Below are 121896 nucleotides of genomic sequence, written 5' to 3'. Positions count from 1 at the left end.
GATTTTTTTTTTTTTAAACAGATACAGAACTTTTAAATTGTTCCTATTAGTTTTAATTTTGTTGGTTTGGACCCAGTGTTTTAGCTCATACAGATCATTTTGAAGTTTGATGACATTCTATTATCATATTTGTCATCATTCTTAGATCTACGTCATCTGTAAGTTTGTTAAATAAGTCTTTTATTTATTTATTTATTTATTTAATTTTTGGCTGCGTTGGGTCTTCGTTGCTGCGCGCAGGCTTTTCTCTAGTTGCGGAGAGCAGAGGCTACCCTTCGTTGCGTTGCACGGGCTTCTCATTGTGGTGGCTTCTCTTGTTGCGGAGCAGGGGCTATAGGTGTGTGGGCTTCAGCAGTTGTGGCATGCGGGCTCAGCAGTCGTGGTATGCGGGCTCAGCAGTCGTGGCCCGCGGGCTTCAGAGTGCAGGCTCAGCAGCTGTGGCGCACGGGCCCAGTTGCTCCACGGCATGCAGGATCCTCCCGGACCAGGGCTCGAACCCATGTCCCCTGCATTGGCAGGCGGACTCTCAACCACTGCGCCACCAGGGAAGCCCTTAATGTTATATTTGAATCATCTATAAAATTGGTGACCAGAAAAAGACCAAGGGCAAAATCAATATAACTTTAGGAAAGTCTCTGTAAATCAGCATCAATGGACCAGCAGCATTCTTCATGTGTAATCCATTCAGGGTACAAGTTTCCACCTGGTCTATAATCATTCTATAAAGAAGACAAAAATTACCACTTCTTAATAAATATGTCTGCAGGACTTCCCTGGCGGTCCAGTGGTTAAGACTCCGGGCTTCCACTGCAGGGGCCGCAGCTTCCGCTGGTTGGGGAACTAAGATCCTGCATGCCACTCAGCATGGCCAAAAAATAGGAAAAAAAAAAAAAGAAGTCTGCGAAAATGGGGCTCTAAGGATGTTTGCTGAGGTACTGTTTGTAAAAGCAAAAAATAGAAAAAAAAAACCCTTAATGTCCAATGAGTCATTAATTAACTAATACATTTTTGTACAAACTTTCGATGAATTGTTCTTTGTCATTGCAAAATAAAAAAACAGAATTCTGCAGATTCATGGTTTCCAAGCTTATTTTTAGCCATAGATATTGTAGAAATTTGGTGGGGTTTTCCCTCTAGTTTTTATTCACTCTTCTAATAATATCACTCTGACTTTCTTCGGGGAAAATTTCCCTTTCTCACTGGGTACTTTTAGTGAAACTATCTAATAAGGTATCTTTTGCTTCCCTAGCCAGAGGGTGTATACCTGGCCCAACCTAGGACAGTTGGGCTGGTTCTGTCTTCTAGCACATAAAGGACCAAAGAAAAGTTGGAACTGATGCATCACAGCAGTCATGCCCTGATCCAAATGGCTATTAATTCCTGCTGCCAGGAGCCCAGAGCTCCCCTGGCTCCTGCCCTTTCTGATTCTGATTTTTCACCTATGCTTTTTATTTGGTGAACTACCCATAACTTTCTAATGAATTGCATTTTTCTTAAGTTATCCAGTTTTAGTTTCGGTTGCTTACAATCAGAAATTCTAACTCTAGAACCCTTAAAAAAATTTAAAGACATTTTAAAAATCCCAATACGTAAAACAAAATAAAACAAGAGTGCTCTTGCATATGGGAGGTTTACCCAGTTGGCTACCCCTTGCCTGTACAACAAACTGATAAGGCTCTAAGTGTAAAATGTCATCTTTCATAGACATAAAATCTTCTCTCTTTGTTGATATAAAAAACAACAAAGAGCCCCATTTTCGCAGACTTTTTTTTTTTCCTATTTTTTGGCCATGCTGAGTGGCATGCAGGATCTGTCTCTATATCCTACAAGTTCTTTTCGCTGTTTATTTGTTTTGTGTTTTGTTCTCTTTCATGTTAGATGCTTTTCTTAAAGGTCTGATTGGCTGATAGTTTATATTTAAAAGCAACTCACTAAAATGATTATCAGAAATGTAGATGGTCAGGGTTTGTACCTGTTTTCAACTCTACCCTTTACATCTGAGGTTCTTAGTGCCTTTGATTCCTGAGCCTTTCTGGGCTTCTGCTGCCTAAATTGTCTTTCATTGGCATCTTCTGTGGGCACCTGCTTTCAGCTTATTTTTCTCTGCCAAATCAGTTACCACTCGTCAATTTATTTTTCATCTTCCAAACATTTGTTGTCATTATTAATCCTTTTATCTCCTCTCCTAATTTCTTTATCCTTATGAATTTTTATCTTTCTTGTTCCCTTAGTGTAATTTTAGTGTTTTTCAGTGGAAAGGAAGCAGAGGTAATAGTTGGGGGTTATTAAACTAGAAAACTATCTACCTTTTCTATAATTACCATGTTTTATTTTTACACTAAAAGCAAATAAAGATATTTTTAACTCTAAAGTTAACAGTTTTTATAACAATCTCATGTTGTCCACCAATGGCCTGCAAATCTATCAATTGATTCAAAAAGGAAAAAAAAGATGGGTACTATGATTTGTCCTTAACAAGTTCATGCTGGCTCCAGCTGTTCACTTAATACTTTTTAGGTGTTCACAGCAAGCAACTCTGTTTAATCAGGGGATTCTATTAATTGTCAATATTCACCACCAAGCTGGTAATTAGCAGAACCTACTCTTTCCTTTCATACAAGGTCAACCCAGTTTCAAGTCCTCTCTAGTTTCTCATGAATTTTTAAAGTTTATTGATAGCTGCTTTGCAATCCGTTTTCCAAGTCTTCTTAGCATCTTAGGAAGAAATTTGTCTAGACATGGGGGGTTTTGGTAATTAATTTTAAATAAATTAAAAAATTTTAAACGTATTAAAATAATTAACTTTATTAAATTACTTTGCCTACCTTAGGCTTTAATTCTCTCTTTGCAATGTTTGTTCTAAATCCTTTCCATTTAAGGACTACAGTAGACTTTTCCTGGGGGGAAAGGAGTGGGACCACCTAGCATCTAAACATCCTTCTTATCTGAGGGAATCCAAAAGATGTGGGAGACAGAGCTCCACCTCCCACTGTGGAAACCAAAGGGGACGGCTCTCCTTGTTCTCCACCAAAGGTATTAGCATGTGATCTAGGCTCAGTGAGCCAGATGCTACTGCGCAGGATTTTTAATATTGAATGAGGAATGTGAAGACACAGAAGGTGAGAGGTTTTATTTGTTGTCGTTTCGATGGTAGAAGAGTTTAGAGTACAGATGTGGGGAGGGGGCATCCTTTGTGACACCAAGAGTGACAGCAGCCAGCAGTGGTGGTGCCAGTGATGGTGGCCTTATTCTGGTGGCATGATCTTGATCGTATTTGCATGCCCAATCTCTCTTGGTTCCTGGCTGGGTTTTGATCTTCGCCTTCCCGTTGACTCTGTGATCCTATACCATTCCAAGGGATTTCTTTTCTAAGTTAGCCGGAGTTAGTTTATGTTATCTGGACCAAGATCTTTGAGTAGTACGGAGAAATTGGTGCTGGGAGATGGTTGCAGGCAACAGAACCTTGGGGAAATGGATGAGACGGGGAACCTGCTAGCTGGTTACTTAATACCAAGAGCAGAAAATATTCTGTTAGTCTAGAGGGATGATATGTCCGTGACATAAAATGGTAGGAAAAATTAAAAGATAAATAAAGTCTCTGATTGCTGCTCATTAGAAGCAACTATTTGCTCCTGCCAAACCAGGAGAGTCAAAAAGAATTAAAGGACTACAGGATGGTGTCACTTCTTCTGTTGTATCTAGTTTGCTTAAACAAAAATAAATGGCAAGCTCAAATCCTTAAATTTTCAGATCATAATACAAATTGTAATGTTTTCTAAGACTGTACAAAAAAGAAACTCATTTCTTACAGCTGCATGACCGAGATAACTGAAAGCCAGACTCCATGAGTTGTCAGATTACAAAGTCCACTGAATTTACAGCCTCACCAGGTCTCTTATGTGAAAGTTAGGGCATTGATCAGGAAAGTGCTGTACCTCAAGAACTACAGTGGGGATATATGTGGATATCTGAAGAACTTGGGGAACCCTGTACCCCTAAACCTCACTGAGCCTCCATCATCAGCCATATCTAATGAGGTTATTATTGCTTTCCATGAAGATCCACCGAAGGGAGTCACCTTACTGAAGGAAGCCAATTATCCTGTGTTCTACTCCCTTCACTCCTCATTATCTCCAAACATTTGACTAAAATTAGGTACCAGCACACCCAAGGGGCCAATTACAAGGTATAAACTGGGATTAGGGATCAGCACACACACATACACAGATGCACACACCAAGATTTGCTAATTTACATGAAAATGGGGGAAACACACATGAGGATGGATTTTTCTAAGGAGGAAAAAACAAAACTTAGATTCAGGCTGAATTTATCGACAAGGGTGCATTTGCTAGAAATTTGAATTTAACATCTTGGCTTGAGTAGTTGGAAGTGTTTCTAAGTATTTTCTTCGTGGGTTGCCTAAAACCTAGTCACAATAGAGAATGCTAAACAAAGCTGAGGTACAATGTGGTATAACGTTGAGGAAGAAATTCAAAGACATTGGAAGATAGAAATATTGGAGGGCATTTATCATGTCTTCTTTCTATGTCTCTAAGGAGGCCCAGAAAAAGCTCATGAAAGAAACCTTTGAGAGTGCTTTAGTGGCTACTCTAAGTAGGCCAGGAATGCCTGTGATATGCTACAGATGAAAAGCTCCTCCCCCTCTTATTTCAATCACAGTGGACAGATCCTGGCTCAGCAGAGGCTATATGGGCACTTAATTGCCAGTGATATGGGGACATAATTGCCATCTGGGGCAGCAAGGTCAGCATGAAGTTTCAGACCTTCCCTTTTTTTTTTTTTATCATGAGTCCTCAGTACCAAAATAAATAATTAGCCACTGGGATCCCATTTGATTTAAAATATATTTTTAAAAATAAATAATTTAAAAATTATTATTTTGAATAAATAATTCAAAAATTTCAAAACCAAACTCCAATCAAAAACATTTGATTCAAGTCAATACAATAGAGTGACAGCCCCACATCCAATTACTAGATCCAAGATTCCATGAATAAAGGGAAAGCCTGGGTACTTTTGAGGAACAACACTGCAGCCACCACAAGTAAAACAGTTTATATTTCCTCTACCCTTTCCCAAAGGGAATTGTGGCCATTTACCGAGGTAACTTGAGGGGAAGTAAAAGGATCATTTATGGGTTATTGGACATTGACTTTGAGCTAACACTAATTCTTCAGAACACTTAATACTGCTATTGCCCACTGGTTGGAGTGGGGCTTATGGGAGCCAGCTCGTAAGTGGAATTTTGACCAGAATCTACTTCACAGTGGGCCCTAGAATCCCAGAGAAATCCCACAGTTATTTCCTCAGTTCTTGAGTTTCGAGTTGGACTAAACAGTCTCAGAGATTGGCATAATCATAGAAATGGATTCCTCACCTGTGGAATAAGGCTTATTAGGTAAACAGGGCCATGTCGAAGTACCTGCAATCCCTCCTACTAAACAAACAAACCAAAAAACAGTCAAAAGCAATACTACCTCCCCAAGGAAGTCATTAATACAGTTGCCACCATAATAGTCTTGTTAGATGCACGGTACAGAGTTCTATCATATTTCCATTAACTCTTTAGTTGAGACAGTGAAGAATCTGGCTGGATCCTGAGAATAACATGGGTCCTCAGTACCCCTGGTTTATTATAAACTTAACTAGGTGATGCCTCCGATTGTATCTGCTGTTCCAGTTGGGGTCTCCTACTAGATCAAAACAATGTGGACTTTGGTACCCAGAAGACTGCAGCTTATCCCTAATGTTCTAATGTTTTTTTATCCCAGTAATTAGAAAACACCAGAGAAAAAGGTTGCTTTCACCTGGTGGAGAAACACACCATTTTCCTCAGCACTATGTCATCTCTCTGTTTCTGTACTACAATTTAAATGCATAAGACACTGATTGTCTTTCTATCCCATTGGACATCATGCTACAGTAAAATATGGATGACATCATGATGATCAGATATGGAGACCCAGAAGTATCAGGTACCCTAGGTACCTTGGTAAAAACAAACAAAAACAACAACAACAACAACAACAAAAAAACATGAAAGAAAGAGGGAGGCAGGAAAATTCTAAGAAAGTACAGGGGTCTGTTGCCTAAGGGATTTCTAGAGGTTCAGTGGTCTAAGTCATGTCAGGAGAGTTCATACAAAATGAAAAACACTTTGTAACCCCTGGTACTCTCATCACAAAGAAAGAAGCCCAGTGCTTACTGGGCCTTCTTGGACTTTCCAGGTAATATATTTCACATTTTGGTGTGCTTCTCCAAACTGTTTACCAAGTGACTTAAAAAACTTCCAAGTTTTGAGTAAGGCCCAAAGAAAGAAAATTTTCTCTAGGCTGCAGCATATGTGGCCTTAATGACCCAGTGGATTCAAAGGGTGCTTGAGTTATCAATGGCAGATTGAGTTGCTAAATGGAGCTTGTGGCAAGCCTAATTAAGAGAATCACTGTGGAGACCCCTATGGTTTTCCATCAATCTACGACCTCTTCAGCAAGCAACTGTTGTCTTTGTAAGAGATACTTCTCAGCCTGCTTCTGAAAAAGCAGTGAATGTCAACTGTGGAGCACCTGGTGACAATGCTATCTTGAGCTGTCCATCATGAACTTCGTATCATCTGAGCCACAATGCCATAAGGTTGGGTGTGGTTAGCAGCACACTAGAAAGCAATGTGTATGAGAAAATGTCCAAGCAGGTCCTGAAAGCACAATAAATTATTTGAGAAGTTTGCTCACACTTCCAGTATGCCAATTTCTGCTGCCTTGCTGCCCCTTCCTCAACTCCATGATCTCATATGGAGTTAGTTCCCTACTAGCCAAATCTAGTAGCAACCCCACTCAGATTAGTCCCAAAGGACAGTGGAGATGAAATATACTCCCAGTAGGCAGAACTTCACACAGCATATCTCTATCCAAAAGAAGAGATAACCTGAAGTAAGAATTTACAATGAGTCATGGGCAGTGTCTGGTGTTTGGGCTTTATGGTTAGGAACTTGGAACGAGACTGAAGGAGAATTTTGAGGAAGAAGTATTTGGACTGAAATCTTGGTCAGAAATAGCACTGAAGTCATTTGGGGAAGAAGAATGTGGAAAAACCTAATGGAATGGACCCAATTAATCAGGTGAACAGATTACTCATTCTGAGAATATCATTCAGGTTCCTTCCCAAGCTACCCCAATGCCTGCTCAGTGGGATCAAACAAAGTGGCCAAGGTGGTAGGGATGGAGGCTGTACATTAACCTGACTACAGGGAAATTTCCCCTACCAAGTCCATTTTCACTTGTGCTTCCTTCCCTGGTATACTAAATACTTTAATTTATCTACTTCAGGTAAATTCTCTCTAATTTCCTCTTCCTGTCTTGTCTACTATTTTATATAGCATATGCTGGTATTATTTAAAATAATCATTTAATTTATAGGACGCAAATATTGAGACAAGTCATGATGAAATAGAGGAACAATGGATATCACTCTGAGACGCTACACTTGGAGCTGAATTCAGTAACTGACAGGCTAGGACTTTCTCCTCTTGGGAAGGATATAGTATATTTTTAATTGTAGGAGGAATTGTTGCATTATATTAAGTAGGAATGCTTTTATGCTGGAAATTTGGGAAGGAAGATATATGTGGATGTTTGGCTCCCCAGGATCCAATCCTTTCAAGCGTACATGAAACATTCTCCAGGATAGATCATATATTGGGCCACAAAGAAGTTTTATATATATATATATATATATATATATCACATTTTCTTTATCCATTCATCCTTTGATGAACACTTAGGTTGTTTCCATATCTTGGCTATTGTGAATAATGCTGCAACAAACATGGGAGTGGAGATATCTCTTCAAAATACTGATTTCATTTCCTTCAGCTATACATTCAGAAGTGGAATTGCTGGGTTGTATGGTAATTCTATTTTTTTATTTTTTACACAACTTCCATGCTGCTTTCCATGCTGGCTCTACCAATTTACATTCCCACCAACGGTGTACAATAGTTCTTTTTTTCTCCACACTCTGACCGACTTCTGTTATCGCTTGCCTTTTTGATAATAGCCATCCTAACAGACATGAAGTGATATCTCACTGTGGTTTTGGTTTGCATTTCCCTGATGATTAGTGATGTTGAGTACGTTTTTAGATACCTGTTGACCATTTGTATGTCTTCTTTGGAAAAACGTATATTCAGATCCTTTGCCCATTTTTCTTTTTTTTTTTTTTTTTTTTGGCCGCACCATGTGGTTTGCGGGAGCTTAGTTCTCCGACCAAGGATCTAACCCGAGCCCCCTGCAGTGGCAGTGTGGAGTCCTGACCACTGGACTACCAGGGAATTCCTTTGCCCATTTTAAAATCAGGTTAGTTGTTATTATCATTATTTGCTATTAAGTTGTATGAGTTTCTCATATATTTTAGATATTAACCCCTTATCAGATATATGGTTTGTAAATATTTTCTCCTATTCCATAGGTTTCCTTTTCATTTTGTTGATTGTTTCCTGCTATACAGAAGCTTTTTAGGTTGATGTAGTCCTATTTGTTTATTTTTGCTTTTGCTACCTGTACTTTTGGTGTCATATCCAAAAAATTATCTCCAAGACCAATGTGCAGGAGATTTTTTCACTATATTTTCTTCTAAGTTTTACAGTTTCAAGCCTTATGTTTAAATCTTTAATCCATTTTGAATTAATTTTGTGTATGATGTAAAATAAGTGTCTAACTTCATTCTTTTGCATGAGGATATGTAGTTTTCCCAGCACCATTTGTTGAAGTGACTTTTCTTTCTTCATTGAATGGTCTTGGCATGCTTGTTGAAAATCATTTGATCATACATGCGAGGGTCCATTTCTGGTCCCTCCATTTTATTCCATTTGTCTATATGTCTTTCTTTATGCCAGTACCACACTGTTTTGATTGCTATCACTTTGTAATATAACTTGAAATCAGGAAGTGTGACGTTTTCAATTTGTTCTTCTTTCTCAAAATTGCTTTGACTATTCAGGGTCTTTTCTGGTTCAATATGAATTTTAGGGTTGTTTTTTTCTATTTATGAGAAAAACGCCATTGGAATTTCAGTAGGGATTGCATTAAATCTGAAGATCATTTTGGAAACTATGGGCATCTTAACAATATTAAATCTTCCAATCCATGAACATGGATGTCTTTCTATTTATTTGTATTTTCTTTAATTTTTTCAAGCAGCATTTTGCAGCTTTCAGAGTCTAAGTCCTAGAACTATTTTTATCTCTTTTCTGACATGTCATATTTCTGTCTTGACTTACCTTCTCTCCTAGAGTGTCAGTTTTCTGAATGGCAAGGGCATTCTTAGTTGTCTCTCCTCACTGTGTCTAACAGAGTCTCTTGCATGTAGCAGGCTCTCGATAAATGCATGTTCTGTAAATTAGAACACAAATGAGTCCTAACCTAACAGACATCAGATATTAACAGGTTCAAAATCAAATTGACTTTTTGGGTATGTGCATGTTGGCCTATAGATGTCTGAGCTTCTCCATTATTTTCACCTGAGAATTGCTGAGCATCCTCTCACGAGACTGAAGTGATCTGTCATCCCTGAGCCAGAAAAGAGAAAACTGGGCTAGAGATTTAGAAGCTGATAATTGGGACTGATTATCAAAGAGGAGTCCTGCAGCCGGGCAGAGTCCAGGGAGGGGGAAACGGACCAGGGATTCCTAACTGCAGGGCTGCCAAAAGCTGAGCCGATGAGTGTAAGTCAGCATCATTTGGGGGAGAAGGAGGGGTGATTTCAGGGTCCAACGTCAATCTGAGGCAGTGAATAGACAAGGCCAGGGAGACTGGGTTTGGCTCAGGCAGGCCAGGGTAACTTCCTCGGAGAGCTGGCATCTGGCCCCAGTGAGGTCCTCGGGCTCTTCCTCCTCCACCGGCTCCACTTTCAGCTCTTAGAGCTCAGCATCTCATATGTCTTTCTGTTTTTTTCCCCAGTAGCCAGGTTTGCAACTTTCTGGAGCTGTTTTTCTTCCTCTCCTCCAATTTCATTTAAACTTTTCTTTAACCAGGTTGGCCAGCCTCTGGGCAAGCCTGTTCCTTCAAGGTTCCATCAAACCTTGTTTGGTGCGGGTCTCCTTAGCTATGGCTAGGAAAGCCAGATTTGACCTTCTGAGATCATCTACCTGACCAGCTCTCCACTTCCCGTGTTTTCTAAGTCACGTCTATCAACAAATAAAAATGACACCGTGGGCTTTCAAGTCCTTCAGAGCGTGGGTGGGCTTGGGTCCCGTGGGGGCAATTATCACACTTGGAGATGGGAGGTAATCAGTGGGGAGCAGGTACCTCTTGACAGCCTGGAGCAAGGAGAGAGTGAAAGGACAGAGGAGTCAGGGTTAAGGGCATGATAATGCCTGAGTTTTTTTTACCGGAAACATGGATTTGATCTTCAAGTAAAAGAGAAGCCTCTTTTCCAGGGACCGTAGGGAACAGCAGCAAATGAAGGCAGCCTGACCCTTCTCTGCAGAGTGAACACAGGGTAAACAAAAGGCAGTGAAAATGATGGTGGCTGGAGATCTGCCTTAGTACATTTAAACCTCGACTTGTCAATAATCAGTATCCCAAACTTCCCTCACTCACTGGTGAAATCTGGTTTAGAGGAGGTAAAAATCTGTCTGCAGCAGCCTTCTCCATCCCAGGCACTCAGGCCCTGCTCTCACAGCAGCAGGCAGCTTGGTGCCCCTGAGACTCTCCCTGCAGCCCGAGGCAGCTCTCAGGGCCTGGCCAAGAGCGCGCCCTCCTGACCTGGCTCCTGACCTGTTTTGTGGGTTGTGGAGATGACTTCTTCAGCCCTTGGATACCCACCTGCTCCTATACTTGAGTGTCGTTTTTAGAGGCTGTTCTTTCTCTGCGGCTTCTGAGAAGTAGGTCAAGGTACTGGCTTTAAGGGAGAAGTGCCAGGGGTTCAAGTCACCAGGCCGGGAGTCAGGAATCCCGAGTTCTGTTTCAGGCTTCACAGCTAATCGGCTACCTGACAATCTCAGGGGCCCATTCTCCCCTCGGCTCCCTCAGCCCTTCACTGGGTCTCGAGATATTTTCCCCTGAAGCTGTATTCCCCAGGGCCGTCCCTTTCTTCCCTCTTCCCTCCCTCTGGAAAAGGCCCTTTAAAGCTGTTGGCCGCTCAAGGCTGGTACCCACAGTAAGAGCTGCTGCAGTTGTGTGGCTGTTGGGGAGATTAGAGGCTTTTGAGCAGACAAAGTCAATCCCCTGGGGGCCATGGGAGGCTGGAGCATCAGGAAGCCAGACTCCTGGGCTGAAGGACAGGCCTGGAGGTGTGGAACCTCGGATGCAAGTGAGGGTCCTGGGTTTTATGTGATGACTGTAGATTGCCTTTCTTCTAAGCTGCCTTTCTCTGTAACTCAGGGCAATTCAGCCTCTAGTTCAAAAGGAAACTGTGGGAACTGTGGTGCTTGCTCACGGCAGAGGGGATCCTTTGAGCTGTCTCAACAAAGGACATTGTTCAGAGTGACTGTGGTAACCAGGGCAAGTTTGGTCAAAGAATAATCACCTTTTCTAAGGCATAGTTCCTCCGCCTGACCCAACTAGTCCCAGGAGGCCCTCGGGCTCTGAAGGCAGGTGAGGCCACAGGGGGGCCACCAATGATGGTCTAGGAATGGGGTGGAAATTAGAGCACCTGCTTTGGTCTGTTTAGCCCGAGACTCTCTCCAATCTCTACCCTCCAAACCCAAGTAATGAGGGAGTGAAATACGGGTGAGAAAGGAGTAAATGCAGGTAAATCAAGGGAAGGGGGCACGGTGCTTTAGACCATCTTAGAAGTTGTTGGGGAAAAAAAACTTCATTTAAAGTGCAGTTGCCTTTTTTTTTTTTTTCCTGGCCGTGTGCAGAACTTCCCCGACCAAGGATCAAACCTGTGCCCCCTGCATTGGCAGCACGGAGTCTTAACCACTGGACCACCAGGGAAGTCCAAAGTGCAGTGGTTATGTGACTCTCAGTGTGGACTGTAAGGCATCACAGCGTGGTGGAAAGAAAGTGTGTCTTGGGCAAGAGTTTCTTGGGCTTGAGTTCCTGCTCATTTACTAGAATTCCAATTCCTATGGTGGAGGGCCATAGAAGAAGCAGAGTAGAGCTTCACGAAGGAAAAAACTAAACTGCATCCACAGTACGGCCCAAGCTGTAAAAATTATGATTAAATTAGGACAGAGTCTCAGTTTCCCAGCTGTAAAATGGGAATAATAGTATGGATCTTGCAAGGTCACCCAGAGCATTACATCAGATAACCTGTGTAGAGCGCCTGGCACAGAACCTGTGGCTCACACAATAAATGTTATTTCTTCTCCACTTTCCTTACTGTCACATTCATCCCATGTTTTGGATTTCCACAGCTAGAGTAAGAACCTAGTTAGGGTAGGAATCCCAATTCTGACTTTCCCTCCTTTCCACAGTTCACCCAAAGAGTTGATATCTGTTTGGCATCTTTTCATGGGCACACTCTTCTGGATATTGGGGCCCTTGGGTTCTGCACTTTTGTTTTAAACCGTGAGCTGGAATACTGTGTTCCAGCTTCCTTGTATGTAACACCATTACCCTAGATTTCCACAGCACCATTTCCTGCACATATTTTATCTAAACATCTTGACTACCCCTCAGAGAAGCTGAGTATGGGCTGGATTCCTCCACCACTGAACATATAGACCCAGAGGGGCCTGAGTGCTCGGGCCAAAGCACCCATGGCAAAGGGTGCAGGTTGGCCAGAGTGACCCCATCCCTGTGCCCTTAGGGGCCACATACCAATGGGATCTAACTGGGAATACAGGTTGGGGTGAGGGTGAGGACCACTCCAGGCCTGGTTCAGTCATGAGGATCCAGGAGCACCCTCCCAAAGGATGGTGCTAACTAGAGTTGCCAGATAAAACATAGGTCCAATCTGAATTTCAGGTAAACAAAAATAATTTTTTTAGTATAACATGTCCCCAGTATTTCATGGGACATACACTAAAAATTATTCCTTATTTATTCAAAATTCAAATTTAATTGGTCATTCTGTATTTTCATTTGCTAAATCTGGCAGCACTAGATCTAACAGGAAAGCCTTTGGATCAGTGCTCAAAGTCCTCCCACCATGGCGCCAGACTACCTTCTCAGCCCCCCTTCCTACTTCGCCATGCAGCTTGTGGGATTTTAGCTCCCCAACCAGGGACTGAACCTGCGCCCTCGGCAGTGAGAGAGCGGAGTCCTAACCACGGGACTGCCAGGGAGTTCCCTTCCCTTCTGACTTCTGCTCCCTGTCCTAGACTCTGTTCCAGCCTGATGAGACTCCAGGCTGTGGCTCACATACTCTCTCCCCTCTACCATCCTGACCTTTGCAAATTGTAGTCCCTCTGGCTGGAATTATTTACATTATCTCCACATCTAGAAATCCTGCCCATTCTTCAAAGCCCATCTTGAATGTTTTTTTCCTTCCTGAAGCTCTACTCTGCTTCTTCTATGGGTCTCCACCATAGTAATTGTTACATTTTATTATCATTTTTGCATGTCTCCCTTCTCCTGAGCACCTTCCACAGTGTCTAGCACATAATATAAAGTGATCAGTAAATATTTGATAAAAAGAATGAATTAGGCTCTCAGCCCTCTGAACATCTTAAGTAGAGGTCTGTGCTTCTCATGCACAATTTACCATATTCTTCCTTGTCATGTAATGTTTTTATCAGTATTTATTAGTCTTATACTCCTTGCTAGCGATTTCACTCTGTGAAGACAGACACTGCATTTCCCACTGTGCTGCAGACACCAGCGTTTAACGAATATCTTTTGTGTTGCACAGATTGCGGGGGTAGGGGCATCTCTGGGTATCCAGACCAAACTAGACTCCAGATTCTCCCTTCTGCCCTGGTTCAAGGGCAAAAGTGACTCTCAGCGAATCTCAGAGTCACCTGCCCTGGTCCTAGAACTGGACATAGAAAACGGAGCTGCTTTGTGAACCATCTGAGGGTCTAGGTTAACTGTGAGCTCTAGGAACCTTCCCAGAGTTTCCCATGGGGCCTCAAGACTTGCACGTGCTGCTAAGAGAGGTAAAGAGGTAAAGGAACAGGAACAAAACTTGGAAACATCAAGAGAGTGGGAGGGGGTGGTGAGGCCAGAGAGAAATGGGAAACATGGGTTTGGGGCACAACAGAGAGCACTGTTCCAAGAGTCCAGTGACCTAGAGTCTCTCTCTGGCTCTGTCTCTGCCTTGGGTGAGGAAGGAAAGAAAATGAATACATGAGTGCCCACTGTGTACTTGCATGTAGGTTTTATATAAATTTCCCAACAGTCCTGCAGGAAGCTGAGGTTCAGAGAGGGAGATGACTGGCCTATGGACACACAGCTCAGTGTATCTAGGAAAAAGGACACAATTTAATTTCTCACAGCCTCAGTTTCCTCTTTATTAAAATGAGAGACATGACAGCATCTTTAAGATTCTCTCCTCTCTAACTTCTACTAGTAGACTATTTTGAGGACAAAACCCCTCAACCTTGGGGTACATGTGAAATGTAGAGGGGGGCTGGGTGAGAAGCTTTAGGGAAGACCTGAGCTGGGCTAGAATTTGTCTTCAGGCTGTGGGCGTGAGCCTTCTGCCTCTCTGTGTCTGTTTCTCACTTGGTTCCAGAGGGTGAAGTCGGCCCTGGGGCACAGGTAGAGAGGATCCTGGTCACAAAGCATGTGAATTACACTTGTGAATCTGGGAGAGGAAAAGCAAGCTGACTTCCTGCAGCACTTGAGCGGTGGGACGGTGTGCGTTTCCTGCGTACCTGGCGGAGGAAAGACGCGCTTTGGTAGCGAGCACTTGGCAAGAGAGTGGCCATAGCTGAGGGCTTAATTAGGGAATGGGGTTTATTAAGGGGGCCAAGGGACGGCGGAAGGTTATGCCCCAATTCCTCTTCCTGGCGCCCCCTGGATCAGACAACGCATTCTGGATAAATTTGGGGGAGGGGCTACATATGCAGCTTCCAGCACCCCTGCTGACCCTCGGTGCCCGCGGGTTATGGGAGATCTCAGCTGTAGGCCTAAGCATTCGGACAGCAGGGTGGGTCACTTCCACTGCGGGACGCTGCCTCTGGAAAATGCGCCACCCAGCACCTGGGGGCGACAGCCTGGGAAAGGTGCTTCTAGGGATTTGGGTTTCTCGGAGGGTGGGAATTGCCGGGGGGCGAGGCGGGGCGGGGCGGAGCTTGGGCGGGGCGGCCCGGCAGTGGCCGAGCCCGCTGGAAGGGACCTTCATTAGCATAGCCTCCGCCCCTCTCGGCGCAGCCCTGCCCAGAAACCCGAGCCGAGGCCGGCCGCGCTCAGCCGGGGCTGCTGAATGGGCGTGCGGCTCCCGGCCCCTGCCCTCTGGCGTCCGGCCCCCGCTCTCGCTCCTGCTCCAGCTCCTGCTCCCGCCCCGCCCGGGCCTCCGCCGGCCGCCGCCATCGGCCACCCCGGCTGTGAATGAAAGGCCGGCGCCGCCGGGGGCTGGCTGCAGGCGACGCGGCCTCCCGGGAGGCACTCGCCCCGCCAAGATGTACGGTAAGGAGGGCTCTGCTTCCGGGCTCGCAAACTTGCAGAACGAGGACCATTGTCCCCCTGCGGGGCCCCGGCGAGGCCAGGGGCGCGGACTCGGTGCCCGGCTGGGCTCTTTCTGTCGCTCTGTGTGCGCGTCTGTGCTGGGAGGACAAAGATGCTCAGGACCGGGGGCTGTAGGGTCCTCGAGGTCCTTCGGACCTAGCTGTTTGAGGGCGCTGGGGCGGGTGGGCGGTGGTCCGTCGGGGTGCGGGGGGCTCGGGGGATCCGAAGCGGCTGGGTTCTGGGGAAAGCGAGTCTCCCTTGGAGCCGAGCAGACAGGGGGTGTCGTGACAGCGTTTGCAGAATTAACAAAAGCAGGTTGTGCTGGGGAGTTTTATGCGGGAAGCCGGTCCGGGATTGCGGGGAGACGCTCGCTGCCTGTCTTGTGCAGGCTCCGAGCATGTGGGAGGCGGCGCCCGCGGTGCAGAGGGCTGGCCAGAGAGCCAGTTCTGGGAGCCTGGTCTCGCCGCCCCTGGATGGACCTGCCCTCTGCTTGCCCCTGCCGCCCGTGGGACCGAAGCTCCCGAACTTCCAGATATGCCCTCCGCAGGGATGAACGGGAGAGACGCTGCAGAGGGTGCCGGGCAGCTCTGGGCGGCCACCTCTGGCTGTCCCCTGACCTCTCTAGCCCCCTTCCACGGCCATCCCCTCAACTGATGTGCAACAGTTAGCCAGACCCTCTTGATACCCTGTTCTGCTTTAAAAATTTCCAGGAATTCGTCTGGTTTTGGAGGCAGTGTGGGTGAAGAAAATAGCACTCTGGGTCTCAGATTGCAGCTCTGAGGACTGGAGGACTGGAGACCCAGACCGGTTTAGAAATCAGCGGCATTACAGAGCCTCCAGATACTCTGAACCGGGTGTGTGTGTGTGTGTGTGTGTGTGTGTGTGTGTGTGTGAGAGAGACAGAGAGAGACAGACAGACAGAGACAGAGAGAGGATCCCCATGGACCTAAGTCCATCGGAAATCAGGCTCTTGCAGCTATTTAGGGCCAGCAAAAGAGCTGAAGCTATCCTCAGCTCCCACCCCCCTGGCCAGGTAGGGGCTCAGGTGGCACCTGAGGGGTGAGTGTCGGAAGAAAAGCACGTTCCCGATTTAACCCATCGCCAAGGCCGCTCAGCTGCCTCACTCTGCAAGCAAGCGCTATGAGTCACAAAGTTTGAGGCACAGGAAGCTGAGAGCGTAGTACGAAGGCTCAGCAGTCAGTGGGCCTCATTGTTAGAGAGACAGTCAGCCTTTTAATCAGCCTCCTTACCTGCCCCATTGGTCACACATGTGCATTTCTGACCCAGGTTGGAACATCATCAGGTCCCTTCAAGCAAGTATCATCTCTTGGATGGGCCAAGGCTGGGGAGTGGGGTGGGAGGGGATTGACTTCCGAGAGTGTGCTGCTGGCCAATGGGGAGTCTGCAGGAAGGTAGCAAGGCGGTCGTGTTTTATAAGCTAGGAGGCTGTGAGGTTCCCAGGAGAGAGCTATATTTTCTTACTCTCTGTTTTCCCCCGTTCTTTTCTGCAGAGTGGGCAGGCTAAAGCTGCAGATCACTTGATAAAAGCATGTGACTGCAGGGGCGCCTGCAGTGGGGAAGGAGTTAGGACGAGGCCCCGCAGAATGGGTAAGAATTAGGAACCCTAGTTCTGCTGGGTCACCTCGAGGCATTTAGTCCGAGACAGTTGGATAACTGATCCCAGGATGCCTGAGCGTTGGGAGTCCCAGTCTGCCTCTGTTGTGCGAAGCAAGTCAAGGGAGAGTTGGATGGTACAGAAAGGTGAACCGGGAGGCTGAAATATCTGCGTGCTATTTTTGGGTACACCACAGATTTTTCAGTTCTGTTTTATAATATGTTCTTATTCCTCCAGATGCAAACAGAGACGGTACTTACCCCTGAATCATGCATAGAAAGATTGCAATGAAGGAATCCTCTGCATACTTGCCTGCAGCAAAGTCATGCCAGTGCTGGTTGGGAGATGATTACTGAATCTCGCTTAGTGCAAAGCCTTGTCTTAGGAGGTGTGACAGGTGCCCACTCTCCAAGGGGAGGGCTTGTTGGCCTGGATTTTAGTATTTTCTTGACTCTCATGAAAAGAAAGGGTCCGTGTCATACTTATAATCTTTCTCTCCTCAGCGGCAATCAATGATGAAAAAAGATGTGAATAGGGAGGTGGGGAAGGCCTAGAATCATAGACTTCTTATATTTGGTTCTTATTTTCTGAGTGATTTATCCAAGGTGACACAGTTAGATGGAAAAAGGCAAAATGAAAACAGGGGCTTCCTAGCTCAGTGCCCCTCCCCCTCCCCTGATGCCCTGGGTAAATGCTCACTGGGAAAATGCCACCAGGGATTTTATTAACTGATGGGCAGTGAGGCCCCTGTGTAGAGCCAACAGTCACCTAAGAGCTTTAGGTAAAGGTGTCCCTTGACCATCCACCCTGGTTACTGGATCCATTATCAGTGTGCATAATCTCACTCCCATTGCTGCCTCTCAGCTGCGTGGTGATGCTGGACAGATCTTCACCTCCCCTCTCGTCTCCTCCTCACCTTACCTCTGCCCCCGACAACTCAGTCTCCCTGTGTCCTCAGTTTCCCCCATCTTCTTCTTTCCATCTATGGGAGAATAAGGGCCCCTTGTCTTTGCTAGAGGACATGGTACCATCTGGGACAGAAAGAATCCTAGACATGGGGCCAGCCCATCTCAACCCACAGTCAGTTCATGTTTGTTTCATCTTAGACAAGTGGGTTTGTCTCTCAGAATGATATCTCTGTATAAAACGGCGAGAGGCCCATCTACCTCCCAGGTCTGTGTGAGCCGCAGAGCTGGACCATGGATGTGACAGTGCATTATAAGAGGTTCTACACTCACAAGAAAAATTGCTCAAGAGCCTGTGCCCTTCAGGTCCTCCTGGACCTTTGCCCTTCTCTTTTTTTTTTTTTTTTTTGCCCTTCTCTTTTCCTCTCTGCTGGCTCCTAAAGATGCCTGTTTGCATAACCTCCCACCCCAGCTTAACACACAAGTCACCTCGACCTAGCTAGCCACTCAAGCCACTGAAGTACTTCTCCTTCCCTTCCCCAAACTCACCCCAGCTGCTTCTCACCGCTCACTCATTCCTAAAGCCCAGCCACTTTCTGGAAGCGGCTCTCCGAAAGGACACAGGTGACCCCCCACACTCTTTTTCTAACTATGAACACAGACTGACAAGGGATCTGGGAAACTATAAAAGCCCTTTGTACTCGGGTAGGAAGATTGTGAGCAAATTCTCTGCAAAAAATGGATTCCCATTAGGGTTTTTTTGTGTGTGTTAGAATTACATAATTAAAAGTTTCCCTCTCCTCCCCTGGGATGGAGCCACGGTGGTCCCACCTAGGAGCGTCCCGCTTACGCACCAAGGCGGGGCCGAGCTCTCCAAGAAACACTACCCTCCGGAATCAGGGCAGCAGGCCATGAAGACGATTGGGAAGCGTTTTCCCAGAACCACCGTCTGTGTAGCCCAATCTCCCTTAAACAAAAGCTGCACTAACGAATCCCTCCTCACCTCTAGGTTCTGCCTCATGCCCAACATAGGCCTTTCTTCATGCTTTGTGATTCAGAAAGCCGACTGTAGGGAACAGCACACAACTTTCTGTAAATGTGCGTTACAGAGCGCATGTGTGTGTGACTTGTGGATGGTGGGGAGAAGTGCAGGGTGGAGCCTACTCCACGTGCGGCACAAAGGCTCACCTTGGCAGACAGCTCCACAGGGACACACACACACACACACACACACACACACACACACACACACACACACTCCAACCTCATCCCCCAAATCCTGACGCAGTCCTGTGGTGCAGCATGTGGCTTGTTCAGGTGGGAGCTGTCCCCCCGCCCCCTCCCTTCTCCTCCTGACTCCTTTATTCCCCGTAGCGGGGCGGGGGGTGGAGTGAGTAGAGCCTGTCTTCTCTCTTGCTGCTCACAGCTCAGTGATTTCAAACGGTTGCAGTTTCCTTATCACACATAAATAAAAACAAAAAGTTAATATCACCTTATGGAAAATCTGGAAAAGGGAGGAGGGGAAAAAAAACCATCCACAATTCTACCCACTAGAACCAACCTTTCATATTGTTATATAAATTACCCCTAAGATTTTGTGCTCACCTGCTTTTGCTCTTTCTTTTCTCTTTCTTGCCTTGCTCCTGGCGTGTTACCCTGGTTGTGATGGTGGCTCTGCCCCTTAGGTAACCTTGGACCTGACTTTCTGAGCCTGTTTCCTGGCTCTACAGGATGACAATGCCCACCTCCTGCAGGGATTAATCAGGATAAGAGAGCTGCCCGCACTTTCTCCTTCCCTTTCTTCAACTTTCTCTCTTCTCTCCATTTCTTATTTTAAAAAAGGGGCACAAAAAAAAAAAAAGGAAATTAAGCTTATGTCTCATAAACTTAATAACAGTGCTTGTGATACTGTTCCTCGTATAAATAAAAGAAAAATCTACTTTGAAAAGCATCTTTTGGGAATTCCCTGGTGGTCCAGTGGTTTGGACTCTGCGCTTCTACTGCAGGGGGCCCGGGTTTGATCCCTGGTTGGGGAACTAAGATCCCACACAAGCCAAGGTGTGTGGCCAAAAAAAAAAAGCATCTTTTTTTTTCCCCCTGGTAGTCATCCAGTCCTTCTAGAAAATCTGGAAAACACCGTAAACAATAAACAAGTATAACTGCTTTTACTATTTTGATATCTTTCCTTCCATGCATTTGTTTATGTGGTTAGAATTATTCATTTCCCATAATGTGGTATTCTATTTTTTTCTACTTAACATTAGAATATAAGCATTCCCCCACCCCAAGTTAACACAGAGTCACTGGCTGCCATTTTTAATGCCATTTTAATGCCATGTAACAGTCCACTGAATGGACATATAATTTCCTTATTGTACATTTAAGTTGTTCATAAAGATTCAGTGTTATAACCCTGGGAAGAGTAGCTGGTGCACAGAGCTTTCTCTGCACCTTGGAGTATCTCCCTAGCCCTCCAAATGGGTTGATCAAGGTATATAAACATTTTAAAGATTTGTTACATATTGTCAAACTGTTTTCAATTTGTGTCGATAACACCAGCAGTTATAAGAGTACCTATCTCCTTGTACTCTCAAAAGCATTAAAGGTTGAGATTTTTTCCTAATCTTACTAATTTGATAAGAAACATTATATAATTTTAACTTGTATTCTTTATTACTAGTGAAGTTAAACACTTCCTATATTTTCTAATCTTTTGCATTTTAGTGAATTGTCATATGAGTATGATTAGTTTATTTATTGAGGACTTAACCATTGGTCTGTCATTTGCTTTATGCTTTGTATTTTGAAGGGAAATAGACATAAACTATCAAGTATTTGTGGAGTGTCAACTATATATGATACTACACAGGGCATCGTGAGGGATAAAAAATGTATAAAAGTTCCTTGCATCAAGAAGTTTCCAGTTTCAGTGCGCAAACGAGTTGTAAAACCTGCAAAAAATTAAACGATACAGAGACAGGTTCAGTAAAATTACACAGTTTCGCGAGGTAGAATGGAGCTACTCTTCAGATGGTCAGCCAGCAATATTTGGACGTGGAAGAGCCCACTGGGAGATGGAGCCATTAGGAGGGCTTCGCAGGACAGCAGGCATTTGTGTGACGTTCTGAGGGCTGGGGGGGTATGGGGCCGGGGAGCATGCCGGGAGACACACCAGGGTAAGTGCACAGAGGTGGGGAAAGAAAAGCCATGTCCAGGGATAGTTAGGGAAACTGCCAGGGATTGGGCAGTTTAGATGGTGAATTATGTGATGGAGTAGGAGATTTTGTCAGGATACGGAGTTTTCACTTACCCCTATGAGCAGTAGGAGCCGGTGAAGAGTTGAAAACTGTCAAATGGCTGATTTGCTCAATTAATGTTTTAAAGAAATGAAACTGGGGGGCACTGTGCAGAATGGGTGGGGGGATGAGGGGAAATGAAGGAAAGAAGAGGAGATAGATGCTGAAGATGCAGGCAGTAGCCTAAGGAGTGAGAAGGCTTTGGACCAGTTACAATTGTGCATATGCAGTGGAAGATGTTTGCCCCTTAAAAAAAGAAAAAAAAAAAAAGCAGTAGGACTGGGTGGGGATAAGGTGAACTGAAACTTTAAAAAAAATTCCCATGGTACATAAAATGTGGGTTATATAAGCAGATATAAAAAATAGTTGATTGTGAAATAGGTGCTAAATTACCTAGAGCAGTAAATTGATTATAATCTAACTAATTCTAGAGAGGATTTGGAGCATATATGTTACACACACACACCTGTGCTACAGTAAATAAAGAAATCGGGCTTCCCTGGTGGCGCAGTGGTTGGGAGTCCGCCTGTCGATGCAGGGGACACGGGTTTGTGCCCCGGTCCGGGAAGATCACACATGCCGCGGAGCAGCTGGGCCCGTGAGCCATGGCCGCTGAGCCTGCGCGTCCGGAGCCTGTGCTCCGCAGCGGGAGGGGCCGCGACGGTGAGAGGCCCGCGTACCGCAGAAAAATCAATAAATCAATCAATCAATCAATGCAAAGAAAATCTAAGAGTAAAACAGAAAAAAAAAAAAAGCCAAAGATAAAGTTGTATCAGGGAAAAAACACCTATCAAACAGCCCTGTTGCAAATTCAGTTTTGAGCTTCCTGTAGGCCAAAAAAAGAGGAGAAAAGTCATTTGCAAAACTCATAGCATCTTTAAAACTTTTAAAAAAATGCAATTGCCTGGGACAAATACAGTTTTTTGAGATGCTAAGATCTGAAAGAAATTCCTCCCTGAGTTCCTCCTTAAAAAGGAGATATTTCAAAAATAATGGCCTAAATTAGATTTTTCTTTTGAAAATATAGTTCCCTTAATCAGCTCTATCCCAGTTTGTAGAGTATGAAGACTGGTCCAAATACAAGTCTGTGGATTCTGATTCCTCCCTGAAATGGCCACGGGCTCTGCCGTCGGCTTCCTTCCTGGTTTGGATGAGCCAGGACCTGCCGAGGCTCCTGCCCCGCTTCGCAGCTGTGGATGTTACTTTCTCCTTCTATGGATGAATGGGAGTCTTTTGAGAGTGTGCTCCCTGGAGAAGCTCTTCCTGTCTCCACAATCCAGGGAGGCCTGTCTGTCCCTCTCGTTCACATGCCTTATTTTAATTCACTGCACAGCCATGGACCACAATCTAATACTCCTCTCCTCTGTGTTCCCCACTGCATCTTTAGGGCACAGAGCACTGCCTGGTATGGAGTAGGTGCTCAAAAACCTACTCATTCATCCTTGTTGAATGGGTGAATCCTGAGCTAGATGTCTTTTCTGAAATTTACCTCTTTATAACTTCTGACCCTCTCTGTATTTCAGCCTTAACTGTGTTTTGAATAACAGTACAATTACGCTTACTTTCGTTTCCATTCGTTGGGCACCACTCTGTGCCAAGCAGCGTTCTAAGCACTTTTTAGGTATTTACTGATTTAATCCTCCCCAAATTCTAGGGGTTGGTAATTATTATTCTCACTTTACAAATGAGAAAACTGAGGAGCTAAGGGTTTTAGTGACCCACCCGTGGCTACACGGTTATGTGATTGGGCTGGGATTTGAACCTCGGCATTCCAGCTCCACAGTGCGGACTCACCCCCCTCCTACAATGCTGTCCCTAGAATATTCTGAATATTTCAGAGAATAAGGGTCTTTCCTTTGCAGAGCTCACTGTACCACAGAGACTGGCACATGTCAATTTGGGGAGAGAGGAGAGTGTGGGCGTCAGGGATGAACTGCTGAGGGGGATGTGCCTTCTCGTTGGTCCCAGGCCCGCCAGCAGGGAAGCAGGGAGCTCGCTTCAGGTTGGAGCCTCTGCCTCTTGGCAGCCTCCCCGCCTCCTTTATCATCGTTTTGCTTTGTCAGAGAGAGAAATGGCCCAGGAATAGTCTGGGGGACCTAGATGAGAAAAGGTAAGTAAGAGAGGATTCAGGAGAGTAGGTTGGTGAGGGCGGAAGACAACGTAAACACCAGTGGTGGCATGAAAAACAAGGGAGCTTGGGCGTGCATCTCAGAGAGAGAGACTGGCAGGCAGGCGGATGGGGCCGTCATTCAACGAGCACTGAGTCACACACATGCCTTGGCATGTGTGTTCTTAACAACATGGTCCATGGTCAGTGCTTGGCCTAGAGGATCCAGAAGGACCCCAGAGACTGAGACCTTCATTCACAGGAGGAGCTTCTGTTTTTCTGATAGTTTGTCTGTGAATTAAAACTCCTTCTCTACATCGTCAGGTCCAGCCAGCCTGGAAGCAGTGATTGCTGCCTCTGAGAGGTGGGGTTAGGACTGAGCTGTGTGTGTTAGAGAGGGACGGTGGTCCAAGTCCCTAGTGGCCACCTTCTAGCCATAGGACCCTGGACAGTTATTTCCTCTCTCTGAGCCCATTCCCTCCCCTATAAAATGGGGATAGTTTGCTTTGTAATGAGAAAATGTCCCCATACATGTATTTATGTTATAGGACATCATACCTATGAAAGGGGATATTATCATCATCTGAGCAATTCTTGTGGTTACTTCTCGGGCAAGGCCATGCCCTCTCCAGAAACAGTGACAGTCCCTGCTTACAAGGATGAGTATGTCATATTTAGACTGTATTTGTTAAAATCCTTAGACAGAGGGGTCTGATAATAAGAATGTCAAACCAGAGAGCTGCTACAGGATTGGCAAGCTGGGCCCCTGCCTCTGGGAAGCCTACCTGTCAGATGGGGACCCTGAACGGGGACAGCCATAACGCTGATTCTGTCGAGCACTTTCTTGTCTCCTCGAGGACCATGCACAGATTGGTGGGCCGTGACTGTGTCCCTCTCATCCCTGTACCAGAAAGATGAGAAAATCTCTTAGACCACAAAGAGGACAGGTGTGACATCTTCATCTAAGTCCTTAGACTACGCTAAATTCTTATGCATTACTAAAATGTAGCGATGTTTATTCTGTGTCATGCTGTTCATTACCTCCACTCAGAACAACCCTTTGGTGGTGGACGTCATTACACCTGTGGTTGAGCTGGGGACACAGAGATTCAGAAGACCAATAATTTGCCCAAGGTCATGCAGCTGGTTGAAGTTCATTCTCCATTGTCTCTTAAGCAAGTGTTCACAGAACTGCATGTGAGATTAAAACACTGCTTTTGTACCTGATGGCGATTACATGTGCCTTATGCCAAACGGCAAATTTCACCACAAGAGAATTCCAAACTGAGTCTTTCCGTAGATTGTACATAGTTTAGTTGTGGCTTTACGTCTAGGAATATGGGTGCCTGATGAGGACTTTGAAGCTCAGTGCCCTAACTCACATGCTGTAGTTTGCCTATAAATCTGAGAATTAGGATTCCTGGGCTCAAATGCTAACTTTCTCATTACCCTACAGAAGGACCCAGATAAATTCAAGCATCTGGGAACCAGGAGTCTTAGGTTCTTAGCCTGGCAGGGCTCCAAGCTTCGTCATAACTATTCAGAACAATTTCTCTCCATGTCCCAACTTTCTTTTCAGGTGACTAATACATGAAATAACATTTATAAATCATAAGTCCTAAGTTACAAGAACATTTATAAAGACCTTGGATGAAGATCTCTTAGAAAGGCACTGCTTGTAATAAAGCGATGCATTCCCAGCACCTCCTAGCTTCTTACTACTTGTGCAGGAGGTATGTTCCGAGAGCTGAGTCATACAGGATGGATGCTGAAAAAACCCAGAGCTGTGCAGCCTTCCCCAAGCCTTCTTTGTGTCCCCACTGTATCTTATACTTGGCTGTTATTTTTTTCATGTATTTATCAAACTGAATGTCATTTATTCCTTTACACACTAGATCTGTGAACCTCTTGAGGACACAACCTCTACCTTAATCTTCGTTTTTCCTAGCATCTAGGGAAGATCTTTGCTATGTAGTAAGACCTCAGATATTTGCATCGAACTATAAAATAATTGTATGTGTCATTCATCCAACCATAGGTACATACCTAGCAGCCCAAGTTTCCAAGGTACCAGTGATGGTGGGCTGGGGAATCTCTCTAAGAACAGAGAGAATCCTGTAGTGACAATAATATTTTACCATCTTACGGTGCCTTTCCGCATCGATCGTAACTTTGTAGAGCATAAAGAATATGCCAGAATATGACCATTTGGCTTTTCCTCCAGACTTTAATGGTGTTAATGATGAGAGGTAACCACTTGGCCTACCAATGAGATGGTTAGGGCAGTTAGAGAGTCATTCTTACATATTTCTTTCTTGGTTTGTAGAGCTCGGAATAAATGTTACAATCATTTTCTTCAAAAAGGAAGGTTACTTAGTGGCATAATTATGGGTAAATCTTTATTTTGATTTCCATTCATATTGTCTGTGCAGTATTCTTTCACAAAACAAGAAAGATGAAAAGGCCTTTTGAGGCAAAGGCAACGAAATGTCTGTTTCTCGAAGCACTTGGCCAGAATGTTCCTGGATAAAGCACTCTGCACCCTTGTGCACCTTTGGTCGCAGGGCTAGAGTTCGGGGGCACCTGGAATAGCAGGTGTGCTGACTTTGGCTGAGGTTCCTATACAGGTAGAGTAGAAAAGGGAAAAAATACCAGGGTCGTCCCATTGCTTCCCTCAAACCCCTGATAGGGGCATGGTCCTTGTAGCAGGCCTGGGCCCAGGGGCTGCTAAATAGAGTAAACATGTCTGATTGTCTGACTGTCTTGAGAAATTTCACCCCAAAGATATTCCCTAGCACTGCTGGGAATGTCCTCTTCTCCCCCAGACAACACTGTCGGAGCAGAACAGGGCTGAGTGTTCTGGAGAGGAGTGGGTGGTGCTGGACATCATACAAGGCCTCCCTTCTGTTTTCTCAAGGACATTCATTTCTGCGCTGGGAGGGAGCGTTGGCCGTCAGGGTGATTCAGGCTCTGTTGCTGTGTGAATCTGGGCAAGATTCGCAACCTCCCTCAGATTTAGGTTCACCATCTGTAAGTTGGGAGAGCCGGACTGGATGGTCTTGAAGGGTTTCCCAGTTCTTACGTCTGCACCTGGGTTGGGGTGACTGGTCTGTCCTGTGGGTGAGACAGCAGGGACTGTGGGTGCATCCACAGCAGGAGATCCCAGTGGTGATGTAGGCACCGGGGTCTTGGGTTCTCTATGTAACCTGGCCAAGCACCCATTTCCTCACTGATAAGACCAGGATATGATCCCTTTGTTAATTCAAACAGTGTCTGTCCTGGGGTCCTGTGGAATGAAACGATGCTCCTGACAAGCACGCTGGGGTAGGCGTGGATAAGAGGCGTGTGCCTTCCGAGTGCTGGATGCTATGATTCTTGCCCTATGTACATTCACATTTCACAAAAATCCTGTGTGCTAAGTGTTCTTTTCCCCTCTCCAATTTTCATATAAAGATAATAAAGTTCAGGGCTTCCCTGGTGGCGCAGTGGTTGAGAGTCCGCCTGCCGATGCAGGGGACACAGGTTCGTGCCCCGGTCCGGGAAGATCCCACATGCCGCGGAGCGGCTGGGCCCGTGAGCCATGGCCGCTGAGCCTGTGCGTCCGGAGCCTGTGCTCCGCAACGGGAGAGGCCACAACAGTGAGAGGCCCACGTAATGCAAAAAAAAAAAAAAAAAAGATAATAAAGTTCAGAGAAATTAAATGCCTTGTCCAAGGTCATCCAGCTCACTGAGTGGCACAACTAAGAAAAGAACGAGGTCTGGGTTTTTTTTCCCAACACTGTTTTCTCTTCTAGTCCAAGTGGACTCGTTTAAAATGCCATTATTAATTGGACCACATCAAAATTTAAAACTTTGGTGCACCAAAGGATACTATCAACAGAGTGAAAAGGCAACCCACAGGATGGCAACCTAGAGAATATTTGCAAATCGTATATCTGATAAGGGATTTCTATCCAGAATATATAAAGAATGCCTACAACTCAACAACAGAATAACAACTTGGTTAAAAATGGGAAAAGGACTTGAATAGACATTTCTTCATAGACAATATACAAATGGCCAACAAATACCTGAAAAGATGCTCAATATCGCTAATTATTAGGGAAATGCAAATCAAAACCACAATGAGATACTATTTCACACTGATTAGGATGGCTATTACCAAAAAAACAGGAAATAACAAATGTTGGCAAGGGTGTGGAGAAACTGGGATCCTTGTGCACTGCCGGTGGGAGTGGAAAACGTTGTGGCAGTTTTTCAGAAAATTAAAAACAGAACTACTGTATGATCCAATAATTCTGTCTTTAGATATATACCAAAAGAAGTGAAAACAGGGCCTCAAAAAGATATTTGTACACCCATGCTCATAGCAGCATTATGCAAAATGGCCCAAAGTGGAAGCCACCTAATTATATCTTGACAGATGAATGGATAAACAAAATGTGGTATATACATGCAGTAGAATATTATGCAGCCTTAAAAAGGAAGGAAATCCTGACACATGCCACAAAATGGATAAACCCTGAGGACGTTATGCTAAGTGAAATAAGCTAGTCACAACACAACAGACCCTGTGTGATTTCACTTATATGAGGTACCTAGAGTAGTCAACTTCATAGAATAGAGGTCAACAGGGGCTGAGGGGATGGGTGTGGAGAGTTGTTTAATGGGTACAGAGTTCTGCAAGATAAAAAGAGTTCTGGAGCATAAATAAGGCTAGGCTGATGACCTAGCATTAGTCGCCTTGTTGCTTGGGGTGTATATAAAAGGAGACCCAGAAACTGACACCATCATAATCTTGGGGTCTTTAGAAAACTCCAACTTAAATTAAGAATATTATTAAAGTGCCATCTTTCAAAGGAAGAAAATTTGAATAATATCAAGGGCAGGTCTGTGGCTGCATTTTTGTGAAAGTGGCTGGAGGAATGATTATCAAATTTGGAGGTTCTGTTACAAATGGTCTGATTTAATGGCAAATGCATTATTCACCTTGTGGGGGAAGGTGCGTCTCAAGGAGCTAGACGCTGTCCTTCTGAGCAGTGAAACTGAGGTATCAAGAGAGGTCATGTGACTGCCAGTGGAAAAAAAAGTGCCAGACACATTCCTCTGCAGAAGACAAGCAATGAATTCAGATGTCGGCCCCAAATGAACCACAAGAGTTGACGCTTGAAATTGCAGGTTGATTTTTGGTGAAGCTGCCTCTCACTACAGGCAACTCTAAGTGGCCTGCTCTGAGGGCAGCAGCAAGCTTTATTTATTTATAAAAAAAGCTAATGCCACGCTAGAAAGCCAGCCTGTCCTCAATGCAGGTACACTAGCCCTGAAAGAAACCCTCTACAATACTAACAGTGGTTATTTCTGAGTGATAGGATCCCAGATGATTTTTAAACTTTCTTTCCAAAACTATTTGGGGGCTTCCCTGGTGGCGCAGTGGTTAAGAATCCGCCTGCCAATGCAGGGGGCACGAGTTCGAGCCCTGGTCCAGCAAGATCCCACATGCCTCAGAGCAACTAAGCCCGTGCGCCACAACTACTGAGACTGTGCTCTAGAGCCCGCAAGCCACAACTACTGAAGCCCGTGTGCCTAGAGTCCACGCTCTGCAACAAGAGAAGCCACCATAATGAGAAGCCTGTGCACGGCAACAAAGAGTAGCCCCCGCTCTCTGCAACTAGAGAAAACCCACGCGCAGCAACGAAGACCCAACGCGGCCGAAAATAAATAAAATAAATAAATTTATTAAAAAATAACAAAAAATGAAAACTATTTGGACAGAAGTAGAGTTACAGATGTAGAAAACAAACTTATGGTTACCAGGGGATGGGGGGGGAGGCATAAATTGGGAGATTGGGATTGACATATACATACTACTATATATAAAACAAATAGCTAATAAGAACCTAGGTATAGCATAGGAAACTACTCAATACTCTGTGATGGCCTATATGGGAAAAGAATCTTAAAAAAGAGTGGATATATGTATATGTATAACCAATTCACTTTGCTGTACACCTGAAACTAACACAACATAGTAAGTCAGGGACTTCCCTGGTGGCACAGTGGTTAAGAATCTGCCTGCTAATACAGGGGACATGGTTCGAGCCCTGGTCCAGGAAGAGCCCACATACCGTGGGGCAGCTAAGCCCGTGCACCACAACTACTGAGCCCGCATGCCCCAACTACTGAAGCCCGCGCGCACCTAGGGCCCCTGCTCCGCCACCGCAGTGGGAAGCCTGCACACCACAACGAAGAGTAGGCCCTGCTCGCCACAACTAGAGAAAGCCCGGGCGCGGTAACGAAGACCCAATGCAGCCAAAAATAAATAAATAAATTAATTAATTAAAAGCACATTGTAAGTCAACTATACTCCAATAAAAATTAAAAAAAAATTTTTTTAAACACAAAAAGCAAACAAAAAAACTGTTTGGTATTTTTTTACGTTTTGTGTAGTGAGCATGTGTTTTAATGGCAGAACTAAATATAATCCAAAATGTTTTTCACCATCAAAGGCCTGTGGATGGTTATCTAACATCTTCTCATTATGTTTTAGGTACAATTAGGCAAGAATACATGCAAAAACAAATCAGTGATGATAGAAGTTAGAAATCAGATAGTGGTTGGGTGAGGGGCTTGACTGGGAAGGGTAACTCTGGGGACATCCCAAATGTTCTCTCTCTTGTTTGGGTGGTGGTTACACAAGTGTATAGGCAGTTGTCAAAACTCAAGGCACTGAACTGGTAAGATCTGTGCATCTACTGCATGTTAATTATATTGCAATAAGACAGCAGGAAACCCAGGGAAAGAAAACATGCATGCAAACAATCGCAGGTCTGTTTTGCACTGCTGGCAGCTGGTGTGCCAGAAGACAGCCAGGGACCCGTGCCAGCCAGCACCGGGCTGTCATCCGAAGCCCAGCAAGGTCCCCAGCACCCCAGGAAAAGTGCTCATTGAGAGCTGCTGGGTGGGGCGCATGCTGCTAGAAAACTTGTGCTGAGCAGAGAGCGGAAGAAGCTGACCCAGGAAGTCCAGGCCGGCGTTGGCAGCTGGGAGGTTGATGGTGCTGGCAGGGCAGGGGGCAGAGGGCTCGTAAGGAGGGCCATCTGGTGCAAGGCCTTTGGAGCACTGCCATGGGCACTGCTGACTCTTGTTGGACCTTAAATGGCAGAACAAAGCCTGGCTTGACCAGGCCTGCTGGTGCCCGTCTCAGCACCAGGACCAGCACGGAGGGTGGCTGAGCAGAGCTGGGTGTGTGCGCAGGATTGATTTTTCCATTTCCTCCTTGGGGCTTCTGTGACCTCGCAGTGATGTCGTTCTCCTAAGAATGCATAGCCTTTAATGGCCTTATTATTCACCTGTTTCTTAATAATGTGCTGGTTTGTGATATCTCTGCACAAAGACCTACATCTCCCTAGCTAAAAATGGATTTTTTTCCAATGGCACATGGAAGTGAATAAATCTCAGTGTCTCCTTTGCAGCCCTGGGGTTAAGTGTGAAGATGCTATAGTCAGATAGGCCTAGGTTTGAATCCCACTACCCCAAGTAACAGTTGTGTGACTTTGGATAAGTTTCTCAACTGCGTGTACTAAGCCTCATTTTCCTCATCTGTAAAATGGGGACATAGATTCCACCTCAGTGCTATTGGGAGGATTGAATAAAACAATTCATTCAAACCTCTTAACAGTTCCTGATGCATAATGAGAGCTTAATGTTAGCTGATGTTGATGTTAATAGGAGGGGTTGTAATACGTATTTTACTATCAACAGATCCTTTTTAATGACAACATAGCAGTAACAGAGCCACCCCTCCAGAGGCTGAAGATCTGATTTGAAGCTCGCAATCTCCACTCATCATTCAGAGCTTTTTAAGAAGCTGTCCCTGGCCAGCTGGGTTTCTGCTTTCAGGACCCACTCTGCTTAGCTGCTTTCTCAGACTATCTGCTTTTTGCTTCTTGCAATGTGGGCAGAACCTGCTGGAGGGACTTTCTTCCTTGTGCAGGTATATACTCAGTATGCCCATGCGCACTAGAACTGCCTCATTAAAAATGGGTCTCGGCTGTGCTTGGCCTGATGCTTACTTGGCATTTTTAGTGTGGCTCAACCTAGCACTTGTTTTGCTTTTTTTTTTGGCCGAATTCTGGTGCTTGCTCCTAATTCTGTTTTGCATTTCAAAAGTGTTGCTTCTGAAAGTCCTCTCTGGCACCATGGTCACCCTCGTCCTGACTTTATCTTTTAGCAGCTCTGGGGTGTGCCTGTTTTGTGTTCCATCACCACTGCTCATGCTGTGACAGATTCTCTGATTATATATTTGACCTTTTGAATGATTGATCTTGGACTCTTAGCCTTTAAGAGTCTGTGTCTTAAATCTGTTAGTTCATCTGTATATTTAAAGCACTCACACTTGCTCTCAATCATTTTGGCTCCATAACAATGAAGCTTCCTCTGGTTTCTATATTTGATACTGTGTTCATTTGGAAAGCTAGAGGTGAGTAACCTTGCTTTTTATAGGCTGCCTGGTGACCACAGTAGGAAACTGGACATATTATGGGAATGGGGAAAGCATTCATGGTTAAATCCTGAGTCCTGGTTTCCAGTTCTTAGCTCCAAACTTAAACCAAATCAGCAGTGAGATTTCAAGCACTCTATTGTTTTCATGTGATGGGTTCTACTCCCTATGCTGCAGACTCTTTGAGGGCGGGAGTTATCCACTGGAAACCTTACCCCCACGGTTCATGTGTTCTTTTTTTTTTTTTAATTCTATTCTATTTTTTTATTTATTTAAATTTTATTATTTTTTTTTGGCCACACCATGCAGCTTTTGGGATCTTAGTTCCCCGACCAGGGATTGAACCCGGGCCCTGGCAGTGAAAGCCCCAAGTACTAACCACTGGACCACGAGGAAATTCCCCTGGTTCATGTGTTCTTAAAAAAAAAAAAAAATTGAATGCCTCAATATGCCAGGTGGTAGGTATTCGCTGGATAAATTTCAGATGAAGGAATTCCCACAATGAGCTCAGAACACCTTACAGACAGCCACGCACATAGGCATTAACCTCCCACCGCACCCCACCCCACCCTTGATCTCATTTATTAGGATTCCCTGGGTTTTGAAGGCCCACAAATTACTTCCTTCCATATATGTAAACAATACACTGCTTATACTGATAAACAAAGTTTATAAAGTGAGAACCAATTAAATTATAAAATGCCAACAATGCTCTGTTAGCAGTAATTCTATCATCAAAGTTACAGAATACCTCCAGGGTCCTAAGGCTACACTGGAAGCAGGAGGTCTCAGGGCCGCTTCGGAAGTTAACCCGCGTGGCCTGGGGGCCTGCGCTGCTTCTGATACTAGAAGCAGCCTGGAGTTTGTCCATTATTCACACCTGGTGGAGGCTGAGCTTGTCAAAGTCACGTGTCCCCGTGACCCAGGCAGAGGCAAGCCAAGCACTGCCGGTGGTGGTGTCATCTTTAAATCAGTGTTTCATATAATATTTTCTGACGCTTCTAAACCCGCAATCACGGAAGCTGAGATTACGCCTCTCCTCTTCCCTTAGTAATCATTCCCCACTTGACTCGCTCTATTTGAGATTCCAAGGTCACCTCTACTGAAAACCTGTCCAGAAGGTCACCAGTGGAGGCCTGATTACCGAGCCCTTTGCCTTCGCCTTTTCAGTTCTTGCTGTTTTTTTCCTCTCATGACCATTTTCACTTTTTGAAACTCACCTCCCCGGCTCAAACTGCCGGGACACGGTGCCCTCCGGGTCCTCGCCTCCCTCTGTGATCGCGGGCGCTGTGCAGATGCCGTGAGGCCCGGCCATTCCTGTCTCTATCGTCGCCCCTAGAAAGCCCCTCCACTTGCCCCTCAGCTGTCAACTCTGTTTGGTGGCCCTCACGTGTAAAGGGAGGGAGGGAGGCTGAGCTTAGCCTGCGTTCCACTCACCCCATCTCTGGTCTTGATCCCAAATATCATCCCTTGGCTCTGGGGCCGGTGAGACACCCATCAGAAGCCTCTGCTTCTTCCTGATTTCCCTTTCCATTTATTTCTGCTTCGCCACGGGCTGGAGACTGAATATGCCCCACCCCGCCGACCTGGGTCGCACACTCACCCTGTGTGACTTCCCCACGTTTGTCACACCTCCAGCTGGACATTCCTACTTCAAGGCCTCGTCCTGCTCCTCTGCCAGGGCTGTCACATTCTTTGTGGCCGCCCAGCAACGCCCCATCCATCTATCCACCGGAAGTAGATTCCTTACACATTCTGAGGCACAGTCAAAGATGACGTGGCTGTTAGTATAATGACAGTTCTCCCCTCTTGGCCTGGCATCCAGGGCATCTCACCACCCGGCCCCTCCCTGACACCCCAGCTGCCCTCACACTGCCCTGGACAGACTGGCCCGCTGACTTCTCTCAGAAGGCTCCCTTGGACATCGCTCCTCCGAGCTTTTGCAGATGCTGTTCCCACTGCCTGGAAAGCCCTCCTCTCTCCTCTTTGTCAACACATTATCTGTACCTCATTTCCATTGGGAAGCACCTAAACTGAAATGACACCTCCACCCTCTGACGTCCCAGCACGCTGGCTCTCTGACTCAAGTGACACTTGTCCTTTTGTTATGGCTGCTCGAACCCATGCCCAAGAGGACAGGGACTCACGCATCCTGGTTTTATTATTATTTTTTCTTCATCTACATCTAATGGACTCGATGCATTTGTGTTGCATGCCTGGTGTGTGCATGAATAAATGAGATGACTGCCAGGTCTTGAATCAGCTCCAGCAAGAACCAAATACAGAAAACAGTCCCTCTGTGTGTGTGTGTGTTTTAAACTCTTGGATTCCAAATCTTTGAACAGAAAATTATTCGCATCAGACTTTGTGAGGTGTTTCACCCCGAAGAGAAAATGGGAAAAAAATTTAAATTATATCTATTTTAAATTAAGTGAGGAGTACATAAAACATTTTTGTTGGGGGAGGACATTCAACTAAAAACTAAGGCTCTAAGTCAGATGCAAATGTTCTTTATCTGCGCTGTCCAGTAAGGTAGCCACTAGCCAGTTGTGGCTACTGAACACATACAGTGTGGCTAGTGTGTCCGAGGAACTGAATTTTAAATCTGATTAGTTTAAATAACCACGAGTGACTGGTGGCTACCTCATCTCCTCATCCCACGCTGGAGGTAACCACTGATGACCCCGCACTGTGTGTCCTTACGGGTCTCTCTTTGTGCATTTACAGCGTATATTTCACACACATATTTGCATATGTGCCAAGTTTGTTGGGCCAGTAAGTGTTTCACACCAATGTCATCATGCCATGAGTTCTGCAGCCTCCTTTTCAATTAGCAGTGTGTCTGAAGAGCTATCACAGTGGTGCTCTCAGCTCTGCTTTACTCATTTCAGCTGCTGCACAGTGTCCGTTGCATGGATACTCCCTGGTCTGTTTAGCCAGTCTCCTATTGATCAACATTTAGGTTGTTTCCAAACAAAGCCACCAATCCATTCTTACCTGCTTTCTTGTGCATCTGAGCAGGTGCAGGTACTGAGAATGGGATTTGTGAACCAAGGGGAGGAAAAGTACCAATATTCCGTCTGTGGTCCTCCCAGCCCTGGTTCTCCTGGACTGAACATGCAGGGTCAGGGCCGACATGTCCTACAAGCCCCTGTGTCTGAGACAGTGCAGGGGAGCCGTTAATATTATTACTTTTTTGTAGGAAGCTGGCAGCCGTGTTCTACTCTGATCTTTGTTCTCACTCCGCATGCTGAGAAGCTGAAACCTAGATTTTATCCAACAGGCTGTGATGAGCTCTGAAAATACTGAGACATTAATAACAATTTGAAGGTGACAGACACAGACAGCATTCCTCTGCGAGCTGAGTTCACTGCAGACTTGAGGACAATCTGGAATGTCAAGTGCCTCATATCTAGAGTTCCCAAACTGTGATCATTAGACCCATCTTGGGACACAAATATAAGATAAATGGGATTAAAGGTCCATGTATTTGCTTGCGTTGGATATTAGATGTTGAGCAATGAGTAAAACAAAGATTCATTGTACGATCTGGATCAGAGTCACTTTGGAAATGAGGGAAAGGAGGTCCAGGCCTTGGGAATGGCTGGGAGTCAGTGTAAATTAAAGTGAGAAGAGAAACCGTTGCCTGCTTCTGGTGGTCACAGTGTAGCTCATGCAATACTCCCCCCACCCCCCCAATTTCAAAGCATGCTGAAATAAAATTTTTTTTTTGCGGTACGCGGGCCTCTCACTGCTGTGTCCTCTCCCGTTGCGGAGCACAGGCTCCAGATGCGCAGGCTCAGCGGCCATGGCTCACGGGCCCAGCCGCTCCGCGGCATGTGGGATCTTCCCGGACCGGGGCACAAACCCGTGTCCCCTGCATCGGCAGGCGGACTCTCAACCACTGCGCCACCAGGGAAGCCCTGAAATAAAAATTATTAAAGATTCCACACCAAGTTTTTTTCCCAGTGGTGATTTAAAATTCAACCCTGGAGGAGTTAGTGATGGCTGAGCTGGGATGAAGTACGGAGGAAGAAAGTGGTAAACAGCCCGTAACACCCTTTCAGTTAGAAATGTCCCACCACAGCCAGGAGTGGGAATGGGCCCCTGTCCAACAAAGAGCTGGGGACAGAGAGGAGTGCAGGTGAGCACAGGAGAGTGGAGCAGAGGCTCAGAGGGAACAGGCCCTGCTCACCAGGCTTACAGACAAGATCAGGGCAGGGGGAATTGCAAATATCCATACAGCATTCGTGGAAATGAAAACAAAGGAGAAAATTCACTGTGGTTTGATACACCAACAGGTCAAGCTGTTTTCTTTTCTCCACATCTCTTGTCCTAATTTAATCATAATTTTCATAGCTTGGGCCATACTGCGGATATAGTTTAGCACATATATACCTTTCTTATTAAACACTCCATCCTAGGAAATTTTCCATGCTGTCACCTAGTCTTCAAAAGTATGCCAGTGAGGTTTGCACTTAAATTATTTATTCAAATACATTTCAGCCAGCTGGCTAAGTTTCACTGCGTTCCTTTGTTGACAGACGTCGTGGTGGCAGTGTATGCTGGGCTTATGGTTAGTAGACATCTGAAAAACAGAATGCTGATTCTGGAAGGCTTCTCTCTGTTGTTTGCCCTCCAGATTTGTAATCGACTTTTGGTGTATTGATTTTACTGGGCAGTCTTCAGACTCTGGCCCCAATCTACCTTCTTTCTCATGGCTGGTCCCAAACCTCGCGAGTCACTGTGGTGATGTGGTGTTATTGATACTGTCATTCCACAGTGGCAGGAAGAGTTTCTGATCCCATTTCCAGGACCAGTGTGGGCAGAGAGCCACCATTGAGGGTGAGGCATCCCCATTTCTGTCACTAATTCTAAGCTCTGGACTCCCGTCCCCTCTCTGTGCTGTCATTCACAGCTGTGCGCTGTTCTCATTCAGATTTGGCCCATCTGGCCCTTCCTTTCTCTTTCTTTTCCCACCACCCGTATTTCCCTAAGTCTTGGGGACATATTCCAATGGCCAGATTACTTTTGCTTGGTCTTCCTAGAATACACTAGTTTCAGCCTCTTATACCTCCTTTTCAACAAACCCTTAAATAACTCTCTCACCTACAAGATAAAGTCTGGAGTCCTTACTGGGCAGTCAGAGCTTCTTGTGTCCTAAGGACTTGACAGCCTTCTGTTTGGAACCTCCTCTCCATCTACCCTTGGCCATTTCCTGTCCCTGAAGAGGCAGTTCACATTCTTGAGTCTTAAAAATATTCATACCTCTTGACTCAATTTCTGGAAATCTATCCTAAGGAAATAATCCAGAAAGTGAAAAAAGCTGTAATGTATACACACTCATTTCAACATTATTGTTTTTCCAATATTTATCTATTTATTTACTTAGGCTGTGCTGGGTCTTAGTTGAGGCGTGTGGGATCTTTAGTTGCATGTGGGATCTTTTAGTTGCAGCATGCAGACTTAGTTGTGGCATGTATACGGGATCTAGTTCCCCGACCAGGGGTTGAACCCAGGACCCCCTGCATTGGGAGCACGGAGTCTTACCCACTGGACCACCAGGGAAGTCCCAACATTATTTTTAAAGCATCAAAGTATAAACAAGATAAATGTCAAATAATATGGAAACAGTTCAGTAAATGATTATAGATCTTCTCCCTAGAATTTTAAGCCACATTAACAATGGTAATTATGACGACAATTCAGCAACAGGAAAAATGCTTATGAAATAGGGTGAAGGGACCAGAGAGTTCACATTTATGGAGCACCGACTGTGTACCAGCTCATGCTAGGTGCCTTACTCATCTCCCACAGATGAGGAAACCGACAGAGGGCTTGGATGACCTGAGGTCACACAGCTCATAGTCCCAGTTTTGCTTAATTCCAAAGTATGTTCTTTCTATGCTATAAAACGCAAAACTGTATCTATGTGATACAATTCCTATTTGGAGTAACCATACTGAGGATGAATCTTTTAAAATTGTTTTCTGTGAATATTATTTAAGTTATTCAACAATTTTTTTGAATGCCCATTCTACACTGACAGCTAGATGGCAAGGAGCTAGCTCCCAGGCAAGCTTAGGCTCCAAAGCCATGTCTACACGTAATCTTTTACTTAACAGTTTCTCTTGCCTGGACTGTCCCTCCCCCTCCCCTACACATCCTTTAAGGCTCTACCTAAATCCTACCGCCCCCAAGAAGTCTTCCTTAACCAACCAGCCTAAGCAGCATGCACTATGAACTCTCTTTTTTTTTTTTTTTTTTTTTTTTGCGGTACGCGGGCCTCTCACTGTTGTGGCCTCTCCCGTTGCGGAGCACAGGCTCTGGACGCGCAGGCTCAGCGGCCATGGCTCACGGGCCCAGCCGCTCTGCAGCATGTGGGATCTTCCAGGACCGGGGCACAAACCCGTGTCCCCTGTATCGGCAGGCGGACTCTCAACCGCTGCGCCACCAGGGAAGCCCATGCACTCTCCTTTGAGTCGCTATAACACATGAAACTTTCCTTAAGAAACATCAGTACACCTAGGCCGGCTTATATTTTATTAAGCGATTGTGCCTTTTCTCTGCAGCTAGACTGTAAGAGCCCCGAAAGCCAGACCTATGTCTTGTTAATGCTTCATATCCCCAGGAAGCCCTGGGTACAACTGAGGCCCATAATAGGTATTCAATATGTGTGTTGGCAAACCTTATTTCTCCCACAGTTGAGGCTGTGGGAGAGGCTCTGGCATGACACTGGTTCTTGTGCCCCCCATGAGTAGATCAGAGTTCTCTGTCGAGTTCTTCTGCCAGTTACCACCTCCACTCATTGTTATATGCCACCTTTTAAAAAACTTCTTATTTTGAAGTATAGATTCATAGGTAATTGCAAAGAAACGTGCAGGGTGGGGCCCCTGTATGCTCCACCCAGCCTCCTCTAACGTTAACATCTTTTAAAAAAAATATATTTATTTATTTATTTATTTTTGGCCACATTGGGTCCTTGTTGCTGCGCGCGGGCTTCTCATTGTTGTGGCTTCCCTTGTTGTGGAACACGGGCTCTAGGCACGCGGGCTTCAGTAGTTGTGGCTCACAGGCTCTAGAGCACAGGCTCAGTAGTTGTGGCACATGGGCTTAGTTGTTCCATGGCATGTGAGATCTTCCTGGACCAGGGATCGAACCCGTGTCCCCTGCATTGGCAGGCGGATTCTTAACCACTGCACCATGAGGGAAGCCCCAATGTTACCATCTTGTACAACAATAGATCGGTATCAATACCAGGAAACTGACATTGGTACAATCCACAGAGCTGGTCCAGATTTCATCATCAGTTATACATGACTTTTAAAAAATAATCCATCTTAGAAATTATCTTTTTCTACTTGAGCACATTTTCTTCATATCCCTGCCTACCATAATTACTCTTGCTTCAAATCGTCATACATACTATTGCTCTGAAGTCAGAGGGCCTTCCTTGTTCTGTTCCTGGCCCTGTTCCCTGCACCCTGAGCGCTCTTGGACAACTTAACTAACCTCTCTGAGCTCTGGTTTTCTCCCCTGTAAAGTGATAATACCTCATGGGATTTTTTTAAAAACTGTAGTGCTTAAGTTAGGCACATGATCAAATAGGCACTCAGGAAATGTCAGTGTTTTCTTTCTACCCTCTTGCTACATGGAAAGCCCTCTTTTTCTCACAACTGAATGGAATCCTTTTATAAATAATGTTCAAAATTAGTCTCCTCTGACATGTTCCAATTCCATCTCTCAGCAATCCTGCTCTGTGCATGTGTGACATTTAATTAGAATGCTGCTGATTACATGGTCCACATTCCTGTTGAATACATTTTCGTTTCTATTTTTACCTATCCACAGTATATGGTATTTGAGGACTGAGACCTCAGTGCTTTAATTTACAAGTCAACAAGCTGGATAAGAGCCTTTGTTTGGTGCCATCTGTAAAACAAGAATACTTGTATCAACCTCATAGACTTTTGTAAAGAGTAAATGAATGAATGCAGGTGAATCACTTAGGGTGCTGCCTGGCACAGACCAACTGAAAACACGGTAGCTGCTGCCGCTGGTCAGGATGACCCCTGCTCAGTTGTGTTTCTACTCAGAGGTTTGTCCTTGGGCGTTCGAGAGGGGATGTGTGTCTACCTGGATTTGGATTTCGATTTCTTAACAGCTGTTTATGCTTCACACTCCAAGTATAAAATGAAACCAAAAGGCTTTAAGGGCCATTCTTGCTCTGAAATGCCATTTTATTCTATCTTGCCTTCTCTCTCCTAAGTTAGGGAAGAGATTTTAATAACAGTTACCATAGTAATATCGATGATGATAACAGCTAATATTTTTTGAGTGCTTATTAGATGCCAGGCACAGTTCTAAGAACTCACTTGTGTTAACTTCTCAAGTCTTCACCACAGCCCTATGAAGTAGGTTCTGTTGTTCCCATTTTGCAGATGAGTAGCCCGAGTCGCAGAGACCTTGAAACCTTGCCTAAGTTTGCACAGCTGTGAGAGCTGGAACTGAGGTTGGAAGTCAGGCTGTCTGGTTCCTGAAAATAGTTGGGATACATTTTTCCTGCTGTTAGTGTTTCCAAGAGACAAGAAATGGAAAAACATTCTGTTTATTTTTACCTATTACTCACTGGAAGTGTGATACCCAAGCCCAGGGCAGCTTACAGTTAGGAAAGAATAGAAGCATTGACATTAAATCAGTTGGACACATTTCTCTGTTTTTCAATCCCCACCCTCAATTAAGGTGGCAATCAGATTAGCCAAGATTGGCTGGAAAGCAGTGAGTGTATTGGAAGTGAGGGAGTTCCAAAAGGTCAGGCTACTGACAGCTACTGGTTGTCTGTGAATTCAGACACAGTCTGGTCCAAACTATCTCCCCACGGAGAATTCAGCTACTGTTTAATTCCACTTCCAATAAAATCTGTCTGGAAACTCGGACTCTGCCTCGTTCCCCAAACACATTTGTGTCAGCACCTCCTCTTGGTCTTTCGATCCCGAATCTTCCCTGGACAATGAGAGATGGGTCCTGGCCCTACAGATGTCCCCTCCACCGCACTACTGTCCCCACAGCCACATGGCGCCATTTGGTTTCCTTATCACCAATAAAACCAGACCAGGCTCTGCCTGTACGATTCCTGGCTTTAATTATCAAGGGCAAATCACTGCATCATTCAGAATAATGAAAAATTGGAAACAGCAATGGGAAATGATTAAATAAATCAGGGTCTTGTCAAAAGATGGAATAGTAAGTAGCCATTAAAATGAGGATCTGAAAAATATTTAGTGAGACAGTAGATGCTCACAATATAAGAAGAACATAGGTTTTAATGCTTTACTGTATGATCCCAATTTTATGTGCATATTTTCAAAATATGTATAAACACAGAAACAAAAACCAGAAGAAATACATTATAAGGTTAATAATCACAAATTGTGCGATTATAAGTGATGCTTACATTCATTTTTATTTTTTCCTATTTTACACTCGTATACATATAAGCATGTATTCCTTTTAAAATCAGAAATAAGGAAAAAGAGAAAAGGGAACCTTTATGGTTTTCTTAAAATTTTTCCCTTTGAAGTCCTGTTGACTTTTCCTTTCATGGGTCCATCAGTTCTTACCTGCTCTTTCCACCCATAGAGATCCAGCTCAGGTCTTGCCTCTTCCAGGAAGCCTTCCTGGACTCATCAAACTCCCAGAGATTTCTTCAGTTTTATGGACTTCTTAGTCTCATTGCGACACATCATCAACTTTAAATGTGGGTGGGTCTTATGTCCCCAGCTAGAGAGTAAGTTCTTTGATGGCAGAACCTATATATTTAAACTTTTTCCTCTTCCCCACCCCACCAGCGAGTACCGTACAAAGTGCTGAAGTTCAGTTCACATCAGCTGGACACAAGACCTGGTCCTCACGGGAGGTACTTGAACCTAACGCCCCTTTCTCTCTGAACTTTGTTCTGTTTCCTCCAATTCATTTGAAAGGAGTGTCAGTGCCATTAGCCTTGGGTTAAATTTTATTGTAAATTGTTTAAAAAGAATTCAGTTTGCTTTGGTAGGGACGAGCAAGTCCAGCCCTTGCCTTTACAAGGGGATTGTAAAGCTGAGAAAATAAATATGAACTATTTTAAGCAAAAAGGCATTTTTCTTGGTGAATGGGAATAATGGCATTGATGTTTATAAAAAGGAAACCAAGGTCTAGGAGAGGAGGTGACTTCCCTGGACCTCACGCTGATCAAAGGCATCACATGTCATGACAGTTTTCCTCGAGTCCTGCTGGGCTCCAAATACTGTACTGAGGTTAGAAGAAAATGAGACCCGAGGAATTTACAGTTTATCTGGGGGGGTAGAACATGCCATTCACTGAAATAACAGCCTGAGCAAGCAGTGGTAGAAGATTGGGTAAGATAATTTGGTACAAGGGGTACCTTGTACCAGCTAACAGAAGTTAGCTGGCAGAGGGCAAGTAATGCCTAGAGTTGGATGTCTTCTAATGAGGACTCAGCACGTGCTGGGGTCTGCCAGCGCCCCCCGTCCCCCGCAGTGTGATGACTTCAAGACCCCCAGGACCGTGACTCTGACTTTCCTGCTCCTTTACCGTCTCCAGTTTTTGCCCTGTCCCTGTCACCTGAACATCCTTTCCTCTGCAGCTGTGGGGCTCTCCGTGGCTGAATGGCTCCCCCAGTCTGCTCCTCAGACCACCCAGCCCTTCTCACAGCTGGACTCTGATGTGGCTTCTGGCTGCTGGACAAGAGCTGTGCCAGGAGGAAGGACATGAAGACGGAACGACCCCCACTTTTACAGGGCATCCTTTGTTGAATGCCAAGTGGAAGGGTTGACGTGTAGTGTAATGGCGAGCCAGACAAACGGCTTAGCTGTGAAGCAAACTAAATCAAGCAAAAATTTGCTTCAAAACTACCTAGAGAATGAATTGAAGCAAGGAGACTGGCCGAGTGGCATTTACAAGACTGGATACCAGGTGTAAGAGAGGGATCCTAGTATGGTAGCTGTGGCAAAGGAGAGCACAAGATGAACCTGAGAAATTGTTGAGGCTGTATTTTGGGGAAAGTGATGGGAGAATTAGGGGAGCCTCACTGAAGAAAGGCACATGCTGTGTGACTTTGGGCAGGGCATCTGACCTCTCTGATCCTGCTTCTTTATAAAATAATAGTACAAACCTTAGTGTTTTGTTTTGAGTATTATACATACAAAATATGTATAAAGTGGCTTGGCCTAGTGCTTTGCACAGAGGAGGTGGTAAACCGTGGATTTTTTAGTTATTAAAGATCAGCATGACAGAGGCTGGATCCGTGATAAGGAGAGGAAGGAATCTAAAGGAACTAATATTATATCTCAGGGGGCCTGGCAGGTGATGCTGGGTTAGAAATAGGGAATTTGGGGGAAGTGGCCTAGATGTTGAAAAGCATGATGTGTTTAGTGTTTGAGAGTTTTTGCTTGTTACAGACCTCCAGTCGCCCCAGGTTGTGGGTAGCTCCGATCAAGCGGACAGATCAGTCGAGAAACTAGGATCAGGCAAGCAGAGCAAAGGAGAAACAGGGCTGCAGCGTGCAGGAGGTGTGAAGACAGGGTTGCTGCCGAGTGAGCGGTCCAGAGTCCGCGGAGGCTGCCAGCAGTTGTGAGATCTGCCATCACATGCTGCCAGGCAAAGAGCTGGGCCAGCGCTTCTTATCCTGGCCGCGCACCAGAACCACAGAGGATCACCTCTGGCCCCTCCTCGGAGATGCAGGACTAGCCACAGGCCAAGCCAGGAGACAGCAAACGGGGCTTAGGGGGTTGGGGGCCAGCAGGCAGGGGGTCAGAGGGAGGGAGGGGCAGGGCAGAAGGAGCCCTGATTCCAGGCTACCCACTGCCCAAAGTCCCCCTCCCCCACACACACCTGGAGGGGGATTGGCCCCAGTGAGCCTGGCTGCTAGCCACAGGTGGCAGCAACCCCAGAATCCCGGGCAGGATTCAGGAACTGGAGCCAACGGTTCTCCAATAGAAACGTTCCCCGAGTCCTCCGAGGAGAAAGTCCTGCAAGCACCCAGAGACCTTTTGCTAAATGCCTGTCAGCCTCTTACCGACTTTGAAATTCACGATCTCTTTCCTCCCAATCACACACTCTTTCTTCATTCAACAGATGGCTATGACTATTTCTCCCTCCTCCTCGCCACAGGTTAGACCCTGTTCAGGCTCCGGGATAGGCAGGGACAAACAGGCCGGGCTTCTGCTCTCCAGGAACTTACCTTTGAGTGGGGGAGACAGAGTGTGGACACATACAAAGTATGTCAGTTGGTAAAAAGTGCTACGAAGAGGAATAGATCAGGGATAGAAAATTAAAGGAGAATGATGGTCAGGGAAGTTCTCCACAGTTAGGTGACATTTGGGCAGACGCTTTAGAGAAATGAGCATGGGAGCCTGGAGGATACAGAGAGGAACATTCCAGATGGGGAATATTCAGTGCAAGGGCCCTGAGGCAGGATGGTACAAGGAGGCCCCTGAGGCTGGGGCAGGTGAATTATTGGGAGATGGCAGGATGGGCCACTGGTGCAGGTCTAACCATGCTTAGAGTTTTGAAGTTGGAGGAAGCCACTGAGTGTCATTGGACACTCTGTTAATCCCGCTGATATGACCTTTTACTAACCAGAGCAGCTACATACATACTAGTGAAATTGACCATATCACATTTCCCTCTTTTTCTTAAAATAAGTATAAAAATATTAGGTAAGACAAGTCCTAGTGACAGAAGAGGATCCTTATTAAATTTACTTCTGGCATCTGTTCTTGGATATGCCAGACATGATCCCCAGAGAGTGAGAGAGGGCCCTGGTAGAGAGTGCTTCTCTCTTAGAAATAAAATGACTCATAATTTAATAGGTTCTCTTACAGGCAAATGGCGAGTTGAACTCCATACACTTCTATGTACAAACATTAAGAATAAATACCATTAGAAGCAAGACTAAAGAAATACATGAAAATATATTACTTAATCTCTCGTAACAAGGAACTGTTTTCAATTTATTTTTAAATGTCTTCTATTCTTTGTTTTTTTTTCCCCCCTGGCCTGTTTGTGGCTACTTCGAATTCACCTTTTTCTGGTTGGAAGCTTTCTAGGGGTGCCTGTGGGTTTCTGTCACCTCCTGAACTGCTTTGGCACCCAGAGGCGGTGGGCTCCTGACCAAGCCCCCTGGCTCTTTGCCTTATCAGAGAGGAGACCTTTTTTTTTGTTTTATTTTGTTTTGGTTTTTTTTTTATTTGTTTTTTTTTATACCTTTATTGGAGTATAATTGCTTTACAATGGTGTGTTAGTTTCTGCTTTATAACAAAGTGAATCAGTTATATATATACATATGTCCTCATATCGAGAGGAGACCTTTATTTGCTGCTTTGATTACCTACGCAGGAAGTGTGGAGCTTTTCTGACTTCTGGCTGAGATTCCAAAAAATCTCTTTAGTCATATGATCGGTTCCTTTTTAAAGTAGAGCAGATAAGATGGTAAATAGCTTTAGGTTATTTTCCCCAATGATCCTTTCTTGTGTTTCTTTCCTTTAATCAGGACGTGGTAACCTATATGGCTTCATAGTTGTCTGCCCCATTCTCTTTTGAAAGTTACTGTGATTGCTTAAAAGCAAACAAAAAACTGTTAACTTTTTCTATACTTTCCCCACCCCCCCCAAACAAGCCTATTAATTTTGCTTCCCTACCTTATTTTCCTTAAAACTGGGTGTGAAAGGGTTAAAACACAAGCAAACAAACTCCAGAGCTCAACATATCAGAACAGTTTGTAGACACTTGTATACTGGTTTCCTCATATAAAACACCCTCCTCACCCAAATGTCTCCAAGGTTCAACTATTAGAGATTATTTTTTTCAGCCTTTAAGCCTTAATGCATATACCCTCTGAAAGACTATTGATCAGCTACTAGCCTCTCGTGAATTAGATAATCAGATGGGGGACTTTGAATTTTAGCAGGGGTGGGGGGTGTGCCAATAAGGGCATGTTTTTGGGATGGAAACCGTGCACCTCAGATTGGGATTTGAACCCACGCGGCTTGATCTCAAACCCGGCCAAAACCCACAGTCTTCCAACTGAGATCACACACCTGGTTTCAGGACTTAATGAAGCTCAGGTTCTTGATGTCTCATTGCAGAAAGAATTCAGTGAGAGACAAAGTGATAGGTAAGAAGTGGATTTATTTAGAGAGAAACGCACTCCACAGACAGAGCGTGGGCCATCTCAGAAGGCGAGAAAGGCGCCAGGGTATGGGGTTGTCAGTTTTTATAGGGGTGGGTAATTTCATAGGCTAATGAGTGGGAGGAGTATTCCAGCTATTTTGGGGAGGGGGCGGGGACTTCCAGGAATTGGGCCACCGCCCACTTTTTGATCCTTATTGTCGCCTTAGGACTGTCATGGCGCCTGTGGGTGTGTCATTTAGCTTCTGATGTGTTACAGTGAGCATATACTGAGGCTCAAGGTCTAGTGGAAGTCAACTTGGACTCCTTTGGTTCTAATCCGTTTATGTCATGTCCTCGGGCTATGTCATTCTTTCAGGGGTTGTGCCCTGCCCCCTTCCCTCCTGTTTCAGGATCAGTGTGAACAGCATGAAGTCCCCAAATGCCTTAGCTTGGAGGACCTTAGGGGATGGGCAGAGAAAGGAGGCAAAGAAAGGTGAAAGGCTTTACAGAAAAGTAGTGGGTGGGGAAGACAGAAAGAAAGAGGGAGTGGACAAGGCAGCCATCCTCTGGGGCTCCGCTCCTACTGCCCCTTTCCCCTGAGCAGTCGGGTCCTCTCTCACACACCAGTGGACAATGAGGGCCAGTGACCCTCAGAGCTCCAGCCCTGGTCTCTCCCATGAGTCTGAGCCCTCCTCACAACTACCTGGATGATCCCACCTAGATGTCCCCACTCCCCCCAGCCCCAGCTACCTGTCTCTTCTCCATTTCAGTCAAGGGGGTTGTGGTGTCTGGTCGCGGGACCGAAAAGCCCACAGTCCTCTTTTGTAGTTTCCTCCTGTTCCTCCTTTTAGAGCTCCTCAAGTCTTGCTGATTCTGCCCCTTACTCTCCCATCTTGATAACATCACTCAGTTCAGGTATTTGCCCCTGACCTGGGGCGATTCGCTCACACATCTCTGCCTTAAATCTCTCTGTCCAATCCCATCTTGCATGCCACCTCTGGACTGATCTTCGATGTCACCCACTGCTCACGAGGCTCCCAGAGCTCTCGGTTAATGTAGGCAAAGCCTAAACTCTTCAGCCTGTTGTTTAAGGCTGTACTCAGTCTGGCCCCCGCCTGGTCCTCTGTATCTTTCCTTCAAGGGAGTTAGAAAGGAAAAAGGAGCCAGGGGGATGTTATTATTTAATCCTCACCACAGCCCTCTGAGAAGGAACCATTATCATTTTCATCTTTCATATGAGGAAACTTGGGTTTAGGTTAAGTAACTTATTCAAGATCAAACAATAAGAAATTGGAAGAGCTGGGATGTCAACCTAAGCCTGTCTGACTCCAGAGCCCAAATTCTTAGCCACTGTGCTCTGGTGGCTTGCAGACTCAAAGTGTGGTCCCTGGGCCACGGCCATCAGCATCACCTGGAGTCTGGTGGGAATGCAGAGTCTCAGGCCCCACCCCTGCTCTGCTGAAGCAGAATCTGCATTTTAATAAGATCCCCAAATGATGAGTGTGCACTTTACAGTTTGAAATTATAGAGGAGGAAAAAGTTTTCTTTGACCCTCTGAGGGTCCCTGGCTGGGTCTGAAAATTAAACTGACAAAGACAGATTAACAGGAGAAAAGCATATAAATTTGATTGAATTTTTACATGTGCCTGGGAGCCTTCACAAGAGAGTGAAGACCCAAAGAAGTAACCAGAGCAGGAAGATTTTATACCTTTTAGACAAAGAAATAATACATTTGTGAAGAACTGACCAGACAAAGGGGTTGGGGCTATGGGTAGTGAATGGTGAGGAAAGAACTAGGAAGATAAGGGTTAGCTTAACAAGGTTTGTTTGCAGATTCCTCTGCTGACTTCTTAAAGTCTGTCTCCAGTAAAAGGAGCATTTATTTCCGCTCTTGAGGCAGAAAAGGGGGAGCCTTTCCTGCCTTTTGCTGCCAGTTAATTGCCTTCAGCTCAAGACAATTTTTATGTCAAAGAGGCATATTTGGGGTTGACATATTGTGGTTTCCCTCAAAATGCACTGCCCTAGTGGTCTTTCCCTTTCTGTGTAAGCCTTCCCTAGTTCCCTAGCTAATGCATCCCTTCCCTGGTGTAGTACTTAAGAACATCGTAGCCCCTAGAGGTAGATTTTGGGGTTCAAATCCTGCCACTTATTAGCTGTGTGGCTCTAGGCAGGTAACTTAACCTTTTGGTGCCTCAGCTTCCACATCTGTAAAATGGGGATAAAACAATACCTCCCCCATGGAGTTATTGTAAGGGTTAAGTGAGTTGATACTTGTAAAGTATTTTAGCACTGTGTCTGGCACATAAAGAATAAAGTACCCACTGTCCTTTTCACCTCTGTGAATCCTGCCCCACGTCTTCTTGTCCTTCCTCTCCTGGGAAGCCTTCCCACAACCAGCAGAGCTCAAGGTGATTTCTCCCTTTCCAGAGTCTATTGCAAATGGTCTCGGACTTCAATCATAGAATTGTACCTTAGGGAAAATCTCCCCTTATTTTATATATATATATACATATATATATATATATATATATATATATATATATATATTTTTTTTTTTTTTTTTTTGCAGTACGCGGGCCTCTCACTGTTGTGGCCTCTCCCGTTGCGGAGCACAGGCTCCGGACGCGCAGGCTCAGCGGCCATGGCTCACGGGCCCAGCCGCTCCGCGGCATGTGGGATCCTCCCGGACTGGGGCACGAACCTGCGTCCCCCGCATCGGCAGGCGGACTCTCAACCACTGCGCCACCAGGGAAGCCCTCCTCTTATTATATTGATGAGGAAACTGAGTCTCAAAGATCAAATGGCAGAACCAGGACTTGAACCCAGGACTCTTTAAACTCTAAGATTAGCAGTTTCCAATGTGCTCCATTTATAGTAGCATATACCTTTCTGTTCCCACACAGTAGCCAATACACATGCCTTGAAAAAAGACGATTAAAAGTATTCATCATGCTGCTCTTTGTAACAGTGAAAAATGGGGAGATGTTGATTTGAACAAATTTAAATAGATTTCTTTACCTTATGACTCTTCAGAGGCTGTAATAAGCTTATTTGCCTGCAAATCTGAAATGGGGGATTTGGTGTGCAAGGTTTCATAGATTTATTTGTCCACAGACCCTTTTTCTGATGAACGCTTGTTAGTTACCCACTGTAACTACTCTCCTGGCGACCCTCCAACGTACAGTCCTATGGGTGCTCCCCAGTGAGCCTCTTGCTTTATCTCTCGACAGCATTTGACTCCAGTCTGTTGTGTGCGCTTGTGGAGCTGACGCTGAGGCAGGAAAGTTCAGGGATGCTGGCTTTGAGAAGGTGACCAGGCAGTGACTGGAGGTTGAGGTCAGATTATCATTTCAGACCCACAGGCTAGTGAAGTTTGATCTTCTGGGAACGTTCTGGGATTCTTCCTTCTTAGGCCTTCAGCTGCCCCTTGACCTTGCTCACCATAGCTGAGTAAGTGGTCAGTGGGGAAGCCACGCTAAGATGTACCAGCCAGCACCGACCAGCTAGCAGTTTGGGAAGGGCTCAGCTGCCCTGGGCTGGGGAATGCAGAGGGGAGAGCAGCTGGCGGGGACCTGCACTGGGTGTTAGCAGGCCGGCCCTGTTCTGAGTGCTTTGCTGCGTAAACTCGCTGTGGCCTCACAGCAGCCCCGTGTGCTAAGCCCAGGACACCGCACACACAGAATGTCATTACCTGCCCAACACCACACAGCTAGGAAGCAGCAGTGCCAGGATTTGGTTTGAAACCCATGTTGCTGCCCACTCTGCCTCCCCAGCCCCTGCCCTCCAAGGGTCTGAGGAGGTTGGAAAGAAAGAACAGACTAGAAGGAACCGCCAGGGTGTAGGTCAGGAAGCACCCGAAAGCAGTGCAGCTCTGCTGATAGGGGCACCTGCTCCCATCTCTTGTTCTCTGGCCTTCTCACCTCTCCCCACAGGCAGGAGAACGCCCGGGCCTCGAATGCGATGGGTTCTCACGGAGGCCCTGCGTCGTGACCTCTGTGCTGGGATGGGGAGCCCCTGCACAGAGATTTCTACCCTGAGTACCCAAAATGGGCTTGTGCTTTCTCGACCAGTTGGGGTTTCTAACAACCCTGAGCTTGTCCTCTGTCCAGGGCAGGTCCCAGCTCGCGGGCCCTTCAGAAAGGTTTGAAGAAGGGACTGACAGTGGGGTTTGGGGGCCCTAATTTCTCATTTTCTCTAGTTCTCACTCCCTTAAAATGCAAAGGGCCGGTGTTCCTGTTTCAGGGAGCGTGTAGGGCACGTGCCACTGGGCATCCTGGGAAGGAGCGTACCGACAGCCGCAGTGGGCAGAGAGAGGGCAGGAGGGCAGGTTTAAATCCTGGGCCTTGAGGCCAGGGGCCCCAGGGAGCTGTCCTGTCACAAGAAATAGCCCTGGATGCCAGCCAGCTGGAGCCTGGACACCTTCTCCCAGGCAGAGGCAGGGAGGAGATGGGGAGACGCCAGTAGCAGCCCAACCCAGAGAGACCGAACCCAGAGTCCGGTTTGCAGCCGAGGACTAGGTCCACAATCCTCCCTGTGCCCAGGGTGGGTGGGAGGCTGAGGGCACAGTAGTCCCTGGATATGGCAAATCTGATATCCTGTCCTCAGGGTGCCCCTTGGCTTCTCCAAGGACACGCCCATCCCCTAACAACCGAGTCTCCCCTGGAGCCGGGATCCCGGTTCCTTTCTCCTCCTGGTGGTGCCGCCCTCATGCCCTCCCCATCCTGGTCCCGGAGAGCCGCCGTGCTCGCCGCTGTAAAGCTCTTTGTGGCTCTTTGTGTGATTTAAGTAATTCCCACTAAAGTAATTCATTCTTTTCTGAATGACCCATAGGCTTGATCCTTCCAGGGCACATTTGCATTTCAAGTAAAGCATTTGTACAAACAGATTTAAGCGTTAATTGGTAGAATGAGGAGGTAATTATTTTTTCTTTTGGGGGGGGACTTTCCCAGGCCCTTCCCTGCCATCCTCTCCCTTCCCCAATGCAGGGAGGGTGCGGCTGGGATGTGCCAGGGGAGTCGTCTGCGTCAGGAGGAAGGGAGGAGATCAGTGGTTCCAACTGAAAGTTTTTTACGGTGGGACCTAGACTCATCAACTTTTTATTTTCCCCAGGTTTGTTTTATTATCACTGATTTCCTAATGCTGTCACTTCACAGCACCAAAATACAAAGAAGGAGCGCATGTCAGTCTTCAGCTTTCTGAAAACGTGGTACATTATTCTTAGTTTTTTTTTCATTTTGCCCCAGACGGGTGAGAACCTCCTGGGGTGGGGGAGGGCTAGTGGTGAGAACCACCGACTGGGTGGCCCCCCGAAGCCCTCCAACTCTCAAACACCAAGGCTTTCAAACACCGCAGTCACGCTGCATTAAAGATGCATTTTCAAATGTTAATAATTAATGTAGTGTTAATTTATCATAGTTTCACATAACATTCTATAATGGAAATGGCCCCAGGAGAGAGGGTGGTAAAGGAGATTGAGGACCAGAGTAGAAAAGAAGTGGGGATCAAGCGAGGGGGCCGGGTAGGTGCAGCAGCCGCTCTTCCAAGCTGTGTCCATCTTCCAGGACACTGGGGAAGAGCCTTGGGCTGCAGGAGACCGTTGTATAGTCTTCTCCCAGAGAGAGAGAGAGCAAGAGTGTGTGTGTGTGTGTGTGTGTGTGTGAGAGAGAGAGGGTGAGTGTGAGTGGGTGTGTGTGGGAGTGTCTGTGAGAGTGGGGGGTGTGGGAGTGGGGGTGTGTGGGGGGGAGTGTGTGAGTGTGTGTGGGTGTGTGGGGAGTGAGTGTGTGTGGGAGTTTGGGTGTGTGTGGGGAGTATGTGAGTGTGTGTGTGACAGTGAGTGGGTATGGGTGTGTGACAGTGTGTGTGGGAGTGTGGGTGTGTGTGAGAGTGGGTGTGGGGGTGTGGGAGGGAGTGTGTGAGTGTGTGTGACAGTGAGTGTGTGTGGGTGTGTGGGGAGTGAGTGTGACAGTGTGTGGGAGTGTGGGTGTGGGGGAGTGTGTGGGTGTGTGTGGGGGAGTGTGTGAGTGTGTGTTACAGTGAGTGTGCATGGGAGTGTGAGTGTGTGGGTGTGGGGGAGAGTGTGAGAGTGGGTGTGTGTGGTGTGAGTGGGTGTGTGGGGGGTGTGGATGTGAGTGTGTGCGTGCGTGTGTGTGTGCATGTGTGTACACACGTGTTCACATGTGTGTGTTCTATGGCCTGGCTTCCTGAACAGGTGCTGGTCTGCTGGCACCTATGCCTGATTTCCAAGCAAAGACACCCAGCGGAAAAGGCAGCCGTCTTGGAGTGGGGCTGGGGCTGGGGAAGCAGTGAGAAGGACCGAGGCCCTGGCGCTCTAAGGGAGGGACCCTTCTGTTTCCAGCCTGGGTCTGGTTTCTCACAAACGGCCCAACCTGGTCCCCTCGGCCTAACCAGGAGGCTTAGCTCCCCGGTGTTTCTCGTTGCCGTTGCAGGTGTATGTGGCTGCTGCGGTGCCCTGCGCCCCAGGTACAAAAGGCTGGTGGACAACATCTTCCCTGAGGATCCCGAGGTGGGTCTCGTCTCCTGCCGCCAGCATGTCTCTCACCACCTTACCCCATCCAGAGCCCTGGGGGCTGCTCCGAGGGAGGGCAGGCCCCGGGGCTCACTCAGACACACCAAAACCTCGGCCGCAGCCCCATCGGTGACCAGAGGCAGCTGGGAGCCTGAAGAACGAGGAGCTTTGGGCCGCTCTGCGGGCAGCATCTGCAGAGGGCTCTGAAGTGTGTCTCGGTGCTCGGTGCTTCTGGCCACTGCTGAGCATTGTCTTCACTCATGTCTCTCTGGGTGATGGTTCCTTGAGCCGCTAACTCAGAATGGTACTATTTCGCTGTTGTCAGGTGTGAGCATTTCCCTTCTTGGGTTTTGGCTCTGGAGCTCGTGTCCTCTCCACGCTCCCTCTGGTATCTGCCAGGTGTCAAGTTGGCACAGGGGACACCTGGCTTCTTGGTTTCCAAGCTGCCACTCTACGGTCAGGCTTCATTATGGGTTATGTGGTTTTGGAAAGGGTCTGATGTACTTGACTTCTTCTCTGGAAATCAATGACCTCTTCCTGATAGGCAGTGGAGGGTCACATTTCCAACATCCTCTGGACAATTCCCTGAAAGCTGCAGAGCTGCCTTCTTCCTGTCCACTTCTCGATGTTGGATATCCAATACGTTTTAATTCTGCATTGCTTTCATTGAAGACTTGTCATCCATTCATATACACACACACATATATACCTCCATGTACATACACATATACATATGTAAATACATATAGTGTACACATGCACACACATATGTACATTTATATCACTGACTATTTTTGCTTATAGCTAGCACACTGGGTGAAGTTGTGAGTTCCTGGAGAGCAGGGTCTATGTTTTAATCATCTCTAGATCCCCAGAACCCACATGTGTGTGTCGCATACATTACAGGCACTCTGGTAAGTGTTGATTAAGTTGAATGACCATTTACCTTTAGACTTGAAGTCTTCTAGCCATCGCATGGCCACAGTGAGGATGATCTGTCTTTTACAGGATGGCCTGGTGAAGACCAACATGGAGAAGCTGACCTTCTATGCCCTGTCAGCTCCAGAAAAGCTCGATCGCATTGGCGCCTACCTCTCTGAGAGGCTCATCCGTGATGTGGGTCGTCATCGGTATGGGTAAGTAGTATGGGAGGGTGGAGAGAGATTTGCAGAAATTATATATTTTCAGGGCAAAACGTAGGGTCCTTTTATTTATTTATTTTTGGCTGCACCAGGTCTTCGTTGCTGTGCACGGGCTTTCTCTAGTTGCTGCGAGCAGGGGCTACTCTTCGTCGTGGTGCGTGAGCTTCTCATTGTGATGGCTTCTCTTGTTTCGGAACGCAGGCTCTAGGTGCACGGGCTTCAGTAGTTGTGGCACGGGGGCTCAGGAGCTGTGGCTCGCGGGCTCTAGAGCGCAGGCTCAGTTGTTGTGGCACAAGGGCTTAGTTGCTCTGCGGCACGTGGGATCTTCCCGGACCAGGGACGGAACCTGTGTCTCCTGCATTGGCAGGCGGGTTCTTAACCACTGCACCACCAGGGAAGTCCCAGGGTCCTTTTAAGAAATGGTAATAGACTGGATTGTTGAACAGCCTGAGAAAATGGGGACTGGGAGTGAGGAGTGGGTTCCCTGTGCTTTTCCAAAGGTAAAATGTGATGCCCTTGCCAAGATTTGGGAAGAAGGGGGTGTTGGCTTCCTAGGAGCACCTCTGTTAGCCTCCATTTACCCCCGTGTCTCTATCCAGAAGCCCTCACACACCATTGAACCCAGAATGTGCCGTTACTCTCACCAAACCCACCCTGCCTCATTCAGCTTACTCTCTTAAAAAGCAAGGAGGGACTTCCCTGGTGGTCCAGTGGTTAAGACGCCACCCTACCACTGCAGGCGGCACGGATTCCATCCCTGGTGGGGGAACTAGTAGTTGTGGCATGTGGGCTCAGTAGTTGTGGCTTGCAAGCTCTAGAGCGCAGGCTCGTTGTAGCACATGGGCTTGTGGCGCACGGGCTTAGTTGCTCCACCAGACGTGGGACCTTCCCAGACCAGGGCTCAAACCCGTGTCGCCTGCATTGGCAGGCGGATTCTTAACCACTGTGCCACCAGGGAAGTCCCTGATCAATAGATTAAACAGCCAAATAGGTAGATTGAAATACTAAGCTACCACCTTCACTTATCAAATTGTTTTTTTAAAAAAGTATATATAATTTCCAGTGTTAACCCAGGGATGGCAAAATGAGAGGCATTTTCATACTTTTCTAGAATGAGTACAAATTGGTTGAAGCTTTCTAGAAAGTAATTTTGAAATATATGTCAAGAGCTTCAAAAACACTTATGCCCTTTGATCCAGTAATTCCATTTCTATTCATCTATCCCACCATATCAGTCTTATATATAATCTAACTTTACACACAGAGATGTTCATTATGGTAATTTTTATAATACTGAAAAGATGGAAGTAACTTAAATGCCCAACTGGAGGAGAATAGTAAATTATGGTGTTTATCGCTTCAGGAAATGTTACCTAGTCAATAAAAATGGTGTTTATAAACATACTTTCCATATAATATGGAAAATGCCATAAGTAAATGAAAAATAGAATACATACTTATATACACAGTATTTAAATCAAGTTAAAAACAATAACAAATCTCAATGCCTGGAAAATACAGTAAAAATAAATATGCCAAAATATTGAGTACTCTTAATATTTTGTGAACAAGGTGGCTGGGGTTTTTGGTTTCTATCTACATTTTTGTGTTTCCTAAATATTCTCTATTGAGCATGTATTACTTCCTGAAATGAAAAAAGTCAACGGCAGGACATACCATGTTTGTTACGCTACCGTCATGCCACAATCTGGAGTGGGGCTGGATGTAAAGAGAGCTCTAAGATGTCCCTGGTGGCACGGCTGTTGGAGCAAAGGGAAGGGTAGATCTAGGGCAGTTGTTCCTAAGTCCCATTGGTTCTGTTCTCTATGAAGCCTTTTATGTCCATCCTCTACTTTCCTCTGCTCCTACCTTTCTCCTGATGCAGGCTCCGGATTATGGCAGTGGCCTTGAAAATTGTCTCCCCGCTTCCCATCTTTCCTCTACTGGCCCTTCCAGATCAACACTATGATCTTCAAAACACAGACCAAGCTATACTTTCCTGGCTTCTTTAGCGTACAATCCAAGGTCTCAGCTTGATTTCTGGGCTCCTCCACTACCTGCCCCCAACTTGCCTTTAACCCAGACACACCTGCCACAGCTGCTCTAAACCCATTCCAGATGGACTAGCTGACGATCCCCCCCCCTGACTTTCTGGCCTCTGAGCCTTTGCAGTGATCTCTCCCCTGGACCCTCTTTCCCCCCCTACGACCATCCATCAGCCCCATCACCCTCCAAGGTCCCTTCCTCCTGGTGAGGAAGGTGGAGTGAGAACCAGAGTGTAAAGATCTGCATTGTGCTGACAGTGTATAGAGGTCCACACCTCCATGGGACCCACCAGCCACGCTTACATCAAGCTATCCCCGGTATAAAAGCAAGACCGGAAACGATTTATTTCTATGATCCCTTTCTATGATAAAATTAGGTTACACACTCAGTCAAAAGGGCATGAATAGAATGAACGTGCTGATTATATAAATCGCCTTGACATATTATAAAGCAGGCTCAAGCAAGTAAAAATGACTTTATCCTAGACTGAACCTGAAACTAATATGCAAGCAATACCATTAAACATTTAATACTAATTTTTCCTGCCCTCTCTGCAGTGATGGTTCTCTGAGTAAAAATGTCCTGTAGCCAGCAGAGCCACTCAGAAACATTCCACTGCCCTTAGAACTGCAACTCAAAATTGGTATCGTTCTGTTAAAAATAGCCATTGCAGCCTCTAAGTATTTAAAGCCTTGATGGCCTCTCTGGGGGCTCTAATCATAAACATTTGGAGAAGGAAAATCTGTTAGATCTGTACTCCTGTTCTCTCTCCTCTCCCTCCCTGTCTTTCCTTACCCAATGCCACATTCATCATCATTGTCCTAATCACTGGTGGCAGGTTTGGAAGAGTGAAATATTTACCTGCAGACAGTCTGAGGAGCTGTCTCCCTACCGCCGTGCAGGTGTCTGTGTTTATGGTTTGACCATGTGGACGTGAACCTTGGGTGTTGGACCCAGTGGCAGATCCACCCTCCTCTGCTCGTATGTGTTTAGCAACAAGGGTGATAACCAAACGTGGGCAGAGAGAGGATAAGATACAAATTTCAAGGCATTGCTACTCAGTGTGCGCCATAATGGGCAGTGATGTGCAGAGCAGCAAAAAGTGAGAATTCTTCATATTTTTCTTCTTCCAGTTCAGCCCAACTACTAGAACACCCCTAGAAACTGGAGATCAAGGGAGGTAACGGCAGTGCCGGGTGAGATTCAGGGTCAGCTGACAATGACCGTGGAGCAATGACCACGTTCAGAAGGCCACATTAGAATTTGTCAGGTTCCCCAGTGCCTGGAGGATGGAGACGCCCATGCCAAAGAGGGGTGGGCTACTCCCTGAGGAGCCTGACCCTGGAGCTGAGCTGGTGGGGCTCCCAAGAGATACACTGTCCCCAGAAGGACCCTGAACCTGGTTGGAGGACGGAGCTGACCCTTCAGACAGAGATGTCACAGATTCCTACTAGATGACGAGTTGATCCTTCCCTCCTTTGGCTGAGGTCAACCCCTACTTCTGGCTGCTAAAACCCAGAAGTTTCTGTCCAGCAGTGGGGACATGACTAAATACATTCAGACTGCCCAGAATAAGAGGTTCTTTGTCAAGGTTCTTTGAGTGATTCTTGGGCAATGGCTGGCCCTGCTAAAGCTGCCCCCTCTCTCTGTGTGCTGGTTCCCATCTCTGACCCTAGGTCTGCTTTCCTCTGCAACCAAGTCTGGTTCTCAGACTTTGACTGCCAGTTCCTCCTTTCCCGGAGGCTCCTAAGCCCACTCCTGACTGAGTGAAAGGTGTTCAAGCAGAAGCAGCTGCCTGCTCTGGAATTCAATTCAAGGTATTTCCTGCCTCACTCCTACGCACCAGGCCCCCCCTGTGTATTTTCCTCACTTGTTGTAACTCACCTTCTGCTGTGGTTGGCCCATGACTCTGAGTTCCTGTTGTTATAACCTGCTGAGTAGCCTCTCCTGACCTCACTTGCTGCCTGTGAACCCCAGTCCATCCCAGATTCCCTGAGTTCTGCCTTCTTCACCTACTGGGAAGCCCTACTAGTGGATCCAAGATCCTTGGTCATCACCTGCTGCTGTGGTCCATGCCCTACTCTTGCCTCTCCCTTGGGCCCCTGTGGTGGGCTGGTTCTCACCAGCTCCTTTCTTCCCCATCCTGTTCCAACTACCCAGTCAGGCCAGTTTCTCAGACCTATTACTACACTGGACTCCTTTCAGGATACCAAGCCCAGAGCAGATCTCTGCTGAGACTAACCTATTTGGCCCCAGTCCTGTTGAGTGGACATTACCCTGAGAAGCCCGTGCTCTTTGAAAGTATAGACTTAATGGATAAGATGTACCCAGGAAGGTTATGATAAGATAGGACCAATGCAGTGAGCAGGAGGTTCCAAAGCCCATTGACTTCTAATCTTCTAAGATACTTTGAAAAGTTCAAGTTCGCAATTATAATCCTTCCATCCTTAGTGTTGGGATCAAAGATGGGGATTGAAGGAGTGTGTATTCAGAGAACTAGGCCTTAAACTTTTTTACTTTTCTGTTTCACTTCTACCATCATTTTCACTTTCCATCAAAATTTCCTCTCTTGGTCAGTAGCCAATTTTTTTTTTTTTTTCTGGCTAGCAAAGGATGGTTTTCCTTATCAGGATTTTCTGGGAATTTTTTTACAGGAAAGGGAAAAGCAGCAATCTAAGCTCTGGGGTTTGGGAGGCCTTCTGGTTTCTTCTCTTGCCAAACCCCACCCCGCCCCTTCCTTTCCCTCATTTAAACTCTATAAAATAATGGTGAAACCCTTCATGCAGAAGGATGCTGGGATGATTCATAGAAGAAGAGAATTCCACGCTGCCTGCTCCCATTTCCCATCCGCCATGTTTGGTTGCCAGAGTGTGTCCAGGTTTCTCCGCAGGGAAAACCTGTCCCTTTGGAAGGGCCCCGGCCCAGGCTGCTTCCCCAACCCTGCAGGAATCAGTCTGCTTCACGGCCTATACAGTGGACCCGGAACATGCCAGGCCTGGGTCTGCAAGGCACGACAGGTATCCTGAACTGTGGCTGTGACATCCTGTGAAGGGCAAGGCTATCGAGGACTGGCGGGCCCTCCAGAGCAGGAGAAAACGTGGCTCCAGTTCACCAAACGAGCCCAAACACCCAATGCTGCCTTTGTATTTGAAAGACACTCTGTAGATAAGAGCATGACCGGATCCATTTGTGAATGTGCCCAGAGACAGCTATTTAATGATATTTAATAATATTAAACAATAATAATAGCTGACTCAGTTCATATAAATAAAAGAAATAAACATTTTACAAAAGTGAGAAGGAAAATTTCAGAGTAGAGAGGCTGTTTTACTTATGGTTGTTAGGTAAAGAAGTTAGGGCAAGGGTACTGAAGAAATGGTGACTGATGTCTTTAAAAAAGGACATTTAGAAAACGTCATGACTGCTGTTACTTTTATACACATGGATTTGCAAAGCTGGCTTATGTGTGAGGCAGTTCAGACGCACAATGTCTGAAACTGAGTGGCTGCCACGAGGGCTTTGTGGAGCTTTGTGTTGCGGTTTTGTAGTGTCTTCAGAAATCATCCTATAGTCATGCTTCCTGTGCATTCTTTTTATTTAACCAAACTCTGTTTTAAAACAAAGACTAGCTAATCGAGAGTTTTGTACTATCTGCCTAACCTTCAAAGAGATATGATTTGGATCAAAACATAAAGAAAAAATCTTTTAATTCATCCCCTATTATGTACACGGCATATAAACCTGACACTAGGCAGCTTCTTTTTTTTTTTTTTTTAATTTGTATTTTTTCTTTTTGGCTGCTTCGGGTCTTAGTTGTGGCACATGGGATCTTCGTTGTGGCACACTGGGTCTTTTGTTGTGGCGCGTGGGCTCAGTAGTTGCAGTGTGAGGGCTTAGTTGCCTGCAGTACATGGGACCTTAGTTCCCCGACCAGGGATCAAACCAGTGTGCCCTGCATTGGAAGGCGGATTCTTAACCCCTGGACCACCAGGAAAGTCCCTCTCGGCCGCGTCTTAAAGAGAGGCCAAGTAGCAGAACTTGCTCTGACTTAGAGGCATCAGCCTGACTCCTTAGCGCCCAGGTAGGTTTGGAGTTCTCTTCTCACTCTACCTTGCCTGCATTTTGTTTGTATCAGGAAGTACTTCCTGTGTTCCACATGGCTCTATGAGTAGAGGGGTCACCACCCTGTAATGGGCACATGACCATACTCAGAGTACATGGAGTCTGCCTGATCTCCCCTCTTGCAGGATGGAGTCATGTTCAGCCCTCACTTCTCTTTCCTGTGGGGGCAGTCACTTGAGTTGCTTTGGATCGCTCAGGATTCCCTTTTATTTGTGCCCTCAGGTTTCTAAAGCACTCCTAAACCTGATTATCAGATACTTGTGTTATTTAGGGTATAAAGAGACTTGAAAATACAGTGGCTCCAGCAATATGGAAATATTTTTTCTCTCTCGTGCAATAGTCCAGTCTGGGTTGGTGGGCTCCGCCCATGAGGTCATCCGGGGCTTTCACCTCTGGCCATCTATTTGCTGCCACTCTGCAGCCAGCAGGAAGAGGGAAGAGAGGACCCGGAGGACAATCCTGTCTTTCAAGCAAGCAATGCTGACGTTGCTCGCATCACTCCCTCTCATTTTAATGGCAACATGTAAGTCACGTGGCCTCACCTAGCAGCAGGAGAGGCTGGGAAATGTTCCCAGTGGGCAGCCACAGCTCAGCTAAACTTCTAAATGACTAGTGAAAAGGGCAAAAATAGATTCCAGGGGAGACATTTAGCATTCTGTCCTAGACACCTAACTCCTTAATGAAAACTGTAAAGATTTTAACCAGAATAGTTTTGCAGAGTCTCCCTTATTAGAAGTTAAAAGATAACGTTTTTCTATGAATGTCTGCCTTTCTTTTTTTTTTTTTTTTTTTGCAGTACGCGGGCCTCTCACTGTTGTGGCCTCTCCCGTTGTGGAGCACAGGCTCCGGACGCGCAGGCTCAGCGGCCACGGCTCACGGGCCCAGCCGCTCCGCGGCATGTGGGATCTTCCCGGACCGGGGCATGAACCCGCGTCCCCTGCATCGGCAGGCGGACTCTCAACCACTGCGCCACCAGGGAAGCCCTGCCTTGCTTTCTTTAGAATGCAAATGCTTCGTATGTAGGGGATGTATCTTTCATGATGTGCCTTACCTGACCAAATGCTCATTATGTCACTATCGTGGAACAAATGTTGGCTTTGAGCTTAGATGTGTATTCCTGATTCTCAGTAGGAATTTGATTTGTGACCTTTTTCTTGGGATTTAAGAGAGGCATTGAAGAAGACAGTAATTGGGGTTTGTCCTGCAAAGGCTAGTCTGGAAAGGACTGGGCATTTCAATTTTTTATTTTATTTTATTTTTCTGGCCGTGCTGCAAGGCTTGTGGGAGTCTTAGTTCCCCGACCAGGGATTGATCCCGGGCCATCAGCAGTGAAAGCGCAGAGTCCTAACCACTGGACCACCAGGGAATTCCCAGGATTGGGTATTTTTAGCATGGAGAAGAGAGGAACATAGTAAATGAGATTGTTGTTTCCATGTGGTTGAAGGGCTGGCAGGTAGGAGAAGGTTCAGCTCTCTTTTTTGCTGCTTCTAAAAGTAGAATTGTGAATAAAGGATAGCGGTTATTAGGGTTTGCTTGAAATATAAAGAGGAGCTCATTTGGTTGTCAAAAAATGGGATGGGCAGCTCTTCACCATCGGATGTCGTGCGTTCCTAGTTTGTGAAAGTATTCACTCGGGTTTTAGTCTTTAGAATAATTAAGTGGTTAGAGACTTAGAATTGACACAGAGCACCTGCTGCATAAGGAGAAAAGAATTTTCATTCTGTCTTATTCTCCATGAGGTAAAAATGCTCCCTGGGCAAGCTGAGTGTCATCCAAACATGGTAACACTGTCAACCGTATTGTTTGAGTAGGACTTCATTATAGAACTTCTGAGGTCTTCAACTACAAAAATTGCAATTTTATGTTCCTTAACATTTGCAGTTGGCTGGTCCTCAGGCCCATTTCAGATTCTTCCTAAACTTTCTTCATTAAGTTCTTTGCTTCCTCCCCACTAGAGCCTCTTTCCTTCTTTGGAACCCTCGTGGGATGTCATTTTTTTGGTAACATTTCTTATTTTCCCTTTAGAGGAGATATCTGTGTATTTATCTTATCCCTCCCACTCTAGGCTCTTTAAGTTAAAGGACTTCTTCATCCTTACACCCCTGCGCTGACGAGGACAGTGTCAACAAACACGTCTTGACTTGGATGAGTAATTCTCTGACCTCACTGGGTTTGAGTTCAGAAGCTGCTCTTCTGGGCATCAGTTCTTTCTGCTTGTATTTCCTCATGAAATGGTGTACCTTGTCTGTCCTCAAGTTCTTCATGTGTAAAATAAGGGGCTGGATGAATTCATCTCTAGGCTCCCTTCCAGCTCTGCCTCGTTCTGCTTCTCAGGGCTGGGCTGGAACAACTGTCCAGTCGTCGGCGACCCGGGGGAGAGCCGCATTAGCTGGATGTTGCCCAGGTGGCCACTGCACTGCCGTCTAGATTGCCCTGGCCACGCAGTGGGGGTGGAGCAGGCGCGAGGCTGAGTGATGGCAATGATGCTGCTTTCCCCAGGTACGTGTGCATCGCCATGGAGGCGCTGGACCAGCTGCTCATGGCCTGTCACTGCCAGAGCATCAACCTCTTCGTGGAGAGTTTCCTCAAGATGGTGGCCAAGCTGCTTGAGTCTGAGAAGCCCAACTTGCAGATCCTTGGCACCAACTCGGTAAGGGGGCCCAAGGGGCTTTGCGGGTGGGGATGGTGGGGAGGGGGTGTAGGACCTCTGGGTCAGCATGGTGAGGATCCATTCCTATTTGGTTTCTGACTTTTAAAAATGATTTTTCCCTTAAATAAGTTTAGGTGAGGCCCCAATAGATGTAAAAATAGAAAGGGAGGTATTTCTTTGAGAGCGGGGGGTGCCCAGTGCCCTCAGAGCTTGGCCCCTGACTCCATGGGGCGTCCTTTGAAAGCTGTCCAGGTTGTGCTTCTTTCGAAGACGGAGTAAACGGATGTTCACAGGACAGAGGGATCAGATAAGTGGGAAGATCACAGGGAAGCAGGAAACAGGGCTTCTGGCTTAGTTCTGCCCTTTCCTAGCTGGGTAACCTCGAGCGGGTTATCTTTCATGAGCCTGGCTTCTCACTGATACCCTGAGTGGATTGAACTCAGTCCAAGCTTTGTAACGTAACTGGTCTCAGTACAAGTGGCGGCTATCATGAGGGCTTATAGTTTTGGGAGAGAAGAGCTATCAGATGTGTCAGGAACTCTCAGCTTTGCATGTATCTAACATACTTGAATATCCCGCTTGTTCTCTTCCATTTCTTGCTGTCTCTCTATTCCTTCCCCTTCAGGGAATACTTTCAGCTCCAGGTCTTCAAGCAGCTTGGTATTAAAAGCCCTGACATGCAACTATTTTACAAATATCACCAGGAAAATAAAAATAAGTTTAAGGTTTGCCTTCTTAGCCTTCCCAACCTGACTTTTCTGAGTGTTTATTGCACAGGTCACAGCTGCTTTTCTGTTCTACTTAAGTTGATTTAACCAGAAGATAGTCTTTCAACTCTTCTTTCAAAGACCAAAACTAACAACCTATTCCCCTCTTTCCTCTCTCTGTGAGCCAGCTGCCTTTGACAAATTACATATACAGTAGCTGAGGGTAAATTCTTTTGTCATGTTGCCCTGGCAACAGCTTCAGTTACTGTTTCACTTGCCCTGTTTAAGATAACTATAGTCTAGAAGAGAACATGTACATGGAAACTAAACCAGTCATCAATGCATCCAGAGGGTATCTCCCCAGGGGTCGGCGGGGGAGACATAGAAGCATGTGGCTGTCAGTGCTAGCGTTCCCTACAGCACATCCTGGCCCAGGGTAGGCATTTTGTTAGCTACAGGCTTGAAAATTCAGAATCCTGCCAATTCCTAGATTCCCCATCACAGTGAATCACAGTATTAGCAAGAAAGCAGTTGACTAATGATTACCGTACTGCAGACAATGGAGATTATGTAAGGAGAGGTGATTATAAGAAAGTTGAGTCAGATAATTGCAATAGATTCAGAGTTCAGCTTCAGAGGCAGGCTTTGCTGGCGGTGTCCCTCAACCAGATGCTCTTTCCAGCTCTCTAAGCCCGGGACCTCCTCTCTCTTTCTTTCTTCATCCTTAATGGGTCTTTATCCAGCTTGTACTTGACCACCCCAAGGATTGAAGCTACGGTAAAACCTGTCAGCAAAAAGTCTGGTTTTGCTAATACCATTCCTGCACATCATATGCAGTAAAGTATAATTTTTTAAATTGAAGTGTTGCTTTCAGGTCTTTAATGAGAATATCTGAACTTGGGATGACAGTGAGAGACCAGGAAAGTCAGGGGATGAGGGGGAGCCAGAGCCAGCTAAGCTCAATGATTTGCTTAGGGATTGGCTTCTGCATACCTGCCTTATTGCCTGAGAGGTCCAAATGTATGTCTCAGGGACAGGGCAATGACCATGTGCCCTGACTTTCTGAGGTCACTCTGTGAGGATAAGCTGAAAATATTAAATCTGAGAATACCGAAGTCCTTCACATAAACAATCTCATATATTAGCCTAGTGTAAATAATAAAATTATTAGGAAGGATCACGGATTTAAAGTTTGTACTTTCATCCCTCCCTCACAACATATATAAAAATGAACTCAAAGTAGATTGAAGACCTAAATGTAAGAGCTAAACCTATAGATTAGAAGAAATACAGGGGTGTATCTTTATGATCTTGAATCTGGCAATGAATTCTTAGATACGACAATAAAAACAAAAGGAGCAAAAGAAAATATAGATGATTTGACTTCTTCAAAATTAAAAACTCTTGTGCATCACAGGACACTGTCAGGAAAGTGAAAAGACAACCACCAAATGGGAGAAAATATTTACAAGTTGTATATCTGATAAGGGTCCAGTAACCAGAATATATGAAAAACTCTTACAGCTCAACAGCAAAAAGAAAACCCAATTAAAGTGGGCAAAGGACTTGAATAGACATTCAAGGAGAAGATACACAAATGGCCAACAAGCACATGAAATGATGCTCAGCGTCACTAATCGTTAAGGAAATGCAAGTCAAAAAAAACCCACAGTGAGATACCTCTTCACACCCACCAGGATGGCTATATTTTTAAAAATCCTATAAAATGACATGTTGGTGAGGATGTGTAGAAATTGGAACCCTTGTACGTTGCTAGCGGAGATGTAAAATGGTATAGACACTGCGGAAAACGGTTTAGTGGTTCCTCCGAAAGTTAAACATATAGAATTACCATATGACTCAGCAGTTCTCTCTAGGTATATACCAAAAAGAACGGAAAATGCATACTCAAATAAATACTTGTACACCAACGTTCATAGCAGCACTGCTCACAATAGCCAAAAGGTGGAAACAACCCAGAAGGTCATACGTTATATTTCCGTTTAGCTGAGATATCCAGAATAGGTGAGTCCATGAAGACAGAAAGCAGATTAGTGTTTGCCGGGTCTGGGAGGGAGAGGAACGGAAAGTGACCCATTAATGACCAAGAGGTGGGTTTCCTTTGGGGGTTTGCTTTAGTTGCAAAACATTGTGAATGTATTGAATGCCACTGAATTGTGCACTGTAAAAGGGTTCATTTTATGTTTTGTGAACTTTACCTGAGTTTTTAAAAATTGCTCTTTCGGGCTTCCCTGGTGGCGCAGTGGTTGAGAGTCCGCCTGCTGATGCGGGAGACGCGGGTTTGTGCCCTGGTCTGGGAGGATCCCACGTGCCGCGGAGCGGTTGGGCCCGTGAGCCATGGCCGCTGAGCCTGCGCGTCCGGAGACTGTGCTCCGCAACGGGAGAGGCCACAACAGTGAGAGGCCCGCGTACCACAAAAAAAAAAAAAAAAAAAAAAATTGGTCCAAATAAAAATTTCCCTAATAGTCCTCACACTGTCTTGTATTGCTGTCTTTCCCATCAGGATTCAGTAAAGATCATGTGTTTACTTTGTTTTCTGTGTCCCTTATGTCTCTTAACCAGTCCCAACCCCTCTCCTGCCCCTCTTTGTTTTTCATGATATTGCCCAGGTCACCACTTTGCAGAATGCCCCACAGTCTGGGTTTGTCTGATTATTTCCTTGTGGTGTCCTTCGTTTTGCTCTCCTGTCTCTTATACTTCCTGCAGACTAGAATTAGACTTGAAGGTTTGACTGGCTGCGGTTAAATACTTTGAGGCATAACACTTCACGGGGAGTGCTGGGCCCTGCACTGAGCATCCCAAAAGGACCACAAGTGTCTGGTGCCCCACTTTTATGGATGCTAAGTGCCATCCCAGGTTAGGGTAGTGACAGCTGGCTCTCTCCAATGTAAAAGGACTTTTTTGTCTTTGCAGTTAGAAATCTGTGGAAACCACGCAAATAACCCATTCCTCACTCGTTTTTCAGTGGATGTTTCTATCTCTGGTGGCATTTCTTCCCGTTGATTGCACCTTCTTCATACTCCCTTGACCTCCTGGCCCTGTCATCCCAGCTCTTCCCACCTGGCCCACCCTTCTGCGTTTCTATGGTGGGCTAAATAATGGTCCCCCAAGTATGTCCACATCCTAATGCCTGTAACCTGTGAATGTTACCTTACATGACCAAAGGGACTTCGAAGATATGATTAAGTTAAGGATCTTGAGATAAGGAGATTATCCTGGGTTATCCAGGTGGACCCCATGTACTCACAAAGACCTTTATAAGAGGGAAGCGGGAGGATCAGAGTCAGACAGAAGATGAGAGACAGAGAGGAAGAGATTTGAAGATGCTCCTCTGATGGCCATGAAGATGGAGGAAGGGGGCCAGGAGCCAAAGGATGTAGGTGGCTTCTGGAAGCTAGAAAGGCCAAGGAAACAGATGCTTCTCTGGAAGTGTCCAGAAGGAATGCAACCCTGCAGACCCATTTTAGACTTCTGATCTCCAGAACTGCAAGGTAATACATTTGTGTTGTTTTAGGCCACTAAACTGTGGTGGTTTATTACGGCAGCAATAGGAAACTAATAGAGTTTCCTTCATTGATTCTCTTTCTCCATGTCCCCGTGAAATGTCTGTGGTCTCCAAGGTTGCTGCTCTGTCCTCTTCTCACTCTATATGCTGCCTCTGGACGATTTTATCAACTCTCGTGGTTGCAACTTGTCATCTATAGACTAGAAATTCTCTCATCTTCCACACCACGACAGAAATCAGCACTGCTGGAGACCAGCAGCCTAGAAGTGGGTTCCATGAAGGGAGGTCAGGGCAGAACTGTGATGCCAGTGGAAGAGCTCAGGTCACGGGGGTCAGCGCCAGCAAACGATGGGGATCTTAGAGCAGAGGCAGCCAGTGCTTCCCTGGGTCCGCGCTTCCCAAGTGTAGGCCTTGGAGGCTGGCTAGCACGTGGGACTACTTGGGGCCAGAGGGATCACCTTCTCGGGCAGCAAGACTGAGCTTTCCCAGGAGTTTTTAAAACCACAGTCAGTTTTGCGAAGAATCTTGAAGGAGGAAAGACGTAATATGGGTAGACAGGGGAGGATGTCCTAGGTCTAGGGAATCACTACACCCAGGTTGGCAGGCGATTTGCAGGGCACGATCATGTCACAGTAGGACTGTTCCTCTGGCTTTAGTGAAAACTGCTTCCGGGAGTTGCTATAAACAAGAGCAGTTGGGAGAACAGGGTAGGGGGTGTTAAAGTCAAAACCATGTGTCTTTTCCAGCTAGGGTTCATCTTAGTGCAACAGAACAACCATTCCCATTTTTCCTTATGTAGGTTAACACAGCGAAAAGGCCTGCAGTCCTACCATGAAAGAGTTAGGGTTCTCTCTATGCCCAGTATTTTATTTTTTGGCCGTGCTGAGCGGCACGTGGGATCTTAGCTCCCCAACCAGGTATCGAACCCGTGGCCCCTGCAGTGGCAGCGTGGAGTCTTAACCACTGGACCACCAGGGAATCCCTATGCCCAGTATTTTACAGTGTGGTTCTATTGTTGACAGGGAGTTGGGTTCAGAATGCCCATCTACAGAAGAGAGAAAGGCTGACTTCTGCTTGGAGAGACTTGGCTAGCGCTGAAGTGAGGCCGACCAGCTCAGCTTCTTCTCCAGACCCAGGGAGAGCTGGTTTTGCAATGTCAATATTTGGAGGTTGCTTTCTCTCTATTGACCCAGCCCCTTAGTAACTCTTAGTTTTCACACAACCGTGTCGCCTTCCTGCTTGTGCCAGAGGGTTGGGAATCTCCTCCAGCAAACTTGGCTGAAGAGCTGAAACTTTGGTCTTGGAAGGGTCACCCTAGTGGTGCCCTTGGCCTTTGAAGTGTCACATCTTCACAGTCTCCAGTTTGTTGCTATGGAGACCTTCCTCATCATTGCAATATCTTAAAAAAATAAAACCAAAAAAACCCAACTTTATTGTTTCACAGTCTTGTGCATTAGGCAAGTAGCATTTTAACAAAAGCCATTTGTAAGGTAGGACCTAACAATGGTAGGGGTGAAGTAGCCAGGAAGTTCCTGCTGTATCAAGTGTTTAAAACATTAGTGAGTCACACAGGTAAATGGGCCCAGTGAAAACGTATGGAGTGTTGACAGCAAGCCAGAAATCCACTGGGGGAAAAATGAGGTGATAACTGTTAACTCTGATGGGCTGGTCATACCAAGCCTATGAGGCAGCTGCTCTTGCTGGCCCCATTGTACAGATGGGGTGACCGAAGCATGGTGAGCTTAAGAAACGTGCGTCCTATCAGCCTCCTACTAAGTGGGAGGTGGGATTCAGAAATGCATTCTGGTTCCAAACCCCTTCTCATAATCATAACACTGTTCTGCCTCTAATAGGAGGGATGAAGGCTCTATTTTATTTTATTTTATTTTATTTTATTGCGGTACGCGGGCCTCTCACTGTTGTGGCCTCTCCCATTGTGGAGCACAGGCTCCGGACGCGCAGGCCCAGCGGCCATGGCTCACGGGCCCAGCCGCTCCGCGGCATGTGGGATCTTCCCAGACCAGGGCCCGAACCTGTGTCCCCTGCATCGGCAAGCGGACTCTCAACCACTGCGCCACCAGGGAAGCCCCGAAGGCTCTATTTTAAACCCTAGAGTCTCAACCCCATCTCAGCCAGGTTTGGGCATGTTTCCCAAGAGGACTCCTACAGTGGGTGTGGTCCCATGACCAGGTCCCCCGGATTTGATCCTCTGAACCACAATTAACAAAGTTTCCATTTTGGCCTCCTCCTGTCAGCCCTGGAGGACTCAGGAGCAGCTTGAGGTGGGCTCCCTTGGAGCTGCCCCCATGGGGATACTGCAGGCCAACGTTCCCTGACCAGGTCATCTGGGCAGGTCATCTGTGCTGTCGTAGTTTCAGACTCAGGGAAGGGAAGCTCCTCCTGACAAGCTATCAAACCAAGGGTTCCCAAGGATGCTCAGAGCTCCTGGTACCAAATGTTGCCTCTTTTATTAGCCCTGGTGCCACCCGTAATGTAATAAACGGGGTTCAATCCCTCTGGATGGCATCGAGTGCAGCCTCATCACCAGATCTCGTAACAGAGCAAGAGTCCTGGAGAGCGAGGCAATGGCCTGGCTGGTCGACAGCCTGAGCCTGGAGGCTGCAGCCTCCCGGGCCTCAGAGATGGACCCCTTGGTTCAACCCCAGGCCACCCCAGTTCAAAGGAGGTGGCCATCTCTCCAGCCTTGACTGGCCTCCGTTACCAAGGACAGGAGGAGGCCAAAATATATTGCTTAAGCTTTCTTCCTCCTAGTCTGCCTCGGATCATTTCCACAGCTACTGGTCCAGCTTTCCAGTAAAAGAACAAAGGACGTGGGGTCTGTAGATGCCCTGCCCCAGAATCTCCAGGGTAGGAGTTGGTGGGGCAGGGGGGGGTTGTTCCGAATGCAGATGCCTAGGTCCTACCCACAGAGAGTCTTGTTCAACAGGCCTGGGGTGGCTCAAAAGTCTACATTGTCAGCAAGCTCCCCAGGTCATTCTGATACACAGTAAAATTTAAAAACCACTGGTGGAGGGCAGAGAGCATCAAAGTATCAGAATTCCCAAATTTGAGCCCCAGCTCCACTTGTCACGAGCGGGTTGACCTGAAATAATTCAGTCGCTCCCTTAGAGCTCCAGTTTCCTCATCTTCACAATGGGAGCAATATCGCTCCTATTAAACTCGCTGGTTTGCCAAAAATTACGTCAGGTAATGGATGTTTCAGTAGGCTGGAAAATGGTCCCCCAAAAGATGTCCACGTGCCAATCCCTGGAACCTGCGAATGTCACCTGATACGGAAACAGGGTCTCTGCGGATGTGACCAAGTTAAGGATCTTGGGATGGAGAGATTATCCTGGATTATCCGGGTCGGCCCTAAATGCAATCACAAGGGTCTTAGAAGAGAGAAGCAGGGGGAGGTTGGACACAAAGGAGGAAACAATGTGCAGACGGAAGCAGAGACTGGAGGCATGCAGCCCCGGGAAACTAACATGATGCCTGAGCTGCAGGTGCCTTAGAAACATTTAATGTTGTCATTTCTCGGCATATAGGCGTTAACTCCTTCTTTCCCGGAGTGCTGCCATCCACACGTGGCGTTAGAGATGGGGCACGGGGCCTGGTGTGGGTCCTCCGGACACAAACTCCCGTGTCTATAAATAGCTTCTTCAAGGAGTATTTTGAAGGCTCCCAACGGAACAAAGTATGAGTCAAAACAAAGCAAACATGCTTCACAATAACCATATTCGAAATTGTTTTTCTGGTGGAGCGGAGCGGCAGGCGCGTGGAGAGTGGAGTGCTGTCTGCGAAGCAGTGTCTTGAATGTATTTGTACGTTGCCCCGCAAACGCTCGTTCCACGACTGTGCGGTGCTGAATCCTGCGGGACCGTAAAAAGTTTAAGCCTCTTAGAACTAGGAACCTCACTTACAGTAAGCCTTGAATTCACTCAGTTCCTGTTATCCCAGGAACTCAGGGAGCTTTTCTTAATTATCTCCCCCTCATTCACATTCCTAGGACGTGATCTATGCATTTTAAAGAGATGAAAACAAATGCTGGGCCACATCTTCCCGGTTTTGCTGTGCCGGTTTTGCTGTGCCGGCCGCCCAGAGCTCCCACCGAGCCCCACCTCCTTGTCTCTCGGTGCTGGGCTCTGTCCCATCCTATTGCACTCACTGACCTTCGGTTCCTGAAGGGTGCTTCAGGGGGCTTGGCCCTCATCTTCCAACTTCCCTGCCTTCTGCCACTGTCCTCAACTCCCACCCTCGGGCACCAGTTCATTGGGGTGGCTGTTAACTCATTTCCTTCTTTCCATATTCACACCTGCCCCCGGCATCCTGCATGGTCACCTGCATGGTTCACGCTGCCCATCTGGGCTCCTCCTCTGTGAATGCCTGGCTGGAAAGGACAAGGGTCACACTGCACCAGAGCCGAGGACCGGAGTTGATGAGCAGACCATGAAAGGCCCCTATCACCATGCTCACTGCAGCGCAGAGCCCTGAGCATTCCTCCGGGCAGGCTCTGCATACATCCCTCGTTTAACCCTGGTGACAGCCCTGACAGCCCGTGGCATAGGCCCCATCACCCCCATTTTTCAGATGAGGAAACAGTGGCTCAGAAGCTAAACGATGTCCACAGGCACACAGGTGACAAGAAGCAGAGTGAGGACACGGCTGTCTGACTGTGGGCCCGGCAGATGTAGGCGAGTATAGTCCACTTAAATAGAGCACCATCATGTTAAAATCGAAAATGGAGAAGGAGACTCAAAACTAAGTTTCCAGGGAAGAAGACTCTAGAAGAGTAAAAATCTGGGGATGCAGAGAGTCACGAGAGAAAAGAGTGAGGGAATTTTCCAGTGAGCTTAGCAGCTGTGGCTGGCCCAGCTGGGGGAGATTCAGGAGTGACTGCTGGGCCGGCCTAGAAAAAAGCCTCTGTAGTTCTAGGAACGGAATCCCCATGCGTGTTTTCTACCCTGCGTTACCTCTGTGGCTATCACAGAATGTTCCATTTTTTAAAAATTGGGGCTTCCCTGGTGGTGCAGTGGTTCATGGGTTCAAGCCCTGGTCCGGGAAGATCCCACATGCTGCGGAGCAACTAAGCCCGGGTGCCACAACTACTGAGCCTGCGCTCTAGAGCCTGTGAGCCACAACTACTGAGCCCGTGTGCCGCAACTACTGAAGCCTGCGTGCCACAACTACTGAAGCCCACATGCCACAACTACTGAGCCTGCGCTCGAGAACCCGCGAGCCACAACTACTGAGCCTGTGTGCTGCAACTACTGAAACCCCCGCACCTAGAGCCCGTGCTCCGCAACAAGAAGAGCCACTGCAATGAGAAGCCCACGTACTACAACTAAGAGTAGCCCCCGCTCACCGCAACTAGAGAAAGCCTGCACGCAGCAACGAAGACCCAATGCAGCCAATATAAATAAATAAAATTAATTAATTAAAAGAAATTGATTGTAATCTCCACTTTAACCTTGCAGCCAGGGCGTCGTAGTCGAAATCTTCAGCAGCCTGTACGGTGTGGAAAACAGTCAGAGCAGACTGGGCGTGAACAGGGCTCCGGCCAGGCCACCTGACGCGCCACCAGTCCTTGAGGTTCCACGGCACTGGAGGAAGGGGAAAGTCAAGGTTGAAAGTGAAGAGGCTTGGGAATTCCCTGGCGGGCCAGTGGTTAGGACTCCGTGCTTTCACTGCCGAGGATGGGGGTTGATCGCTGCTCAGGGAAGTAGGATCCTGCAAGCCACGTGGCACAGCCAAAACAAAAAAAAAAGTGAAGAGACTTGATGTCACGTCCACAGAGATCAGGAATCGTTCCGTGAAGTATCAGCGTGGGGAGGGGGGCCAGAGGGAAGGGAGGCCGCCAGGTTGCCTGTCAGGAATCCTGCTGCGTTTCTCAAGCGTGAGCCTCAGACCATCTAACAGATGAATCTCCTCCAGTGCTGACTCAGCACGTCTGGGGCTTGTGGCAGATATCTGCATGGTCACGGAGACCCCTCGACTCTGTTGTACCGCAGTGCTTGGAAACCAGTGGCCTCACTCCTGCAGCCCTCTTAAAAATGCCAGACTAAGATCCCCTCTGGCGGCTTCTTCATCCTCTGTTTGTTCTCCCTGACAATATCCATCACCCTCGCCTCCCCAGAGCAACTCTCCTGGGTCATTTGGCCTGAGGCGCTAGAGGAAGCCAGGAGCAGGAACAGAGCTGGAGGTTTTCTGGGCAGAGCTCTGTTGGAGAGGCTCGTGCTTGAGACCTGGGTTTCTCCTGCAGGACCCTGGGCAATTATGTAACATTTGTGGGTCTCAGTCTCTCTGTAAAATGAGAATAATAATATTTCTCTAACTTAGAGTCATTTTAAGAAACAACAGAGCTGATGTATGTCAAATGCTTAGGGCAGTACCTGATACACATATGTTCTAAACATCGTTGCTATTAGCCCATAAACTCCTACACCAGTGACCATGAAGTCTGATTATTCATGCTCCTGACATACATTTGGGTTTACACAGTCACTATATTGGGGACAAAGTCTTTGACTGTTTCTCCTTTATTACTGGCCTCTTTTCTTTTTCGGTCTTGTTTTGATTATTCTGAAATGCATGCACTCTCGCATACACACAGTCTTATCTTAAGCTGCCTCATCATATTTGAAGTAGATATAGCATCGATAAAAAAATAAAGAAATGTAGTGAACGAAGACTGGCCTGCTTATTTCACACATGGGAACACCAAGACAGAAGTCAAATGTCCCACTCAAAGGTCACCCACCAGTTAGAGGTAGATCTGCGGTTAGAACCGCATAGCTGCATGACCCTCTCAGTGGATGGACCAAGCCAGGCTTTGGCCATGGGGAGTGCAGCCTGGGAACATCCTGTTGGTGGTTAAGAGCAGCAGTGCACCCAAATTTAGTTTCAGCCTCGGTATCAGCCTAAGTCTGTGTTCTAGCCCGTGGGGCTTAGGAAGATCACGTACCCAAAGGCCAGCTCTACCGTTGTTTCTGGAACTCCTGAACTTGGGTCTAATCAATGATCTTGTGATCACATGGATTACCACTATGCCTCTTCTGCATAACCCCATCAATGATGCAAGCAATGTCATTTGGGTTTATTGCTAATATCAGAATACTTCCACATATATGTGTGCATTTTAGATGTAACTTAGAAGGGAAGATTTCCTTATCTGCTTTGCATGTTGAGGTTTTATGATTCAGCAGAAAATAAATGCATATTTATTATTGCAAGAACAGAACACTGTAATAACAAGGATGTTTGTGGAAGTTGCTAATTTTCATCCCCCCAAAATTTATGAACAACTTTTAAGTAGTTAAATGGGGAAACAGGTTGACAGTTGATACTGAATATTATGAGTGTGCTGATGAGATAATTTTAGGAATAACAGTATGTCCTCTTTGAACCAACGAAGGTTTGTAAAAATTATATAATAATACAAGGCAGAATAGTGGAGGATGTAGTCTAAGTTTAGTCCGTTTAGAGTTGTTTGTGGTATTAAATTCATAACGTTAAACAACATAACCTATAAAAATTATATTTAACTTTTAGTCATTTAACTCCACTCAGTCTGTGATTCCTGCTTCTCTGAGAGACTCATTTGAAATCAAGTCCCTATTTAGAGCTGCAAGTGTGCGGCCTGGTGATGACAGAAGGAATCTAGCGGCTGAGAATGCTGAGCAAGGCTTAATGAACCGAAATTGCAAACGTTAAACGTGTACTCAAAATTTTAACAATAAAACGTGATTACAGTTTTAAATCAAATTTCAGCGCTGTCCTGGTTTCCCAGAATGCATTCCTGGGTGGTGCTCTGTGCTGTGGCCTTGGCTTTTGCTCAGTTTCCAGCGTTATTCCTCACAGCCTTTCAGCCTGTATGTTTGGGGCAGCTCTGGATGTACATGGGAGGAGGAACTTAAGTGACTGAGCCCCCTTCTCCTTCTCTTCTCTTCCATCCTCTGCTCACCCAGCAGGGGAGGGCTGAGAAGGGCCAGGGGTTCTGCTCTGTTGTGTAGAAAGGAAAGGAGAACTCAGAAACTCAGATTTCCCGAGTGTGCTCTGGGAGGTGGACTATAGCCAGATCCTGAGATGCATGGTTCCTAAGATGTGTTTTCTTGTGGCTTTACTATGGCAAAGGGCCTGGGGGATGCCAGGTCCCCGAGCCCAAAGGCGAGGAGCATGGCGGGTCACCTCACGATGCATTTCCCCTCTCCCCCCACACAGTTTGTGAAGTTTGCCAACATAGAGGAGGACACCCCATCCTACCATCGGAGCTACGATTTCTTCGTGTCTCGCTTCAGTGAAATGTGCCACTCTGGCCATGAAGACTTGGAGATCAAGACTAAGTGAGTATAAGGGAAGTGGAGGAGGCTGTGCCTCTAATGGCAGAGGCATTGATGGTCCTGCAGAGCTCCCAGCCCGGATTGCGTGTCTGATTTCACTGGCGTTTACCGAGGCTCTGATGTTGCTGGTGGGGAAGGGGCACCTGGCGGGACTTAGGTGGATGCGTGGGCAGAGCTAGGCTCCCAGCACATGCTTTCTAAAGGAACAGCCTCTGGGGACAGAAAACAGGGTGGGACGTAAGGTGACGGTCCTCTGAGCCCAATTTGAGAGCCAGTGACACACACATGTACACACCTGTGCTCTCTTTTGTTCATAAGTACATGCCTTTATACACCCTAGAAACACTCCCACTCACCACTCTCCATCAAAATATACACCCACAAATAAAAAGCCGAGGTCCTCACACTGGCTGATCCCTGCTGTCCTCCTGAGTTTATCTCCTCCGCTCTTCCCCTCCTCATTCCCCTTCGGCCACCCAGGCCTCCGTGCTGCCTTGGAAACACACCAGGGACATTCCTGCCACAGGGCCTTTGCACGGTCTGTTCCTCTGCCTGGGAGGCTTCCTCTGTGGAGCTGTACAGCTCACTCCTTCACCTCCTTCAAGGCTTTGCTCAAGTGTCCCCTTGTCAACAACGCCTTCCCCTGACGCTCGCCTTCTCCCTCACCCTGCTCTGTTTTTATTTCCCCATAGCACTCATCCCCTTCAAACATGTTCCATAATGTACATATGTTTCTCATTCATTGTCTGTCTCTCCCCACTAGAATGTAAGCTCTGTGTGGACGGGAGTCATTGTTTTGTTCTCTGACGCATCCCAAGTGCTAAGACAGTGCCTGGAGAGCAGCAGGCACTCACGACATACTTGTTGAGTAAGTGAATGAAGGAATGCTTTTCAGATCAACATCTTGAATTACAGAACACACTTTTACACACACATACTCACACTCACAAAAATACTTAACTTACAGAAATACATTCCTCGACATAGAAATTAAACCCCTCAATGAAATCACAAAGAAATTCACACAAATATATGCTGATACCGATAGATAAAGGATGAGAAGTAAACCACTGCCTACAAAGAGTGCTTATCAACCTGGGGAGGCGAAATGAAACACAGGAAAAGGAGGAGGAAGGAGGGAAAAGGGCTGAGCTGTCCTTACCAGGCAAAGCTGCAGGAGGCGGAGAAGGAAGGGGCTGGGGGCTGAGGCTGGGTGGCCAACATGCCCACGGGAGACTGGGTCTCCATGGCTTTGTTCCAGAGCTCAGCCCATGGCTTCTTCCTGCATCACGTCAGCACTGCAGCGGGCCCGAGTGCACATGATACACAATGGCACGGTCCAGGAGCCCTGTGTGCCCCGAAACTACAGCTTCCTCACTACGGCTGCTGGTCTGGGTTGGAGAAACAGGACGTGAACCCCTCCATCCCCCAGGCTGCCTGTTCCCAAAGCTCCCAAGCTGTGGAACGGCTCCAGGGCAGGACCCTGTGTGACTGATGGCAGTGTCCCTGCTCCCCAGTCTCGCCTGGACCAGCCAGGGGCTCCCTGGGGCTGTGCTGCTGCAGTGCCTCAGTGGGGCCAGTGGGGGTCACGGGAGGAAGGAACCCCTGTCTCCCCAGTGCTGGTTCCCTCAGCAGCTACCTCGCTCCAGAACGGCTGTGAAGAGGCAGAAGGGGCTGGAGCAGGTGGGGTGTGTCCAGAAGCAGGTGATGGGGAAGGGGGGGACTGTGACCAGGTGTGGCTGGAACAGGTGCTGACCGCAGGTAGAGCCAAGCTCCAGGAGGGGAGGGGACACTCCATGCTGCTCTACACACACTCATACACGTACAACCGCACACACACACTCCACAGCAGGGGAGGAGGCACAGAAGCAGACATGGTCGCACCGTGTCCTGATGGTGTGGGGAGCGACTGGAGGTCAGGAGAAGGGTGCTGAGGTTTGCTTCTGGCCACCGGGCAGTGCCATCAGCACCCACAGCCTGGCACCTGCCGCCCATGGAAGCAAGGCTGCCGGGTGAGGGGAGTTTCTCCCTTTGTGTTGTCTCCCATCCCTAACCTCCCTGCACCCCTTCTCCCTGAGCTCTCCCCCTGGTCCTTCGCAGCCTTTGCAGAGCTCAGAGCTCCTTTCCAAGAACTACCCTTGGGTCTCATGAATAGGGGTGTGTGTGTGTGTGTGTGTGTGTGTGTGTGTGTGTGTGTGTGTGTGTAGTCCCCTTGGGTTCAGAGACTTCTCAGTCCCTTGCACGTGGGCAGGCCTCCACTGAGCCCATTATAAGGAACAGTAAGAGGCTGCTTCTCCCCCAGGCCTGATCAGTCAGCTCTGGGCATCATGGAATGAAATGTGTACCTATGTGGAAGGGATTCTGGGGAGATTGAAAGAGTGAAGAAAAATTAATTGAGTCACACATAAGGAAGCCCTGGGTAGAAAAATTTCCATCCCCTGGGCCTGGTTTCCTGCCAGCCAGGCTCTCTTGGGTGGGACATGAGTCCAGCATGTCTGGGATTTATTTCTGTAGTGCACTAGGGAGCACCTTTAACCTGGAGCCAGGAATAGTTAGCAGAATTGTATTACAGTTACTTCGTCCTCGAGTCCGGACAACCTCAGCTCAGGGTGCTGACCTGGCTCAGGATTAGAGGAGCTAAGTGTTTGCCCGGGAAATCCTTGTCCATTGCCAGCAGCCCTAATGGTCCTGGGCCAGGGGATGACGGTGCATTAGGCATCTCTCACCACCCAGTTATGGTCTCCGCGTAAAGCTCAGGGTGGCGCCGTGGTAACAGCACTTAAAACTGAAGCTGAAATGACAAATGGCAACTAAATATTTAGAAAAACGGCTCAACTCCAATAATCATCAAAAGGATACGAAGTGAAATTGCTACAAGATATGAGGATTTTTCTGAGCCACAAAATTAGAGCAGATGTTTAGAATGAGGTCCCTAGTGCTGAGGCAGGCACAGTGAGGATGGTATTCTCCTGCAGCTTGTGCAGTGGGCGTGGGGGGAATCTGGCAGAACTGGGAGCCTTTCATTCCTTACCTTTCGATTCAGTCATTCTACTCATGGCAATGATTTGGAAGGTAGTAAAGTACTTTGTACAGCGATGTCCATTGTAGCGTTATTACAGAAGAAGATTTAGAAACAACTTAAATGACCAATAGGCGACTAGTTCAGAAAGTTCTGATAACAGTGTAGCACATAACCATTCAGCATGTTTGTGAGTTAATGATGTAGGGAAATGCTTGTGATAGAATGCTATAGGTGAAAAAAGCCAATACGAATTACATATGCAGCAGGTTCTTGATCCTCTTATATATTATACACAGAAGAAAGGAAAGACACCAAAATGCCAAGATAATTATCTTTGAGCGGCAATGGCATGGGAAATCATCTTTACACTTTTCTATAATTAGCATGTATTATGTTATAATCAGGAAAAAAAAAAAAAGGTTTGGTTAAAAAAAGGAACTTCAGGTTGAAATAAATGGCCAGTAAAGAGGGCCGCCTCCTGCAGGGCTGTGCTGATCCCTGAGTCAGCAGAGTGGGAACTGGGGATGTGCAAAAGGGGTCCCCTCTGTGCTGTTACTCATTTCCCCTCTGCTTTCTCAGCCAGCTTAGTCCCAGCCAAGACCTCTTTGTGCCTGAGAGTCTGACAGCTCTGTGCCTCCCCCTCCAGATGCCCTCCCCCTCCAGAAGCCCTCCCCCTCCAGATCCCCTCCCCCTCCAGATCCCCTCCCCCTCCAGATCCCCTCCCCCTCCAGATGCCCTCCCCTCCAGATGCCCTCCCCCTCCAGATCCCCTCCCCCTCCAGATGCCCTCCCCCTCCAGATCCCCTCCCCCTCCAGATCCCCCCCTCCAGATCCCCTCCCCCTCCAGATCCCTCCCCCTCCAGATCCCTCCCCCTCCAGATCCCCTCCCCCTGTAAGTTGCTCACAGCCCTGGTTTCTGCCTCGTCCGTTCTTGGCAGCACTTTGAGCTCTTATATCTTGGGCTCAAACTGGAGAAAACCCAGCTAGGTACTAAAGAGCCTGGAGAAGCTGGGCACCCTAGGGATGAAGCCCGGGTGGTACGGGGCAAGGGCTGTCTGGGAATCTCCAAGACAAGCCAGAAGACGTGGCCTTCGTGCTCACATCCACCAGCACAAGAAGGCGGCCAGCCAGGAGGCCAAGTCACATGAAGAGTAGAAGGTGGGCTCTGTTCTGCCTTTTAAGGGACGAGTGCATCCCTAATCCCCTCGCTGTGCTCCTCTCCTTGTCACAGAAGCTGGACTTGTCAGGGCTTGCAGACTTCATGGCGCCATGTCTCCCTTTTCCTTACAGAATCCGAATGTCAGGTATCAAAGGTCTACAAGGGGTGGTGAGGAAGACCGTGAATGATGAACTGCAGGCCAATATCTGGGACCCACAGCACATGGACAAGATCGTCCCATCCCTGCTTTTCAATCTGCAACACGTGGAGGAGGCGGAGAGGTGAGCAGGAGACGGGGGAGCTTGCACGCGGCCCTGCAGCCCTCCCAGGGCACTTGGCAACCACACGGCTGGGTTGGTTGGTAAAACCCAGCCCCAAAGTCAGGGCTCTTGGCTTTTGTGGCTTGTTCTGCAGTGAGTCCAAAGCTGCTTCCCTAGGAGCCTTGGCTCTGGCCTTCTACCAGCCTGCTGTACCCCTTAAGGTCTGCATTCCTGAAGGAGAAACAGTAATGGTGCTGGGCTCCCTGGGGTAAGTGTGTACTGAACACAAAGAACCAAGAGTCGGGTTCCCTTGGTCTTTCTAGAAGCAGCAGGCCAAGGAGGTTTTTAAATGCCTTTCATGGTTCCAGGTGCTGAGGAGGACCTTTCTTCTCTCTCACTTCCTAGTGGTGTTCCAGTCCCTTAGAAATGCCCACTTGACCAGCCAGCAGCCACTTGACACGAGTTACAGATACTGAGTTTTAATCTGGGAACCCCTGGAAAGGATTCATCCTGTCCCTGCCCCTCACTCTTCCCCTCTGTGAAGTGGGATGGAGGGAGAGTTTCACGGTGCTGTCCACGTCGCCTGAGCATGACGCCGATTGAAGATATCGTGGGTTCCCCACTTTCTGTCAGTTGAGCCTGCGCTGCTAGAGCCGGTTGGGAAATTTAGTGTGCCCTCTGGTGGTTGTTCCTGGAATAGCATCTCACTGACAAGCTCCCTGGTGGTCTCAGGTGGAGGTGGGTGGGTACCACTGAGTCGCACCTAACTAAGCCAACGCCCGTGCCTTTCCTTTTTCCCCTCCTTCCTCTCTCCCCTTCTCTTCTGCTTTCTCCAACTCTGTCGGCCTCCCTCTCTTCTTATCTCATCTGTCGTTCCTTCCAAAGCCTTGGGGGCATGGAGACACTCGTGGTCTGCGCCTCCCCAGGCCCATGGTGCTCAGGGCATCTATCCTTCCCGCAGAGGCACAGCAGGCCTATCCCTAGGATGTCCAGAAAAAGAACTTTATCCCTCCTCCCACAATCTTCCTCCACTGTGGGCTTCCTTACCCCCATTTAACTTCTGACAGCCTCAACACCTCCCCTGTGACCTAGTGCAGCCCACGTCAAATTCCTGCTTGTCCTACTGGGACCATTTGCGTGAGGGAAGCACAGAAGGCCTGCACAAAGCGACGCCCAGCTGTGCATTCCATCCCTCACCCGTGGGCTGTGTGTTCCCACAGCCGGTCCCCCTCCCCCCTCCAAGCACCAGAGAAGGAGAAGGAGAACCCTGCAGAGCTGGCTGAGAGGTGCCTTCGGGAACTGCTGGGCCGGGCTGCCTTTGGCAACATCAAAAACGCCATCAAGCCTGTTCTCGTGTGAGTGTTCCCCTTCCCCACCCACCCGCCTTCAGCTTTGAACAGTTTCAGGTCCGGCATCTCCTTGCTGACTCGGGAGGAGGGAAGGAGGTGTTATAGTTGTGGTGCTTCGGCCAAGTGGGTCCCTTCTCTGTGCCCATGTTCCCCACACTGTGGCATCAAAAGCTACCACATGGTGGGCTTCCCTGGTGGCGCAGTGGTTGAGGGTCCGCCTGCCGATGCAGGGGACACGGGTTCGTGCCCTGGTCCGGGAAGATCCCACATGCCACGGAGCAGCTGGGCCCGTGAGCCATGGCCGCTGAGCCTGCGCGTCCGGAGCCTGTGCTCCGCAACGGGAGAGGCCACAACAGTGACAGGCCCGCGTACCGCAAAAAAAAAAAAAAAAAAAGCTACCACATGGTGACCGAGCACAGTTTTGAGGAGAGGAGTTGGGAGGAGGAAGGTGCCCGGCTTCATTCCTGAGCCCACAGCTATGGAACCCTGTTCGTTGACTTCTCGTACTTCCCTTCTCTCACCTACACCTGAAAGCCCTTCCTACTTACCTGGGAGCTTCGAGAGGGGCTGGGTCTCTGGGGGGGTGACTTTCTCCCACCAAGCTTCTCCCTCCTAACATCACTTGCGTTTCATAGTTACTCTCCATATTTTCTCCCTCACAGCCATCTGGATAACCATTCTCTTTGGGAACCCAAGGTGTTCGCCATCCGTTGCTTTAAAATCATCATGTACTCAATTCAGGTACGGCGGCTCCCCTGGTCCAGCCTGTCCCTCTGGCCAAGGTGGCGCCTCTCGGAGCAGAACAGTGCACACCTGGAGAAAACCAGCTGTCCTCTGTGACTTCTCCTAAGCCCCTAGTTGTCTAAACCCGCGCTGCTTAATCTAGTCGTGGAGAAGGACTAGTTTAATCTCCAATATGTCACAGACCCATACTTTATAAAACACAAAAAGAATTGTTAGAAAAAACAAACGACAACCTCATGCAAAATACAGGCCCACAGACCATAATTGGCTGCCATGGCTTCTGTCAAGTTGCTTACTCAACACTTACTCTCAATTTCCATACTTAGCTCAATGTACATGGGCATCAGACAGATCTTGACCTGGCACCAGACCACAGGCCACACTTTGAGCACCACTGGACTAAACCACCGGGCCTCTTGTGGCCCTAATAAGACCTGGGATCTGGGGAAACCGAAAAGGAAGACAGTATCTTAAAATTGACTTTTGACCCATTTGAAGTGAAAGGGCCCAGGGAAAATGTGGAAATCCAGGTCTTCATTGGGATTTGACTCAGCTCCTTGTTGGACCGAGGAGGGGGAGGGGCTCAGGAAAAGGACTGGGGTATCCGGGTGCCACCTCTAGTGCCTGCTAGCCTTGGGACCTCCCTTTTGTCCACCCAGCTTTGGGTCCTCGTCGAGGGCTGCCCTGGCTCAGAGGCCATATGGGGGCTGCTATCTGGGGACCAGCACCTCTCCCTCCCCCCCAGCCGCAGCACTCCCACCTGGTTATCCAGCAGCTCCTGAGCCACCTGGATGCCAACAGCCGCAGCGCGGCCACGGTGCGGGCGGGCATCGTGGAGGTCCTGTCGGAAGCTGCTGTCATCGCCGCCACGGGCTCTGTGGGTAAGGGGGATCCCGAGTGGAGTGGAGCCTGGGGACCCCCCCAAGGACAAGGAACTGCCCTTAACCGTAGGCTGCCTCCCCTTCCAGAAGAGGGCAAGGCACGATAGGGAGGTGTCAGAGCCGGCTTTCCTCAGGAGGAGAAATCAGCTGGGGAAGGTAGTGGGCAGAGGAAGCCCCTGGCTGGAAGGGGGCCTGGGCTTGCCCGATAATGCAGGGCAGGGGAGAATAAGGGAGGAGTGCCAGCCCCGGATTTCAGGTCTCCCACCCCGCTGCGCTCAGGGCCCACGGTGCTGGAGATGTTCAACACTCTGCTGAGGCAGCTGCGGCTCAGCATCGACTACGCTTTGACCGGGAGCTACGATGGGGCCATAAGCCTTGGCACCAAGATCATCAAGGAGCACGAAGAGCGCATGTTCCAGGAGGCGGTCATCAAGACCATAGGTGGGCCCGGGGAGGGGCGGGGCCCGGGGCCGGAACTGCGGTGGGAGGGGCAGGCAGGTGGGCAGGCTCCAGGCAGGCGGGCGGGAAGGCGAGGCCCCTTCCGCGAGGATGTTAGTCCAGGGGAGTGTAAGATTGTCATCCACTTAAATCGTGTTATTCACGGACACTGGGGGAAATGGGAGTCAGCCCATGGCGCACACAGCTCACAGAGTGGCCTGGGCCAGGCCCGAGTTAGATCACAGCACAATCTCCCTGGGTTTCTCAGCCTGAAGTTCAGATCAGAGGCTGAGACAGGCGAACTCTTCCCGCACCTCAGTCCCCATTAGGGCCGCCTGATGCTTCCACGTTTGAGCGATTGGAGGGGAGGTGGGAGAAAGAAAGAGAAAAGGAAGGAAAGAGGACAGGGAGAAGGCCATGGATATGCACGTGGATGTGGAAGGGGAGAACCATAAAGCCACCATGTGCGTGTAAGGGCTCATCACTTTCAGAGCCCTCTGGTCCTAGCGCCACTGGAGCTTCGCCATCCCGAAGACCTTAACCACAGCCTCCGGAATAACACGTGAAGGAACGGGAGCCTGGAAGAGTCCTCTGCCGTCATCTAGATGTCTCCCTCTGGGTCTTAATCGTCTCCCTAGAGAAGCAGCCCGCACTCTTCACAGTAGTTTGTTCAGCTGAAAGTTTGAGCGGAGACTCCAGCAGCTGCCAGCCTCAAACCCTCTCTTCTGTCTTTTTCCTGAAGGCTCCTTTGCCAGCACGTTGCCTACTTACCAGCGCTCCGAGGTGATCCTCTTCATCATGAGCAAGGTTCCACTGCCTTCCCTGCATCACCCCATGGAGATGGGGAGGACCGGGTGAGTCTGCCATGCCTTCCTCCCCCTTCCTCTCCCGGCCTAAATTCCACCTGACTCCCCGTCCCACGTCTTTGGGCTCTCTCCCTTCTCCACCTCAACTTTCCTGGTTCTGTCCTTACTTGTCTTCTCTCATTCTACTCTCAAATCCCTCAGCAGCCTTTAGTGGGCCTTTGGATCCTACAGTTCCTCAGGCTGTCCCACCAATAACAACCTCCCACCTTGGGGGGAGCCATTAGTTCCCTGGTCTGGAAATCACTGTCCTGGGTAACCCAACAAGATAAGCCTCATGGAGAATCTAATCAGGAGAAAGACCTGGGCAGGCAAGTGTGGGGTCTTTGCCTGTATCACCATCTTGGTGATCATCTGTGTCTCTGGTCTATAGGGAGAACAGGAACCGACTGACCCAGATTATGTTGCTGAAATCCCTCCTTCAGGTGAGCCTCTCCTGTCCCCATTCCTGCTCTGCCTCTGTAGGAGGCAGCTCCTTCCAAGGAAACAAGACAAGGCTACTACATACAGTTGTGCAGGTTGCACACTGCACAAACATGCCCAGCCAAAGGGGTGAGTAGGGGGCTGAAATCCAACCTGTGTTCCACTCACTAGCCAGGCTGGGTACCCACAGGGCTGGGTCTTCCAGAGCAGGCAGGATGCCTGTTTCTAACTTTCACAAAGGTACCTTCTCAGCTACTGATGGCCTTGTCACTCAAACATTATCTCTGTATTGAGGTGGACTCTATTGGTTCCTGCCCTTTTTCCCTCCAAGTATCTCCCCAGGTCCCTTCCACCTGTTTCTCCCTTGGTACTTATGACCACCTCAGTCCCCTAGCCACTGTCTTTCCCTTTATCCATTTAAAAAAAAATAATAGCCATAATTCTTTTATCTAACTTAATTTTTAATTTTTTTAAAAAATATTTTTGGCCAGGCCACGCAGCTTGCAGGATCTTATTTCCCTGACTAGGGATCGAACCCAGGCCCCGGCAGTGAAAGTGCCGAGCCCTAACCACTGGACCGCCAGGGAATTCCCCGCTTTATCAATTTTTTTACATTTGTCTTCTTTCCTTCTTTGCAGCCATCACTGGAGGCTAGATTTATTGTTCTCAAATGCTGTTCCTATGACCAACTTGTTTAACATATAGATTCCCTAGAGATTTTGAGCCATTAGTCTGAGGTCCTGGAATCTGTATTTGTAACAAGCTTCCCAAGGCACAACCCTGGCCTAAACTCTGGACATCTCAGAACTAGATTATTCTATAGTTGCTCCCTCCTCCTCACCTATCATAAATACAACCAGGAAGAATTTTCTAGAAATGTTGTTCTTCACGTGTTGCTCCTTGTTAAAGAGTAAATCTCAGTTTCTAATTGATGTGCATCCAGATTTCAAACTTCTCAGACTGAAATTGGAAGGTCCTCAGTCCCCTTTCCCTCCGTAGACCCCCCATGTGACCCCTCGACCCGTCTCTGTTCTAACCTTGCCGCTCTGCACAGCCACCTCACTCCCGCTCACGCCCTCCCTCCCCTCTCTCCAGCCCACACCTTTCATGTCACACTATTTTTATAAAGGTTTTTTGTGCTGACACTGCCCACATCTGGTACCTCCTTTGTCTGTGTACTCCTGCCATTTCTTTGCTGAGCTTACCGTCATTAATTTGTACCCTGTGTCTTACCAAGGTGACAGTTTGGGGCACACTCAAATACATCCCCCTTCAGTGAACATTGACGTTTACTACCGATGCCACCAGGCTTTACCAGAGCCTCAAGGGCCTGCTGAATCATCAAAGGCATTGTTTTGCAATATGGACTTAACAGTAAATCTGGTTTGCGGCTTTTAACTACTTTGACACCATCATGGGTGAGGTGTCTCTACGCCTGCTGGCTTTAATCAGAAGACCCTCATTATGGCCGTGCTAGAAGAGATGTAAGCAAATGCTGTGTGTGCTCTCGGCTGTTGCCATGTCCGTGGGTTCTAATTCCTCAGCCCAGCTGTAAGTTCTTCCACTGTCTCTCCTTCTTTGTGACTGTTCGTCTTCTAATGAAGCGTGTTCATGGTGAATGTTCGCCATTTGTGCCCTAATGGGCTGAAACATTAGGTTCAGAGGCTCCCTGGCTTTTGCTCTCTTCTAGGGCTCATCCTTTGCTTGCTTTTAGTAACTTAATGTCCCTGCATACTGTCCCCATCCACTTAGCTAAGCTGAGCTGGGCGGGTTGCCTAGGTAGATGTTGGAGGGTTCCCAAAAGCTGCCTAAGGTGGAGGACAGGGAAACTGGGCTGGGAGATGTTTAGAGAGGATGGATGCTTCAGACCCAAATTCTGCCGACTGCCCCTCAGTCTCCTCACTGCTGCCAGGAGGGCCGGCGTTCGTAAGCACGTGATCCTGGGCTCCCTTGCAGGTATCCACCGGCTTCCAGTGCAACAACATGATGTCAGCTCTGCCCAGCAACTTCCTTGACCGCCTTCTCTCCACCGCCCTCATGGAGGACGCAGAGATCCGTCTCTTCGTTCTAGAGATTCTCATCAGTTTCATTGATCGTCATGGCAACCGTCACAAGTTCTCCACCATCAGGTGAACTTGGGGTCTCCCCTCTATTTGGTGTGTGATGGGGGAGGAGACTCCCATTAGGACCTCGCACTCAGGTGGGAAGACGATTCAGATCTTCAGTGGGAACCCCCCAGGGAGCTAATCATGGACATGGACCCTGGGGTCCTACAAGGGAAGGAGAGACTGAAGGGGCATTTGTGCCTGGTGGAGCAAGGGAGGGAGATTTGGGAGGTAAAGAGCAGGTACCCACGGGAGCTCTCAGGTGGGGAGGAAAGAAGGGGATGCAGGGTTATCAGTTGAGACTGGGGGGCTGAAAGGGAGGAAGGAAAGGGAGGAAGAGGGTAATCTGGATCAGTATTTAAGAAAAAAGAGACAGGAGCTTGAGAACTTGGGAGAAAGTGGAGATCAGGCTAAGAACCAGGGCAGGAGGACACAGGGAGGCATTGGTACAACTAACAACACTGGGATAGAGCCCAGTGATACCATGTGAGCTCTGCTGGCCTCGCGCAAGGGCTGACTGAGGTGGCCCCTCACGTCCCCTCCCAGTACCCTCAGCGACATCTCTGTCCTGAAGCTGAAAGTGGACAAGTGCTCCCGGCAGGACACCATCTTCATGAAGAAGGTTAGCAAGCGTGACCTCAAGACACAGTGAACCCCGGGTGGGTCAGGCCCTGCGGACCCCAGTCTTCCAGCCCCCAAGTCGCCACTGGCCATGCCCCTAGAACCCACTTCCTCCTCTTTGACTATGCTTAGTCCGGATGACCAGCCGACCCCTCTAGGGGATCAAGCCCCCAGGTCATACTTATCACCGAGCCAGAGTGAGGAGCATCCCTTGACTATGTTCTAAAACTGGATTTGGGCAGCAGCTTTTGTTGCTGGTTTCACTGGGCCCACCTTCCCTAAGCACATACTCCCGCACTGCCCGATTCCACTGGGGTCTGCTTTAAAGGCATCCTGTCCCTGAGGGCGGAGGTGGGGTACACACAGCTGCATCGCCCCCTTCAGACTGCTCTTCCCATTCTCCTTGCCCCTCCTGTCCCCACCCTGCCCGCCGTGGCCTTGCCTCCACCCTTGTCCCCGTCTCCAGCACTCCCAGCAGCTCTACAGACACATCTACCTGAGCTGTAAGGAGGAAACGAACATACAGAAGCACTACGAGGCGCTCTACGGCCTGCTGGCGCTCATCAGCATTGAGCTGGCCAACGAGGAGGTGGTGGTAGACCTCATCCGCCTGGTGCTGGCTGTCCAGGTGGGGCCCCCTGTGGGCGGGACATAGGGCTTGGGATCGGGGGAAGGCACCTGTTTTGGCCAAGCACTAGTGAGAGAGCCAAGTAGCCGCTGCTTAACACCTGTTCTGGAGCCCAGGAGTATTGCACCCTTGGTTGGCCATTCCTCCATGAAGACCACAAACCGTGGTCCTATTTGGGGACCACCAAACGATGCTGAATTCATGGCTTTGGCCCATCCTCAGAGTAAAGGAGACCCGGGAAACAGGGTCTTTCAAAAATATCCCTTCACCCTAGTATTCTGGGTCTCTTGCAAGGTCTGAATGAGACTCCAAGGATTGCCAAGAGGGTACCCATAAGCCCGGAGTGATCTCCATACAAACTCATTTGTCTAAAGATTACCTAGTTCCCAAACCTGGCTGTGCTTCAGAATTGCCTTAAGCACTTATTAAAAATATATAGGGCTTCCCTGGTGGTGCAGTGGTTGAGAGTCCGCCTGCCGACGCAGGGGACATGGGTTCGTGTCCCGGTCCGGGAAGATCCCACATGCCGCGGAGCGGCTAGGCCCATGAGCCACGGCCGCTGAGCCTGCACGTCCGGAGCCTGTGCTCCGCAACAGGAGAGGCCACAGCAGTGAGGGGCCCGCGTACCGCAAAACATAAAAATAAAAATAAAAAAATAAATAAAAATATATAATCCCAGTTCTGTCCCCAAGCTTGGGGATCTGGAGATTCAACAAGCTCCCCTCGTGACTCTCAGGCAGCCAGCGTGGCACTAGATAGGGCTTTAGACTTTCATGGTCTGCCTGGGTGGAAGTCCACTGCTCAGGATGCTGGGAATTGGGGCAGGTCCTTCAGACCTCAAAGGCCAGGGTCAGCAGGGCCCCGAGGCTAGGTGGGCATCGTATCCTGAATGGTGGCGACCCTGGAATTGTGTGGTGGAGACTCTTCAGCCACCTGCTTGATGGCGCTAAGTCCTGCAAGGCCAACCCAGATGCTCCGATCGTCCTCATCCTAGAATCTGAGATTCCTTTGTGTCCTGATCCCTTAGTGACTCACACAGCTTTGTCGGTTTAACATGTGAACCCAGCTTAGCAAGCCAATCCAGTCCTCCAGGAATCATCCAGGGTCTGTGGTGAAGGTGACGGCCTCCTGGAGGTGGGACTCATGAGGGTTTGGACAGTCCAGCTCCCTACAGCGGGAACTGCAGAGCGGGGCCCTGAGGGCGTCGCCTCTCCACTCAAGGATACGAGCCTCCAGCTCATGGATTGTTCTAAGGACCATTTGCTTCAGCTTTAATGAGGGCGACCCCTGTTCCCCAGGGAGTTACGGGGAAAATGCTTTGCCTTGAGTAGTGGGCCACGTCTAAAGGAGGTTGGTAGAGGGTGGCTGGAGGGTGGGGCACCAGCATAGTTTGTTCCCTCTGTGTTGCCACAGGACGTGGCCCAGGTCAATGAAGAGAACTTGCCTGTTTACAACCGCTGTGCCCTCTACGCGCTGGGTGCCGCCTACCTGAACCTCATCAGCCAACTCACGACAGTGCCTGCCTTCTGCCAGCACATCCGTGAGGTTGGTGTCCTCATGACCCTGAGAGCTCAGGAGGCCCTTGACTTGGGGTTTCCCCAGAACAACTTTTGCTTAATTGCATGAGCCCTGTGCTTAGTCTAGGCATGAGAACTAACGATGAGAGATTCTCAGCGGTAGTGACTCCTCCTGTACGACATGACATAGCAGGGCAGGGTCAGGCACAGGCAGTATCCTGTACCCCTTCCCAACCTGCTACCTGCCCTCCTCTACTTCCGGCCCCTCTATGCTCCCCCCACTCCCGGAAGCGCACATACCCACATCTCTCAGGTCATCTGGGACTAAAGCTACTTTAAGGAAAGTTTTTGTTATGAAAATTTTCAAATATCACAAAAGCAATATAAGTAGGGCAGTGAACATCTGCACAGCTGTCACATGAACTAAACAGTTATGAAGATTCGTCCACATTTGCTTCATCTGTCTCCTTTTCTTTTTCTTTGCTGAAATGTGTTCAGACAAACCTTGACTATCATGTCGTTTCACCTCTGCATATATCAGTGTGTGTCCAAAAAATTATGGACACCTTTCTACCTGATTGCTATGCTATTTACATGCCTAATTAAATTATCGGTTATGCCTTGGTATTACCTTATACCCGGTCTATAATCAAATGTTCTCAGTTGTTGCAAAAAGGCATTTTAAGACATACTGAACTATGTATAGGTAGAATGATATAATACGTAGGATTAACTTTAAAATACACTAGCAAAACAAAATAAAACTAAACAAGAAAGCTCAGGTCTCAGCTGGCCTGGGCTGGCTGTGGGCATGGAGGAAGGTGCTATATTGCTGTGCCAGAGACCACCCTGAATGAGGCAGGATCTTCCCAGCCTTGGGCTGATCCAGGAGGGCAGGAAAGGCAATGCCCCCACATCCTCTTCAGTAAAAATAGTAGCATCATGGCTTCCTCACCTCCTGCACATACTTTCATGCCAAGCATCCTCCCACTTCTCAGCATCTTAATAACTGTCAGCTTTCTTGTCAAAAATTTGCAAAGGATGCTGAGGGAAACTCACCACGTCACTCTCCATCAGGGTGTTTTTGCAGTGCACCTGGGTTTGGGGAACAGTGGGACCTATGCTCCCTTTTTTGCATTTAAACAGAAAACAGGAATAGGACACAGGAGCAAGAAACTGAACTCTCTTGGGAGCTAAGTCCCCTGCCTTTGGAGGACACTTAATGCATGTGTGTCACTGGAGACAGCCTGAGCAGTCCTCCTGGGCTTCACAGGCTGCCCTGAGGTCCCTGTTGGTCTGAGTTTCTCCCTCAGAAGCCCAGCCATGGGTGCTCTTCCAGGGGGTTCGTGGGAGGGAGGAAGTGCTCAGGGGAGTGGGAACTCTTTCACTGGCCTGTTTGGATTTCCCTCTCCCTGCTGAACCCAGCTTTTCTCACGATTCCTCCCAAACCTCAGGTGATAGAGAGCAGGAAGAAAGAGGCTCCGTACATGCTCCCTGAGGACGTGTTTGTGGAGAGGCCCAGGTGAGAACACTGAGGACGTGCTCAAGGACAACCCAAGCAGCTGAGCAAGGAAGTGGATGGTCTGAGGCCAGGGACTTGGGCTTCTATGGGCTCAAGGGCAGAAAGTGGACCTTATGCCTATGACCCAGAAGTCCTGGGTCAAGTGTGATCCCCTCACCTGACCATAATTCATGCCTTGAGCCATCTCAGCGTGTTGTACCGTAGAATACGGGCTGCATGCAGCCTCTGGGAACTTTGACCAAGCCCATGGGAACAAATCCTGGAGGAGTCCTTCCTGACAAGACAGTGCCGCCAATCCAAGTGGCCTTCTCAGCCTGCAGTGTGGGCCAACATCACCTCAGCATCAGAGGGACTCAAGGGAAAGATATTCTAAAAAAACCAAAATATCCCACGATAGAGGACGGCTTTATAAATGGTGGCCCATCCACACCCTAGACAACTGGTAGCCCATCCAAAGTGTTTTTAAAGAATAGTTCATGTGAGATATTCACTGTACAATAGGTGAATAAAATAGATCCTAGAACAGGGCAGTGGGGGCCATGGGGATGTCTGTGTGTGTGCAAAAATGTGTGTGACTGAGGGACTCTGCACAAAATCTGAATGTGGAACGTGGGACTGTAGGTGGCTTGTTTTCCTTTTGCTCCTCTGTCACTTTTGTATAATGAGTGTTACTTTTTTTTTTCCAGCCTTGCCGCGTGGCTTGAGGGATCTCAGTTCCCCGACCAGGGATTGAGCCCAGGCCACGGCAGTAAAAGCCGGGAATCCTAACCACTAGGCCACCGGGGAACTGCCTTGAGGATTACTTTTAAAATTAAGGAAGGTCGGGCTTTCCTGATGGTGCAGTGGTTGAGAGTCCGCCTGCCGATGCAGGGGACACGGGTTCGTGCCCCGGTCCGGGAAGATCCCACATGCCGCGGAGCGGCTGGGCCCGTGAGCCGTGGCCGCTGAGCCTGCGCGTCCGGAGCCTGTGCTCCGCAACGGGAGAGGCCGCAACAGTGAGAGGCCCGCGTACCGCAAAAAAAAAAAAAAAAAAAAAACATAAGGAAGGTCATCAGGAAATCATTCTAGTCCCCCATGGTTCTCATCTGCCTCTTCCCTCCTTTGTCTCCCAGGCTGTCTCAAAACGTCGATGGAGTGGTGATTGAGCTTCTCTTCCGCCAGAGCAACATCAGTGAGGTCCTGGGGGGCAGTGGTTACAATGCAGACAGGCTCTGCCTGCCCTACATCCCTCAGCTGACAGGTAGGAGCCCTGCTTGAGGACTTCCGAGCCTGCCTCTGGCTTTTCTTGGCCAGGGCCTGAAAGGAAGGGACTTGTGGGTCCTTCGGTCACCTTCCATGGCACCTTAGATGTCACACAAGAGCTGAAAGACACAGTGGAAATCCATGGTGAGATCCTTGATTTTCCCACCTCTCCTCTTCAGTGCAGGGTCCTTGGGAGTAACTGGCCCACGGGATAGCCTGGCCTGTGCGTGGGAGAGACCCCACGGTGCCGGAAAGAGCACACATGGGCTGTGGAGTCTGAGACCCAGTTCTCTGTAGCTTACTTCCTGAAGAATCTTAGACGAGTCCCTTGGCATCCCTGAGTCTCAGTTGCCTTGACTGTAAAATAGGGATATTAGCAATACCTGCCTTAGAGGGTAGAGGCAGATGCCCGTAGTAGGAAATGCTACGCAAATGACAGCTGCTGGTGCTGTTAGCAGATGACCCTTGTGAAAGTTGAGATACGCTTTCTGGTCATAAGCGGCTTCTTTGTGCTCATCAGTAATTTCAAAATCTTAGCCCTAAAAAGCAAAACTCACCACCCTAAGATGGGCGGTGAAGGCCGCAGCCCTCCATAAACTCCAGCTGTAGCCCCAGCGTATAAACCCCCTCTGAGCCCTCCGAGGACTGTGGACCAGGCAAAGGCAGGGGGGTTGGGAGATGGTGCTGGAGGCATGATCCTGGCTTGCTCTGCAGGGGCTGGGGACTCCAGCTTCTCTATCCTCCTTTCCCAGATGAGGATCGCTTATCCAAGAGGAAGAGCATTGGAGAAACCATTTCCCTGCAGGTGGAGGTAGAATCGAGGAACAGCCCAGAGAAGGAGGAGGTGAGCGTCTCATTCTTGATCCACTGTCCTGGTGAAGCTCAGCGTCCTCCCGGGAGGGGACTCTTCCTACCTCCTAGGTGGTCAGACACTCCACGATCTAGACTCCCTTAGCCACCCCACACATTTAAAGTTGCACAGAAAGTAAATTTCTCAAGTAAGTCCTGTTTTCTTACTGACTCTCATCATATGTATCCTAGACATTTCCATCTGGAAAAAATTACCGAATCCCCCCCACCCCATACACTCCCATGAGCATGTTATAAAAGTCAGTCTTGAAAGCCTTGCTGGTAGTCATTCCCTGTTCATGATGGAGGCGGACGTGCTCCATGTTGGAAATTGGAAGGCCTCACAGAAAAGAGGAGGGCAAGAATAGCTTTTACAATGTTTCTTCCAGATATGTCAAGAAAAATGCTTTTTTTTTTTGCGCGGTAGTGCTTCTACCTCAGAAAATAAAGAAGGTGTACCCACAAGTAAGGGGGAATAGAGAATTTTAGTGGAAATAGCAAGTTTACTCACTAAAATGAAAAAGAAATGTGGGCGGGGCAGTGAGGAGGGAGAAAGGCATCCGAGGGAACTGAAGCCTCAGGATGCGGTACCCTTGTTTTAAATGGTAACTGCCAATTAAGGGAGTTAATGGAGACAGAGACCCAGGGGAACCTTAGCAAGAAGCAGGGAGGATGCACATCTGGGTGGGACTGGGACAAGGAGACTTGTGAGATCCCTGGGCATGGACAGCCTGGAGTAGCTGTGCAGGACAGCCTGGACACCCAGCCTTTCCCCAGATGGGCCTGGAGCAAGGAGAAGTCAGTGGGGTAAAGGTCAAGCCTCCCCCTAACTGTGTCCTCAGCCATTCCAACAGCTCCTCGGTTACTAGGGCAGACCTCCAGGGCAGGGCTTTCCCAAGCTTGTCTGGAACCTTCCCATGGAAGGAAGGAAGCTCTGACTCAGGCTAATTGGAGAAGCAACATGAGGTTGAGCCAGGGGTCCTCCGAGGCCCTTCCAGCTCTGCAGGGATGGGAACCTCACGTGTTAGGAGCACAGCGTGAGTTGACTGCTATCCCCTCAATAGTTGTAATTCTTCCTTCCCGAGAGTTGAGAGACCCTCAGGAATTGATAAGTAAAGTGAAGCAGAAGAAGGAAGAGAAATGCTCACCTGGGTACACAGCTGCCTGCTCCCTCATGGCCCCTCGGTCAGCATCATGGGTTCCTCCCCCTCAGAGAGTCAGCTTAGCCTGGGGATGGCTTGGTATCGAAAGCAGGGGTGTGGGAGCCTCCACCCTTCTGCCGTGCTGTACTTCTTTCCACTTCCAGCCCACCTTGCCCCCCCCCACCCCTCCAGAATCTCACGGTAACTCCCTGTAGCCTCAAATGCCAGCCTCATAACAGGTGATCAATAAATGCTGGTTTGGTTAAATTCCAAGCCCAGTGCCTGGCATTCAGAGCCATTTGTAGTCAGGGATGCCCTCCCATTTCATTTCATCTCCCCTCCTCTCTGGCTGGTCTGCTCTCAGTCTCCCCCATGCTATCTCATTCACCTCCATGTCTTTGCTAGTGTGAAATCCCATGTCGGAATCACCCTTCCTCTCCACCTCTACGTTCTTGAATCGCCCATTCATCAACATCCAGCCTGTGGTCCATCTCCTCCATCAGCTCCTCTCTGCCTGCCTTTACCCAGTGACCTGTCTTCCTTTTTCTCCCACCACCACATGGTTTCCTGTCACTTTACCCGTGAATATCTGATGTTGGTCAGTGCTGACAGTGGATGGGTGGATGGATGGACGGATGGATGGATGGGTGGATAGACAGACCTACAGAGGATGAACCTTCACAGTGAATGAATCTTCAGAGTGAATGATAGCGCTCTCTTGCGTGTCATTCCTATAGTAATACATTTTGCAATTTCAACTAAGTGACTAGCCAAGAATCCTACACATAATTGGTGCTCACTTAATATTTGTTGGATGACTTTATCCCAGACCTACAACTCTGTCCATTCCTACTCGAACAAGCATTTATGGAATTCCAAGCTCAGTGCATTGTCTGAGTGTATAAAGTGGATATACGGATGCACTCACACCCAGATCAGGGACTAAAATGCTGTCCTCCAGGAGCCCTGCCTCTGCACCCCCTCCCCAGAGGGAGCCACTAGCCCAGCTTATGTCACTTCTTGGGCTTTATATCAATGAAATCATTCTCTCCTGTGTCTGCCTCGTTCATGTAATATTACATTTAACTAATAGAATATGAAGAAATCATGGGTCTTGCCTCAAGGAGCTCACAGTCTAGGGGGGAATTCCTGGAATTTAGTCCAACCTCCTTCACAATTTTCAGCATCTGACCTAAGGCCACACATACATAGAACACCCTGCTTTGGGTTTTATTATTTTCCACCTCCTTTTATGGGTTCCCAGGACACTGAGATCCTGTGACCCAGGTCCTTGGACCAACCTCAGTATGCCTTACCTTTACTGAATACTCACATCACCTTGGTGGATAATTTAATATCAGGAGTCTTCAAAAATGTTAGTCAGGGGCTTCCCTGGTGGCGCAGTGGTTAGGAGTCCGCCTGCCGATGCAGGGGACACGGGTTCGTGCCCCGGTCCGGGAAGATCCCACATGCCGCGGAGCGGCTGGGCCCGTGAGCCATGGCCGCTAAGCCTGCGCGTCCGGAGCCTGTGCTCCGCAACGGGAGAGGCCACAACAGTGAGAGGCCCGCGTGCCGCAAAAAAAAAAAAATGTTCTTGAAATTTTCATATGAGATTATATTTGCTAACTGCCTTCTCTTGTTTCGAATATTTTCTGTTAAGTCCTCTGAAGATTTGTTTGAATTACAGTGTTTTCTTCCCAGGGAGCTTAACAGGACCCGCTGGGGGGCTGGGGGGGAGGGGCCAGTGAGTTCTTTCAGGCCAGACTTGTGACTGATGAGGCAGTAGCCTCCCCTCCTCTCTCTCTCCCTGCTCTCCTTCAGTTGGAGGCTCTGTGCCTGCTCAGGCAGCTTCCAGAGACCCTAGTGAGAATGTGGGTGTCCTCAGGGAGTTTCTCCCTTCAGGACATTCTTCTGAGAAGTGAAGTGGCTGCCAGGTAACTGAGGAAGCCAAGGCTGCCTCCCCACCCCCCGCTCCCCCCTCCCCCTTTCTGAGCACTTCTGTTCCCTCTCCCTCAGCGCGTGCCTGCCGAGGAGATCACCTATGAGACGCTGAAGAAGGCCATTGGTAAGTGGGAGCCCCCCAGGGAGGGGATCACAGGGCTGGGTCCTGGAGAGGTGTGTGGGTGTGTGCAGCTGTCTGCTGCCCTCGCAAGTGTGATTCACACAGGTGTGAGGGGAGAGGCTGGTGGCTTCCTCTAAACTCTTCACAACTACTGAAGCTGCAATTAAAAGTCCCCCTCTCTTAACGGGTTGGGGGGGTGTCCATGTCCTATGCCAGGAACCCTTTTTCTACTGACTGCTGCCATTAAAAGTGGTCAGTTGAGGGTTACAGCCAATCAGACAAGTAAAAAGCAATTTTATTTTTTATTTTTTTAACATCTTTATTGGAGTATAATTGCTTTACAATGGTGTGTTAGTTTCTGGTTATAACAAAGTGAATCAGTTATACATATGTTCCCACGTCTCTTCCCTTTTGCAGCTCCCTCCCTCCCACCTGCAATTTTAATGTGTATAAATACCTTGACAATTTTTTGGTGGAGTGTGATACAAAAGAAAAAGTTGAAAAAGTTCTTAGTGAAAGCCATTAAGAACAAATCCTATTAATATTTATTTAATAATGGCAATAGATTTTAAAATGCAGTATTACCTCGTCTAGATTATTGGGCAATGAAGTATCCCGAATTAGAGAATTTTTCCGATAACTGATAACAAGTCTTTATCTTTGTTGTCATTGATGGTACACTTTCTAAATGTTCCCACTGCTCTGCCTTCTTAAACTGGGCATGATGAACATATTTCATACCCTTCCTTTTTTTTTTTTTTCATTTCGGCTACCAAGAGGAATACGCAGAAGCCTTAAACTTAATGGCCTCCGACTGCTCTGCCGTAGGGGTTCTTCGCTGTCTTTTGTGGCTTTTCCACTGTTGATGTCCCTTTTCATATTCCCCCAGAGTACTTCCTGTTCCAGGAACTTCCGTCTAAGAGTCCCAGTGTCAATGCAGCTACATGGGGCTTTAGCCCCACTTAAGGGTCCACTCAACTAGTTTTCAAACTCTTAGGCAAGGAAGGGGGCTGAGCCCTCAGGCAGAATCAGAAAAGGGTCTAGCCCTCCCAGGGCTGAGTGATGGCATCGCACCCTCCACGCTACCCTGCCCCTCATCAGCAGAGTGGAGATCTGGGGGGAAATCTCAGACTGCATCACTGGGGTAGGACCTGAGGGCTGACCTGGCTCTCTGTGGCGCAGTGGACAGCGTGGCCGTCGAGGAGCAGGAACGTGAACGGCGGCGACAGGTGGTGGAGAAGTTCCAGAAGGCGCCCTTTGAGGAGATTGCAGCGCATTGCGGGGCCCGGGTAAGTGAGACGTAACGGTGCCCCTCCCGGGATCAAACGGACACTGGATGGGGGCCCAGGGCAGGACTGAGTTTCTAGGAGATCCTGGTTCTGTTGTCATCCAGAAATTAGGGTTTAGATCCCAACAGTGCCTTGGCACTACATTGTTTTCCCATGAACCTAAGGCTATTAGTCATACACCCCTCCAGAGGTCACAGTTTTCATATAAGGGAGAAACCTTGACCTCAGGATCTCCTGTACCAAATAGATAGATGATGATAATTATAATCATCAGAGCAGGAACGGAAATAGCACTTGCTGTTCATCAGAGCATCTTATGTTTATCAGCTTATCTCCTTCTCATGACAACTCTGCCAGTTTGTTGCCATTAGGGTCGTCACATTATGGAGTGATGGGGGAAGGGGCCAGGGCACAGGAAAGATGGCCAGCGTTTGCTAGAGGGCCCGCTTCCAACTGGGGGACCCCGGCAGGTGGAATGGAACGGCCTGGCCTTGGAAAAGAAATCTGAATGAGAGGGTGCCAGACGAGTAGATGGCTAAGGGAAGAGCACAAACATTCCTTGAAAATGATATTCCAGGATTTGTTAGCCCCAGTGTCCATCTTCGTAACAATGAAACATAATTGTAAACATCCAAAGTCTACAAATAACTTATATTTTATTGTACTTTTTCCTCTCAATAAAAACACGTGTAATTTTCTATTATATATATTTCAAATATATATACATAAACTTCTCATATATTATAATAATTATATATAGTAATATATAAAAAATACATAAATTATATATAAAAATACATGTAAGTATAATATAGATTTTTCTGGGCCTATATTATGCTGACCTCTAGTTCCATCCTGAGAGGTAGAGGCTGCTCATTTCGTGAGCTCAGAGTTGAGCACAATCTCACTCTCTGTGTACGTGGACTTAGGTGGAGCCGGAAGGGACCAGAGAGAACATCTTCCCTAATGCACCAACTTTGTACAACTGCTCCTTGGGAGTTAAGGAAAGAGCTGGAACCAGCTCTGAGCCTCCTGACTCTGCCCAGCAGGCCCTATTGCCCCACTTGGAGGAGCTAAGGGCTCTTCCAGAACTTTGGCTGAAGTCCTTCCTGGGGTTCCTGGCCTCTGTGCTGTCCCCGACAGGCCTTTGCTGGGCGGCTCTTTCTGATCTGAACCCACCGCCAGGGTCCACAGATAAGTGCTGGAAACAAGCTCACACCGGTTTCTTTCCTAAGGCCGCAACTGCCCAGCACTTTCAGTGCATGGTGGGCAGGGGGGCTTGGGAGTCAGCCCCTGGCTCACTTTCCCTCTGTTTGTGTCTAGGCATCACTGCTGCAGAGCAAACTCAATCAGATCTTTGAAATCACCATCCGGTAAGTGGCAGCCCTGGGCAGGGGATCCCCACTTCTGTGGCCCAGTGTAGGTACCCCTCCCCCCAAGTCCTCCTCTTGCACCTGTCTTCAGCCCTCCCTGCCCCCAGCCTCTGTCTCCAGGGCTGGAGTCGGCCACCAAGTCTCCCCAGATAAGGAAACAGAGACTGAAGGGAGAAAGAGACAGCTCAGTGAACCCTGGAAAAGAGCCGGGGGTCCTAGTGTCACAAGCTGGTACTTTCTAGAGCAACAGAGTCGCTGTAGAGCCTGCAATAAAGCTTGACTTCAAGCTGAAGATTCTAGAACAACTTGAAACCTGGGAACCACGGAGTGACATAATCTCTGGTCCCTATTCAAAGAGAAACCTCAATCAGCTGCTCTGCTGCACGGGGCGGGATCCCAGAACTGTCCTCATGCCTTTCCCCTCCTTGTGTTTCTGTCCCAGGCCCCCACCAAGCCCATCAGGGACCATCACTGCAGCCTATGGCCAGCCTCAGAGCCACTCCATCCCCGTCTATGAGATGAAGTTTCCCGATCTGTGCGTATACTGAATTCCAAGACACAGCTTCTCGGAGGGGTGGGGCCTGAGGGAGGGGCTCGCCTTCACGCCCACCCCGACACCATGGAGATCTAACTGGGATCTCAGAGAAAAAGCACCTTGGACAGCTAAGCAAGGTGGAGCCCTGGGCCCCCCTGCCCCCCTCTCGGCCTCCCTGCTTCCTCTTTGTCTTCCCTGAGGGAGATCTGGCCACGCTGGGGCTAATAAGCATCCTACCTGTGCCCTTTGTCTCCTCTTCTGTGTCATCCTGGGGTCAGGAGTCGTTGGGGGTCTCCAGAGAGAGGCTGAGGTCCCAGGAAACTCCTGCTTAGTGTAGTAAGTGAAGGGCTTTCACGGGGGTGGGTGTGCAGCTGCCATTCCCCCGGGAGGGAACTAGAGAGAGACACAGTTGGTCAAAGGAAGCCATAGACTGCAATCAGGAGGAGGCAAGGCCAGCTCCTCCCGTAAAGCAGTGGCCTGTGAGAGCTGGAAGATGGGGCGCTGATCTCCTCCAGAGTGTCCCCTCCTCCTTCCCCATTTGAGGGTCCAAAGGCCTTCAAGTCTCTGGTGTCTTTTCCACTCCCCTGCTCACCCTGCCAATTGCCTCTTCGTGAATTGTTTCTATTGTTAATTAATACTGAGCTTGTATAATGGAAGCTGGGGTAGAGACACCGTGCGGGGCAGCAGGCCGCTGACAGAGGGAGCCCGTGTCCCCAGGCTGGCCGGCTGGGCCAGGGAGCAGAAGCACGGGCCAGCCTCCTGTCCAGGAGCAGCTGGCAGAACCTCACCTGGGCCTCTTCCTGAGGCAGCTCCCTCTGGCCAAGAAGAGCCCTTTCCTTCTTCTTTTCCAGTCTAACTTACCATAACTTTTCTGAGCTGATATGACTCACAGGAAGGTGAGAATAGTCACATGATTCCTTCCTGGAGAATTTGCTCTTGAAAAGAGGGAGGGTGAGTAGATTTCTTGACCCAAAGGAACCCCTTTTGAGGGTACCATTTTCGGCAGCGTGGGGTGGGGTCAGAAGCGGGCTGATTCTGCTAAGGGGAGGGCAGTCTTCTCAGGACACCCTCGGGTCACACCTCTGTGCGTGGCCCTGCACAGATGCACTGTGAGAGCCTGATTATCAGGGCTGATAGGTGTATTTGTCCAAATTAGGAGAATCTTAACACATGGAACTCTCCTGTTGCGTGTGCAATAATCTTGTTGGGTGTGGGGGCTACCTGACCCTCGTTCCTATAGTTTCCCCCCTTGGTTGCTGCCTCTGTGCTGTGGGCCTGTGGCTTCCAGAGGGTCTACATGACTACAGGGCCGAGGAGGCCCGGCTCCCGCCCCTCCACCACAGCCTTTGGCTCTGCTCTATGGCTTTTGGCTAATACTCAACCCAACTTTACAGGCATGAACCGAGATTTCTCTTTACTTTAATATCTCTTTATTAAGAAACCAAATTTAAAATAACTAGAAACAGGGCTTCCCTGGTGGCGCAGCGGTTGAGAGTCCGCCTGCCGATGCAGGGGACACGGGTTCGTGCCCCGGTCCGGGAAGATCCCACATGCCGCGGAGCGGCTGGGCCCGTGAGCCATGGACGCTGAGCCTGCGCGTCCGGAGCCTGCGCTCCGCAATGGGAGAGGCCACAACAGTGAGAGGCCCGCGTACTGAAAATAAATAAATAAATAAATAAAATAAAATAACTAGAAACAAACTTGAAGACAAATGACCTTTGGAAGAAGCTTCAGAGAAAATGTAAATCTTGAGCCACAAACATGTCTTTTCCTCACTGGATCTTCCCATCTTTCTTCCCTGCTCAGCTTTGACGCGAAGCCCTGTTTCTCTCTAGTGCTTCTCTGACTGTAGGGTCCACCCCCATAGCAACTGCACCCTGAGCACTGCCCTGGGGCCCTGGTTCTGGGACTTGGCAGTCATTCCCTGGAGCCTCTTTCTAGAACCAGCACTAGAACCAGAGACCTACATGTCCATCAGCTGTCTCTCCCTCATCCCCACCCTGGGAACAGATCGAAGAAACAAGGTGCAGGATTCCCATTCTTCATATACTTCACTGCTGTTTCCTCTGTCTGAAGCAGCTTTTTCTTTGTGTCACCGCTACATAGCAAAGATGTGCTTCCTTTGGAGACATGGCCACATTTTGAGTGCCCTCCTTCTCGGTTTCAATTTAAACTTACACTCAGTAGAGTATTAACTTGCCTGCTGACATGGAGTAGAATACGGATTCTGGCCAAAGATGCCTCAGAATCAGAAAGTTCATGATGAGCATTAACTGGAACAATTACCTGGTAAATTAAGCAGCCTCCTTCACCCCACCCCTGCCCTCCCGAGCCCTGGGAGAGAAGGCAAGCAGAGTTTGGTGGGTGCCCCAGCCTTCAGCCTAGCACCACTCTTCCTGCCTTCCAAGCCCGCTGGCGTCACCGTGTCAAGCAACCAGCCCTTTTTGCTTTCCCCCCTCTGTTGTGAATTTCAGTTAGCAAGGCCACCCAAGCCAGTCACTCCCCAAAACTGCTGAAGACTCTTCCTCGTGGGCAAGGGGTAGGGTCGGTTAGCACTCTGCTGACAGAACCCAGTAGCATGGATATACTTGGAATTTCAGTGAACTTGGTTGCGTCACATAAATGCATAAGAAGCAGATGAGAGGAGAGCCCCAGTGTGACCCTGGAGGCTCCTTACGGTTTTCCTTGCAAAGTGGTCCCCCATGGCCTGTGCCTGTTCCCATTTTCCTCTTTTTGAAAAGTAGAAATAAGTGATTTCTTGGCTGCTACACATCTCCTCCCCAGAGAAGTAGCCTGAGTGGGTCAGAAGAAGAAGGAGAGAAGTCCTCAGACATTCCCCTCTGTCCAGCCCTCCGCCTCAAGCATAAGCATAGATGGATGAGCAGTGAAAAGGTGGGGCTGGGACCATGTGAAGTGCTTGAAGTGCAGGGGTCCCAGGTGCACTGTCCTTTGCCCTGGGTGTTCTCAGTCCCAGAGGATATGTTTCAACTGGCCTAAGAATCAGAACAGCCTTGCAGTTGTTTAGACTCCTCAAAGGCCAGACCTCCTGGCTTCACTAGGGGCCCTTGGGTCATGACACCTTCCAGTTGCTATTCCATTGTCCCTGGGGCTTCTCACCTGGGTACAGAGAGTCTCACTGAGAAGTGAGACTTTCTCCCAGTTCCTCTTTATGACCATGAAATGGCAGCTGGCCAGCTGGGGCCTGTGGGAAAAGACTAGACCTGAGCTGTCAGGCTGAATAGTAAGTTTGATGGTAGACAGGGAAGTGGGCACCTCTGAGCAGGCCACGCCCACTTCTCCAGACCCAAAGACCCTGGCAGGCAGTTGTGCTGAAACGAGGCACCTTCCTTATGTCTGGGGAGAAGGCTTAGGGCAGTGTATTGCCTCTTCATCTCGCTAAGCCTAGAAATCTTCTAGTTAAAATACCCCGTATCCCAAATCCAGCCTAGGGCTGAAGCCTGCCGAAGGATGGTCTTGGTGGGGCCTGCCAGCTGGGGAAGTAGGGAGGGGACACAGGCCTGTGGGAGGGGGCTCTGCGGCCTGTTTTCCGTGCTCTCCTTTAGCACCAACCAGGTTGACCAGGTCTTTTCTCCTTCAGGAGCCCTTGGGACCCCAGCCCATCACTTTCCCCTTTTGAGCTCTTCCTCCATGGCTGTTGATTCTGGCCTGTGGAGAGCAGAGCTGTAAATCCACAAATGCTGCAGCATTACACATACATTGTGACATGTCTGTGTCCATTTAGACGTTCATGACCTGGCTGAGTGTGTGTGTGCCCGTGCGCGTGCAAGTGTGTATAGTGTAGTTCATAGTTGACAGTGTATGTATATAATAGCTGACGTATTTATATGTGAGTGCAGAATTAGTGCCTGTGGCGGTTTTCTGTATTTTGAACTCATTGAATCAAATTAGTTTAAGGGATAGGAAGGAGGATGGGGGGGGCGGGGGTGGAATGTAGGAAGAAGGACTCTTAGCAAGATTATTCTTTAGGACTATTAGTCGTGATTTCCCAATGAGCCTTCATGATGCCCTTTTCAAATAAATGTTAATGTTGTCACCACACGGTTGTCTATTTGATTTCTTTAAAGTAAATGGTTTTTTGAGATGCAAACAGGATCTGAAAATGCCACCAGTATTAATCACTGACATTTAGCCACCCCCCCCCCCATCATTATTTACTTGCCTCAAAAGGAAGGAGGGTAAGGGAAAGGATGCTACCAAGATGTAAACACAAGGCCCAGGATTCCCAGCATAGGAGCATCCTCAGATGGGAAGGCCTGGGCCATTTCTTCATTACAGTGACTAGAATCTAGCCCCATTTCATATAACCCTCATTGAGGGAGACTTTATCTTAAAAGTCTGGCTTTCTGATTCCATCAGGACTTCCCAGGTGCATTCCAGTTTTCTTTAATTGTGAACTTCTAAGATCATCAAAATATGGGAGTAGGGCTTCCCTGGTGGCGCAGTGGTTGAGAGTCCGCCTGCCGATGCAGGGGACGTGGGTTCGTGCCCCGGTCTGCGAAGATCCCACACGCCGCGGAGCGGCTGGGCCCGTGGGCCATGGCCGCTGAGCCTGTGCGTCCAGAGCCTGTGCTCTGCAACGGGAGAGGCCACAACAGTGAGAGGCCCACGTACCAAATATATATATATATATGGGAGTAAATATGGAAGTGCCACACAGAAGCGTTCCCCAGCTGGCTTTGATCTGCATCATCCCCTGGTATGTCTGATGCAATTGATGTGGAGATGTGCATCTCTGTGCATCAGTGTCTGTGAGTCTCTTGTGGATTGTAAATGTGTGTGACTGCAAACCAGGGGCCCCAACATCGTGAAAACATCATGGGGACGTACAAGAGAAGCCCAACCCCTGGCCTCTGCCCTTGTGGAGCTTAGAGTTTCCCTGAGAGAAAAGCACAAGACATGTGCAGCAAGAAACTTGCCATCTGAGCTGGTCTGCATGCCCCCCCCCCCCAATGCAGAGGGGCTGACTGCAGAAACCCTGAAAATGAGCAGGTTCAGCTGCAAGAGATCCCAACTTTCCCAGTGGAAGTGGAATTCAGCCTGGGCTCATGTTGAAAAAAGGGTAACATTCAAAATGGAGGGGGAAGGTGGGGAATTCCAGGCAGAGGGTGGAGGAGGATGGTAGAAGAGTGAGAAGACCAGGGGAAGTGGGGTTTGGTAAGGAGAGTGAAACTGATGGACAAGGGCCCTTGTGTGTGCCGTGCCCAGTAGTTTGGAATTGATGGAAGAGTGGGGGTGGGGCGATTGTTTTGTGTCGAGTTAGGGAATATGGAGAAAGCAAGATTTTGTATACATTAATATGAAGAATGTGTACGATGGGTTGGGGAAGAAGGCAACTGGAGACAAGGGCACCAGTTGGTTAGGAAGCTGTTAGGATAGTTAAGGCCTGAGCCACGAGCGCTGAGAATGAAGAGAAGGCTGCAGCTGGACATGAGGAGAGAGCTTGGGCATGACAAGGGGGAAAAGATAGTCACACCTCAAGGCTTGAGCCCTAGGGACTGGAAGAAGCATCTGTGCATTTTGTGTTGTATTTAGACAGATGTGTCTCCATGGGTGTGTGTTTATGTGGGTGAGACCCTGTGTTTGAGAATATCTGCGAGCAGTCTGATAAGGCAGTCAAATCTGAACTGATACCAACCTTCAGCTCTCACATTTAGCCTCTCAGTGATAACATGATCCCATCCATTTTCTCATTAACCCTCACAGTAGCAAGGAAGAAAGGAGTAGATGAGAGAACTAAATCTTGGAGAAGTTCAGAAACTTGCCCAAGGTCCCAGATGGCTAGATTCACGGAAGCATTACCACAGCTTGCCACCTGAGCCCAGAGCGTCCTCCCAGTTTTGGTTGGGCTTCATCGGCTTCCCGCTGGCCCATGGAGTTGGATGGGAAGCAGGGTCACTTGGAGGAATCCTGCCTCTTGACACATCAGCCAGCTGAGCAGTCCTTCCCCATCCAATGGAGAGTGGGAAATGTAGCCATACTGAGCCATCACCCAAACTATTTGACCCCTTGAAGCCCCATTTGTCACGGGTGGGAAATACATTTTCTTTTCATTCCCACTATATCCTATGAAACATACTACCACTTGGTCACATGGAAACCACTATCGCTCTTTCAATATGTGTCCTGTTTATTTGATGGCTATGCATTTTTATTTTACTCGCCCAGTCAATATTCAAAGTCAGAGTCGGATGCGAAACTTGAAAGGTTTTATTTCCTAACTACAGACAGCTTTAAAAGGTGGAATGCCTGGCGCCATCACCGCCTGGGCGAGGCCTCACCCAGGCCGCGAGGCGGCAGGAGGGCAGGAGGTGGGGCTTTGGGGTCGACTTCCCAGGGAGAGAAGCCCTGCCCACTGCGCCCTCACTGGCCCTTCTTGTGGGCGTTCTTGATGATGGTGTTTTTGAACAGCGTGACCAGGGGCGTCTGGCTCTTCTCGGAGATCATGAAACCGCCGTAGCGCTTGTCCTTGGGCGGGCTGCCCCAGCGGAAGTGCTCCATCTTATACGGCCCCTCGTCCTTCTTCTCGGCCGCCTCGGCCTCCGCCACCAGGCCGTACTCCAGCTCGGCCCGGGCGGCTGCGCCCTCGGCCGGGGCCTCGGGGCCGCGCACCGGCTCGGGCCGCTCCCCGGCCAGCTCCCTTTTGAACTCAAGGGGGAAGGCCTCGGCCGACTCGTCCTCGGCGCCATTGGGGTACACCTTCACGGGGCGCCGCTTCTTGCCCACCGGCTTGCCCCAGCGGAAGTGCTCCATGGAGTAGGAGCGCTTGTCCTCGCGCGAGCCCGGCTCGGCGCCATCGCCGCGGGGTCCCGGGCCGTCGCCCCCTGGCACCCCCTCCTCCTCGCGCTTCTGGGCCGCGCCGCCGCTGCTGCTGCTGTTCCGGCGGCCAAAGCGATCCCAGCGGAAGTGGCTCATGACGTACTTCCGGGGGTTCTCGGTCAGCGGCTGCTCGTCGCCGTTGCCGGGGAACACGGGCGTCTCGGCCGAGAGGTCTGGCTTGCAGGCCCGGATGCACGCCTGCTGGAGAGCGGCGAGCGCGTCAGGACCCCGCGCCCCGCGGCCCCCATCCCCCGTCGCGGCGGCCTCACCACCGACAAGCTGCACCTGCGCCTCTGCTCCCTCCGCACGTGCGGGCCGCACAAGCGGCCCCAGTGCCGTGTGGATTCCTTGCCGAGGACGTCTGCCCACCCCCGCCTCTGGGCACCCACGGACATCTGAGACTCAGCTCGGGCAGCGCCTCGTTTGTCCCCTGGTACCCCTGCCTGGCAGCTACAACAAAATCCTGTCCCACTCGGTGGTTTACTTGTCCCCTAGCTTTGTGGGCAGGGTCAACGTCTTAAACCTTATAAGCCAGATATATAGGAATTCATCAGTAAACGGCAGGTGGGTGGTAGTTGTTGGCACTTAGTGAATCCTGAATAAATGAACATGGTTCAGTTTGGTCTGGGAAGGGCATCGGGTTGAAATTTGGGAGAGAATCTCCCAACGTGGGAAAAGAAGTCCAGGCTTCTAGGGCCTGTATTTTCCATAATGCCTCCACCTTACCCCAGTGGTCTGCAAACCTACCTCATACCCTCCCCTAGCCATCTCCCTCCAAACTTTCCCACACCCATCTGGCACGCACTTTCAAGTCTTCTGAGCTGATCCTATACTTTCCTCAATCAGTGAGCTTTGGGAAGAGGTGTCTCACTTCCCTGTCACCTTCTGACTGGAGGGAAGGGTAGAAAGTCAGGATTATTTCCATTGCAGGGGTCATGGAGCCTGTATCTCCTCTCCCTATAACTGGACAACTGTGGCACACATTTGCTTAGGAAAATGACCTTGGGGCTGCAGCCTTGAGTTTTTAGTTACTGGGAACAACAAAGGAGGGAACAGAATGATCGCACCCACTCTGTTGAGTTGGGGATTTCATACTCCAGGGATTTAGAATTATAACACTGCAGAATATTAACAGTGGAAAACAAAAATTATCTCATACTCCTCTCCCCTGGACCCATAATGACACCCAGTTTCTCAGAGAGGAGAAGGGAACTTGGCAAGGTTCCACAGCCCATTGGTGACAGAGCTGGGACTAGAACCCATGGGCCTGACCACGGCCAGAGCTCGTTCCCTGGTGAGCTCTCAACGGAAGAGCCTGTGCAATGGGTGTCAAGAGTCTCTTGGGTCTCTGAACTAGAGCTCACAGGATTCCCTAGGCTCTTTATTTCTATTTTATATTCCACGTGCAACCTGCTCTGTTTTTGAGAAAGTCTCTCTCCTCACCTAAACTCAGCTTCTCTACTGACAAAATACACAGAATGTAGTGATATGCATTGCACCCTCACCAGGCAGCTACAGGCAGAAGGATGGAACTCAGTCACAGACACCAGCAGTGTGTCTTTTGCCTTGACTTGGTATTGTTTCTCATGTATGCCTCCCAATACAAATACACACACACACGCACACACACACACATAAACACACACACACATATAAACACACACACACATAAACACACACACACACACACACAAACACACACTGTGGTGACCTAGAGGGAGTTCCAGCCTGGCAAAAAGGGCCTTTATATGCTTCTGGAAAGGCTGCTGAAGGGTTTTTTCCTTCTCCCTCTAGAGATGGTTTATAGTACTACCTTCCTGGCTTTGTAACTTGTAGTAGATAGAAAGGGAAGAAAAATGGAATGGAAATGTCAAGTGACATGAGGTTATTTAAAAAGGAATAATTTGAGGCTTCCCTGATGGTGCAGTGGTTGAGAGTCCGCCTGCCGATGCAAGGGACGCGGGTTCGTGTCCCGGTCCGGGAAGATCCCACATGCCGCAGAGCGGCTGGGCCCGTGTGCCATGGCCGCTGAGCCTGCGCGTCCGGAGCCTGTGCTCCGCAACGGGAGAGGCCGCAGCAGTGAGAGGCCCGCGTACCGCAAAAAAAATAAAATAAAAAGGAATAATTTGGGGGCTAAAAGATTGAAAGTATAGGATCAGTTGAGGGAGCAATTATTGTTATCATCATTGTTAGTATTGTTTGCTTTAATGGCACTGTCTCTAAATAGCTTAAATGAAGTGGGTCTCTATACAAGAAGACAGGACAGGAAGTAAAGATAATCAAGCAGAACTTGGAGACCAGACCCATCTCCCTGAAGCTGCTTCCTCCCTTCCTTGGCCCAATTCTGACTTCACTCTGGAGGTCTATTCCTGCCCTTGGATGACTTACCCATATCTCTGGGAATGAATTTCCCCTTCCCCATACCCCTTTCTTTGTGCTGTCCCAGCCCCAGTCCCATCTGATACCCAAACCAAGATGGCGACCACAGCCCACATACCAGCAGGTTAGTTTCCGTGGTGAGGTCCTGACACTGGCTGCTCTCCAGGCACCAACCACGCACCTCCATGGAGGCCTGAAGCAGCAAGGTCAGCAGCAGGACGCCCGAACAAGTGCTGCGCAATCTCGGCATCTTCCAGGCAGGCTGAGGCTCTGCAGAGGCAAACAAGATTAATGGGACCCCTGCAAGGGGCAGAACAGTGTTGGCCACTCATCAGAAAGGACCGTGAGCCAACATTAACAATATACTCATCTGTGGAGCTCAAGGCCTTTCGAGGACAAGCTCAAGGAGCAGGCGGTGTGCAGGGTGGTCGTGTGAGTTGGGATAGAGAGGAGGGCGGTGGGACCTGGGGAAACTATGTACAATTTCTCCTTTATCTCCTATTAAAAGTCAGACCCCAAAGGACGTTAGAGCTGGAAGATATTTTAGGGGTCATTTGGTCTGGCCCCTTATTTGAGAGATGAGGAAACTAAGGCCCAGGGAGAGACAGTGACTCAGATGCTCATGACAAGGTAAGGCTAAGTCCTCCTGATCCAGCACAGAGCTTTTCTATTTTACCATCTTCAGGAAACTATAGTTCTAACACTCCAGATCGAAGGAGTAACTTGGGAAAGGCAAAGCACTCTGAAACTCCTGCTTGAGATGGTCTACTCCTCTCCACCAGGATTCTATCATTCCTCAGAAACCCTGTTTCCTATGAATAGTAGGTTTAAATAAAGGCAAATAAAATCTCTGTCCAGTTAAGCCAAAACCTCAGCCGACCCAATCTGATGTCCTGTACACACATCACTCAGGGGATCACTATTTCTCAGGCCCCTGTAACTTTGAAGAGATTTTTTTTTTTTTTTTTTCGATACGCGGGCCTCTCACTGTTGTGGCCTCTCCCGTTGCGGAGCACAGGCTCCGGACGCGCAGGCTCAGCGGCCATGGCTCACGGGCCCAGCCGCTCCGCGGCATGTGGGATCCTCCCGGACCAGGGCACGAACCCGTGTCCCCTGCATCGGCAGGCGGACTCTCAACCACTGCGCCACCAGGGAAGCCCGAGATTTATGTTTAAATCAGACCCATTCTTTTAAAACTGGCTCATCTCCTGAACACATTACACGTCAGACCTCCTCTTGTTCTATGAGTCTCTCAAATGTAGTCTGAAATAGCTGGACTTGAAGATGCTGTAGGTGTGGAAGGGAGGGAGATGGTCACACAGGGCAGAAGGGAATTACCTCCTATTGTGAACACCTACCAAAGACTCTTTCTCAGAGAAGTCAGGAAATACCTCTGGTCAGATGCTGAGTTCAAGGGGTCAGGATGCAGTAAAGGGAAGAATCAAGGCTGCATTTTGCCCCATGTATCTGACTCTTTCCCCAGCTTTCTAGCTTTCACACTGCCCTGTCCCCTGTCATGAAGGTCAGCCCTCTGAAATGACCCTGAGTTCTGTCATCAGCTCACCAACAGCTCCACAACCATTTTAGATTTCAGAAGATCTTTTCAACCACCTGTTAGGAAGAAACCTAATTAGATAAGAAAAGTAATTCACATTAAGGTGTGGATGACTAATTTTCTCTCCTAATTTAAAAATATCTGCCTAAAGAAATCTCCTGTTTGTGGAGGCATAGGCCAAATCTTTTTTATAGGGAAGGCTCTGGAAGTGAAAGTTCCCCCTGGCTCTCATTGTCTACTTCAGGAAGCCACTTCCTTCTCTCTGTCCCACCCCACTCCTTCCCCCAAAAAGCTGAGGCAAAAGGGCTCCCTTCTGAGTGGTTGCCAAGCACAGCCTGAGTGTTTTCAGAGCAGCCATTAGGTGGTGCTGGCAGCCAGTGGCCTAGCCTATCAGCGTCTCAGGGCAACTGGGAGAACATTGGTCAACCTTGGTGTCCAGTTGAGACCTGGGACAGGCTGCTCCTGTTGTAGACTTTTGGTGCTCCAGTTCAAGTACAAAGCCTGAATTTGGTGGACAAGGCAATTTATGTTAAAGCTCTGAGACCACACAACGCATTTTGGTCAGAAAAAAACGCCTAGGTTTACAAGAGAAGCAGAAAAATGACAGTTTTATATCACTATGGGCAACTGTAAAATAACATATTAGTAAAGAAGGAAGTAAAATCATGCAGGTCTGACAGTCCCCTCAACTATATTTCAGTTCTCAAAGTTGGCCATTCTGGAATGATTTCATTTTCTTTTTTTTTTTTTTTTTTTTGCGGTACGCGGGCCTCACTGTTGTGGCCTCTCCCGTTGAGGAGCACAGGCTCCAGACGCGCAGGCTCAGCGGCCATGGCTCACAGGCCCAGCCGCTCTGCGGCATGTGAGATCTTCCCGGACCGGGGCATGAACCCGTGTCCCCTGCATCGGCAGGCGGACTCTGAACCACTGCGCCACCAGGGAAGCCCTGGAATGATTTCATTTTCTAAAAACTTACCTCATGATTTCAGACCTTCCTGAAAAGCCTCAGAGAGCATTTCCTCTCCTGCTCCATTGGCTATGTGTACAACAGGGTGACATTCTCACTCCCCACCCTCTCAGAGCTGCAATCTCCTGCTAAAAAGTTAGATAGCTCCCTGAAAGCAACTTGTCTTCTTTCTGCTTCTGTATATTTTCTATTTTTCAACAAAAAACAAATATTACATTGTGTTATTTTTTAAAGCAATAAAGTAAGAGGGAGCTGTCAAGTGTGCTTTCTGTAAGTAGAGAGTGTCCAATAATTGTGTTATTTTTTAAAGCAGTAAAGTAAGGGGGACATGTCAAGTGTGCTTTCTGTAAGTAGGGAGTGTCCAATAATTGTGTTATTTTTTAAAGCAATAAAGTAAGGGGGAGCTGTCAAGTGCTTTCTGTAAGTAGGGAGTGTCCAATAATTGAAAGCTTGGAAAAATAAGTAGAAATTTGGAATTTGCTAATCTTGACATTAACTTTATAATAGAACTACACTTATTAGAAATTCATTTGTGTAGGTGAATTCTCTATGAGCTAAACAAAACTTTTTTTGTTTTTTTAAATTTTATTTTATTTTTAAAGTATTCTTTTTCATTATGGTTTATCACAGGATACTGAACATCGTTCCCTGTGCTCTACAGTAGGACCTTGTTGTTTAGCCATCCTGTATATACTAGTTTACATCTGCTAACCCCAAACTCCCAGTCCCTCCCTCCCGCACCACCCAAAACATTTTGTTTGTTAGTATAAAATTGCACACTGGCCATGCCCTCTGTAAAGATTAGAGGACCAGAGGCGCAGAGCTTTGTCCTTGCACCATGATACACACGTATCAAGTCCTAAAACAGAATGTCAAAGGAACATTAAGTCATTACATAAGCCATAGTCTGTAGATATCTCAACAATGGACAGAACAAATGCACACTTTTACTTTCCTTGGCTCCTTCCAGCCATTCTGTGGGAACCACCACATCACCATTTATTCAGGAAGAATTTGGGGAATCCAAATGCCCTGCAGACTCTCTCTCCCTCCCTGGGAACCCACCTCGCCTGAGCCTCCATCTTGCCTGGGCTTCCATCGGCTCCTACGGCCGCTTCTGCCCTGCAACCTTGGGTTTGCGAGATAGAAGGTCCACTCTGAGGTCCTATTGAGGGAAGAGACGGGATGGTTCAGGACCGTGGACAGTTCCCGTCCGGGCCACCTCTTTTTAACACCAGCTGCTTTTCGTAGGGGAGGCCATGTCTGTATCAGAGCGCGGCCCCGTCGGGTGCGCTGAGGCGGACAGGGAAACGAGGATTCAGAAATTTGAATCCAAAAAAGTCTGGAATGCAGGGAGTTTATTGTGACTTTTAGCCTCGTCTCTTCTGCCCCCATTTCCAACATCGTATGGTATCTTTTAAGAAGTGACACCTACCCAGAAAAGCAGAAGAAAACCCAAAAGACTGGGTGTCCCGAGATCTCCCCAGAACGCGGTAGGAGCCTCAGGGACCCTAGCAGCCCCCCTCCCCGGGGAGATGTGGCTGCCAGCTCGAGGAAGGCGCCACTTTCAGCCGTCGCAGCCGCTCTCCCACCGTCCAGAGGCTGGGCTTCGCCGCCCCGCTGCCGGCGGATTCCCACGCTGCACCCAGTACAGAAAGTTTTCAAAGAACTCAGGACCGCGGCAAGTCAAAGATACCTCTGAGATCGGAGCTGGGCGAGAGCATCCCGAGGCCCCAGGGGCAAGGGGTCCGGGAATAAGAGCGAGGTTCCGCGGCGTGGCGCCCCTACCTGTCGCGGGGAGGCTGCTCTCGGGCGACTCCCGCTGCTCCGGGGCGAGGATGCTCGGCGGCCTCTCGGTCACTTTTCTTCCCCTCTTTCTCTTCCTTCGCGCCGCCTTGTCCCGCTCGCTCTCCGCGGTCCTTATATACTTGCGGGGCTCGCCTGGGTGGGCGCTGGACGTGAGTGAACTTCCCGGCAGCGGCAGCGTAACAGGCAACTCCCCCGTCCACAGGAAGGGGGGCCGTGGGGCGCAGGAGGGGGTTTCCAGGTAGGGGCTGAGCGCGAGAGCAGACGTGCCCGGAAAGGGGGCTGGATCCCTGCCCCCGGAGGCTGGAATTAACACTGTCCTGCTGAAGGGCACACCTGGCAGCGGGCAGGTAAGAACTTAATTAAGGATGGTTTTGGGTCTGTAGTTAGGACGAGCGGGAGGCTTAGCACCCTGGTGTGGGGCAGGTCTAGCGCGCCCGCTGAGGTCGTTGAGGAGAGGGTGAAGTTACCTGTGTACGTGCTTGGCCTGGCATCTGCCTCCTTCGCATTTGGAGGTAAATACCACCGCCCAGGGAGTACGTCTGTGATGCCTCAGATTTCCCCAGCATTTGGAAACTGTGATGTGAAAATGTCACAAGCAGTCACAATCCCTCTGTTACAGGTTGGAGAGACCAGGGGCAGAGAAGGTCAGGAGTCCCTCACCTGAGACCCAGGACACGTTGCCTTCTTGGGGGTGTGAAGGTGTGTTGCACTGTCCCACTGGGGCCTCCTCTGCGAAGCCTAGTCCCTGGCAGGCTCCCTCCTGTGCCCTAAACCCCAAGGAAAAAGTGCTGTTAACCTTAGCCTATTAATGGAGGGAGGAGGGAGTCCTCTGTGAAGAGCGGCTGAAGTACTTTCCCTGTGCCAATGAGCTAACAGAGTGGTCTGGGGATTCTCAGTCTTCCCCAAACCCGGTCTTGGAGGTCTGGCTTGGTGCTAGTCTCACACGTCAGGCCAGGGAGGAGAGGTCAGCGCTCAAACGTACAAGGGAAGAGTCTCTACCTTAACCTGGAGTAAAGAAGCAGAAGCAAATTGTGAGGAGCGGCAGGGGTGAGCAGGAGTGTTGGGACTAAACAACTTCAAGGTGCTTGTTTCACCTGTCATTTGCAGGAACTTTCTTTATTCCCAATCAGACGCCCTTTTAGACTCCAGGACTCCCTTGAGAATTTCTGGCTGGTGACATTGGCTTTATATTCAGCAATCCTTTTCTTTTGGGCCACAGGAGAGATTCACTCTCCTTAACAGTAAATAAGGTACTTTACTACCTGGGCTTGGCCTCCTTCCAGGGTCATCTCCAACCTCTCCATTTTGTGTCCTGGCACATCAACCATCCACAACATTCCCATTCCCATAACCACTATTTTCTCAAAACCCCATCTCTTTGTCCATGCTATTCCCTCAACTAAAACACCCTTTCTCCTTCCAGCCACCTGGGAAAATTAGACTCTTGCATTAAGATTTAGCTCATCCCTCATCACCTGTTCCCTGAAGCCCTCCTTGGTCACTTGTCCGACCAGGGCATGAAACACGGCAATCTCTGTTTTCCAGAGAAGCCCATTCCCATCTCACCTGTACACGTAGCTTTCACAGCTGGAACAAATTCCACTCGGTCTTCCATCTTCCCTCTTCCACCCGCTACTGCCCCTACCACTGCCAGGCTTACGAGCCCTCTCAGATTGTGATTTTTAATCTCATTTTTCTCTGTATTATTTTTATAACTTTAAGAGGCAGCTGATGGTAGCAGAAAAGCCAGACCAGGAAAAGTTCAGATTGACCCAGCCTCTGTCCTCCTCTGTCAGTCGAGTTCTTAATTACATGCAGCAAAACCGACTTTGGCCCATGTGAATTGAAGCTCCATTGAACCACATTTAGAATCCCTGGGAAGGTTGGACAACCAGGATCCAAAAATGGGCAGAGACAAAAGGTGGCTGGAATCATGGTCACTGATTGGATCCAATGAGAAAGAAAACCAGACCACTCTTGGGACCAAGAGGCCGCAAGCTGTACTGTCAACACCACAGGCATTGGACATAGATGTCACTTCTATAACCAGGTTGGGAGGTTGTCATTCCCACTTTGGCTGATATTACCAGAAAGGACTGACCACTGCCCTTGCTTCATTATATCACGAGCTCCTCTTTGAAAGCCTGGAGCAGGCGCCCCTGATTGAGATGATAATATGATTTTCCCCTTTATTCTGATAATGTGGTGAATTACATTGTTGATTTTCCTACCATGCATTCCTGGATTGAGCTCAGTTTGATTATGATGTGCTACCATTATATAGCATTGGGTTAAATTTGCTAATATTTTATCTAATAGTTTTGCTTCCATGTTTATGAGACCAGCCTGTAATTTCCCTTTCTTGTAGAATTCCTATTAGGTTTTGGTATCAAAATTATGCTGCCTTCATAAAACAAGTTGGAAATCCCTCCACCCACCCCCATTTTTTCTAATTTAGTAGAAGAATTTGTGTACAATGGTGTTTATCTCTTCCTTATATGTTTGGGATGATTTGTTAGCGATGCTATCTAGGTTTTTAAGGTTTTTTGTTTGTTGAATGGTTTTAAATTACAGATTCAATTACTTAAATAGCACTATTCCAATTGTCTCTTTCTTCTTGTGTCAGTTTTAGTAAGATGTGTATTTCTAGGTATTTGTCCATTTCACCTAAATTTTTAAAGTTTATTGGCTTAAATTTTTTATTATATCTTCTTATTATCTTTTTGGCACCTATGGAGTCTGTACTTATGGTCCTCTTTTATCGCTGATATTGGTAATTTATGTCCTCTCTCTTTTTTTTTGACTGATTTTCTTAGGGGTTTACCAACTTAATTAATTAATTTGTTTGTTTATTTATTTTTGGCTGCATTGGGTCTTCGTTGCTGCACGCGGGCTTTCTCTAGTTGCAGCGAGTGGGGGCTACTCTTCATTGCGGTGCGCAGGCTTCTCACTGCGGTGGCTTCTCTTGTTGCAGAGCACGAGCTCTAGGCGCACGGGCTTCAGTAGTTGTGGCACGCAGGCTCAGTAGTCGTGGCTCATGGGCTCTAGAGCGCAGGCTCAGCAGTTGTGGTGCGCGGGCTTAGCTGCTCCGTAGCATGTGGAATCTTCCCGGACCAGGGCTCGAACCCGTGTCCCCTGCATTAGAAGGCAGATTCTTAACCACTGTGCCACCAGGGAAGTCCTATTAGTATTTTTAAAGAATGAATTTTGATGTTGTTGATTTTCTCTATTGCATGTACATTTTTTCTATTTCCAGAATTTCTACTTGTATTATTATTTCTTGCCTTCTAATTTCTAATTAGCTATTCTTTTTCTATTCTCTTGAGTTGGATATTAAATAAATGCTTTTACTTATATAATTGATATTCAACCTTTATTCTTTTTGACATGTGTATTTATGGCTATAAATTTCTTTCTAAGTATGGCTCTAGTTGCATCTCACAAGTTTTGATATGTCATATTTTTATTACCATTGAGTTTAAAACACTTTATTTTTTTTTATTTTATTTATTTATTTTTTTGCGGTACGCGGGCCTCTCACTGCCGTGGCCTCTCCCGCTGCGGAGCACAGGCTCCAGACGCGCAGGCTCAGCGGCCATGGCCCACGGGCCCAGCCGCTCCGCGGCACGTGGGATCCTCCCGGACCGGGGCACAAACCCGTGTCCCCTGCATCGGCAGGCGGACTCTCAACCCCTGCGCCACCAGGGAAGCCCTCTAGTTCTGTTTTGAAAGTAAATTTTAGCATAACTGTTCTGTGGTCAAAGAACATACTTTGATTTTAGTCCTTTGAAATTTTGCGGGACTGCTTAATGGTTGCACATATGGTCCATTTTGATTAATGCTTCCTGTAAACTAAAAAGAATATGTATTCTATGATTGCTCAAATATTCTATATCCTTTCTATACCCTTATCCTTTCTGATTATTTGTCATTTTAATCCATTAGTTACTAATAGATGTATGTTTTTTAAATCTCCCCGTTCATTTCGTAAATTTAGCTACTTCTCCCTTTGGTCCTGGCATAAAAACAACTCCTTCTAGAAATCTAATGGTGAATGTGGGGCAGTGGTGGAGGGTAATATAGAATCAAGGATGAAGACGGCAGAAAGCTACTAGAGCATGGTTGCATGCTGATGGAAATAATCCAGTGGAGAAGGGGAAATTGAAACCAAATGATCCAAGTCTTAAGTAGAGGTGAGGTGGGGTCCAGAGGAAGAACCTGGCCTCCAAACAGTGGAAAGCTTTCCTCTTCCAAGAAAGAAGGGGGTATAGACACAGGATAAGCCATGGGAAGATGAGTGACTTCTGTCTGTACCAAAGCCTTTACCTTTTGATCCAGAATTTCCTGAGGAAATATCTAACAGTTACCCTAAATAATGTTCAAGACTATTCATACAACATAGTTTATAGTTGCTGTAAAATGAAATAAACTAAACATCTTGAGTGTAATTATAAAAACAGTAAAATATACTCATAAAAGTTATGGTAAAGCTATGCAACGGGATATTTTGCAGCCATTCAAAATAAAATAGAGGTTTATTTCTAGACATAAAAAATGACCACTGATAAAATATAGATATACAGTTGACCCTTGAACTACACAGGTCCACTTACACTCAGATGTTTTTCAGTAAATACATACTGCTGTCCTACATGATCATGGTTAGACCACGGACGTGGGACTGTGGCTAGAGAGGGCCAACTGTGGGACGTGAGCGTCTGTGGATTTTAGTATCCGAGGTGGGTCCTGGAACCAATCTCTCGTGAGTATGGAGGGATACTGTAAATACAGAAAGAGATAGAAATAGAGAAAAAGATTAAGAGATACCAAAGTGTTAATAATGGTTGTTCTGGTTATCTAATATTAGATCACAAACTACCCCCAAAACTTGATGGTTTTAAGCATTTACGTTGCTCATGAATCTGCAGTATGGCCAAGGTTTGGCCAACACGTCCAAGTATGGCCAACACGTCCCTCCTCTACTTGGCAGCGGCTCGGGCAGCTCAGAGGCCGACATCTATAAATCATCTGAAGCCACTCACTCACACGACTGGCTCCTGGTTGGGAAGACTCAGCGGGGGGCAAGGAGAGCTGGGGCTCCTCAGACACTTCTGTCTATCTCCATGCAGCCTGGCCACGTGACGTCTTCAGCATGCAGCCTCAGGGGAGCTAGACTTCTTACACATAGGCACAGGTCTATGTATGCATCTGGAGGCGACTTACTCTTCCAGGTCGAGGGGGTGGGTAGTGAGCAAGGGCTTCCCAGAGAAGGGGATGCTGAGTTGGGCTGAGTCTTGATACAATAGGTCACCAGGATGAAGAGAGGAAAGTAATTCCAGGCAGGAGGAACAGCATGTGCAAAGGATTCAAGGCAGGAAAAACCTTATGTTCACGGAATGCTGGTACAGGTGGTAGAGGGAGAGAGAGAAGACTGGAAACAGTCAGAGGTCAGAGGGAAGGAGGTGGGGACCATTCAGGGACTGAGTCAGAGGGGCCGTAGGACCAGCTTTCTGCAGCAGTGAGGAGAATGATCAGAGGGGAGGGAGCCTGGAGCCAGCACGGGGTGACCCAAAGCCCGATGCTCTCCTCCAGGGCCTGGAGGCCAGTCCAGCCAACAGTGGGAGCAATGAGGCAAGAGAGGAGGCAGAGGCAGGTTCATGAACTACTAAAGAGGTGGCATGAATGTGGGGGAAGGTGTCGTGAACACTTCCCCATCTGAGGTTACCGTGGCTGCGTGGATGGTACAGTGTGATGTCATGGTTAAGAGCACAGCTCTGAGCCAGACAGCTGGTCTTCATCCTGCTCAACCACTGCCTAGCTGTGTGGTTCTGAGCAAATTCCCAACTTCTCTGTGTTAGTTGTCCCATCTGTGAAATGAGGGAAATGACTGCGGCTGCCATATGGACGCAATGAGGTAACACATGTAAAGATGGGAGAGCAGGGCCTGGCCTTAGTTATGGTTGCCCTTGTTCTTCTTATCATGGAAGTGCTGGTCCCAGGAGAGCCCACCTGGCGTGGAAGGAAGGAGGGAAGGAGAGGGGCGGGGTGGGGGGAAGGGAAGGAGGGAAAGGAGGAAGGAGACAGGAGCAGACATGACTCTGGCAGGGAGCTGATGTGCTCATCTGAGGGCCTGGGGCCGGGGTGAGGCATCCACACCTGGCTGCGGGCCAGGGCCACGGCTGCTCTCGTCACCCCAGCTTTTCACCTTTGAGGGTTTAATTGGAAAAGCAATGTCACCAGGGTGTGAATGCACTACAAAGACAGGTGTGGAGGCAGACTCCTGGGGGAGAGGAAGTGCTGGGCAGGCCGGGTGGCTGAGAGCTTTCACGGGAGGGGACACGGGCAGGGTAGACTAGCCCTCAGCTTCCAGGCCCTGGGGCCAGGCAACAGGGGACATTTCACTGGGGAAAGAGAAGACTTAGGGATGAGGCTGCCCTTTGCCTGTGTTCCGCAGACTCTGGGACAAGCCAACACTCAAGCCTTGAGGGTTGGAGTGAGGGGTGGAGGTGGGGTGCGAGGGAATCCGAGCCTTCCATCTTGGCCGCTCCAAGTCTCAGGGGACAAGCCAGGGAGGCTGCCAGCCCTGCCTCAGGTCAGAACAACTGTCCCTTCTCAGGGCTCCTCGGGCCCAGCCAGGGCCTCTGCCCGAGGGAGTGCTTCACTCCTGCTATTGTCTGGGTCGCATGGGCCTCAGGCCTGCTCCGCTGGTGCCCCTTGCCGGCAAGGGGACAGCTCCCAAGTCAGTGTATGAGAAGAACGGGTACTCAAGAGGCTCTGCAGAGAGAGGGTTGGAGGGAGTGACTGCGGAAGGGAGACCCTCTGAAGATTGCATTTGCAGAAGCTCATGCATGAGCCTCTAAAACTCTCTCCAAACCTCCTCTGCACGATATATGAACCTAAAACTGACAGGTGATCTCCCTCCACACAATGTGTCTGGATTAGAAATAGCCCAGCACCCGCCCCTTTATGTGTGTGCCTGCTGGGGACGGCGGGGAACGCTCACCGCTCCCCGGCTGCAGCAGCCCAGGGACTACGGGCAGCTTTGGGGTGGCTCTGGCCCCCCCATGACCCCGACCTAAGTCACTGCAGGCTTCTCACCTTCCAGGCATCTCCGCTTTCAGAGACAAGAAGAGAGGACACCAGTGTCCTTCTACAGGGGAGCCTCCTGCCTGGTGCATTATGGGTGCCGGGGAGAGGGGCTTCCCGGTGAGAGAGTAAAGCAGATGTGGGGCCTGGAGTGGGCGAGGAGGGCGGGAAGCAGGACCCGGGGCCGCCCTGCGCTGCAGAGAGGGGGTCCGTGGGAGGCACACAGAAGGGTGGGAAGGTGAGCATGCTTCGGGCAGGGCCTCTCTGCCCCAGCGGTGCAGGAGGGAAGGGAGGGCAAGCTAGGGAGAGAGCCTGGAGAGGAAAGGACAAGCGGAGGGACCCTGGGAGGGAGCGGCAGAAAAGGGCCACGGCCAGGCCTTGGGGTCTGACTTGATGCCGGGGAGAGGGGGTGAGAGAAGGAAGTCAGGCAGGATTTAGGCATTTAGGCGTGGGGCTGGGGGAGCAGAGGGCAGGGCTAGAAAGCCGTGTGGGGTCGGGTGCAGAATCGCTAAGACACAGTGACTTTGAAGCAGCTGCTCTTCAATGCGCCCTTTGCCCAGCGCCAGTCCCCCAGTGGGTGCTCACACAGGGCTTACTGGGAGGTGGGAAAAGTGCCGGCTTGGAGGGCCCAGGTTTTGTTCCGTCACTCATTCACTCGACGGATGTTTATTGACCCCTACATGTACCGGGACAGATCTGGTCTGTGCTCCCAAGAGGACTTCAGCTCTAGGGAAACCTATAACAAGGTAGTCCACGAGTCATTACTCGCTGTGATAAATACAATTAAGGAAACAGAGTGGGAGAGGGGAGGGGAAAGGCTTCTTAGCAGAAGGAAGAGGATGCAAAGGCCCTGGGGCAGAGAAGAGGTTCTCAGCACTGCTGGAGTGGCAGCAGGGGAGGGGAGCAATCCTTGGGAGGAGGGACAGGAGGGGCCAGGCCTTGGAGGCTATGAAGGTCGTCAGATGACGACTTAGATTTTATGCCAAGTGCAGAGGGAAACCATTGCTGGGTTTTAAGCAACAGAATGGCAGGATCCAGTGGAATTTCTTGAAAAGATGGCTCTGGCTAATGTCTGGAGAACGAATCAGACAGCAAGCCACCAACAGCCTCTTTTGGGGGGTCAGAACCAATAGGACTTGGAGCAGACGTGCAAGTGAGGCAAAGGGGAGGGGGTTAAACATGGTTCCAGATTTCTGGCTGCTGGATGAGGGGTGGTACCATTCAGTGATCTGGGGAAGACTGAGGGGTAGCTAGGTTTGGAGGTGGAAACAATGAGCTCTGTGACCTTGAGCAAGTAACTTAACCTCTCTGAGTTTCTCTGGGCACCTCCAAAGCCCCAGCTCACAGTGCTTAAGACTCATGAGCAGGTGCAAGAAATCCTAACTACCATTAGATTCTTGTCAATAGAAAAGCTAACTACAAATTCCCCCGAGGGGAGCCCGATGGGGTTTGGGGGGCAGAGGTAGGCCTAGTCTCCAAAAAAGGACCCTGAAGCCTGGAGCACAGCGGAGGAGAAGGTCTCTGGCGCCCCAGATGGCCCAGGGAATGGGGGAGGGTCCCACTGGCCCCATTTATCCCCTGCAACACACACTCCTATCTGCAACCCCTTCCACTGCACACCCCATTCAGCACTGTGGCCAGGCCACTTCAACGGCTTTCGGTTTGACCCCAAGGGCAAAGAGGAATCAATTTGTGCAGAGAATTGGAATGGAAGAGATTTCAATTGACCTTTGAATGGGGTTTTAATTTGCTTTGTTACAGCCGGAGGGGCCTCATGAAGAGACCCTTGAGACTGCTTTTATCTGCTAATGTGTGCACCAGTGCAAAGCCTGGGCCTCCGTCTGCATGCCCTGGATGTGGGGTGGGGGTGGGGGGCAGCAGGGTGCAAGGCCAGAGGGGCAGGGAACCAGAGTCCATGTCCCTCCCAGGAGCTGGTCCACAGCCCCCTGAGGGCCCAAAACAGTCAAGAGTGCAGGCAGAGGCAGTGGGAGGGCAGACACCTGGGT

General features: G+C 48.4%; 2 protein-coding genes, 1 long non-coding RNA gene and 1 other non-coding gene across 9 annotated transcripts; 2 read left to right on the top strand and 2 right to left on the bottom strand.

The window, feature by feature from the left end:
- The first annotated feature begins 15273 nt into the window (after window positions 1-15273).
- Window positions 15274-103314, top strand: EFR3B (EFR3 homolog B). 6 transcript variants are annotated; one of them, XM_067703539.1, is made up of 24 exons: window positions 15274-15542; window positions 52623-52699; window positions 53711-53838; window positions 62512-62662; window positions 75116-75237; window positions 79546-79695; window positions 79829-79942; window positions 80895-81029; window positions 81686-81764; window positions 82513-82648; window positions 82928-83089; window positions 83829-83940; window positions 84323-84374; window positions 86329-86501; window positions 87024-87099; window positions 87565-87726; window positions 89140-89271; window positions 90698-90765; window positions 91878-92005; window positions 92760-92851; window positions 96015-96063; window positions 97243-97349; window positions 98673-98722; window positions 99165-103314. In XM_067703539.1, exons 1-24 carry the CDS (start codon window positions 15536-15538, stop codon window positions 99268-99270), a joined length of 2568 nt encoding a protein of 855 aa, XP_067559640.1. In that variant the 5' UTR covers window positions 15274-15535; the 3' UTR covers window positions 99271-103314. The 6 variants fall into 6 exon arrangements, with proteins under 6 accessions (XP_067559640.1, XP_067559641.1, XP_067559638.1 ...); XM_067703537.1 differs by having other exon boundaries at window positions 15410-15542; window positions 82543-82648; XM_067703536.1 differs by having other exon boundaries at window positions 15410-15542; window positions 82540-82648.
- Window positions 20065-20137, top strand: TRNAR-UCU (transfer RNA arginine (anticodon UCU)). Its single transcript has one exon. It is a non-coding gene; the product is annotated as a tRNA-Arg (tRNA).
- LOC137205705 (uncharacterized) lies at window positions 23301-33723 on the bottom strand. The gene is made up of 3 exons (XR_010934264.1): window positions 33608-33723; window positions 24290-24405; window positions 23301-23493 (listed from the first exon to the last, which is right to left on the bottom strand). It is a non-coding gene; the product is annotated as an uncharacterized lncRNA (long non-coding RNA).
- Window positions 103315-105467: 2153 nt separating the features above from the next.
- Window positions 105468-108723, bottom strand: POMC (proopiomelanocortin). The gene is made up of 2 exons (XM_067703926.1): window positions 108592-108723; window positions 105468-106292 (listed from the first exon to the last, which is right to left on the bottom strand). Exons 1-2 carry the CDS (start codon window positions 108721-108723, stop codon window positions 105639-105641), a joined length of 786 nt encoding a protein of 261 aa, XP_067560027.1. The 3' UTR covers window positions 105468-105638.
- Window positions 108724-121896: the final 13173 nt, after the last annotated feature.

The sequence above is a fragment of the Pseudorca crassidens genome, chromosome 14 (assembly GCF_039906515.1).
Source record: "Pseudorca crassidens isolate mPseCra1 chromosome 14, mPseCra1.hap1, whole genome shotgun sequence".
Taxonomy (NCBI): domain Eukaryota; kingdom Metazoa; phylum Chordata; class Mammalia; order Artiodactyla; family Delphinidae; genus Pseudorca; species Pseudorca crassidens.
This window is presented reverse-complemented; position numbering and strand designations above follow the sequence as displayed.

What these genes read in the sequence shown, in the direction of transcription:
- POMC (XM_067703926.1), bottom strand. Translation starts at nt 108,723, where the DNA reads ATGCCGAGATTGCGCAGCACTTGTTCGGGCGTCCTGCTGCTGACCTTG. An exon ending in CCACGGAAACTAACCTGCTG is followed by an intron (nt 106,293 to 108,591) that starts GTATGTGGGCTG and finishes GCTCTCCAGCAG; the next exon opens with GCGTGCATCCGGGCCTGCAA.
- EFR3B (XM_067703539.1), top strand. An exon ending in GACTTGGAGATCAAGACTAA is followed by an intron (nt 75,238 to 79,545) that starts GTGAGTATAAGG and finishes TTTTCCTTACAG; the next exon opens with AATCCGAATGTCAGGTATCA. An exon ending in TGCTGAAATCCCTCCTTCAG is followed by an intron (nt 84,375 to 86,328) that starts GTGAGCCTCTCC and finishes GCTCCCTTGCAG; the next exon opens with GTATCCACCGGCTTCCAGTG.